General features: G+C 43.2%; 4 protein-coding genes and 1 pseudogene across 8 annotated transcripts; 1 reads left to right on the top strand and 4 right to left on the bottom strand.

The window, feature by feature from the left end:
• Positions 1-3,718: 3,718 nt before the first annotated feature.
• Positions 3,719-12,347, bottom strand: Mob3c (MOB kinase activator 3C). Its single transcript, XM_069987312.1, has 4 exons — positions 12,220-12,347; positions 8,055-8,523; positions 6,216-6,418; positions 3,719-5,922 (listed from the first exon to the last, which is right to left on the bottom strand). Exons 2-4 carry the CDS (start codon positions 8,470-8,472, stop codon positions 5,893-5,895), a joined length of 651 nt encoding a protein of 216 aa, XP_069843413.1. The 5' UTR covers positions 8,473-8,523; positions 12,220-12,347; the 3' UTR covers positions 3,719-5,892.
• Positions 12,348-27,168: 14,821 nt separating this feature from the next.
• Atpaf1 (ATP synthase mitochondrial F1 complex assembly factor 1) lies at positions 27,169-60,963 on the bottom strand. Of its 2 annotated transcripts, XR_011364943.1 has the most exons (10): positions 60,488-60,963; positions 56,656-56,764; positions 51,931-51,981; positions 50,466-50,528; positions 46,987-47,037; positions 45,448-45,495; positions 41,917-42,012; positions 38,681-38,788; positions 29,954-30,329; positions 27,169-27,284 (listed from the first exon to the last, which is right to left on the bottom strand). XR_011364943.1 is itself a non-coding variant. In XM_069987308.1 (9 exons), exons 1-9 carry the CDS (start codon positions 60,796-60,798, stop codon positions 30,135-30,137), a joined length of 1,032 nt encoding a protein of 343 aa, XP_069843409.1. In that variant the 5' UTR covers positions 60,799-60,963; the 3' UTR covers positions 27,169-30,134. The 2 variants fall into 2 exon arrangements, 1 of the variants encoding a protein (XP_069843409.1); XM_069987308.1 differs by having other exon boundaries at positions 27,169-30,329.
• LOC138803496 (ATP synthase F(0) complex subunit C2, mitochondrial pseudogene) lies at positions 33,958-37,779 on the bottom strand (annotated as a pseudogene).
• Positions 60,964-61,018: 55 nt separating the features above from the next.
• Tex38 (testis expressed 38) lies at positions 61,019-66,539 on the top strand. 3 transcript variants are annotated; one of them, XM_069987311.1, is made up of 3 exons: positions 61,019-61,099; positions 64,921-65,057; positions 65,800-66,539. In XM_069987311.1, the coding sequence occupies exons 2-3, from the start codon at positions 65,012-65,014 to the stop codon at positions 66,399-66,401; spliced, it is 648 nt and encodes a 215-aa protein (XP_069843412.1). In that variant the 5' UTR covers positions 61,019-61,099; positions 64,921-65,011; the 3' UTR covers positions 66,402-66,539. The 3 variants fall into 3 exon arrangements, with proteins under 3 accessions (XP_069843412.1, XP_069843411.1, XP_069843410.1); XM_069987310.1 differs by lacking the exon at positions 61,019-61,099 and adding an exon at positions 61,170-61,356; XM_069987309.1 differs by lacking the exon at positions 61,019-61,099 and adding an exon at positions 64,176-64,260.
• Positions 66,540-67,556: 1,017 nt separating this feature from the next.
• Efcab14 (EF-hand calcium binding domain 14) lies at positions 67,557-108,384 on the bottom strand. Of its 2 annotated transcripts, XM_069987306.1 has the most exons (11): positions 107,265-108,384; positions 105,341-105,489; positions 97,524-97,669; positions 86,104-86,202; positions 82,115-82,225; positions 81,571-81,675; positions 80,202-80,393; positions 78,688-78,774; positions 76,147-76,258; positions 74,499-74,624; positions 67,557-71,198 (listed from the first exon to the last, which is right to left on the bottom strand). In XM_069987306.1, the coding sequence occupies exons 1-11, from the start codon at positions 107,447-107,449 to the stop codon at positions 71,023-71,025; spliced, it is 1,488 nt and encodes a 495-aa protein (XP_069843407.1). In that variant the 5' UTR covers positions 107,450-108,384; the 3' UTR covers positions 67,557-71,022. The 2 variants fall into 2 exon arrangements, with proteins under 2 accessions (XP_069843407.1, XP_069843408.1); XM_069987307.1 differs by lacking the exon at positions 80,202-80,393 and having other exon boundaries at positions 107,265-108,383.
• Positions 108,385-122,440: the final 14,056 nt, after the last annotated feature.

The following is a 122,440-nucleotide window of genomic DNA, read 5'->3' as shown; positions in this document are numbered from 1 at the left end:
TGAAAAGCTCATTTCTTGGAGGAAAAACAATTGTCAAATAGACGGAAGGTCCTACTTCCTGAGGCTGCAAGTGCCACTAGCGGGGAGGACAAATACTGACTAGGCTTTAATTCAGATTCTGATGGCTGAGTATGTTTTCTTCTTTTTGATACAGAAGTAAACATCCTTCCCATATCTGACTCATGATTGTTGTGAAGGTCTGTGAGCATTGCTAATTAAAGAGCTGTGTGCACTTCCCATAGCCCCCTAACAAAGGTTTATTTCCAGTCCCCTTCTGGGCTGTCTTCTCACCTACATGATGGTAGGAGGTGTGGGAACATTAGGGATCATTTAGGACTGCTAGATTTCCCAACCCTGATGAAAGCTAGACAGGAGTTTCCCCACCAAGCTTCTTTGTTACATACCTTCTACAATCCTTGACTCCAACCTAAAGGCTGTATGTCCCTACCTATCCCACCTGTTACCTTCCAGACCTGTATAAGCTTCCATTGCAGGCCTCACTCATCTCTAAACATCTCAATAGCCAGCAGGTCCGGAGTCTTTGAGGTCTGTGTTCTAATCCAGATTCTCCAAAGCTGCTTATTTACTCACACATGGAAAACAAGGTTAGTTAACACTGGAGGAGACCCTGGGGGGCACAGAGGAAGGAGTGCTGGCTCCTCCAAAGCAGGTAAAATTCCAGACATACTTGTGGCTTATCTCACTACACAGTCCACAGCTCCTTGCATAGAGTGGTAGCAGGGAACCTCCAAGGGGTTCCAGGGTTCATGGAAGCCAAGAGTGGTTACACATCCTTTATCCAGCAGGGAAATGTGCTGCCCCAGAGTAGAAAGAATGGCTTATTCCCTTGTTCTCTGCTCCAAAGACCATTAAGGATCTTGAGCCAATAGGAAAACAATCCACAACCTGCCTTCCCAGCCATTGTACAGTGATCCCTCTCTTTATGTTCCAAAGACCCCTGTAATAGGTGAAAATCCGTAAAGTAGCATCCTTAGGTATTTGTCCCTTGCTATATCACCGTTCACTTATTGCTACTTAACGGATTTTCACCTATCGCAGGGGTCTCTGGAATGTAACTCCCACAATAGGAGAGGGATCACTATTTACCTATTTTTTTAACCCCACGATACAGTGAAGCAACAACAGTGAACCACGATATAGCGAGGGACAGCTATACTTCGAAGACATTGCCTCTCTTGCTAGGTTCTTCCCTAGGTGGGAAAGGGGCGGCTCTTTTCTCTCATGGTTGAGGTCTTGGTTCTCTCTTCTCTTTCTCTCAAGGCAATGTTGTTTGTGTATGTATGTATGAGATTTTTTTTGTCGGTTGTGGGGCTTGCACTCTGGGCCTGGGTGCTGTCCCTCAGCATTTCAGCTCAAGGTGAGCGCTCTACCACTTGAGCTACAGCGCCACTTCCGGTTTTCTGGTGGTTTACTGGAGATAGGAGTCTCACAGTCTTTCCTGCCCGGGCTGGCTTTGAACTGTGATCCTCAGATCTCAGCCTCCTGAGTAGCTAGGATTACAGGTGTGAGCCACCAGTGCCTGGCTTTGTGTGTGAGATTTTTAATGTGTTTAAGACATTTCTGTGTAGGGGCAAGTGTTGGACCACACGTATAAACCTCACTTCCATGGTGAATTTCAAAAACGACCGTGAAAACCGAGTGTTAGTGGCTCATGCTTCTAATCCTAGCTACTCAGGAAGGTGAGATCTGAGAATTGTGGTTCAAAACCAGCCCGGGCAGGAATGTCTGTGAGACTCTTATCTCCTATTAACCACCAGAAAACCTGAGGGTGCTGTGGCTCAAGTGATAGAACATTTGCCTTGAGCTGAAGAGCTCAGGGACAGCACCCAGGCCCAGAGCCTAAGCCCCATGATCGACAAAAAAAATAAAAATAAAAAGAACCCAAAGCTTTGACTTTCCAATGGTATGAGAGTGGTACAATGACTGCAGTGAGTGGCCTTTTAGAATGCTGAGCTTCAGGCCCTTGATGAGCCAGAAAAAGGATCAGTAGAATGAAGTTCATCCCAGACACTCAAGCACTGAAAGAAATGGTATTGGATAGAAAAGAATCTTGGCTAGCTGGGTACCAGTGGCTCATGCCTGTAATCCTAGCTACTCAGGAGGCTGAGGTCTGAGGATCGCGGTTCAAAGCCAGCCCGGGCAGGAAAGTCCGTGAAACTTTTTTTTGGGGGGGGGCCCGATCGTGGGGCCTGAACTCTGGGCCTGGGCGCTATCCCTCAGCTCTTCAGCTCAAGGCTAGCGCTCTTGAGCCACAGCGCCACTTCCGGCTTTTTTCTTTTTGCTTATGTGGTGCTGAGGAATCAAACCCAGGGCCTCAGACACGCAAGGCAAGTGCTCTACCACTGAGCCACCTTCCCAGCCCCCAAGTCTGTGAAACTCTTACCTTCAATAAACCACCAGAAAACTGAAAGTGGTGCTGTAATTCGCGTGGTAGAGCGCTAGCCTTGAGCTGAAAAGCTAAGGGACAGCGCTCAGGCCCAGAGTTTAAGGCCCACGACTGACCAAAAAAAAAAAAAGAATCTTGGCTAAAAACAAACTTGATTTCAGAAGCTGTTACATGTCAAGCACTTAACAATTGTACCAAAGACAGTTATTATTGATACTGAGTTATTATTGATACTGAGTAATAAAGGAGCTGAGATCAGTTAGTCCTTCATTCTCACTTCTGATTATGAAATAGATGGTACTGAAAGAAGAGAATGGTATTTCAAGGTCTAGATAGGGAATGGATTTGCCATGGAACTTTGGGGACAGGGCTGAGACTGGGGCTCAAGCTTCCATCTCCCAAGGGAGCCCCTGCACAAAGCCAGGCTGGCTCCATTGCAGGTAGAAGGGAGCTCCAAATGGGCCTTTGCTGAGTCTTAAGGAACAAATTGCTTTTAATTCCTATCTGCATGGTTTGTGGGCTAGAGCAGTAAAATGACAAGAAGACCTGAACCAAGAGTTTCAGGAGTCTCCTGAGGAGTAAGCTCTGAAGCAGCCCTATGTCCTATCATCCCCCCCACCCCCCCCCCCCCCCCCATCTACCCTGCCTTTTAGGCTTCAGCCAGCAACAAAATGTAAGAATGGCTTCCTCTTCTGTAATTAGGGTTGGAATGGGTTGTTTGTTTGTTTTGTTTGTCAGTTGTGGGAGTGGAAATCAAGGCCTGAGAGCTATCCCTGAACTCTTGCTCAAGGCTAGTGCTCTAACACTTTGAGCCAAGCCACAGCTCCACTTCCAGTTTTTGAGTAGTTAGTTCACAATAGAAGTCTCACGGGGATTTTCTGCCCAGGCTGGCTTCAAACTGCAATCCTCAGATCTCAGCCTCTTAAGTAGGAAAAATTACAGGCCTGAGCCACTGGCACCCAGCTTGGGCTGTATTTTTACTGTCCCTTAAAGCCAATGCCAGGTAGCCTGACCAAAAACAAGGAAAAACTCCCTACCAGAATGAGTTCCCAAAAGACAAGGGCCAGCCCTCTTCTCCCCAGTATCCTAGCTTAGCCCAATGTAGAATCCTTGGACCCAAGAGAGAACCTTGATCCCCACCCTGGAGAGTTATGTCAGACATGACCATGCCGGCCAGCCCTCCACATGGGCCAGGATCACAGAGCAAAAAGCTCTCTGAGCCCCATCTGGCTCAACCCCTCCCACAGTCCACCAAGAACCATGTGGCACCCAGACCACAGCTTCCACCCAGAGCTGTTTCAGTTTGCATCTTTTATTTTTACCAAAAATAACAACAATAAAGTTTTCCTTATGTTTCACAAAAATAGATTTCCCCTCCCCATCCCTCCCTACAATCAGCCCTTGCCACAGCCTAGAATTCATCATGTAAGCTGCAGTCCACTCTGGGGACAGCTTCCACTCCCCCCAGTTCAGCAAGTTTCCCTTGGGAACTTCTCTGGAAGCAGCAGAGGCAGAAGGCCCAGGCCCAGGTGGCTGGCCTGAAAGTCCCATCTGTTTTCCCAGAGGGCAGGCAGACAGTTTCTAGGCCATTAAGCAGGGCATGGTTTTGGAAGCTTGGCTCAGAAGTCAACCCCAGCCAACCCAGGGTGGTGGAGCTCTCTGGCATCAGGCTAGAAATCTTTGCTCATAGCAGGAACAGTTGTATCCTGGAAAAGGTCTGTCAGACTCTCCATATGCATCTCTGTATAGCAAGAAATGGACCTTGAGTTGGGAGTCAAGACCTCTTATTTTTTAATACAGCTCCATGAAACTCTCACGAACGTTGGCCAGTTTTTTCTTCTTCTGGCTTCAGTTTCCTCCTTTCCACATTAAGAGAACAAGACTGGAGGATTATCAGATCTTCCTGACTCTCCATTCTGGCTTCCTAAGACAGAGAATCTTAAGAGAGCAGAAGCATTTTCTTGCCTCAGTTTCCCTACCTGTGGTTCTGGGCACAGGGCTGGGGCTGGAGGTACTAAGTCATGGGATGCTAAGTGAACATCTCAGACTCTCTATATAGCTATGCCTGGAAATCCAGATAGCTGGAATGTCTCAGGATTGGCTGAGAAAGAGGCAGGTTCTTTTAGTATAGTGGCTTTCCACCAGCTACATGATCCCATCAATATCCTGGGATGAAAAACAAGACTCCAGGTCTGGGAAGGTGGCTCAGTGGTAGAGTGCTTGCCTTGCATGCCTGAGGCCCTGGGTTCAATTCCTCAGCACCACATAAGCAGAAAAAAAAAGCCAGAAGTGGCGCTGTGGCTCAAGTGGTAGAGTGCTAGCCTTGAGCTGTAGAGCTGAGGGACAGCGCCCAAGCCCAGAGTTCAGGCCCCACGACCGGATCCAAAAAAAAAAAAAAAAAAAAAAGAAAGAAAAAAGAAAAACAAGACTCCAAATTTTCTAATTCAAGCCCCACCATGTGCTTAGGCTAGACGATTGTTTTATGTTGGGCTTCAGATCCTGGAAGTAAACTCTATAGATTCTAGATTGGAATTTACAAGTCACAGTTAAAAAGCCAGGGGACCTTTATGGACACATGGGATCATCCCCAGATCCCACGAGTCTAACACAAGGGTCTCCTGGAAGAAAGGAGATGAGTGAAATGACAACTCAATGGCATGTCTGGCTTAGCAAATCAGAACCATAAGCATGGTGGGTCAGGGATTCAAGAGACTCTGGGTAAGAGTCCCCCTTCCAACTTCTACCCAGCTCCCTAGGTCTCATGCTAATGAAAGATGATAGAATGAAAGTTTCAATTGTAGATTTACATCTGTGACCACATTTTATGCACTTACACACATAGTCAGACATCCTGAGTGGCAACACTTAGCTGTCAGTATTCCTACAGTGGTCATGGTCTGATGTCCTTATCTATCCATCCATCCACCCACCCATCCACCCATCTATCCATTTATCCAGCTATCCATCCATCCATCCATCCATCCATCATCTGTGGAGTCTACTATGTGTCAGGGACGTGCTCTCAAAACACACCACACAGTCAAAATCACTCACTCACACACACACACACACACACACACACACACACTCACACTGACACTGGCACACACAGCACTTACTCTCCTGCATCTTTCTTGCCATCACCTTAGCTACACTCCCTATTTCCCAAATAGGCTGGGAGTTACCATGGAAGGGTCAAGTATCAGAGAGGCAATCTGGTAACTCACCCTACTCCCAGACTTCAAGCCAGGGATTTAACTCCCTCTTTCTTTTGGTTGCTCCCTTGAAGCCCCCCCCCCCCTTTTCCATGCACTCAGAAAGACACCTGGGCAAACTTCTGAGAACCAGAAGTCCAGAGGCATTTGGTATGCAGAGGTATCCTATGGGCCTTCAGATTCTCTACCACCGGACTCCAGAGGGTCCCTCCCCCAGCCATGCTGTGTTCAGATGGTCCATGTAATGGGCAGCAACATCCAGGCCTGGGCTCAGTGACAGATACGCTCTGTCATCTCCTTCTGTAGAGACACAAGGTAGGGAGGAGTCAGTCTGAGCTCAGTCTGCCAGGCAGCCCCTTCTCATACCACAGGGTGAATAGCCTTGTTCCTCTTTCCCTCCCTCAGCCCCAACTTTAGGCTGCAGATCTGAGTTGGTAAAATGACACTTGAATGAACTCTCAAAGTACAGAATCCATTTGATAATGGATTTATCCACTTGGGTATTAAGAGTTTCTCACGGCAGGTGACCTTTGGATGTGAAAACGCTCAAGAGAATAGACTTGCAGGGGAGGGTATTGGGGGCCTGGCCTCACCAGTGGCTCTAGCTCCCGCTGGTCCACCAGGCTAAACTCTTGGATGAAGTAGTAGAAGTGCTTGTAGCAGGTGTTGACGTGTGCCTCCGCCCCCATGCTGAGGATGCTGTCAAAGTGGTGAATGTAGACGTGGACAAAGACTCGGAAGAGGCGGGTCAGGATCTTGGTGCAGACCTGCTGGAAGTTCTTGGGGAAGGGAACTCCTAGGTGGTAGAGATGGGCAGAGGTGGTATCAACCTCCTGAGACAAAATCTTGCCCAATTCTGTCCTTTTCTACACTGTGAGGCTTCTTCACTCAGGGTGCCCACTCAGCACACTTTGTACTCATAACCCAACTTATGAAACTGTAACCTCTTTGTACAACTACTTAATGATAAAAAAAAAAAAAAAACACCAAACCAAAACAAAAATACAAACTGGGCCATAAGCCCTAACATCCCAGCATGACTCTGGGCTAGATCTTTTATGTTGTGGCTTGACCTTCCTCTCCTATCTCACCCTAAGGTCTTCCTCTTTACACCGCTGCCCATGCTGAAAAACATTTTTTTTCCTTCAAGAACTCCTTCAGATATTCATTATTTCAAATAATAACACAAAGAACCTTCCATTTGGGAGCCCATCCCTAAGCTAAACCCTTTGTACCTTCTTATAGTTCTGCAGCTAGTTCTGATAGTCATTCTAGATAGGTAAATGCCCAATGTCACTTAATTATTAATTAGTACAGACTGGAGGCAGGCTTCAAACACTCCTTACATTGCACTACAGCACCCTAAGAGGTAAATGATAAAGACTGTGCTCCAAGAGGCCCAGCTTTTCTACAGAACCATCCAATCAGCTAATTAAAGCTAAGGATAACTGGGATCACAAGCCCAAGGATACAGACTAGAAGGGAGTAAGAACGCAGGATGCAGTCCCTGCATGGCCCCCCCAGCTCCACAGACTCCCTCCCTCCTTACTGCTCTCAAGTGGGAGCTCTGCCTCCCTGGGTACTCTTCCAAGCCTAGCCTCAGCCCTACATCCTTATCTAGACTTTAAGAGGTAGCCTAAGACCTGAGCTGTCTCTTGTGGCTTCAGTTTCCTCTTATAGAAAATGTTGTTGGGCATGAAAGTACAGGCAGCCACCACTGGGGAGGAGCCATGGGCACTGAATTGTGACTCAGTGCTCAGCTTCCCTCTGCATTCAGACTTCTCCACTCTGGGCTTCACCATCTGCTCCACCCACGCTGAGTTCTATAGCCTGGGTAGGGAGGTGGGACCCAGGGTACAGGTGGGGCTGCTCAGATGAACTTGGAGCCAAGCATGCTCTGCTCCAGGGTGGGAAAGCAGGGTCAGAGTGTACCATTCACCTCTCCTCCCCACCCTCCACAGCCCAGCGGAGATAAGAAAAGGCCCTGTGGCCTGGGCTTGTCCTCTAAGCCCCAGACTGAAGAAAAGCTATCTTCTGGGCCCACCCAATCCTTACCTCCTTCCCTTTCTTGGGGCCCAGACTCAGAGACAACTCCCAAGAGACTGGAAGTAAGATCAGCTAGAGTAGGAGAAGCCTCAAGGCACCTGTTCTGGAAGGTTCCAAGAATCATAGCATTTTTTATTTTGGATCCTATTGGAGTGGGACACTCATGGTCTGGATAAGAAGAGCCCCAAGCAGGCAGGAGTCAGGCAGCTATAGTTAAGTGTTTGACCTTTAAAAAGATAGTTAACCTGCCTAAACTCATTCCCACTTCTACTAAATGAGGATGAAAATCCTCTATCACCCAGAGGTCTTTATATTAGACTATGCCCCTTCTGTGGTAGCTCCCACCCTTCCTGGCCAGGCTGACCTTCTAGCCAGGTGATGCTTACCAACACGCGTAGGAAAGACATCCTCGTCATTAATGAGGCCCTCAATCCAGTCCATAAGCAAGGCCATATAGTGTGGTGCTGAGAGCTTGGCAGGCCTCCGGTACTGGCGTTCATCCTGCCAGCGGTACTCGTATCGGGGCCCACCAGCCATGACTGGGCAGCTGACCTCATTGCAGTGCTCAGCCATGGTCCCGTAGATGAGGTTGATGCGGTTGAAGAAGTCCACTACGTGCACAGCAATCCAGTCATCAATGTTCTCCCCAGGCGGCAGCCTCACCACACTGCGCAGGTCCAGTCCAGACTTGAGTGATGCTTGGGCCTTCTTATACAGCTCAAAGCGTTGTGTGCCTGGCTCAAAGCGCTTCCTTGGCCGGAATGTCTTGTCCTTAGCAAACACCTGCTTTAGGCACAGTGCCATGGCCAGTGCCTGGCTGAGCTGAGAATCCAAGGGTAGGGTCCTGAAAATGTTCTGTCAAGGATAAGAGCAGCAGGTGGTCAGAGCCTTATCAGTTAAACTTTGATTTCCCAATACCTCATTTCCCTCTTATTTGTCAGTCTTGAGACAACTTCTGCATCTTTTACTGAAATCAAAATCCTTATCCCCAAGGTCCAGTGCCTCACCCTCTTTCCGGGCTACTGTAGCTCTGGTGCTGCATCCCCACAAGCCTTCCATTTTATTTATAGAGCATCTTATAGAGGGTAAGGTATGGGCTTCACTCAGGTGCTCATGGGACTTGCTGTTGATCATGACAGAGATAGCAGAGGCCATTACAGGTCCACCAGGAGACTGGGGCCTGTACAAGATGACCTCAGGGAACCCCACAGGCCAGCTGTGCAGGGTGGGAGAGCTTTGCTTCATTGTGCAGGGGAAGGGGGAGGGCCTTGGCCGTCAGCTTCCTCCGGGATATCCCAACGTCCATCCGGCCACCGGGGATTCCCAGGGAGCAAAAAGGACTTTTCTACTAAATATGTCCTTTCCTTTTTCTTTGCCCTGAATGAGGAAAAGGCCCTTACTTGGCCAGCTGGGTGACCTCTGAGTGTGGCTATAGGCGCTGGGGGAGGGTGCAAACCTTCAAGAGTGCTACTTCCTCTGACAAAGACTGGAGATCCCTTTTCGGTGCTGGCCTCCTCCAGCCACTGGCTCTCTCCCTGCACCTGACATTAGATTCCTAGCACACCTAGTATGGGCCGGGCATTGGGATGTGAGTGCAGCCAAACTATCCAGCTAGGCCCATCTAGATTCAGAGATGTGTGCTTTGCCTTTTAGAATTGAAAGAGCCGGCTGAGTGCCAGTCACTTCCAACCTGTAATCCTAGCTACTCAGGAGGCTGAGCTTTGAGGCTTCAGTGGAAGAATGCTAGCCTTCAGCAAAAAAACCTCAGGGACAGCACTCAGGCCCTGAATTCAAGCCACAGGACTGGTACCAAAAAGGAAAAAAAAAAGAAAAAAGAAGAAAAAGAACTGAAAGATCCCAGCTCAAACAGACTTGTTGGGGGGCAGGGGCAGGGGCAGGTGTCTTAGGTTCTTATCCCTGTTTTTTTTTTTTTTTTTGGGGGGGGGTCCGGTCATGGGGCCTGAACTCTGGTCCTGGGCGCTGTCCCTCAGCTCTTCAGCTCAAGGCTAGCACTCTACCACTTGAGCCACAGCGCCACTTCCGGCTTTTTTCTTTGTGCTTATGTGGTGCTGAGGAATCAAACCCAGGGACTCAGGCATGCAAGGCAAGCTCTCTACCACTGAGCTACTTTCCCAGCCCTCTTATCCCTGTTTTATCACTAGCTTGCTGGCCTATCCTTGTAGCACCATGGATTTGGCTCATGCAAACGCTGGGTCACTCTGACACAGTCAGGTTTCTAAGCATCTCACCTTTCCAGTGAGCTTGTGGGATATTGGGAAATGCAGACTCATCTGCTGAGACTGGTATTTAGCCACACATTGAACAGTGACCTTGCCCCCAGAATGAGCACTGAGGCTGAGTATAAGCACTGAAAGTAGGTTCCAGGCTGAACTCTGACTTAGCCCTGATCCTGGCTATTCTGAGCCCTGATTCTAGTCCCACACACGGAGGCTTGAAGACATCCACCCACAGAGATGGCCAGTGAGGCAATTTCCTTTCTCATAGCTCTGATAACATTGGGACAGGATTGGTGGAGAGGGTGGGAACAAGGTGGCAATTGGGTGTAACTAAAAGAATTAGCATATTTGAGGGTAATGTTACTTCTGGCAACAAATCAAACCAGTAGAGATGTTTGGACAGAGATCCTTTCTTACATGCACAACAGGCAGGCCGGATGGAGACAAGGAAAAGCATTTGGAAAGAAGAGAGAGGTCTCCCAGCAGGACCTTAATGGAACTTGAAGACATGGAAATTCCTGTTATCTACCCTGCCCCTCATCCTCTTCCCAAGGAAGTGCCAGTGTGCAACCTGAATTTTCTACAAGAAGAGATCTCTATACATCACTTGCTCTCTCCATTTGAAACTGTGTGGGTCAAGTGCTTCCCAAGTTACTCTCTGCAATCAGGTGACCCTTTACTGACAGTTGTTTAGTCCCTCATCGTACCATTTCCACAATTTTTTTTTTGGGGGGGGGTCCGGTCGTGGGGCCTGTACTCTGGGCCTGGGCGCTGTCCCTCAGCTCTTCAGCTCAAGACTAGCGCTCTACCACATGAGCCACAGCGCCACTTCCGGCTTTTTTCTTTTTGCTTATGTGGTGCTGAGGAATCAAACCCAGGGCCTCAGGCATGCAAGGCAAGTGCTCTACCACTGAGCCACCTTCCCAGCCCCTCATCCTACCATTTAACTTCACACCCTACCTTAGTCCTCCTTCCCACTTTCCCTTCATCAACCATCCTGGGCTTCTTTTTGATCCCTGAACATACCCAAACTCTCCTGCCTGTGTATTTTCTTCAGCGGGTCCCTGCCAGCTGCTTTCTACACTCCAGCAGGCTCCTCCAGTGGCCTCTCATATTGAGAGTCCAACTCTCCCTGTAATGCACAGAGGCTGCTTCTTGGCCACTGCTGTCCCCACCCTGCTGCCAGCATAAGTCAAGACCTGACACAATGTTGGTGGCTGAGCTTTACGAGAAATTTAGACTCAAGAGTCCTCCTTTTCAAACAGCCCCGAGAAACCAACTGATTCAACCCACTTGTACATATGGGGAAATTGAGGACCAGACAGAAGACTTGAAGAATGGGCATTCACAGAGCAAGTTACAGACAGAAGTGGAGACTGGGATAAGGTGGAGCTCAATCCATGATAAGGAGAAAAGGATTGTTTTTCCTGCAATGGCCTGGTGCAGATAGGAGGAGAGGAAGGGAGAGGGAGGCACAGCATTCTTCTCCACCAATCAGACCAACTTGCTTCCTGCTGCAACACACTGACCCTTCCCCTCGGTGATTTGAGTGTCACAGTATGGTGCTAGAGTTGGCTTTCTTGTCATAAAACTTCCAGGTCTGGGACTTGTCTCAGCTTGCAGGTGGGAACCATGTCCCCTATCTCTCCTCACTCCCTACCCTCTTGCCCCTGTTGTGATGGTCTCTCACAGAACTTCTGTCCCCGTCTCTGAGCAACTGCCCTTTTTGCCCAATGTGGGGTGAGTGGCCAGTGGCTTGCTCACTGTCTGGCTGGACATCGGAGCTTCCCAAATGAATTCTCCAGGCCCACTGCCTGTTTGTAACATTTATCCCACCCCCACCCCCCACCCCCGCCCCAAGGGCCAGAGCCACACGTGCCCCTCCGTGAGCCTGGCACAGACACTCAGCTAGAGCTAGCCCCTGCTTGAACTCAGAATCCAACTGGAAACAAGACCCAAGAGTATTGGAAGACCCTGCGTTCCACCCCGCACATCAACCCCCAGGACCCTCCTCCTACCCCCAGCTGTCAGGGCCAACAGGTCGCTGGGCCCAGAGGAGCCAGCCTGACGTTTCCGCTCCCGAAGACACGCCCCCCCCCCCCCCCCACCCAGCGATCGATCGCCACCCGGAGCCGGGCTTTCCCGACCTTGAGCCTGAGACTCTGGGCTAAGTTAGCAGCAGGCTGTGGCCGGACTGCCTTCGGGCCGGGTCCGCTTCCGGACGGTGCCTCGGTGCCCGGTCCGGACCGCGGAGGAAATGAAAGTGGGAGCGAGGCCTGGCTGTGCCCGCGGGGGGCCGCGATCGCTCACTCACCAGATCCTCTGGGGCGGAGAGGTCGAGTCCTCCGCGGGCCACGGTCACATCCCAGCGCGCAGGGTCGCCCTCCTGCCCGGCGGTCCTGTCCCCCGGGCCACCGCCGCCCTCCTACCGGCCTGGCAACGCCAGCTCCGCCCCGGGCCCCCGCCACGCCACGGCCACGGGGCGGGGAGGGGCGGGGAAAGGGCGGGGAAAAGCGGAGTTCCCCCCACTTTCCGGGAAGTCCATATCTGGGTCTGCTAAGGACCGCGTGCCGCGCTCTCGGGAGTCTCCCTGGGCCTTTCTTTCCCCGGGGGGGTCGCCTCAGGCTCCTAGGCGACAAGCCAGCTTCTGTTTAGAGCTAGAACAAAAGAGCTGCTAAATAAATCCTGGTTTCTTTGCCCTCCTGGAGTCACCTGTGCCTCACCTGTCCTGAAGGCCATAGCGAATCGGGACTGCATATCCACGCCTGTGTCTCAGCTTAGGCTCGCACCAGGCACCCAAAACCCTCTAAAATGAACGCGTGAATGAAGGAATGAATGCCGGGGAAATCATGAAGCGAGTTTCCTCCCGGGAATGTTCAAGTCACAGATCTCCCACTGAGGCGGCGGGGTTGATTCTTCTAGCTCCACTCAAATTTACCCCTTTTCCTCCCCCAGAAAGGGGCGGGCTATTCCCTCTTTAGAAAAGCTGCTTTCCCTCCATTCTTCCAGCCAAATTCAAACCCTTCCAGACCTGGTCTGCTCTACCTAGCGTTCCACCTGGATTTCTCCACTGGGAACAGATTCCCAGCCCAGGGATCAGTTGGAGGGTTTTGTCTGAACAGGAGGGAAAATTAGGGGCTTCTAGACTGGAAAGGCCAGACAGACAACTGGTAGAACAGGTGGGCCTAGGAGAAAGCTGTGACCACCACAGGTGACTCCTAGGCACAGATAACTCCAGTCTTGGATCTCCTCCTGCTTGCTCAATGGCATGAGAACACTAGTTCCTTAAGAATTGCAGTTCAAGCCGGGCGCTGGTGGCTCACGCCTGTAATCCTAGCTACTCAGGAGGCTGAGATCTGAGGATCGCGGTTCAAAGCCAGCCCGGGCAGGAGAGACCGTGAGACTCCTATCTCCAATAAACTACCACAAAACCGGAAGTGGCGCTGTAGCTCAAGTGGTAGAGTGCTCGCTTTGGGCTGAAGAGCTGAGGGACAGCGCCCAGGCCCAGAGTTCAAGCCCCACGACCGACAAAAAAAAAAAAAAAAAAAAGAAAGAAAAAAAGAATTGCAGTTCATAGAGCTGAATGGGGTAGCTCAAGCTTATAATCCTAGCTATTTAGGAGGCAGAAATCAGGGGATTTAAGCTAGAAGCCAATTAGGGGGGAAAAAAAAGTCTGTGAGACTCCATCTTGACCAATGGCTGGACAGGGGCAGTTATGGGAGAAGCACAGTAGCTAGGCTTGATGATGCACACTTGTCATCCTAGCAACTTGGGGAAGCACAAACAGGAGGACCACAGTCCAGGTCAGCCTAGACATAAAGCACCATACCCTGAGCTCAAACTTCAATACTGCCGGAAAGAAAAAACATACAGCACATAAATGTGAACTCATTCTTTTTCTGGGCACTTATTTTTGCTTCAGCCTAAATTTCTTCTTACTTTTATGTCTGAATCTTAGTCTGGCTGGACAAACCATTTACATATGGAGGGAATGCACATTCAATTTGCTATCCTACTCAATATCTTTTACTGAGTATGCCTGTGTACTGAGATCAAGGGATTAGGTGATGAACAGTGACAGACCTCAGGCCAGCAATGCCCTTCCCCCATCCCAGGAGGCCAGGCAGAAGGGAGAATGCTGTTATGTACTGGGGGTCCTCAGGAAACATGGAAAGCCCTAAGTATTTGAGAAGTTTAATAAAGGTCTTCCTTTTTTCTTTTTTGGCAGTCATGGGGCTTGAACTCTGGGCCTGTGCGCTGTCCCTCAGCTCTACCATTTGAGTCACAGTGACACTTCTGGTTTTCTGCTGGTTTATTGGAGATAAGAGTTTTATGGCCTTTCCTGCCCAGGCTGGCTTTGAACCCCAATCTTCAGATCTCAGCAGCCGGAATAGCTAGGATTATAGGCATGAGCTACCAGCAGCTGGCTCCTCCTCCTCCCTGCCCCCCCTTTTTTTGTTGGTCATGGGGCTTGAACTCTGGGCCTGGGTGCTCTCCCTCAGCAATTCAGCCCAAGGCGAGCACTCTACCACTTGAGCCACAGCGCCATTCCCCCCCCCTTTTTTTTAAGGGTTGGTTCTTTTTTTTTCTGTCCAAGACTGGGACTTGAACTCAAGACCTGACACTTTCAGTCATTGGATGGGTGCTCTACCAACTGAGCCATGCCTTCCACAACAAGATATTCTTTTTTTGTCAGTTGTGGGACTTGGGTGCTAGCGCGCTACCACTTAAGCCACAGCGCCTTATCTGGTTTTCTAGTGCTTTTTTTTTTTTTTTTTTTTGGTCAGGTCGTGGGGCCTGATTTCTGGGCCTGGGCGCTATCCCTCAGCTCTTCAGCTCAAGCCTAGCGCTCTACCACTTGAGCCACAGCGCCACTTCCGGCTTTTTTCTTTTTGCTTACATGGTGCTGAGGAATCAAACCCAGGGCCTCAGGCATGCAAGGCAAGCGCTCTACCACTGAGCCACCTTCCCAGCCCCTTCTAGTGCTTTATTGGAGATAAGAGTCTCATGGAGTTTCCTGCCCCGGCTGGCTTTGAACCTCGATCCTCAGATTTCAGCCTCCTGAGTAGCTAGGATTACAGGCGTGAGCCACCAGTGACCAGCACAAGGCACTCTTTATAGTCAAGGTGGAGAGAAATATTGTAGTGTATTACTAAGGGACTGGTATGGACAGTGGGTTGCTGTCAACCATAGGCTGGGAGGGAGTACCAGGGGTGAGAGTTATGAGGAGGGGACTCTGACAGGCACTAGGCCTAATGTGCTCAGATATGGGGGAAGCACATAGCACATACAGCATGCAGAAATCATCGGGGAAGGATGAGAAGGGCAAATAAAGGCCTCACTTCCACACACCCTTCCTCTCATCTCTGGCCAGGTTTCTACACTAGCTGAATCCCACCAGAAGCTGAGAGTCCACAGAGGTCAGCCTCCTGTGTGCAGAGCTGGGTGGAGGGTACAGTGTCATGGAAAGGAACAAGAGAGGAAATGACTTAGAAAACAGCTTGTGCTTTCCTTATCATTCAGTTCTAAATATTTCACAAATGTCATTGTGATTTCCTCTGTTACTCTTGGATGACTTCAAAGTCTGTTTTTACTTTCTCAACCTATGGGAGGTTTTCTGCATGTCTTGTTGACTTCTTATATTGTGTTGTGGTTGGAGATCATAGTCAGTGAGATGCTTTGGAATTTAATGTGACTTCCTCTGTGGCTTTGTACATGGTCATTTTCTGTGCCTCTGAGCTGGGTTCTCTAGAATAGTTTGGTAAAGAGTCAAAAGCACAGAATCTCACAATGGGAAAATCAATATAGGTGATCCATTCTGAAGGAATTTCATCAGAATCCTGGATTTCACCTGCAGAGTCCTGGATGCTTATGTGGCAGGGAAGGGTTGGAGAAGCCAGAAATAGCCTAGATCCCTCAAGCACCTAAATCTGCTTCTCTCTGTCTGGGCTAGGAGGCCCTATTGGAGCTGAGAACAAGGTCCCAGGTCCTAACTTCATCATATCTTTTCTGTGTGAACTTAGGCTAGTTCTGCCTTGTGTGATGGCACACTATTACTCTACAGCACTGCACAAGACAGGCCCTGATCTCTGCCCCTGTGTCCACTGTGTCTACTCTGCTACTCCATGTGTAAGTGGCTTCAGAGGGTTCAAAGAAGTTTCCTCTCTGCAGTTTGATGGGAGCTCACGAGGACCTAGGCAAACATGTGCCTTCTTTCATGGTACTGCTGGGTTCAGGCTTCCTGCATGGGAGCTCCTGGTGGCAGCATTGGTGTGTCTAGGACCAGGAAACCTGCTGCCCTGGCTCTGCCACTGCTCTATGGTGTATCTGGGAAAGTCCAAGCCTCTCTCTGAACTGCAATTTCCTCACTTGCATCATGGAAGCATTTGATAGTCCTGCCAAGTGCCACTCTAAGTGCCTTATCAGAACTAGCTTCTGGCTCCTTTCCCTCTGAGCTATTATCTAGGGACTCCCTAGTACACAGTGGCCTCTCTCGGGTCTCCATCTCTTCCCATATCAAGAGAGGTCCCCATCCCCATACTGCACCTAGAATGATCTACTGCACCCCCCCAGTATATTTTACCAAGCTTCTGGAAGCTATTATAGCCTTTTAGAGTCTCCTGATTCACCCAAGAATGTTACTATTTCAGGTTCTGCCTTTCCCTACTCAGGAGGCAGGACCTCTCAGCCTGGCCTATTGAAGCAAAGTGTGGTATGGTAACAAGAGGAATTGAGGTGAGACTTCCTTTAGCCTGAAAAAGACAAAGTTCAAGGGAATATGACAGGAGAAGACAAGGTTGACAAGGGTGTACGCTAAGATTTAGTATGACCTTGGGACAAAAATAGTCATTCTTTCTGAGCCAATTTCCATTTTTCTAAAAAACATCTGCTCCATTGAAGAACTGTGATGATCAAATATAACAGTCCCCGTAGGCAGCAAAAGGCAATGGCTGGTCTGTTTCAGGGGTGTTGCCTTCAAGCACCCAATCAAGTGTTTCATTAGAAGAGGGATTAAGCTTATTCTGGGGTCATGGTGGGCAGTGTAAGGAACATGAATCAGGACCCTGAATCAGGAACCTGAATCAATGGAAGCTGTGACAAGGAACTCAGGGGCTTTAGTCTCCCTGAGTGTAGGAGGGACCCTTTGCCTCTGGGAATCTCAGACTCCCCTGTTCTTGGCTCCTAAATCTTCCTGCCTCCCCTTTGATTTGGAGACATTGTCCCCACTTAACTAGGTTCAGAGTCTTCCATCTTGGGGAAGAGACTGTAAAATCCTGACTCTCAACACATCTTACTAAACAACTTGAGTTAGTTCCCAGCTCAGAAGCACCCAGAGTAGAGATGGTAGTTGGGAAGGGAGTTTCAATAGAGTCCTGAGTGCAACTTCCAAGGACCCCACCATGAAGACTGGCATAGAAAGTTCTGTCTAATCTTATTTTCTCCTCTGATAAGCAATTTCAACTTCTAGAACCACCTGCCTGGCTCAAAGCCCTTCTCTTCCTGGAAGCCTTCGACTGCTCCAGACCTCACCTCCATGGCATTTTCTTCCTCTTCTGTAGCTTCTTTCCTCCAAGTGTATCAACTACCTCAGAGTTGCCCATGGAGATGGATGGAGAGGATGGAGAACAAATCCACATCTCCACTTTCAGCTTTTTTAGCAGTTAATTGGAGATAAGAGTCTCATGGACTTTCCTGCCTAGACTGGCTTAGAACCACAATCCTCAGATCTCCTAAGTAGCTAGGATCACAGGCATGAGCTCTGGCAAAGTCAATAATGCAGGCATTTGTCCTGGATCCGTGTTAAATCAATTAACAGCACTAGGCATGTTGGCCATCCTCAAACCTCAGAAAGCTGGGTAGTTATCTTTCAGTATTAAGACTAGGAAATTAGTACAGTTGTAACATCTTAGTATGGAGAAGTACCAACTATGTATCTATTTTCCATTTGCTCATTCATTCATTTATTCACTCATTTGATAAAAAAAAATTATTGAGGATCTATTAAGTGTTGGTCACTATATTTAGGCCAGGAGCAGACCTTGTCCTAGCTTTGTAGGGGATGACAAAAGCTTCAGTCTTCCATTGGTCCACAGGTTCCATTTCCCAGCTCAGAAAACAGAGGCAGCAGAAAAGCATTAGAGAGCAACAGGTTAGGGAGGGGAAAGCTTAGATATCACTTAGTCCAACCTCCTTGGAGTACAAGGGAAAATGGCAGCACAGGGAGATAGGGATGAGCCCTGTGCTAAATCATAACAAAAACCATTCAATAAAACTTCTGTATACCTTTAATTGAGATGTATATTCATATCAGCAATCCTTGGCAGGTCTATATTTCTACAGCTTTAAAGTTGCCATCCCTTTGGAGGTGGGTAATGTCCTAAGTGTGCCCCAGAAGGCAAAATCATTTGGTACTTTTCACATTTCTCATGTCAGCCTGTATTGGTAATTTTGTGTGGCCTGTAATGATATTATACATTTCCAAAGGACCCTTGGCAGAAAAAGGGTTCCTCACCCCTCCCTGCAAGGAAGGGCTGAGAATGAAAATCATAAGGAGCAAGGACTGGGCATTTTAGGACCAAACTCCAAACTTGACTCTGCTTTTTTTGCTCTGTTTTCACTTCTGGGGCATGGGAAAATTGTGCTGGCTGTGGCTGACAGGCAGGGCAGTAAGCAGTTTAGGCAGTGGGTGGGGTCCAGTTCTTGGTGGAGACTCTCTGTGACCCGAAGAGTCTGGATTCCACACAAGCACAGCCTGTGACTTCCCACAATTGTTATCTAGCTTGTCTTCAGGCTGCATCAAAGGCTTTTCCAAGAAGCAGCTGCGGAAACTCCTCTTTCCCAAGTGGAGTGGACCAAGGATGTGCTCTTCTCTGCCAGTCTTCCTGACCAATCCCAGCTGCCTAGTACCAGCCTCCTAAGGAAGGCCCATGGCACAAGAAGTTCTTAGTACTTTGCAGATGTGTTCCTTGGTTAAGTTCATGAAGACTTTGTCTTCCCCTCTGGACTGGAAGTCCTTAAAAATAGGACTTTTTAATTTTGCTGCCTCCCTGGCAACCCTGTGGCAACAAGTGACAGTTGTAAGGATCTTTCTGGCTTATGCTGTTACTTTTCTGGTCACATTTGACTGGCAATCTGGGGAGGTAAATCTTGACTCCAAAAGATGTAATGTCTTAGCCAAAAAGGCACTTCCTGAAATGGAAGGACTGGGGACTTAAACCCAGGTCTCTTAACTCTAGTCATAGGGCTTTCTACCCCATACCCATTTGAGTGCTTAGCAAATAGTTTAAGAGCTATCTTAGATGATACTGCAGTGAGTTAGAGAAAGAATCCATTGGAAAGGGAGCTAGACACTGTTAGGTTTTTAAAAAGAGGTAGCCGAGTAAGAACTGCACCAGCACACATGTGGTATTCAGGTAAGGGGTAGGTTTATTCAGTAGACCTGCTGGGACCAGGCAAGGTTGGCACTCCACGTGGCTGGGAAAGGCCTGGGAATGAGAGAGAGCTGGGAAGAGAGGAAAGAGAGAGAAAAGAGCCAGAAAAGAGCAGAGAGGGGGTAAGAACAGTAGCACTCACGTGGTATTCAGGTAAGGGGTAGACCTGCTGGGACCAGGCAAGGTTGGCACTCCACGTGGCTGGGAAAGAGAGAGAGCAAGAAAAGAACAGAGAGAGAGCTAGAATAGAACAGAGAGAGCAAGAAAAGAGCAGCAAGAGCAAGAGGCTAGGCCTTATGTAGGGTATGGGCGGGGAAAGGTGTGGCCACATCAAATTCAGATGTGACCTCAGCGGATGCAGATGTGACCTCTTCCAGGTGTCCCAGTTGCCTAGGTAACGCAGGTGGAGACTTTGCTGCGAGGAGGGTGGAGTCTGCTCGCCATCCAGGAGCGGACCTTACAGACACTTTTCTAAAAATGTTCCCCAGAAAAAGATATCAATCTGTACATTTTGCCTGAATCCAAGTTAATTAGCAGCATCAAGTATGTCAACCATTCTTTTTAACCACAACACCACCTAGATTCCTCAGTCATTTGATAAAATCTGCCAGCCTCTTATCCTGCACATTCCAGAGATAGCAGTCTAGGGGAAGTTAGTATGAGGGGGAGTAGAAAGGAGATAAGAGATAGTAATGAGGCCAAGTACAGACAAGAGATGAAGATTTAGGAGACGGATGACTATGTGAAGGTCACTTGCTTCCTGTAGTGGAGGAGTGCTTGCTTCTTGGGAGAAGGATCAGACAAGTGCGGGTGGCTCACTCTTGTAATCGTAGCCACACAGGAGGCTGAGATCTGAGGATCCTGGTTCAAAGTCAGACTGGGCAGGAAAGTTCATGAGACCCTTATCTACATTTAACCACTAAAAAGCTAGAAGTAGAGTTGTGGCTCAAGCGGTAGAGTGCTAGCCTTGAGCAAAAAAAAGCTAAAAAATAGTACCCAGTCCCTGAGTTCAAGCCCCAGTACTAACACACACACACACACACACACACACACACACACACACACACACACACACACTTTTTTTTTTTGGTCGGTTGTGGGGCTTGAACTTTGGGCCTGGGGGTTGTCCCTGAGCTCTTAAGTTCAAGGCGAGTGCTGGGTCTACCACTTGAGTCACAGCATCACTCCTGTTTTTCTGGTGGTTAATTGGAGATAAGAGTCTCACAAACTTTCCTGCCCAGTCTGGCTTAGAACTGCAATCCTCAGATCTCAGCCTCCTGAGTAGCTAGGACTACAGGTGTGAGCCACCAGCATCTTGGCACACATATGTTTTTTAAAGGAGGAGGATGAAGCTGAAGATGGATCACCACTGAAAGACCCAGAACTTCCCTTACCTTGAGAGCAATTCCTTCTCTGAGGGACACCCCCAAGGAGACTAGTGCAAGCTACTGGCTCTGAGACCAACTGGATAGGGTGAGAAAGTTCCAACTAATCAATCCCAGCTCCAATGGGGTGTGAGTCTCCCAATGAGCTCTTAGTTGAGTTTCCATCAATCCCTCCACTATTCCTTCCATTGCCTGTCTGGCTCTCCATATATCACCAAGCTCTGCTTGCTCACCACAGGCAAGAATAAACACATGCACGATGGATGGAGAACTGCAGCCTGCACAGGCAAGCTACAATTCTCCATGCAGCTGCAAGGGTCAGCCTCAGATAATCCATGGCAGCAGCTAATCCAGCATTTGGCTCCAGATCTTATGCACATGGGAAAGTCTTGGCTCTCAAAATCAAACCAGAAAAGTATCTGTACCCTAATGAGGTTGGAAAGGCCTCTGCTTTCCTCTTATGCCCAGTTGAGGTTCTCACCCAAGACATACTGGGAACAGTCAGTTTCATCCCTAAAACCTTTGGTAGAAGCAGAGAATTGTCAAATCCTTGTTTCTTTCAGACTTGTTGCAGTTGGATGGCTTGGGACCAAAGTACATAGAAAATTTGGAATAAAAAGATAGGTTATATGCCTGTATGACCATGGGGAATGTTACTTCACATAGTTTGGAGCCTTTCTTTGTCAGCTATAAAATACAACTGTAGTCACCATTTTATTGTTAAGAGTTTCTCCTAGGGCTGGGAAGTGGCTCAGTGGTAGAGTGCTTGCCTCAAGTGCATGAGGCCCTGGGTTTAATTCCTCAGCACCACATAAGCAGAAAAAGCCGGAAGTGGCACTGTGGTAGGACACTAGCCTTGAGACGAAGAGCTGAGGGACAGTGCCCAGGCCCAGAGTTCAGGCCCCATGACTGACAAAACAAACAAACACAAAAATTAGTTTCTTCTAAAAAAATAAGCTTTAGGATTAGCTGGAGAATTGGGAGAGAGGAAAAGAGGGAGAGAGGAAGAGAGAATGTTTTATATAGCTTTAATCAGTTTTTCAGGTATTTCTGATGTCCAACCAGTAGGAAAATAGCAAAACTAGATGGATTTGATTTATTTAAACTAGAAACAGTTATGTCTAATGAATCAACAAGGAATTGATAGAGGTTTGTAAACAGAAGTAACTGTCTCTGATGAGGCATCCACAAATGATACAGGCTTATACCTTGGGCTAAAACTCCAGATATTACCTGGCTCTTGACTCTGGTTCAACACACAGAATCTTGGGCTGCCTATCTGCCCACTTCTTACTCCCTTAGCTCCATGTTGCTTTCTATGAAGAGTGGGCATTGGGCCTACCAGCTGGTGGTTAGTGGTTGGTAAATAGTGTTGATCCTGTTAACAATGCCTTTCCTTCTGTGTTCGATTCCTCCAGCTTCTAAATCTAGCCTTCAGCCTCCCAAATTCTGAACACCTGCCCCTAGTTTGGTATGATGCCTATTCTTTCAGTCCCTCCAAATTCCTGGAAAAGGATTTATGAAATTAGTAATACAGTATAGGAAGAAACAGCATACTAGAAACATATATTCTAGAAGTCAAAGGTCTATATTCTAGATTTATGTTCCAGAAGCAGAAGGTACCATACCACCTCCTCTGTAGAGCTATTTCCCTTGAGCTCTGGTACTTCCTCTAACAGCTACTATCTCGTACATTTATTATGTGTGGAGCAGAGTGCACTCTATGCACACTACACTGTTTTATCCTTTCTTAACTTTGAAGATAGGACTATGATTTTGTTTGTAGATAAGAACACAAAGGCTCAAAATGATAAACTTGTCCAAAGTGAGACAGCTAATCAGAGGTACAGCTGGGTTTTAATTTAGACCTGACAAAACATTTACAAAGCAGTTTCCCCATATCCTCATTCATACAATGGCAATAATATTACCTTTATGGTATTGTTGCAATGAAACTTAGGTAATAGAAAACAAACATATCAGAGTCTGCTAGGACTCATACCCCAAATGAATTTCAGCATGTATCTCTTGCTCTTTCTCTTCCCCTGAAAAATCAGTGAGAAATTTTAAAATGTGTCTGGTATTTCCACCTGACCAGAAACACAGTCGAAATGGGATGAAGAAATGAGAGCTTGAAGGACACATCTATGGTAACTGCCATAGCAAATGTAGAATAGGACCAAGGAAAGGGGGAGTATTACACCTGTTGGCAGGAATGTAGATTCAGAGCCACAGGGAAGATTCAAGTCAAGAGGTGATGGCCTGAGGTGTGATGGCTAATGCCTGTAATCCCAGGTCTTTTCTGTTTACTAACTCTGGTTTTAGCTGCCTCTTATGACAACCCCTTGCCTATTTTCCATATGTAATCTCCACAGTAAGAGCAGAAAAATGACCACTGCTTGGGATGAGGATATAATAATAATGTGTTTTCCAGGACTAGCTTATTGTGCAAGAGATGCTTGAAGACCCAACTAGCTTGAGTATAGTGGTCATACAAAAGGAATTTAGGTGCCACACGGTCTCTATGTTCAAGATGTCATGCTGAACACTAGGAATATAATGTCTAGTAAGATATGATGTCCACTTCCAAGGGCTAGCCAGTTTAGTGGGAAAGATAAACTTGCAAAGCTTGAGCACAAAACACTAGAACAGGAAAGAAAGAGCATCATGTGACCCAGGCAGGGATAGTGCAAGGGTGCAGGTGTAAGGGATGGCTTCTGGAGGAAAGGCTTCCATGGAATTTGAAAAACAAGTGAGCCAGGCACTGGTGACTCACACCTGTAATCCTAGCTACTCAGGAGGTTGAGATCTGAGGATCATGGTTCAAAAGACAGCCTCAGAAGGAAAGTGCATGACACTCTTTTTGTTTTGTTTTGTTTTGGGTCCAGTCGTGGAGCCTGAACTCTGGGCCTGGGCGCTGTACCTCAGCTCTTCAGCTCAAGCCTAGCGCTCTACCTCTTGAGCCACAGCACCACTTCTGGCTTTTTTCTTTTTTGCTTATGTGGTGCTGAGGAATCGAACCCAGGGCCTCAAGCATGCAAGGCAAGCACTCTACCACTGAGCCACCTTCCCAGCCATCGATGACACTTTTTTTGTTTTTTGTCGGTCGTGGGGCTTGAACTCTGGGCTTGAACGCTGCCCCTGTACTCTTTAGCTCAAGGCGAGTGCTCTACCACTTGAGCCACAACCCCACTTCCAGTTTTCTAGTGGTTTATTGGAGATAAGCGTCTCACGGACTTTCCTGCCTGGGCTAACTTTGAACCGTGATCCTCAGATCTCAGCCTCCTGAGTAGCTAGGATTACAGGTGTGAGCCACCAGCACCCGGCCCATGACACTCTTATCTCCAATAAACCACCAGAAAAATTGGAAGTGGCACTGTGGCTCAAGTGGTAGAGTGCTAGCCTTGAGTAAAAGAAGCTCAGGCCCAGAGTTCAAGCCCCAGGATTGGGGGAAAAATAAATAAAAGCATAGCCCTTTAAAGGAATATGGGCATTTGAAGCAAGCAAAAGCAGTTAAAAAATTTTTTTTTCAGAACAAAAGAACCTGTGATCAGAGAGCTGCCAGACAGTTGAACCGTTGGAGCTAAGGAGTGAGAAGGGGCCCAGGAAGAGATGAGCATGAAGTCATCAAGTACTGAGGTCCTGAAGCCACTGTGAGCTGATCCAAGGGGTCTTTATCCTGAATGTTTTAGGAGACTGGGAGGATTCTTGTTCTATGAAACCATTTTTCTTGCAGATTTCTAGCTCCTGAGGCCCAAAGAGCGCAGAAGTAGCTGGATGGATGTGAGAAATGACCCTGCTCAGTGGACATTACAAATGTGATACCATTAAGCCTGGAGTTGCTTCTATTCCGGGCTTGGCTCCCGATGCAGGCAACCACCTTCAAGCCATCTTTCTCCCTTCTGTGCCCCAAGTTTCTTGTATAGCAGACAGAGATAAAAGCAGCACTGGATGACCAAAGGGCTCCATGAGCCCCAAAGCAGAGCACCAAAAAGGTCTTCCCTAATTAGAATAAAACGTCTTCCAAAATAGTCTGAAGGAATAAGAAACACATAATGCTTGCATTTTGTTCTTTCACTAACAGCAGGAAAACTGGCAGACATGTTTCTCGGGGCTGGTTCCTTTGCCACCCATATATTCTTAAGACTGCAGTTTGCTGCAGAGCTAGGGTAGGATATAATTGCGAGGTTGCCCTCTTTTGAACTGGAGGAGGGGGGCAGGAGGATAAAAGGATAGATGCAGAACATGCCACCCACCAGTGGGTTCCTGATAACCTCACAGGGTTGGTTGTTGATAGGGTTAAGACAGCCCTTGAAAAGGGCTTAGTACAATGCCTTGCACCTGTGAAGCCCTCAGAAAAAATGTTAGTGGTTAGCACTAATATGTACATGATGTGCGGGTAGCTCTAGACCCACTGGGTAGCCTGTTTCTTGAGCAAAACATATACCTTTTGAAACTTTAATAATCTATGTTCTGCAGAAGACTGGTGGCTCACCCCTGTAATCCTAGCTACTCAGAGGCTGAGCTCTGAGGACAGCAGTTCAAAGCCAGTCTGGGCAGGAAAGTCCTTGAGACTCTTATCTCCAATTAATCATCAGAAAAATGCAAGTGGAGCTGTGGCTAACCTTGAGCAAAAAGAGTTTGGGGACAGAGCCCAGGTCCCACATTCAAGTCCCATGACAGACCAAAAACAAAAACTAAGCCAGGTGCTGGTGGCTCATACCTGTAATCCTAGCTACTCAGGAGGATGAGATCTGAGGATCATGGTTCAAAGCCAGCATGGGCAGGAAAGTCTGTTAAGACTCTTAACCACCAGAAACCCAGAAGTGGTGCTGTGGCTCAAGTGGTAAAACATGAACCTTGAGCTGAAGAGCTGAGGGACAGCGACCAGGCCCAGGGTTCAAGCTCCACAATGGACAAAATAAATAAATAAATCAATAAACCCAAAAACTACATGTTATTTTATATTAGTCCATAAACCACTGGAGCTTTGCATGCTCCATAGTGCCCAGGATGCCATACCCTTCCTTGCCTCTCCTCTGAGAGGGCAGGGGTCAGTTTGCCTTGTGTTATTATAATTTGTGTCAGTGTCTTGCCTAAACTGCTAGATCCTCAAGGGCAATGATTAAACCTTTAAGTCTGTGCTCAGAAACAAGCATGCTTAGCACTGTCCCAAGGCCTTGCATCTGCTGTTCCCTGTACCTGGCACACTCAGCTACATTTATTTATTAGTTGTTACCCCTGCAGAGATCATTTTCTTAACTGTTACTTTATTGCCTCTACTCCTCAGTCTATCACATTACTTTATTTTTGTAGCATTGACTGTATTTGAAATCATGTTACTGGTTTTGTCTTCTTCATGAGAATAAAAACTACAGAACACAGGCCTTATTTGTTTTGCTTATAGTTGTATTTGCCAGTTCTTCATAACTTCTCGGTATGTAACAGATACTTTAAAATACGATTAACTAGCCGAGTGCCAGTAGTTCACACCTGTAATCCTAGCTACTCAGAAGGATGAGATCTGAGGATCCTGGTTGAAAGCCAGCCCGGGCAGGAAAGTCTGTGAGACTCTTATCTCCAATAAACCACTCAGAAAACTGAAAGTGGTGCAGTGGCTCAAGTGGTAGAGCATTAGCCATGAGCTGAAGAGCTGAGGGACAGCGTTCAGGCCGAGTTCAAATCCAATGACCGACCAAAAAAAAAAAAAAAAAAAAAATATATATATATGTATGATCAACTGCTAAACAATGATAAATTAAGTGGTACAGTAATACCTCTTCTCTTAATCTGAATCAGTTATACAGAATGGCTTATGGAGAATGCAAAAACCGCAGCATGTGGCTATGAACATCCCGAGAACAAAGCAAGGCAACTTGTAACCAGGTGTAACATGTATGGCACAGATTCAAAGGGAGGAGAGAGCAGGTAGCTGACACAGAGATTGAGAGCAATGATCCTACCCTACTCATCCTCCATGTGCAGCACTAAACACAGTGCTACAGAATAAGGGTTCTGTGTAAACATCCACAATCTACAAGGTAATACCAGAGGATCAGCTGAGATAGAGATTTTGTGTGTAATTTGGTATTTTGGTTTGCAAATATTTTTACTCAGCAAATTCTCAATCTCTATGTCTTAAATGATTCTGGGGCTGAGGAATAGAGATAATTGGTGAAGTGCTTGCCTAGAGTGCATGACGATCTGGGTATAATTTATAATTGATAGCAATGCAAAAAATAAACAAATTCCATCCATCCATCCATCCATTTACCTACCTGTCTGTAGACTGATTTTTTTTTTTCTCCCTGCTCAAGCTGGCTTTGAACTGTGATTGTCAGATTGGAGCTTCATGAGTAGCTAGGATTACAGACTTGAGCCACCAACACCTGTTTGATTCTCTTAAATCCAAATATTTAAATAGAAGCACACACAAAACCAGTAAGATTATGTTTTGGCTAAAATCCATATAATTTATTATTCAACAAATACTTGAGTATCTTCAGGCCATGTCCTTGAAGCTGAGTATAGAGATAAATCCTGGCCCTCAAGGAACTCACAATCTAATGAAGGGAAAAAGACACAAAAAATTAACATAGTAGAATTACAGTATACAATGGGAACCATTGTGGAAGACAAAGAGCACAAGAACCTAAAATCTATGGCCAATGTGTACAGGAAAGATAAGACCTAGCTAATGGGTATTTCTGCAGGAATAAATAAGATATGAAGCTAGGCACCAGTGGCACATGCCTGTAATCCTAGCTACTCAGGAGGCTGAGATCTGAGGATCACAGTTCAAAGCGGGAGAGCGCTTACCTTGAGCTGAAAAGCTGAAGGACAGTGCCCAGGCCCAGAGTTCAAGCCCTATCTATCTATCTATCTATCTATCTATCTATCTATCTATCTATCTATTTATATGTATGGTTATCAAAGGTCAGCTCATTATCTCCATCAGAATTATCTGGAATACATTTTAAAATGTAGAGTCCTAGTGTTTTCGCATATACTGATCCAACACGTCTGGGACCTAGGAATCTGAATTTTAAAGCATTCTGGTTGATTCCAATGCATCTTAAAGTAGATATGATGTATTTTTTACACTGGAAGAAGGCCTTTACATCTGAAATACTAGTCTATGTTGGTATTTAATGAGGGGAAGGGGAAGTAGAGATGAGGAAGCAGATTGACATTTATTAAATTCTACTATAGTCTATGTATGTTAACTTAATTTTCATAGTAATCCTATGAGGTAGATATTATAATCCCCATTTACATATGAAAAAGCAAAAGTTAGAAAGTTTAAGTAATTTAACACTAGCAGCTAAGGAATAGTAACACTGATATTTGAGCTCAAATTCACTTCTTCAGTCTTCCAACTCCCTATATCACAATCTTCCCCTGCTACCAGGGGAAGATTTACGGATTAGAAGTTACAGATTTCTTTATACTATCCTAGATAAATAAATATAAAGAACAGTCAAGTCCAACATAATTATTGATTATAAGGATATGTCCTTCGTTGGCAAGTTCTAACAGAGTATAAAGCAGGAAGAACTCATAAAAGGAATGGACATTTGTAATTTTTTTTTTTGTCATCTTGCCCTCTGGTAGAGGTGTTATAAATAATACAATGGCCAAGACCTGGGTATATCTAGAGGAAAAAGAAAATATAACTGAAGACACATAAAAGCAAACCCATCTAATGACAAAGATTCTTGACATGTAAAACATCCAGAAGGTTGGAGGGTATTTAAGGAAAATGGCAAGGCTGGTAAGAGTCAAGTCTTTCAGAAGATGAACAGTCAGGATCAGAGACAGGTCCAGATTCTACACCAGAAAACAGTTCTCAATCTTTAGAGAAACTGGAAATTAACTAAGCATTATCATTCTATATACTGTCTCAGAAGAACAACCAAATAGACATAGCTCAGAAAATAATGGAAGGGCCAATTCTATGTAAAAGGCTTGGAAGACAAGCCTAACCTACAAAAATCTTCCATATGAAGAAAACACACAGACATACAGACAGTCACAGGACATAGAGAGACACACAGCAATATTGCTTCAATTCCTATTCACCACTTTGATGGCTTCCATTCAGATTATTAAGCAGGAGCAGCAGACAATGCAGCATTTTAGATCAAACAAAATGCATAGTACTGGTACAGGGAGCCAATAATGCTAGGGGCATCTGAGTCCTGGAGTTCAGAAGATTGGGATGTAAGCACTACCCCCTTCTATCACTGAGCTACAAACCACACATGAGTTTCCAATGTTAGAGAACAATGCTCTGGCATTCTAAGAAACTAATGGGTTCCAAGATGAGTTTTGAAAAGAAATCAGCCCACAGCACCAATGCTATGGACAGCACACAGCTTAGAGTTTACTATGTTGTGTAACAAAGACTGAAAGCCAGACTTTATTTTCTTGCTACATTTTTCTCACTCCTCAATCTGGGAACATTTGCCTCTACTCACTTTTTCATATAATGCTAAGAGTAGTATTTTTTAAAAAAATCATGCAGTGGGGAGGAAAGTCAGGAACAGAAAACTGGGAGAGAATAAGAGAGGGGGGTGACACTGTTCAAAAGGAAACGTACTCATTACCTGAATCGTGTTACTCTAACACTTTTGTACATCATCTTCACAATAAAATTTAAAGTTAAAAAATTTAAAAAATTAAAAAACATGCAAATCTGGAATGATCTTCTTGCAAAGATGTTTTATTTACACTACACTGATAGATCTTCTTCCAACAGGCAGAGGTAGAGAAGCGAGTGCAATCTATGGTTTAACAATATTCAGGCACTGTTTATCTAATTCTACCTGAAATTTATTGACACCTCAAACCAGCTACAGTAAATCTTAACTATGGGGGTGGGGAGCAGGCATCAAAATAAAGTTTTTATCCTGATGGGAATCTCTGGTTGGTTTTAGAGTCTAAACAGGATATCTGGATTATACTTTTGGCAAACTCACTGGTGCATGGGAAGAATATGTATCGTTCACATCACACTATGATCTTCAAGCTTATTACCCTGTCTTAGATTCATAAAAATGCAGAACTGGAAGTTATGAGGTCAAAACAGTTAGAATGCAAGTACACAGCCACACTGTAAATCAAGTCAACCACTGTATAGACTCCTGGATAGTTTTTGCTTAAATGACCAAAAACACTTAAAAGGAAACCTTAAGTATACTGAGAAGAAATTATCAGACTTTTCGGGTACCTTTGTTCCTGAATTTCAAGTCTTAGGGCTCATCTCCATCACCACTTCTTGTAGTAAGCATACAGGACAATTCATTATGGACTGCTTGTTACAGAGGCTGAACTCTGCAGCTGGAGGAGGCAGGTAGGCTCTCAACTATCCAGAGCTGAGCCAACTCTGTGAAAGGCCAACGCTCACACCTCTAAGTCTTATCCTGGTTCTGGGCACATTTCAACCCTGCTCCAAGTCCACTTTGTTCCAATTCAGCAATGACAGACATATATTTGAATTCACTTGGCCTGAAGTTAAAGGTCTCCACTAAACCAAAGGTCTCTTTCCGATCAGTGGCATAGAAGAGCTGAACTTGGTTGGCGATGCACTGTGCCTCAGCAATATTCTGTAAGACAAAAAGAGTAGTGAAGTTCCTCCCTACACAACATCAAAGTTCTATATAGTGGGTGAGATTCACCCTGGAGTCACTGCTTCTAGAAAGTCCCCCTGGCTCTATGACCTTCCAAGTGTTGGTTAGATGTCCCTCTATGAAACCACTGTCATAGCACGTATTACACTGTCTAGTACTTTCCTTTTGTTCCCTGCCTGTTTTCCCTAAAGTGCAACCAGTATAGCCAATCCCCAGGTAGAGAAAGGGCTACATTCAGTGCAGGGAAATGTACAGAGCAGAGCACCCTGTGAGGGGGATGGGTGGGATGGGGTAGGGTAGAATGGGTGAGGTAAGGAAATGCATAGGCTAGAAAATGGGTGGGGGAAATGCATAGGTTTGACTCATGAAACTTCACTAAAGAATTATTGCAAATAACTCTGGCTTTTTTCTACACTTTACAGTTCTGGATGGCCAGAACTTATCCATCATCACCGTGTACGTATAGCCAAAATTAAGCCCCAGAAGATACTAGAAAAGTCCCATTAAAAACTGCCCAAAGTATGCTGTTCAGCTACAGAATGATGAAGATGGGTTTATAAATACTATAGGCTGTGCTTCACCTCTATTTATCCATGGGACTCTCAAGTCATTTCTCACAATCAGGCACTAATCTCAGACTGGATCTTTAATCAAAAGCTTTTTCCCCTTAACCTGGCTCCTTTAAACTAAGAGCTTTAGAATAGGAGCCTTCTAGCAGATAAGGTTCAAGAATGGGCCCAAAATCATGGGGCTGGTCAGTGTCAGTGTGGGACTGGAACTCTCCACTTCACTTGCTACTGTTTCTGATAATTAAGACTGACTGAGGTCAATAACTCAACTTCAATCAATTTTACCTTTCTTAAACTCAAGCATGCCTCAAGAACAAATCTCTAAAGTGAGTGCACTGAAATAATCTGAGATAGACACCACCCATTTCTGGGTTGTGTAGCAGTAGGGTCTCTGATGTCAATCAGTATTTGAGACTTAAAATGGTGCGGGGAGGGGTAAGCCCAGATGTGCTCACTCCAGAACAGTGCTGTCCAAACTTCTGCAGCTTGGATATTCTGTGAGTACCTCAGGGCGCTTTCATCTGAGTTTTAGTTGTTATATTGTGTGGGTTTATGTAAGATTTTGTTTGGGGGGCTGGGAAGGTGGCTCAAGTGGTAGAGCGCTAGCCTTGAGCTGAAGAGCTGAGGGACAGTGCCCAGGCCCAGAGTTCAGGCCCCACGCATGGACCACCCCCCCCAAAAAAAAGACTGTTTGGATAAAGGGCTCCTCCTACTAGTGAAAGTCTGAAGGCAACTAGTATGGTGGGTTGAGAGGTGAGACATGGAGAGACGTACATCTGTGTGTCTCTCATGGAGCATTATGGAAAGTGCTTCTTCCTCCTTATTTTTTTATTTTTTTTTGGGTCCCATCGTGGGGCCTGAACTCTGGACCTGGGCGCTTTCCCTCAGCTCTTCAGCTCAAGGCTAGCATTCTACCACTTGAGCCACAGCGCCACTTCCAGCTTTTTTTTTATGTGGTGCTGAGGAATCGAACCCAGGGCCTCCAGCATGCAAGGTAAGTGCTCTACCACTGAGCCACCTTCCCAGCCTTTCTTCCTCCTTATTAAGCACACTTTTTATTCTCTTGATTCTCAGTATAAAGCAGTACCCCCCCCCAAAAAAGAAAGGGGTGACGTTATCCAAAAAGCAATTTTTTTTGGGGGGTCCGGTTGTGGGGCCGGAACTCTGGGCCTGGGCGCTGTCCCTCAGCTCTTCAGCTCAAAGCTAGAGCTCTACCACTTGAGTCACAGCTCTACTTCTGGCTTTTTTCATTTTGCTTATGTGGTGCTGAGGAATCGAACCCAGGGCCTCATGCATGCAAGGCAAGCGCTCTACCACTGAGCCATCTTCCCAGCCCAAAAGCAATGTTCTCTTTACCTGACTTACATGACTGTAAGCTCTGCTGTCCCTCAGCCCTTTAGCTCAAGGCTAGCACTCTACTACTTGAGCCACAGCGCCACTTCCGGCTTTTTTCTTTTTGCTTATGTGGTGCTGAGGAATTGAACCCAGGGCTTCATGCATGCAAGGCAAGCGCTCTACCACTGAGCCACCTTCCCAGCCCTTCTTCTGTCTTTTAATCTTCTTATCTATAATCAATATGTCAAGCCCTGTGGGTTTTATTCCCTCCACTTTTCTTAGATCATTCTCTGTACTATCAGTGTTCTAGGTTTAAGTCTTTACCACTTCTTGTTCAGATGTGGGTGAAGCAACTGTCCTTTTTTTGGGGGTTCCGGTTGTGGGGCCTGAACTCTGGGCCTGGGCGCTGTCCCTCAGCTCCTCAGCTCAAAGCTAGCGCTCTACCACTTGAGCCACAGCGCCACTTCCAGCTTCTTTCTTTTTGATTATGTGGTGCTGGGGAATCGAACCCAGGGCCTCATGCATGCAAGGCAAGAGCTCTACCAGAGCCACCTTCCCAGCCCAGCAACTGTCTTCTAAATGACTACATTGACCAGACTAGAAGAACAAAATGGTTAGGATGTAAATTATTAAGATTTATGGTCTTAAAAAAAAACAGTTCCTTATGAGTTACTCCCTGTTCAAATCCTTTAATGATTCTTTCACGTCTTCAGTATAGAGCCCATCTCTAAACATACCCACCAAACTTCCTTTGTTTTACATACCAGTGACACAAAACCATTTGTAACACCCAGTCATTTTATATCTCTTAATATTTTCTGATGCTATTCCCTCAACTGAAAACAGTCTTCCTTCCCGTGCTTCCTTCGTCTAGGTGAGTGAACTGGTCAGACTCCTGCTCGTCTTGGAATGTTAAACCTAGGTGTCATCCCCAGGAAGCATTCTTGTTCCCTCTGTGCCACCTCCTCCCCCACCAAGATCCCAAAATCCTGTTCTTGCATCAACTATATACTACTGAATCATCTACTGATGCAGATGTGGGGGTCACACAGGGATAGTTTTTTTTTTTGTTTTTATCGGTTATAGGGTTCAAACTCTGGGCTTGGGCGATGTCCCATCAGCACAAGATGAGCACTCTACTGCTTGAGCCACAGTGCCACTTCTGGTTTTCTAGTGGTTTACTGGAGATAAGAGTCTCACAGACTTTCCTGCCTGGGCTGGTTTTGAACCATGATCCTCAGATCTCAGCCTCCTGGGTAGCTAGGATTACAGGCATGAGCCACCAGCACCTGGCTTAGGACTAGTTTTTTGTTGTTGTTTTGTTTTTAGTATGCCACTAACATCTTAGCCTGAAGGTTAGTTAGTTCAGAAGAAATCTGTTTTTCACAAATCTCTCTCCCCCTCTCTCTCTTGTCGGTCATGGGGCTTGAATTCTGGGCCTGGGCGCTGTCCCCTCAACTAATGCTCTACCACTTGAGCCACAGCGCCACTTCAGCTTTTTCTGTTTATGTGGTGCTGAGGAATCGAGCCACCTTCCCAGCCCCCCACTGTTTTTTCTTATTAATACAGTATTTAGTCTTTCCTCTGTCAAACCCTGAGCCAACCACTTTCCCCAGACTTCCTGGGGAGGTACAGATAAAGGAACATACAGGGCAGACAAGACATGGGAGGAAAAATATTGGGTGGTGGAGATGGCTTTTTCACATGGCAAAGAGGATTGAGAAAGGCCATCATCAGGAGAAAGAGTTCCAGGGCCTCTGAGAGGGCAAGGCCCAAAATGGCATGGAAGAAAGGTTCCTGGAATAACTAATGATGAAGCTCCCAAACACAGTAAAAATTCCAGCCCCAGAGCCAGCCACCCCAACTGTGGTAGCTCCAACCCCAATATCATGTCCATGGCCCTTGAAATGCCATGGGCTGGAATCTGCAGCTGATGACAATTGAGGTCAGGAGATGTGGGCTTGCCAAGCTGCTGCGGCTCTCATTGGTCTGTCGCTGGTTGGTGCAGATAGTGGTTGACTCAGCAGCTGAGAGGTGTTCCTGACCAAGGACGGGATGGAGACAAACTTGGAGCAGGCTTATCTCTTCAGGGGATGTGGCAGGAGAGCTTGCTCCCAAGGCAGAAAAATTAGGCGGGGGGGCACAAATTTCTATTCATTTGCTTTATTATAGCTGAAAATACTATGCCCAAAGTGCACATTTCATATAGGCACAGGCAGAAGATCACACGTTCATATTATGTTTAGCTTTCTCTTCTCTATGCTATTTAGCTCTACAACAAATTCTAACATGTCTAATAGTGGACAACATTGGAACCTCAGAGCCAAGTTGTTTTATACAAGGCAAACTTGAAATATGGATACTGGGTCTAACTCATGCCATTTTGGCATCTTGGTAGATGAAGGTAAAATCCCACCCCCAGGTGATGGGCATGCCTGAATGCCTAGAGGCAGGGAAGGGGACTTGGACAACAGGTTACTGGATCTGCCAGATCTATTATACCATGAACTCGAGAGACTCTTTGAACTCTCCACCTTCCTGTGACCCTCAACTCTGACTATGACCCTATTTAGGCCAGACCACCTCAGCTACCGTTTTGCACAACCCTCATGTCTCCTGACTCTCAGGTCACCATGGCTTCCCACTTTTAACTCTCCATTAGAGTTGATCTGGTTTGTTGAGATTGTTTTTTCTGCTCTTCCTTCCTTCCTCTTCCTTCCTTCCTTCCTTCCTACCTTCCTTCCTTCCTTCCTTCCTTCCTTCCTTCCTTCCTTCCTTCCTTCCTTCCTTCTTTCCTTCCTTCCTTCCTTTCTTTCTTTCTTTCTTTTGGGTCCGGTCATGGGACCTGAACTCTGGGCCTGGGCGCTGTCCCTCAGATCTTCAGCTGAAGGCTAGCGCTCTACCACTTGAGCCACAGCACCACTTCCGGCTTTTTTCTTTTTGCTTATGTGGTGCTGAGGAATCGAACCCAGGGCCTCAGGCATGCAAGGCAAGCGCTCTACCACTGAGCCGCCTTCCCAGCCCTCCTTTTGGTAATATACTTTATGGAGTGATAATCTTTTTTTTTTTTTTTTTTTTTGGTCGGTCGTGGGGCTTGAACTCTGGGCCTGGGCGTTGTCCCTTAGCTCTTCAGCTCAAGGCGAGCGCTCTACCACTTGAGCTACAGCGCCACTTCCGGTTTTCTGTTGGTTTTATTGGAGATAGGAGTCTCACGGTCTCTCCTGCCCGGGCTGGCTTTGAACCGCGATCCTCAGATCTCAGCCTCCTGAGTAGCTAGGATTACAGGCATGAGCCACCAGCGCCCGGCTGGAGTGATAATCTTATTCCTTTGCATTCATCTTTAACTTTTGGTCCCTGACTTACTTCCTTAAATCAGTTGCCCACCAGGCGCTTCTGGCTCATACCTGTAATCCTAGCTACTCTTGAGGCTAAGATCTGAGGATTGTGGTTGGTTCAAAGCCAGTCCAGGCAGGAAATCCTTGAGACTCTTTTTTTTGTTGTTGTTGTTTTTTTTTTTTTTTTTTTTTGCCGGTCGTGGGGCCTGAACTCTGGGCCTGGGCACTGTCCCTCAGCTCTTCAGTTCAAGGATAGCGCTCTACTACTTGAGCCACAGTACCACTTCCAGCTTTTTCTGCTTATGTGGTGCTGAGGAATTGAACCCAGGGCCTCATGCATGCAAGGCAAGCACTCTACCACTGAGCCACTTTCCCAGCCCCGTCCTTGAGACTCTTATTTCCACTTAACTACCAGAAAATGTGAAGTGCTGTGGCTCTAGTGTTAGCCTTGAGCTGAAGAGCTGAGGGACAGCACCCAGGCCCAGAGTTCAAGCCCCATGACCAACAAAAAAATAAAAATTAAAATTAAAAAATTAAAAAGTCAGTTGGCTAGTTTAATCTGACTCTTTTGATACTCATACTTGCAGAGATATTCCATTCCTTGAGACTAAGGATAGTTAAGCTTTAAACAGTAAATACTTTCAGTTCCGTAGGTTATTTGTCTCTGTTGTAGCTATTCAATTCTCTTTCTCTTTTTTTTTATTCCAAGACCAGGACTTAAACTCTGTACCAGATGCTTTTACTGAGTGGCTAGGACTCTCTGTTGTAGAGCAAACATAGCCATAAATAAATGAATGAGCATAGCTAAGTTCCAATAAAAATTGATTTGTAGACACTGAAAATTGGAATTTCATATATTTTTTGCATGTCATAAAATATCCTATTTTTTTAAGTCCCCTCCAGTAACTATATAAAGATAGAGAAAAATATTCTTTTTTTTTGTCAGTCATGGGGCTTGAACTCTGGGCCTGGGCACTGTCCTTCAGCTCTTCAGCTCAAGGCAAGCACTCTACCACTTGAGCCACAGTGCCATTTCCAGTTTTCTGGTGGTTTATTGGAGATAAGAGTCTCACGGACTTTCCTGCCCTGGCTGGCTTTATACTGTGATCCTCAGATCTCAGCCTCCAGAGTAGCTAGGATTTACAGGCATGAGCCACTGGCGCCCGGCTGAGAAAAATATTCTTAACCTGGTCTCATAAAAACAAGCAGTGGATTGAGTCTGACCTATAGGCTATTGTTTACAGACCAATTCTAGAAAACAATTTCATACTTTTTCTTTTTTCTTTTTGTGGGCCATGGGGCTTGAACTCTGGGCTTGGGCGCTGTCCTTGTGCTTTTCAGCTCAAGGCGAGCGCTCTATTGCTTAAGCCACAGTGCCACTTCTGGTTTTCTAGTGGAGATAAGAGTCTTACAGACTTTCCTTGCCTGGGCTGGCTTTGAACCGTGATCCTCAGATCTCAGCATCCTGAGTAGCCAGGATTACAGGCATGCGCCACCGGTGCCCTGCTCACCTCTTCTCTTTTGAACCTTCATTTATTTCCTTGTTATTTCATTCAGTTCTGTACTTTAAATATGATCTCTGACAACTCCTATACTAATGCCTATAAACTGGCTCTCTCCCCTGAACACCAGGCTCATATGTCTAATCTATTACTACTTGGCTATCTAACAGGTGTCTTAGATTTAATAGGTCCAAATGTCAGCTCCTTCAGGAGAGCAAACAATTCCTTCTGCAATACTGTCTATCTCAGTTAATGGCAACCTCATATTTCTGGATTGGATCTGAGGTGACTTCCAGTTGAGTGTGATGGATAGAAGGGTTTAAGAGAAAGGACAATTGGAAGAAATGGAACTGAGCAGTTTTTGGTATAATAAACAGTGAAGAGAGTCCCCACTATGTTCTAGACCTTGGGACCAACTGCTACTGTAAGATACTAGCTAAATCTCTTCTTTTGTCTCTGTATGATGCTCTAACCACCTGAAGAAAATCAAGTAGTTATTGCAATAAATCTTAGGGAGAAAAGGCTCTAAAGTGCTCAGTATTTTGAAGGCACTGTGATCTACCTCTGTCAGATAAATGAAACAGAAACAAGCAAGGGCTAGACAAACAAACTGTGAAGTAGTCATAATTCTTCTTATGGCACCTGGATACAGGGAGAACACAATGGCATCATTAGCTATGGGCATGTAGTTGATACTCTAGCCTAGTGCCTCTCAACTGATAATGGAAAAGGAGAAAAAGAAATCATTAGGGACAGTTTTTTTTTTTTTGGTCAGTCGTGGGGCTTGAACTCTGGGCCTGGGCACTGTCCTTCAGCTCTTCAGCTCAAGGCGAGTGCTCTACCACTTGAGCTACAGTGCCATTTCTGGTTTTCTGATGGTTTATTGGAGATAGGAGTCTCACGGTCTCTCCTGCCCGGGCTGGCTTTGAACCGCGATCCTCAGATCTCAGCCTCCTGAGTAGCTAGGATTACAGGCATGAGCCACTAGCGCCCGGCTGATGGTGACAGTTGTATAGACAAACAATGTGGCAGAGGATAAAAGTCTAAGAACTATTCTAGACTGAACTCATCCCTTCATGGACATAGCTGTTTTCTTTTTAACCTCTTCATTGAAATCCCTAGGTCAGAATCCCTGGACTCAGAATGATTGGATTTTAGAAAGTTATAGATGAAGATAATGCATAATTGTATATTAAGCAATTCCTTATAATCAAACTTAGTAATATTTCCCTAAAAAATATATAACATTGTCTACAAGTGAAATTATTTAGGACTATACAGAGCCTGAGATGGTTTAAGTAAGGATTTAGCTCCAAAGTGAGTTTAAGTCAGGTAAGTTTTTGAGACCAAGAAAGTTATAAAAAAAACGATTTTTACATCTGTGGATTTCAGAATTATAAATAAGTGATTGAGGATCTGTACTAACTTCCACTTGGAAGAACATGAACAAGACAAATTATTTTCAACTTTGTAAGAAGCAAAGGTCATATAGTTTGCTGCAATTTGACCTCTCATGAGCTTTTTATAGATGAGTAATGCCTTTTGGGCCTATAAGTAAATCAAAAGTGGTAAATGTTGATTCTTACCAGAAATGTGGAATCCATTTCAGCTGTCATCAACACTATGCCCTTTTCTTCTTTAAGTTCAGGGTAGTGATATAAAATCAGCTGGCTGGCTGCAGCATCCCCCCGGGTCTGTAAGGAGGAACACTTATCAGAGCCACCACCACCACAAGCTGCAATTTCAAAGCAATAGAGTCTGGAGGAAAGTCTGGCTCTTAACAGCCCTTTGGGTGGCTATTGAGTTGGAGTACTGGTATGTGGAGGCAAGGTCAGGCCTGCAAAGGCATGGGGAAACTGACAATTTGCACGGTGTTATTTGTGTCTTCAATTGCAAAAGGTTTGGCTTTTTTCCCAGAAAATGTTTATAGAAGGCAGTGAATCCTTCATTATGGCCATACATTTAAAAACAAAATGGCATGAGCAGCTACCAAATCAAATTCTAAAGAAAACAGTGTGCCTGTGTAATTGCCACTTTTATGAACTAGCACATTTCATAGAGGAAATCTACTCCCCTTGGCTAGGTCTGAAGACTGAGCTCTTTTGTTTTTGGTTTTTTTTAGGGGTCTGGTCGTGGGGCCTGAACTCTGGGCCTGGGTGTTGTCTCTCAGCTCTTCAGCTCAAGGCTAGCACTCTACCACTTGAGCCACGGCACCACTTCCGGCTTTTTTCTTTTTTCTTATGTGGTGCTGAGGGATTGAACCCAGGGCCTCATGCATGCAAGGCAAGCACTCTACCACTGAGCCACCTTCCCAGCCCCAAGACTGAGCTCTTTTTAGCTATAGCAAGAGCTGGAGTTTGCACATAGGCCAGAATTCTGGTGTGTAGTTTTAAAATATTATCTGGTTGGGGCAGAAGAGAGAATAGGAATAGACTAACTTCATAAAGAATGGTTGGCACAGTGGCTGCTTGATCTCAAGTCTACACTAGGAAGAAAGGTTTGAATTTAAAACTAAAGCCCTTATATAGTATAAAAAAAGTAAACAACTACACTCAAAAAGAGATTATTGACCTTCATCTCTAAAATTTCAGCAAGATAGGATATCTAACTATGGATGTTTATTCTTAGTAGTTCTTAGTTCTATTAAACACTTCTAATTTGACTTCTAATATTATGCTAATAATTTTGGTCATAATTATATTTCTGGATCTTTTTTTTTGATACAAGAGCAGAATCCCAATCTCATAGATCTCTAGGTTGGGCTGTGAAGGTGGCTTAGTGGTAGAGTGCTTGCCTTGAGGCCCGGGGTTCGATTCCTTAGCACCACATAAGCAGAAAAAGCTGGAAGTGGTACTTGGCTTAAGTGGTAGAGTGCTAGCCTTGAACAAAAGAAGCTCAGGGACAGAGCCCAGACCCAGAGTTCAGGCCCCATGACCAAAAAAAAAAAAAAAAAAAAGTTAATAGCTCTCTACGTGCTAGCACAATTTCCAACACAATGTCATAGGGGTCAAATTCAATGACTCTGGATTCATATAACCTAGACTGTCATATAACCTCATCTCTGGGGGCTGGGAAGGTGGCTCAGTGGTAGAGCACTTGCCTTGCATGCTTGAGGCCCTGGGTTTGATTCCTCAGCACCACATAAGAAAAAAGCCGGAAGTGGCGCTGTGGCTCAAGTGGTAGAGCACTAGCCTTGAGCTGAAGAGCTCAGGGACAGCGCTCAGGCCCAGAGTTCAGGCCCCACGACCGGACCCCCCCCCCCCCAAAAAAAAAAAAAAAACAAATAACCTCATCTCTGTCACTTAGCACTATCAACTAACTAGTTCAAGTCCATTTTCTTTTCTGTAAACAGAAAAAATAACATTAAACTATATTGTGGTATATTTGTGAGGAATAAATCACATGTATATAAAATATATGATTTATAATAAGTACATCAGATATTGGATACTAGAGTTCGAGCTCAATGAATGCTAGATGAATTATAAAATAATGTGAAAAGCTGGTCCCTTACTCTAGTTTGCCTCAACTTTAAAGGTAATATAACAACATGCTTGTTTTTGCCAGATGTAGCCTTCAAATATAAAATGTCAATCCTGGGGCTGGGAAGGTGGCTCAGTGGTAGAGTGCTTGCTTTGCATGCATAAGGCCCTGGGTTCGATTCCTCAGTACCACATAAGCAAACAGAAAAAAACCGGAAGTGGCGCTGTGGCTCAAGTGGTAGAGCGCTAGCCTTGAGCTGAGCTGAGGGACAGCACCCAGGCCCAGAGTTCAGGCCCCATGACCAGACCCAAAAAAAAATAAAATAAAATAAAATAAATAAAATAAAATGTCAATCCTACTGAATGAGATTTAAAATGAAAAGCTTCAAATCTACCTTTAAAAAATCTAATATTTGGGAATAAAACAAAAGGAAAAAAGCAAGCAAACAGAGTACAATTTATTAAATGGAAATGATTCACCTCACCACACGAAAGGGGCTGAGTTGGCTTAAAAAAAAAAAAAAAAGAGATAAGACCTGGAGCATGCCTCAATGGGTTTATAGCTTGGCTTAAAAAGGTAACATCCTTGGGTTGGGAATGTGGCTCAGTGATAGAGTGCCTGCCTTGTAGGCATGAGGCCCTGGGTTCGATTCCTCAGTATTAAGCAGGAAAATCTGCAAGTGGCGCTGTGGCTCAAGTGGTAGAGTGCTAGCCTTGAGCTTAAGAGCTGAGGGGCAGAGTTCAGCTTCAGAGTTCAAGTCCCATGACCAAAAAAAAAAAAGTTAACATCCTGGCTGGGTGCTGGTGGCTCACACCTGTAATCCTAGAGACTCAGAAGGCTAAAGTAAGATCTAAGGATTGCAGTTTGAAGCCAGCCAGGGCAGAAGTCTGTAAAACTCTTATCTCCAATTAATCACAGAAAATTCTGTGGAGGTGTGGCTCAAGTGGTAGAGCACTAGCCTTGAACAAAAGGTATTCAGTACCCAGCCCCAGAGTTCAAGCTTCAAGTTTCAAGCTTCAAGTTCAAGTTTCAAGTTAAAAAAAAAAAAAAGAAAAAGAAAACATTCCAACTTTGCCAAGTTTGTTACATGAGGCATGCTGTAAGTGCTGTAGAGGTCTAGTAAAGAGACAAAAGAGAACCAGATATAGTCAGATATGGATCTGGGATCTTCTAATATATGGGTATTACATAGGGTCTAAAAATTATCCCACCTTTCAAAGTATGACAATTCATCAGGGTCATTGGAAGCCCTGCTGGAATTCAGCAAACTCTCTCAATCTCATCAAATGACAGGCTTCTTTCTTCTACCTTTGAGTGTCTTAGGGCACAAGCCACTTACCTGAATGTTTATAAGTGCAGTGAAGTGGAGTTCAGTACCTGTCCATTGTCCTACAAAGAACTCATAACCTTCCCTTCTTGGCAGTGCACACAGAAACTGTGGGAAAGATACATAAGGAGACAAATGAATAAAGAAATAAAGTCATTTGCTACATGACCAACCACCTGTACCAATCCCTCTACCTTCAGTGCTTGGTTTTTAAAATACTTCTTTTTAAACCACAAAATGCATGTGATAATAAAATGAACACTCGTGTACTTCTCAACTCACATAAGAAAACAAGCATTAGAGATACTATTTGAGGATACCTCTACACCCTTTCAATCTAGATTTAAAATCTATCTGGTACTTGGTGTCTTCTATACCTTTTTTTTTTTTTTTTTTTGGTCGGTTGTGGGCCTTGAACTCTAGCCTGAGCACTGTCCCTCAGCTATTCAGCTCAAGGCTAGGGTTCTACCACTTGAGCTACAGCGCCACTTCCGGTTTTCTGGTGGTTTATTAGAGATAAGAGTTTCATGGACTTTCCTGCCTAGGCTGGCTTTGAAACTCCATCCTCAGATCTCAGCCTCATGAGTAGCTAGGATTACAGGCGTGAGCCACTGGCGCCTGGCTCATGTATATAATTTTTTTTTTTTTTGTCAGTCGTGGGGCCTGAACTCTGGGCCTGCGCGTTGTCCCTCAGCTCTTCAGCTCAAGGCAAGCACTCTACCACTTGAGCTACAGCGCCACTTCCATGAATCTTTTAATGTGTAGGTATAACCATTAATAGGACATAGTGTTCACATGTTTAAAAACTTGAATCTTACCAAACTCTATGCATGTAACTTTGCTTTCTTTATTTTTGGGGGGTGGGGGTCCGGTCGTGGGGCCTGAACTCTAGGTCTAGGTGCTGTCCCTCAGCTCTTCAGCTCAAGGCTAGTGCTCTACCACTTGAGCCACAGTGCCACTTCCGGGTTTTTTCTTTTTGCTTATGTGGTGCTGAGGAATGGAACCCAGGGCCTCAGGCATGCAAGACAAGCACTCTACCACTGAGCCACATTCCCAGCCCCAACATAATTCTTAATTAATTAAATTACCAATGTTGTATGGAATCTTACCTACTTTTATCTGGTTAAATATCTGGGTCTCTTTTGATTTCTAAACTATGTAATGCTACCGAATTATTTTAATTAATTTTATTCTAATTATTAAATTATTATCTATTTTTATCAACTAAGATCACAAATGGCAAATGGCTACAGACTAAACATTATTATTATTATTATTATTATTACTATTATTATATTTTTTTGCTAGTCATGGGGCTTGAACTCTGGGCCTGGGCGCTGTCCCTCAGCTCTTCAGCTCAAGGCTAGTGCTCTACCACTTGAGCCACAGTACCACTTCTGGCTTTTTCTGCTTATGTGGTGCTGAGGAACCAAACCCAGGGCCTAATGCATGCAAGGCAAGCACTCTACCACTGAGCAACCACTGAGCCCAGACTAAACATTATTAAGTGGTTAGTTTTATGTTTAGAATTGGGGATGGCTGGTAGAGAAGAAATGGTGCCAGAACAAAACAAAACCTAATATACATCTTGGAGTTTCTTCTTATTGCCAAGCATTCAGGCTCTGATTTATTATTATTAGATGAGATAACCTTTGTGCCTTTCTAAGCTTATCTCATTTTAATTGTATCCACTTCCTTGCAAATGACATAACTTCATTTTTCTTTATAGCTGTTTCAGATTTCATAGTATATATCATTTTTATCTATTCATCTGTTGAGGAATACCTTGGTTAACTTAGAGTTTGGGTATTGTGCACTGTGCTGTAATATAGTTAGCACTCTTCTGGATATATGCCCAGTGATGATATGGTGGGGTCAAAAGGTCAGTCCTATTTTTATTGTAGAACTTTCATACTGATTTCCATAGTGGTTGTACTAGTTTACAGTCTCACCAACAGTGTATGAAAATTCCTTTTCCGGGGGGGGGGGGGGGGAAGGAGAAGGATTGGGATTGGGGGGGAGGGGGGAGGCTGGGAAGGGATGTGAAGGGTAAACCAAAGGAGGAGGGTGCAATGCTTGGTAAGAAATGTACGCATTATCCTGCCCATGTAATTGTAACCCCTCTGTACAGTATGTTCACAAATAAAATAAAATTAAATTTAAAAAAAATTAAAAAAAAAAAAAAAGAAAATTCCTTTTCCCCAGCATCCTTGCCAGCATTTTGTTATTTGACTGGATAAGATAGATTCTTAGTGTAGCTTTGATTTGTGTTTCCTGTATGGCTGTTAGGTAAATTAAATAGGTAGGTTTAATTAGGTAGCCAATAGAGAACACCACATGGTTTTCAAGCAGGAAGAGAAGTTTATTTATTCCCTACTGCCTGTTCCCACCTTACCCCGTAGAGATCACATGACCTAAGGGGCAGGCCCATGTCTCACCTGGGTTTAAGTAGGGAAGAGATGGGGAGGTGTGGCCAAGTAGGGGAGGTGTGGCCACAATGATGAGGATATGACCTCAGGGCCTGAGACCTTCCCAGGATGTGACCTCATGGGGGGGGGGAGAGGACTCAAGGTGTGCCAGTTACCTAGGTGACACAAGTCCTGGGCGGAGACTTAGCCAAGAGGTAGGAGGAGTTTGTCCCACCTTCCCATTACATTAAGGATGTTCAATAGTTCTTTATGTACTTTTTTTTTTGGGGGGGGGGGGTCTGGTCATGGGGCCTGAACTCTGGCTGGGCGCTGTCCCTCAGCTCTTCAGCTCAAGGCTAATGCTCTACCACTTGAGCCACAGCGCCACTTCCGGCTTTTTTCTTTTTGCATATGTAGTACTGAGGAATCGAACCCAGGGCCTCAGGCATGCAAGGCAAGGGCTCTACCACTGAGCCACCTTCCCAGACCGTCTTTATATATTTGTTAATCTTCTGCATTTCTTCTTCTGAGAACTGTCTGTTCAATTCACTTGCCCACTTATTAACTGGATTATCTGTTTTTGTTTTTTTTGTTTAATTTCTTTGAGCTCATTGTGTATTTTGGATATTAATCCAATCCCTTATCTGTTGAATAGCTAGCAAAAATTTTCTCCCATTCCATAGGCTGTCTCTTGGTTCTGGTAATTTTTTTTTTTTTGCATGCAGAAACCTTTTAATTTGATTTAGCTCCATTCATTAATTTTTATTATTTTCTGTGCAACTGTATTGTTCATAAAATAATCACCTGTAGCTCTAACTTCCAGAATAACATGACCAAAACTGCAAAGAAGACTTTCAATAAACAGAATTATGAAGGAGGCTATAAAGATTAAGGATTTCAGTCTCTTCCAATATGCACTTTTACTGTTAATATCTATACCAGAAAGGCCAGAGTTATGATGGAGCGCTAAAAAGCCTAAAGTTCATTGGTTAAACTAATATGCTCTCATAAGGCTAAAAATATCACTCACTAGAACAATTTACATCTGAGAGTATTGACTGATATGGGATCAGGTGAAAAATATCCTTGTCTAGAAGCAATGAAAGTAATCTTTATGTAGTCATCAGAAACTTACTGTTGGACAAGACTGAGCACGGTTCCAAATCAAATCAAACTTCTCTTTCTGTAAAGTGGAAAATAATAAAATTCATAATAAGAAAACAAAAAAGACCACAAAATCACAAGTATATTCACCAAGACTAAATTCTAGAACTAACTACAACAAAAATGTTTTTTTAAGTTCCATCATTTGTAAATCACTCTTGGATTAGAAAGGCAGGGAAGTCAGATGTATACTTTGCTCTTTTTATTTTTTTTTTGAATTTAGATTTAATTTAATTTACTTTTTTACTTTTTTTTTTTTTTTTGTCGGTCGTGGGCCTTGAACTCTGGGCCTGAGTGCTGTCCCTCAGCTCTTCAGCTTAAGGCTGGCGCTCTACCACTTGAGCTACAGCGCCACTTATGGTTTTTCTGGTGGTTTACTGGAGATAAGAGTTTCACAGACTTTCCTGCCCAGGCTGGCTTTGAACCTCGAGCCTCAGATCTCAGCTTTCCTGAGTAGCTAGAATTACAGGTGTGAGCCACCGGTGCCCAGATAAATTTTTTATTATCTTTAAGTAGTTGTACAAAGAAGTTCCCATTATACAAACAGTATATGAATACAAGGTGTCTGACAACATTGTCATCCGTCGTATGCTTTGCTCTTTATTGTCATAATTACCTGTGAAGATTAGGAATTCCAATGCTCTAAACTCTACTAAGGCAAGCCAAGGAAAAACTGAGAAGCCCTTTTCAAACAATGAGTTAGTATAAGAGATCTAAAATGTAAAAAAAAAAAAAAAGTGCTGACTGGTAAGGGTTTATACATATCAAGAGGTTAAAAAAAAAAGGATACTCTCATAACAACCAAAAGACCTAGCATGACACTTCTGCCTAAACATTTTCTTTAAACTTAGTCACATAAACTCAGAACTATCTCTGCATGCTTGATGTAATTCTAGTCTCTTCCTTCTCAGGAAAGAAAAGGAACAAATGAAGAACTAGCTGATGACCCAGTATTTCAAATGTTTTACCATGACAGCAGAAGGACCTTAAAACCAGAGAAGACAGCAGCATTTCCTTCTTAGTCACAGGCCTTAATGCAGCCAAAAATTTCAAGAAGGAAAAAAGCAAGAAAAATGCCACTAGCAGAGGGGAAATGCCAGAGAAAGACTAGGAAGAGGATCCAAGTCAGCTTGGATCTATGTTGTTTACAGACAAGAGAAAAAGCCATGCTAGAGGCCCTGTCTTAAATTCTAATAGCTTGGCTAGAAAACCCAAAAAGAAATAAAAGACATCTGGAAATTACTCAGCAGCCTGAACTTATACTACGCTCTCTAGTCAGAGACTTAACTCAGAGACATTTCTAAACCAGAAGAGGGAAAACAGAAACCATAAATATACCATACAGAGCTTCCAATCTTTGGTGCTTAGGGTGTAATAAAAAACCTCAAGGCTGTAAAATGTTAAGTCCTCAAGAGGCCATAAACATAAGAAAAGTAAAGGCAACTGCCTGTGAAGGTTAGAAAACTGACCTTCATGCTATACCACTTTTCATTTCCCTCCAACTACTTACAGGAATAACTGCATAGACCGTATCTTTTGCTGCAAAATACTGCTGCCAAATCTGTGTTAAAAGAAAAAAACAGAAGAGTGTAAGTGACAGCTGGGTAATCTTTTCAACCTGTGCAAGAAATTTTACTCTTTTTTTTTTGGGGGGGGGGGGGGAAGTCCGGTCATGGGGCCTGAACTCTGGGCCTGGGCGCTGTCCCTCAGCTCTTTAGCTTAAGGCTAGCACTCTACCACTTGAGCCACAGCGCTACTTCCAGCTTTTTTCTTTTTGCTTATGTGGTGCTGAGGAATTGAACCCAGGGCCTCATGCATGCAAGGCAAGCGCTCTACCACTGAGCCACCTTTCCAGCCCCCCTTTTTTTTTGGTTGGTCATGGGGCCTGAACTCCCTCAGCTCTTCAGCTCAAGGCTAGCCCTCTACCACTTGAGACACAGTGCCACTTCCAGGATTTTCTGCTTATGTGGTGCTGAGGAATCGAATCTGGGCCTCATGCATGCGAGGCAAGCACTCTGCCACTGAGCCACCTTCCCAGCCCCAAGAAATTTTACTCTTAAGATGATTAAACTGCAACTCTTCAAAAACAAGTTCTGTCATAAAAACTGATTCTGGGGGGTGGGAGATGGGAAGGGATGGGAGGGAAAACAAAGGAGGAGGCAACAATGCTTGATAAGAAATGTACTCATTATCTTGCCCATGTAATTGTAACCCCTCCATATGGTATTTTCGTCTTTTTTGGTAGTTGTGGGGCCTGAACTCTGGGCCTGGGCGCTGTCCTTCAGCTCTTCAGCTCAAGGCTAGCGCTCTATGTGAGCCTCAGCCCCACTTCCAGCTTTTTCTGCTTATGTGGTGCTGAAGAACCGAACCCAGGGCCTCACGCATGTGAGGCAAGTGTGCTCTACCACTGAGCCACCATCCCAGCCCTTCCATATGGTATTTAAAAAAAAAAAACAACAAACTGATTCTGGATCTTTGAAATTTTTCCTCTAAAGATGAACTTGTGACAGACATCTTTTTTTCCTATCTTTTTTCTCCTTCCCAAACTCATACCTCTCCAACCAAGTGTAGCCTTCTCAGTTATTCAAGAGTAGAGGGTCTAGAGTTAGGCAGACCTAGATGTAAACTATCTATGCATTTACTAGCTAAGCTATCTTTGGTAAATCACTGAAAATTCCAAAATAACAGCAATAAATTAGCAATAACATCAATCTTACAGGATTGTTGTGAAGATTAAGCTAATATAGCTCTGTGTCTGGCACAGAGTGAGCACTAAAAATAATGTAAGCTTTTATTAGCTATTGTCATAAAAACCTGCTTCTGAAAAGTCTGAAAAGAGATAGATGCTGCTAGGTCTGATTGTGGTATATATCAGTCAGGAGTTCCACCTCTGCCATATGTCAAAGAACAAGGAGGGCCTAGTTGATCTTTTTTTTTTATTCTGTTGGACATGGGGCTTGAACTCTGGGCCTGGGCGCTATCTCTCAGCTCTTCAGCTCAGGCTTGGCACTTTACTACTTGAGCCATAGTGCCACTTCTGGCTTTTTTTACTTATGTGGTTCTGAGGAATCGAACCCAGGGCCTCATGCATGCAAGGCAAGCGCTCTACCACTGAGCACCTTCCCAGCCCAGTTGATATTCTTGAAATACCAAAAAGTAGGGAATAAGGATTTGTACAATGAAATTACAAAATTAGAAAACAGAAATAGTCATTGCTGTTTTCTTGATTCATCTGTTTTTAATGTATCTTAGAAATACAATTTTTCTTTTATAATATATGGATATGGTCTATATGCGATTTTATGTCTTAATTTCTTTTAATCCCTTAGCATACCATATGCATATTGTATTCACATTTTATACTGCTATTATTGTGTGTCTGTGTCTATGTCTATGTCTGTGTGTCTGTGTGTGTGTGTATATGTGTGTGCATGGGGGGAGGGGATTAGTCCTGGGGCTTGAACTCAGGACCTGGGCCAATATCCTCTGGCTTTTCATGCTCAAGGAGTGCTCTACCACTTCAGCCACAGCTCCATTGTCCTTTGGCAGAGATAAAGAGTCTCATGGACTTTCCTGCCTGAGATGTTTTTTCTTTCTTTTTTTCTTTTGTGTGTGTATGTTGGTTCTGAGGCTTAAAACTCAGGGGCTGAGTGCTGTCCTTGACTGTGCTCAAGGCTAGTGCTCTACCATTTTGAGCCATACTTCCAGTTTTCTGGTAGTCAATTGGAGATAAGAGTCTCATGGACTTTCCTATTTGGGTGGGCTTTGAAACACAATCCTCTGATCTCAGCCTTCTGAGTAGTTACGATTACAGGCAAGAGCCACCAAAATACTATCTGGCCAACTATTTATGTTTATTCATTTATTTACTTAAAAACAATAATAGGGCTTTCTCTGTGCCATGCATTTTTTTTTCTGAGCGTTTAACAAATGTTAAACTCATTTAATTCTATGAATGAAGTAAGTACTGTTAGCATCTCCATTTTACAGTAGAAAAAAAAGGCTTTGAGAGGTTAACTAGCTTGTTCAAATAAAATAGCTTTCAAAAATGGAAGAGCTAGGGCTGGGAAGGTGGCTCAGTGGTAGAGCGCATGCCTTACATGCCAGAGGCCCTGGGTTCGATTCCTCAGCACCACATAAGCAAAAAGAAAAAAGCCAGAAGTGGTGCTGTGGCTCAGGTGGTAGAGCGCTAGCCTTGAGCTGAAGAGCTCAGGACAGCGCCCAGGCCCAGAGTTCAGGCCCCATGACCTGACCCAAAAAAACAAACAAACAAACAAAAAAATGGAAGAGCTAGTGCTTTAAACTGGCAGCTTGACTGTATCATATATATTTTAACCAATGCAATATGTGTCTCCATAAATAGAAACTTCAGAGGACTCAGTTGGTAAAGACATGAAGTAGAGTGAGATAAATGGGAGCAGAAAAAATTTATTTTAAAAAGTATTTCCTTCTTTCCTTTGCTTTCCCTTCCTCCTCCTTTCCCTCCCTTCCCCATTCATTCATTATCTTTTTTTTTTAATTTTTAAGATAAGGTCTCAAACATATCTTTCCATTTCTTACCTCTTCTGTGGCTCACTGTGGAACAGGTCAGAGGGATACACAAAAAGAGACCCAATATAACTAAATTTAGGAAGGAATCCTTCATATTGATTGTAGCAGGCTAACCTTGAACTCCTGATCTTTCTACCTTGCATTCTCAATGATGAGATTACAGACATGTGTCACCATGTCTGAAATTTTAAGTACGACATGGGCAATAGGAATGAAAAATAAAGGAGGAATACAAATTGGTTAGACATATGAGAGCCAAGCAAGAAAGAAAAGTTTTCTCTCCCACTGTAGTTTATGTAATTCACCACTTTTTTTGCTTAAGGTTACTTTACATTTTGGTTAGAAAAGGGTGTCAGAATGTATACCCCTTACCACTCTCAGATTTGGTTCACAGAGCATAGTTTTCATGGAGTATGCCAACTCATTCTCATTCATTACCTGTTTTATTTCTTCTCCAGATTTGTCTTTCACCATCTCAATGTTAAAGATTGAACTGAGAGTCTTGAAAAAGAAAATAAAAAGCAATTACAACCCGTGATTTAAAACAGCAACAACCAGCTCGGTGCTGGTAGCTCACGCCTGTAATCCTAGCTACTCAGGAGGCTGAGATCTGAGGATCGAGGTTCAAAGCCAGCCCAGGCAGGAAAGTCCGTGAGACTCTTATCTCCAATAAACCACTAGAAAAAAACCCAGAAGTGGCGCTGTGGCTCAAGTGATAGAGCGCTTGCCTTGAGCTGAAGAGTGCAGGGACAGCGCCCAAGCCCAGAGTTCAAGCCCCACGACTGACCAAAAAAACAAACAAGCAAAAAAAAAAAAAGACAAAAAAACCCTAGTTTCTCTAAGCCTCATGGAGAAAAATGTCAGAACAGTGAAGTCAACCTTCAGTAAGTTCAAATAGCATAAGAACCTCTGCATGCTCAGTCAAGTCGAGTCCCCAAGTCCACAATGGCTTTTTCATTTCTATTCCTGAACAATATGCACTTCCCAAAAGCTTCCCCTTCACCAATGAGTCATGTGATACTTTGCAATGTAAAAGGAGAAAGCTTGGATTTATTTTTAATTTCATTGGTATTCTACAGAGGATGCTATTTGCCAATTAACAAACTAAATACATTTTTGGTGTGTGTGTGTGTGTGTGTGTGTGTGTGTGTGTGTGTATTGGGGCTTGAACTGAGGGCCTCACACTCTTGCTTTTGCTCAAGATTGATGCTCTACCACCTGAACCACAGCTCTGCTTGTTATTTTTTGCTGGTTAACTGGAGATAAGAGTCTTAGATTTGTCTGCCTGGATTGGCTTGGATCCTTAGATCTTAGCCAGGTGTGAATCACCAGCAATCACTCACCATTTTCTATTTTTAAAACTACCTCCTAGCTAGGCGCAGTGGCTCAAGCCTGTATCCTAACTACTTGGGAAATGTAGATGAGGTATTCCAGTTTGAGGTCAACCCAGACATAAAAATTTACAAGATTATCTCAACTAAGGCTGGACTTTGTGGTACATACCTGTCATCAACATGGACACTGGAAATGATGAACAGAAGATGGTTAGAAGCCTGGCTTAGGTGGGAGAGCACCTGTCTAGCAAGAGTGAGGCCTGTGTTCAATCCCTAGCTTTGAAAAAAAAATCCCTCCTCATGCCAAACACAACAACAACAACAACAAAATAACTAATGCCTAGAGAAAGGACAAGTGCTACCCATTTCTTACAGACTTCTTCCAGGACCTCCAGGATTCACACTTAAGCTAGAGGTCATGCTAAGGACACTCAGAAATATTTCTCATCTCTACAGCTGGAAAATCACCTTTTAAAAAATCAAAGTAAATACATTCAAATTTTCAGCCTCTTGTTATAGATATTCCATATAACCTCAGTCTTGGATTTCTATATTTAATTAAGACTTACCTTGTCCTTAGTGAATCCTTTATTCAAAGACTGCTTCCCTGAGGCATCTGTCTGAAATACATGGTGATACAGGGTATTAATCTACACTTTACTCATAGGAAAAAAGACAATCAAACTAGCTGAAGTGCCCCATCTCATTATATAATTCTGTAGGAGAAATTACCTCTCTCTTTTTTTTTTTTTGGTCAGTCATGGGGTTTTAACTCAGGACCTGGGCACAGTCTCTCAGCTCTTCAGCTCTACCACTTAAACCACAGTGCCACTTCCAAACACAGTGTTCTAAGACTCACTGTTTATTTGATAAAACTTCCTTCTAAGATAATGAGATGCCATAGGCACTGGTGGCTCATGCCTGTAATCCTAGCTACTCAAGATGCTGAAATCTGAGGATTGGGGTTCAAAGCCAGCCTGGGAAGAAGTCCCTAAGACTCATCTCCAACTAACCACCAGAAAGCCAGAAGTGGCACTGTGGCTCAAAGTGGTAGAGCACTAGCCTTGAGCAAAAGATCTCAGGGACAGCTCCCAGGCACTGAGTTCAAACCCCACAACTGACCAAAAAAAAAAAAAAAAAAAAAAAAAGATGAGATGCAGAGATGAGGAAGACTTGTTAGTAACCACCATCTGTTAGGACATTCGGTAGTGGCCACAAGCAATAGAAAGGATTCCTTCCAATAATTTAATGTGTTTGGGTTTCCTGTGAGTGGCCCTCTAAGTTATTCCTGACTGCAGTTTTTAGTACATTACAGTCTTTTTGAGTACTCAATCCCTTCTGAATACTCCTATACTGCTTCTCAAAAAAAAAAAGGGGGGGGGGGACAAGAACTAAATGTGATTATTTTCTTTCCTATCTTACTTTCTCTGATAGAAGCATACCCTATAAGCCCTATTTTGAATTGTTTTTGGATAGTTAATGGAGTCTGCTAATCATTTTCTAAGTTCAAGACCATGTCTTTGAGAAGTAAGAAACTGTCTACATGTAGGATTCTAAAGCTGAAATTTTCTACATAAAATCTTAGAAAGATTCTAGTTTGGGGCCAGTTTAGGGGGAAAATAAGTTACTGAGATCCTGTCTCATTAAACAAGATAGCATGGCTGTTCACATCTGTAATCCTAGCTTTGCAGAAGACTATAGGTGGGAGGATTACAATCCAAGGTCTGCCTAGGTCAACAGTGAGACCCTATTCAAATAATAACTGAAGCAAAAGGCTAAAGGTGTGCTCAAATGATAGAACATCTGCCTAGAAAGTGCTTGAAGCCATAAACTACATTTGTCATAAATTTGCTCTTCAACTTTGTAATGATTAGGCCACTAGCTATTTTTCTTTCTTTAAACAAAAGACTATGCAGCCCAAGTAGTGCTCTTGTTTTGGTGTCCTGAGTGCTGGAATTCCAAGTGTATGCCATCACATCAGGTTTAGTGAAAGGATCAATGAAAGGATCCATCACATCCATGCTAGGGGACCATGCAGAGACAGGCAGGTAGGCACAGGAGAAAGATTATTACAAGGTTTATTAGAGGAGCCATATTTGCCCTGGAGAGAGAGCACATGGCAGCCTCCCCTATCTAGGTAGCAGCAGGGTCTGGGGGTTAGGAAGTGAAGTAGGTGGGAGTTCAGGTGGGTCTGGGAGGAGAGAGGGAGGGACCAGCTGTACGGTGGGAACTTGAAGGCAGGGAGGGACTCAGGTCTGGGTGGAGCAGAAGACCAAAGGTGGGCATAATGCTTATATTTAGCCCAGTAACTATTAACCTGAACTTCATTAGCTATTACAGCTGATTAGGTTCCCTCCTTCCCTCCACCCCTTCCTCTCATCTTTCTCTCTCCCCAGTACTGAAGATTGAAATGAGCATTTTGCATTAGCAAGCCTAGTAAGACAGGCACTCTACCACTTGAACCACATCTCCAGTCCCTTTTGATATTATTTTTTTGTCGGGCTTGAACTCAGGGCCTTGCACTGTCCCTGACCTCTTTTGCTCAAGCCTAGCACTCTACCACTTTGAGCCACAGCGCCACTTCTGATTTTCTGGTGGTTAATTGGTGACAGAGTCTCACAGACTTTTCTGCCTGAGCTGGCTCTGGACTCAGCCTCCTGAATATCTAGGATTACAGATGTGAGCCACCAGCACTCAGATACATTGACTACTTTTAAAAATTTTATTTTCTTGTAAAGATGCTGTACAGAGAGGTTAGTTACATCAGCAAGGTAATGAGTACATTTCTTGTCAAGCATTGTTACCCCCTCCTTTGTTTTTTTCCTATTATCCCTTTCCTCCAGCACCTCCCCGAAACCCTCCCACCCAGCCCCAAAGTTGTAAAGTTCATTTCCAACATAGTATCTTGTATCACTGTTGCAATGAGTCATCCTGCATCCTTGTTTCAGCATTTGGATATTCCTCTACCCCTACCACATTGACTATTTTTTTCAAATTCTTTATTGTGATTAAGTGATTACATAATTTCCCAAATTTCACAGTATTGTGGGATAGTGATGCTTAGTTAAAATCACAAACACATTCTAACTTTCATGGGACAAATTGTTTATCGTGGTCTATAACATTTATGAGTTCTATGAGCTTTGACAATATAGTTATTTCTTCCACATTGGGTGATATGTACATTTCTTTCGTTTTGCAAGCGTCAGCTGTTCCCTCTATTCCCTGACTATTTTGGGTGTGGGGGTCTCCTTTAATGTCTGGGCTGCAATCCTACTTGTGCTTCTTGGCATTTCATGCGTCACCATGTCCAGCCACTGAATCAGATAGAGTCCCATGAATTTTCTTATGCTTGGGCTGATCTAGAATGGACATCCCAAAATATATGACTCCCTTGTATAGATTCTACTTTTAGGCTATCTTCTAACACAACAAATAAAATAAAATCCATGCAAATAAATATTACCAATATGACTTTAGAACAGAAAGTAGAATTCCAATTTCCCACCTTCTTTTAAGGTAGTTGTAGCAGAAACCACTATACACCTAAATTACTGTACATTCTCCCTAGCTCCAACCTTTCCAATTTGTTCCGTGTATCACTCCAGAATACTTTTCAAATCATAAGTGGTAAACCAATTTAGTAGTTTCAGAGTTTTTTAAAGATAAAAAACAAGAATGAAGTGCAATGTAGTAAAAACATGGTTTTGTAAGCAAAATTTCTTTGCTATGTAAGAAGTATATAGCATAGAGTTAGGGTACAGGGTACATGTATACAGTATGCAATGTAAAATATATTTCTTACTGTGAGTAATGGTCAGAAAGTTTGAAAAAAGCCAGTCACTGGTGGCTCATGTCTGTAATCCCAGCTACTCAGGAAGCTGAGATCTGAAGATTATGGTTCAAAGTCAGCCCAGGCAGAAAAAGTCCACGAAACTCTCATCTCCAACTAACCACCAGAAAAATGGAAGTGGAGCTGTGGCTCAAAGTAGTAGTGCTAGCCTTAAGCAAAAAGAGCTTATAGGGACAGTGCCTAGGTCCCAAGTTCAAGTCTCATGACCAACAAAAAAAGTTTGAAAAGTACTGCATTAATCTTCCTATACACAGCTTTCTGCATATTTTTCTCCAGCTTTGATTCTTGTTTAAAGACAATAATAACTAATAAGTATTGACTATATGTTCAGGACCATGCTAGTGTTTTGCATGGCATTATCATATTCACTCTTAAGCACAACTCCAGGAAATAGGTATTATTATTATTATTATTCCTGTTTCAGACAGGCAAACTAAAGCATGGAGAAGTCATGTAATTCCCCCAGAGTCACTTAGCTAAGATTCAGTCTCTGGCATTTGGCTCCAGAGCCCACCTCTGTTAGCAATGAAGTGATCCTGCTTCTACTCCTTAAGCCTAAATGCATCAGCTTGGAGATTAATGTCTGATGTATTTCTTTAGCCCTAATACTTTCTCTATATCCACTCTCTTACAGTCCAGTAACATTCTAGGTAGCAGAAGTCTTCTTGGCTTCTTCTTGGGATTGGTTGTCTGTGAACTTTTTGTAAATAAAGTTTTACTGGCACACAACCACACCCACTCGGTGACTTAATGTCCGTTGGTGCCTGCTTTTACACTATAATGACACTACCTAGTTGCACAAAGCCTAAAATATTTACTGTTTGGTTCATTTACAAGAAGTCTGATGAGCCGGGCGCTGGTGGCTCACGCCTGTAATCCTAGCTACTCAGGAGGCTGAGATCTGAGGATCGCGGTTCAAAGCCAGCCCGGGCAGGAGAGACCGTGAGACTCCGATCTCCAATAAACCACCAGAAAACTGGAAGTGGCGCTGTAGCTCAAGTGGTAGAGCGCTCGCCTTGAGCTGAAGAGCTGAGGGACAGCGGCCAGGCCCAGAGATCAAGCCCCACGGCCGACAAAAAAAAAAAAAAAGAAGTCTGATGAGACCTGTTCTGTACCAAATTCCTATTCCCTTTTGCCTAATTCAACCCCCACCAGAATTTTTCCAGCCTTGGTCAGGTTCTACTTCCCAACAGCTCAATGTCATGGTGCCTTAACTACTAGACTGCATCCTTCATGAACAGGTGACTCTTTTATCTCTCTGTATTTCCACCATGATCAGAGAAGTTTGCCCTGAAAGGGTAGGACATATTTATGGATGGAGACTGAATGTAGATGCTTTGTTCATCCAGTTGATAGATCAACAAATCTTCTTCAAGGTTTAAGAGTTGAGGGAAGTTGGGAGCTCTCCAGAACCAATAACACAAAATGGGATTGCCCTTACCTTCTGCTCCACAGACTTGATAAAATCACCTTGCTTGGAATGGCCCACAGGCTGCTTCTGAAACTCGATTCGCTTCTCCAGGCGAGACTCAAAAGCAGCTGGATCAGACCTGATCAAAGGTAAATCAAAGAGTAAACCACCTGGGCCCTTTTTGGGTTCTGGGATAATAAATCATCATTTTCTACATCCAAAGAGAAAGACATACGCATTCAGCGAGGCTGAAGGACCTGCCTTCAGTTAATAAGAACTGAGTATAGGCATTCTCAAGGAGTCAGTATGATGTTTTCCTCTTGTAGCTAAGCCTCAGGTAACAGAGAACTTGGCCCCAGGTCCCTAGAAGGCTCAATATTGGAAGGGTGCTTTAAGTCCTCCTGTTGGGTCACTTCCTTAGGCAGCTGTCAAGCTATATCCAGTTCAATTTTATTCGGATTCTGGTAATTTATAGGCCTCAAACAGCCAGTTTTGCTTTATCCTCCAAAAAAACCAGTAGATGGGCCTGGTGCCGGTGGTTCACACCTGTAATCCTAGCTACACAGGAGGCTGAGATCTGAGGATTTTGATTCAAAGCCAGCCCGGGCAGGAAAGTCCATGAGACTCTTATCTCCATTAAACTACTCAGAAAGCCCGAAGTGGCGCTGTGGCTCAAGTGGTAGAGCGCTAGCCTCAAGCTGAAGAGCTGAGGGACAGCACCCAGGCCCAGAGTTCAAGCCTTATAACCAAACAAACAAACAAAAAAACAAAAAAGTAGATGGAACATTAGAATTCATTTTTTATGGTGTGTGTGTGTGTGTGTGTGTGTGTGTGTGTGTGTGTGTTGTTGTTGTTGTTGTTGTTGTTGTTGTTGTTGTTGTGGGGCTTGAACTCTGGGCCTAGGTGCCACCCCTTAGTTCTTCAGCTACCACTTGAGCCACAGTGCCACTTCTGGTTTTCTGGTGGTTAGTTGGAGATAAGAATTTTATGGACTTTCCTGCCTGGGTTGGCTTTGAACTGCAATCCTCAGATCTCAGCCTCCTGAGTATCTAGGATCACAGGCATGAGCCACCGGCTTCAGGCTTGAAGACCAGGGTAGCTGCTGTCCTTGTTAAAGATTTTTTTTCCCAGGCTTTATAGGTGACCACAGGGTATTTGCTTTTGTATGTTTTGGTAACGTTATCATGTAGGAATTCTAACTCCTTGGCTATGACACCCCAGCACCATAGTGAAGTCTGAACAATCCAAGGACATCTAGTTTTACCCTTTGTTCCTTAATCAAGGCACAATGGAGTGGGGCCTGTTCCATAAAACTCCTTTGAAGGTGACATCAAATGCCAATCCCCTCACTGCTATGTAGATGGGCTGATCATCTTTCTTTCCTCTGTAAGGACTGGATCAGCCCTGCTGGTGGTCACAGATACACTTGTTGTATCAGGAGAGAGGCCAGGAGAGCTCTGTTTAGCTCTGGAGATAGAGAAATAAATAAGACAAAGGACCTACTTAAAGACACTTACTCTCTAGTAGGAAATGACAGACATGTACATGAGAATGCTACAAGTACTATGATAAACACTTGCCCCAACATCCTCAAAATGCTGAGGGAGTTTCATATCTTTGCACTTCGTTGTGGCTGCATCCTTTACTTCAATATTTCACCCCTCTCCTCTAGTTTTCTCTGTATATGCTACTCAAAATTAAAAAAGAGCTTTGGTAATAGATAAGGCTACAAGGTCTGGCAGAGAGTGGAATGTGAGGGTCTTATGCAGAACACCAAAGAATTTGGATGTTAGCTAGAAGTCAACCGGGCACTTTAAAATGCTCACTCTCCAGAAGACAGCAGTGCAAATCAATATTGATGACAATGATCTTGTAGGGAAGGAGAGCAAAACCACTATTTGTACATGAGTAAGAATAAACAGGAGCTGGTAGGCATTCAGAATAGAGAAGGAAACACTTTGGAGATGCTTGTGTGTGAAAACGATTGAAGAGAAAAGGGTGGAGAGAAATTTAAGTCAAATGAAGGTTTATTTATTTATGTATTTATTTTGGTTGGTCATAGGGCCTGAAGTCTGGGCCTGGGCACTGTCCCTCAGCTCTTCAGCTCAAGGCTAGCACTCTACCACTTGAGCCACAGAGCCACTTCCAGCTTTTTCTGCTTATGTGGTGCTGAGGAATTGAACCCAAGGCCTCATGCATGCAAGGTAAGCACTCTACCACTGAGCCACATTCCCAGCTCAAGTGAAGGTTTTAAAAATGAAAAATACTTAAGAACTTCTAAATACTGTTGGAAAGTCAGAAGCAGTCATTCATTCAGTCTGCATACAATAGAGATACCTACATAACCATGTTTCTTTTTTTTTGGTTGGTCATGGGGCTTGAAGTCTGGGCCTGGGCGCTGTCCCTCAGCTCTTCAGGTCAAGATTAGTGCTCTACCACTTGAGCTACAGTGCCACTTTCTGTTTTCTGGTGGTTAATTGGAGATAAGAATCACAGATTTTCCTGCCTGGGCTGGCTTTGAACTGTGATCCTCAGATCTCAGCCTCCTGAGTGGCTAGGATTACAGGCATGAGCCACCAGCGCCTGGTTTACAGCCATATTGCTAACAGCATTATTTACAATAGCCAAACTATAGAACCAGACCTGGTGTCCATCAATGGATGAATGGATAAAGAAAATGTGGTATATATACACAATGGATAGTCAGCCATAAGAATGAAAAATATTTGCAGGAAAAGGAACTGGAATTTTTAAAAAAGTACCTGTTAACTAATTCCATCACTCTGAAAGGTGAGAAAGATTACTGTAGTTTTCCTGAGATGCACTGGGGTGAAAACGTCCAAGAATGGACATGGGGGGGAGGGGCACTCACTAGAGAATAATGGCAATAGTCCAGGTGAAGATGAAGGAATAAATTATAGCAGTGGAATTAGAGATGGACAGCACGCAGAGAATTTACAGCCCTCAAGTTTTGGTTTCCTTTTTGCAAGAAAAGCCTTATTTCCCCATATTCTCCCCAGGCCCTTTGCAACCTTTATATCCTTCAGCATTTTAGCAGTAATCCAGGTGAAGATGACAGAATAAATTACAGCAATGGAACTAGAGATGAGACAGAATGCAGATAGGTAAAATTAGGAACCCTGGTTCAATCCGACAAATTCCAAACTGTGTGTGTGTGTGTGTGTGTGTGTGTGTGTGTGTGTGTGTGAGAGAGAGAGAGAGAGAGAGAGAGAGAGAGAGAGAGAGAGAGAGAGAGAGAGAGAGTGTGACTTCTGGTAAGTCTCCTCTTTGAGGTCCAGTTTTCCTTAGCTTAACAAGAGGGTTGTGTTTATGATCTTACTTCTGATCTCCTTTTCTTGCAGTCGGGATCCTAAGGTAGGAATGTAAGGCTCTAGAAAGTTCTCTACTGACTCCTCTGGTAGATCCAAATCTTTACGAGGCAACTGTCCTAGACAAGTTTTCATTCAGACTCTCATTGGAACGCTCTTGAATGTGACCTTGGAGCAAGTCAACTCCCTTCTCTAGAAGCCTGTTTTCCCATTCCTATCGTGGGTCAGGTCGTGTGGGGCTGCCTTCCAAGAGCCCACCTTAGTCTTCTGAGAATTGAAGCACAAAGGCAACTGTGGAAAGGGACTAGCTGCGTGATCTCAAGCAAGTGCTTGGCCTCCCTGAGTCTCTCTACCTTGTCAGTACAGTGGAGCAGCACCTCAGACCTTGGCCCAGGCGGGGCAGGGCTAGGGGACAGCACGCACTGGTGCCCCCCGCCCCTCCCCGCCTCCCCTTCCCATGCTCCCCTCCCACCACGCCCCCCCTGTGTACACACCTCCCCCCCCCCCCCCCGCGCCCGCCGCGCGGGCCGCACCTGCGCAGCTGCTGGATCTTGTCCCGGTAGCGGTCGTAGAAGGGGTTGGCCTCGAGCTCCGACCCCACCCCTTTGCTGTCCGCGCTGTCGCGGCGCACGGGGAACACGCGCAGCTGTGCGGGCGACACGAACCCCAGTCCCAGCGTGCGGCTGCGCACCGCGCACAGACCCCGGTAGAGGCCGGCCACCTGCAGGACCGCCGGGCCCGCGCCCCCGGCCGCGGACACCACGGCCGCCATGGTCTCCCCCGCCTCCTGCTCTTCCTCCTCAGGCGTCTCGGCCTCAGCCCCCGGCCCGCGCGCACTCTCCATCTCCCTCCGGGTCCTCAGCGCCCGCGCTCCGCCTCCGAGGTTCCGCACGCCCAAAGTTCCGGTCTCTCCGAAGGCCGAAGGCGGGAGCCCGGGCGGGGGCCCGGCAGCGCGGCCCTTCCCGAACGCAATCGCCGCCCCGGCGGCCCGCGGCCCGCCTCTTCCCGGGAGCCTGCCGGGATTTACACCCTCCCTCCCTCCCGGGACCAGCAGTCCTTGCGCGCCAAGTCTCCTCTTGACAGCCAGCTGGGACCTTCCGGTCGTCGCCGAGCTCATTTCCAGCTGCATTCACGTGGCCCTCGCTGTAAGCTGTCTGTCCTTCCACAGCCAGGTCCCGTCAGCGCAGCTGCAGTTTTTCCATTGAGGCCTCTATCCGCAAACCACTACTTGGGCTTCACGTCCAGTGAGGCAGAGATCCCCCTCATTTTACAGACGAGGAAGTCTCTTAAGATGCCCCTTACCTCCCAAGCCTTGTTTCCCACTGGAGTTCCGGCCAAGATGGACTACTTACTCTTCTTCCTCAAGAGAGAGAGAGGAGAGGCAGCTGCATGCAGAGCAAAAGTAATAACGGTTCACAAGGATCCAGCCTTATTTGGGTTCTTTGTGATCCCTGGGATATCCTCTCCCTTTCTCAACCCACAGGTCACCAGCTTCCTCATCTGAACAAGGTGTAAGCTCTCAGCTGCTCCCAGCATGAATGACCCCTCTGTGAGGGCAGGCAATAATTTGCCTTTTAATTTTTTTGTTTTTAAATAGTTATTATAAAGGTGATGTTCAGAGGGGTTACAGTTACATGTCAGGTAAAGAGTACATTTCTTGGCCGGGCGCTGGTGGCTCACGCCTGTAATCCTAGCTACTCAGGAGGCTGAGATCTGAGGATCATGGGTCAAAGCCAGCCCGGGCAGGAGAGACCATGAGACTCCTATCTCCAATAAATCACCAGAAAATCGGAAGTGGCGCTGTAGCTCAAGTGGTAGAGCGCTCGCCTTGAGCTGAAGAGCTGAGGGACAGCGCCCAAGCCCAGAGTTCAAGCCCCACCCACGACCGACCAAAAAAAAAAAAAGAAAAGAAAAAGAGTACATTTCTTTTTTGACAGTGTCACCCCTTTCCTCACTCTCCCCGTTTTTCCCTCCCATCCTCACCCACAAATTGCAAAATTCACTTTTGAGGTAGTGGCCAGTGAGTACTAGATTGTTTTTTGCATGGAGTTCTTGTCTGCTTGTGTCTTACCCCATAGAAACCTGGCCTGTGGCAGGGACAGAGCCTTCAGTTTTACTCAATGCCACTTGCTCTCATGGAGGTCAGTCCTGCCCACACAGGGCCCCATGTGGTGGGATATTTCTAATTTCTAGTGTGCTGGTTAGCACACACAATTGCTCTTCTCCTTGCTCAGACAGCACATTGCTGCCTCTTTATCACCTAGGGTTCAGTTCATGTGTCAATACCTCAAACATAAATGAATCTTTTAATCTTTTTAAATGAATCCATCCTTTTATGGTCTGTTTTTATCCTATTTTGCCCTTTTATTTTACTACCTTCACAGGAGTTATCACTATCTGAAATCCTCAGATCCTTATTTACATTAATTCTTATAGCTTACATTCCAGTGGAGATAGGCAACAAATAGGCATATACTGCTATACTGAAAAACAGCAGGCTGAGAGATAGAGATCAGGAGACACTCAAGGACCTGAAGGAAAGGGAAGGACATTATTCCCTCTTTTTCAGGTAGGAAGAATAGCTCGTACAAAGGCCCTGATACAGAAGAATACTTTGGGAAGAGAAAGGAGGCTACTGCATCTCAGAAAGTGAAAGAAACAGCAGCTGAAACTAAGGAGGCATGGGACCGGGTGTGGGTTAAAGTGCTCAGGGCTTTGCCTGCCTTAAGGACTGTGATTTTTAATGTCAGATGGGGAATCTCTGTAGATTTTGAGCAGAGGTTGGCTCAAAAGGATCATTCAGAGCAGGTGCTGGTGGCTGAGGCCTAAATAATACTAGCTACTCAAGAAGCTGAGATCTGGAATATTCTGATTTGAAATCAGTCTAGGCAGAAGAGTCTGAAAGACCCCCCATCTCTCAACTTTTTTTGGGGGGGGGCTCTGGTCGTGGGGCCTGAACTCTGGGCCTGGGCGCTGTTCCTTAGCCCTTCAGCTCAAGGCTAGCGCTCTACCACTTGAGCCACAGTGCCACTTCTGGCTTTTTTCTTTTTGCTTATGTGGTGCTGAGGAATAGAACCCAGGGCCTCATGCATGCAAGGCAAGTGCTCTACCACTGAGCCAACTTCCCAGCACTCAAATAACTTTTGAAGAGCTAGGCTGGATGAGTATTCAAGTGGTAGAGTACCAGCCAAGCAAGTAAGTAGACCAAATGCGAGGCCTTGAGTTGAAACTCCAGTACTGCAAAAAAAAAAAAAAATCATATGGCTGCTGGTGAAATTTAGGATGATATGTGGTGGCAAAGATTGAAATGTTCACAAAGAGTGACTTATTTTACCCAGGATTCTTTTGGCTTTAGTATTCAAAGTGTCATGTCCTAGATAACCTTTTAATCCTGGTCAAACAGGATGGTTGTTTACCCTCCAGGAAAACCAGTGATTTAGCTGAGAGAAGTACCTGGACTAAAATGATGAGAGGGAAAAAGTGGTCAGATTTGGGGTATATTTTGAAAGAAAAGCCTAAAGATTTTGCACAGATAGGTGTGATAGAATGAAAGGAGTCAAGGATGACTTACAGGGTTTGGGTCTGAACTAGACCAAAGTGTTTCTGTTTACAGAAAGAAAGTAGGGTACTTGTAGGAGGAAGAATGATCAGGAGTTTGGTTTGAGACATATTTGATCAGAAACGAGGAACATAACCTAAGTTGTAGAGTATATGAGTATAAAGTTCTGAGGTATGTCCTAATTGAAGACATAAAGTTCTAGATATTAACCCATGAATTCATTGAGAACTGAATGTAGACAGAGCCTAAGACTGAACCTGAGAGCCTGGAAGCCTGCTGACACTTAGGAGGGAAATAAGAGTAAACCAGCAAAGAACTAGAACAAGCAGGGGCCAGTGATTAAGGAGAGCCAAGGGTAAGTGAAACCTGTGGAGAACTCTGTGTAAATAGTGCTTCAAGTCCCTCATTGGGGACTTGAGAAGGAATTAAATTGTGTTGAGAAGCCAAGCTTGGTCCAGTGGTGCATGCCACTGGGAGCTGACAGGCTTTTTAGAAAGGTCTTTCTGAACTATTCCATAAATGGATCAAGCGTCACTGGGACATGTTAAACAAGTCTCTGACTTGAGTCTTAAGGGACTTGTTGAATAAGGAAGATCTGTCTCCCCTTGCCCCCAGAACTTTAAGCATCTGATGTCAGTTGGATTCTACAACTGTCCCAATCTCTTCAATCAGAGATAATGTGATTCTGGGAAGATAATGGAAATGTTTGCCACAGAGCAGGCATATGAGCCGAACCTGAGAGGATACGTAAGTGTTCAGTAAAGAGCCACTCTTGGGTGAAGAAACATGTCCTGGATATCCTTTTAATCCTGGCCAAACAGGATGGTTGTTTACCATTCAGGAAAACCAGTGATCTGAGAGAAGTACTTGGAGGTGAATAAGAGGAGTCTGTTCACTCTAACACAGCTAGAAGGGAAAGGAGTATGAGGATTGGAAAGGGAAGGCTAGAGATACAGGACCAGATAAAGGGGAAATCCTACAGGGCTTGATGTCCCAGAAACCCATACCAGCATTTATTGGAAGGAAGAAAGTGAAACAGAAGAGAGATTGTAGGAGACAAAGAGGAAAGCATTGATCAACTGCGTAGGTATTCTCTTGAACAGGTTTTCTCATGAGAACACTATGTACTCCTCTATCCTGCACTGCCACCCCTCTCCTCCCCTGCCCCCCCAAGGTGTCTGGCCATGGTTTCCTAGTGACCAACATGGGTAAGACTCTGAGAATGTGAGGCCCTAGTGTGAGCCCTGGGGCATGCTCTATGGGTTCACCACAAGGGGTGGACCAATCTCTGATAAAATAAGACACACTAGGTTCATGAGATACTAGTGGATGGCCCTTTGTTGCATTATCTCATAAGCACTGCCCCTGGAATGCTCAGTGCTCAGAACTTGGTGACCTCTCCCTTAGGCAACAATGAGGTCCTGGGCCTTCTGAAGATCCCATTGGTGACAGATCAGTGGATGAGTTTCCTCGCCCCAGAGCAGTGGGCTGGGTACCAATGCACATCCTTATGGATTCCCAACAGGACCTGAGCCTCCCTGGCAGTAAGTATACCCTGAATCCCGCCATTCGCTTTGTGTCCTTAGGTGTGGGGACAAAGTAGAATTTGCATGAATGGGGTGCTAAAAGGAAACAGTCTCTTCTAGAAAGAGAAGGCAGAAAGCCAGGCATTGGTGGCTCATGCCTGTAATCCTAGCTACCTAGGAGGCTGAGATCAGAGGATCTCGGTTCAAAGCCAGCTCGGGCAGGAAAGTCCATGGCACTCTTATCTCCAATTAACCACCAGAAAACTAAAAGTGGTGCTGTGGCTTAAGTGGTAGAGCTCTTGCCTTAAGCTGAAGAGATGAGGGACAGCACCCAGGCCCAGAGTTCAAGGCCCACAACCACCATCACCAACAACAAAAAAGAGAAGGCTGAGACCATTCTCTGCCCAACCAGAGGGGATACATTGGTGTCCCTGTCAACAGCTGAACTATTTCCTTAAATAGCCCCTAATGAGACTTCTCAGTCCAGTGGACTGGCTAGGTTCCTAGGCTGGGAGTCTGACAACCTGGCCAGATCATGCCTCCTTTAGATCTAGCTTTTTTATTTTTTTTATTATCATCTTTAAGCTCCTTAAAGAATGATGACACAAACCTAGGAGGAGGGAGGGAAGGAGTCATGAGAAGAGTTAATTGGCTGGGGTGATTAATGATTGGTTCAAGGAAATAAATGAGGGACAGCTCAGATCCCGAACTAGAGCACCATCAGCCAGCCTGCCTCTTGTTTTTTTTTTCTCTTCCTTAGTGTGGGTCTTGCTGTACTTTGGTTTCCTGGGGCTGTGCTCTGTGGTCACAGGCAGCTGCATTCTCTTTCTTCACTGGAAGAAGAACCTGCGGCGGGAAGAGCGTGCCCAGCAGTGGGTGGAGGTGATGAGAGCTGCCACATTCACCTACAGCCCACTGCTGTACTGGATAAACAAGCGACGTCACTATGGCATGAATACAGCCATTAATACCGGCCCTCCTCCTGCTGCCACCAAGATGGAGACTGAAGTCCAGAATCCAGATTCTCTGTGGGAGATGGACATCCCGGAAGGCAGAGCCTATGTGGTCCCAGAGAGCAGTCCCAGGGGTGAGGCTCCTGGCCCCCCACAACCTGCTCTTGTGGTTCCACAGCAGCCCCTTTCTTCCCCATCACAGCCCCAGACCAGCTCCCCACTCCCAATTCCCATCTTTCAGGAGGTGCCTTTTGCTCTGTCCCTCTGCAACCTACCTCCTATGCTGAACCACTCTGTATCCTACCCTCTGGCCAACTGTCCTGAAAGGAATGTCCACTTCCATTCCTTACCCACACTGGCCCACAGGGGGAACTGCTTCAACGCCAAGCCTTTTGCTTCAGAACTGTAGCTTCAGCTCGCTGAAGGTAGGGCTGCAGGGACCAGGGGGCAGAGTAGGAAATGGAACTAACTTCAAGGTGGTTATTGACAGAGGTCAGAGCCCATCTGGTTGTCACTATGGAAAATTAAAAAGTCTAAGACTCTGCTACATCTCCTTTGCTTATTTGAAGGCAATTCCTTTCCTGTTTGGTGGGAGCGCTTTGCAAATCAACTTGGTCATGAGTCTCACCAATACAACCCTGGAACTGGAGGTTGGCTATGGGGAAGCACACTGAATTAGTACTTGTGTACAGACTCGATATTCCTCCTAGTTATATGCCCTGTGTATAAACTCATATTTGCAAATTATGTAGGTTTTATGCAAGGACTTCCCCTAGGAGAAGCAGAGGTTTGTGGAGAAACCCCAAACCTATCTATGACTTCTCTCTAGCAATAGGTTTTATCTTTTTTTTCCTGCTCCAAAGTGGTAGAATCTACCTGGGAAGCATGCCTTTTACATTGAATCTCAACATATAAAACAGACCTAAATGTTTGAGCCTCTTATTGAAACAGGCATCACCTTGCCCTCTGCCATTCTGCATGTGACTAAAGCCTGAGCTCTGCTTACTCCTTTAGGCCAAATGCTACAAGTCTTTTTTTTTTTTTTTTGTCAGTCCTGGGCTTGAACTCTGGGCCTGGACCATAGCACCACTTCCGGCTTTTGAGGAATTGAACCCAGGTCCTCATGCATGCAAGGCAAGCACTCTACCACTGAGACACCTTCCCAGCCCCCCCCCCCCTTTTTTTTGGTTGGTCATGGGGCTTGAACTCTGGGCCTGGGAGCTGTCCCTAAGCTAATCACCTCAAGGCAAGCACTCTACCACTTGAGCCACAGTGCCATTTCTGGTTTTCTGGTGGTTAATTGGAGATGAGTTCACGGACTTTCCTGTCCGGGCTGGCTTTGAATTGCAATCTTCAGATCTCAGCCTCCTGAGTAGCAAGGACTACAGGTATGAGCCACCAATGCCAAGCGCAAATGTTGCAATTCTTATGGTAGGTTTCTGAACATTGCTTTGTGTCTATCATCTATTAGTCTTCGATTTCAAGAGGAAGGAGTTCATAAAACTAGGATCAAACCAGATTTTTAAAAAGAAGGGAATAGGGAGGCTTCTTTAGTAAGACATAGTTGAAAGGAAGGAAATATTTTATTTAGACAAATTAAAATGGCAAAGCTCAAGTCACGAAACCCTTGATTAATTCCCTAAGGGAACCAAAATCATTTATCCATTTCCAAAATCGATCTTCTAAAACAAAGTAGATTTACATTTCTTAAAATGAGAAAACAAGGTAGGTTAGGTTCATTTACAATACATGCTCTATCAAGTCACAGGAATACACAAATGTGTTCTGGTTTGGAAATGAAAGGACACACATCTAGCTGGTGTTGGCAAGCAAGCCAATGAGGTGTGTAGCAAACAAAAGCTGTCACTAAAATAGGCCATTGTGAACATGAGCCCATCACAATCAAAACCTTGCACTGTGACTGGCAGGCTGGGTGCTGAGGAGCGATGACCAGCAAAGGCAAGGCAAGGAAAGCACAAGGAAGGCAAAATGCAGAAGTAGGGGGCGCCCACTTCTTTGGCTTTGTTGCATAGGACCCATTTCTGAAGGCCAGGCACTCTCTGCCTCAGACAACCCTGAATTCATCTTGAAGCCAGGTGTTCTCTTCCTTTGGCTTTATTTCCACATTACTTGTCTGACTGATTTACGAGTTCAGAGTGGTCTTGAACTCTTTTTTTTTTTTGTCGGTCATGGGGCTTGAACTCTGGGCCTGGGCACTGTCCCTCAGCTCTTCAGCTCAAGGCGAGCGCTCTACCACTTGAGCTACAGCGCCACTTCCGTTTTTCTGGTGGTTTATTGGAGATAGGAGTCTCTCCTGCCCGGGCTGGCTTTGAACCTCGAATCCTCAGATCTCAGCCTCCTGAGTAGCTAGGATTACAGGTGTGAGCCACCAGCGCCCAGCTGGTCTTGAACTCTTGATCCTTCCTTCTGCCTCAGCCTCCCCAGAGCAAGGATTACAGGTGTGAGCTACCCTATTGGACTTGAGGAAGTTCTTTAAGTAAACATTACTCCAGAAAGCATGAGTCAACAAAACAAATTAGTTTTGAAATTTAGGAGAGAAGCACTAGGAATCACCAGACTTTAAGGATAAAAGGATTTGAAACCAAAGGCAAACTCACTACTACCCAATCTCTTTCTCAACGCTGAGATGTGGCCGGTGAGGCTTCACTATTGCTCAGTGCAGGCACAGGCTGATAAATTAGGACAACATACAAATGAAAATCCCAAATCAACATTGTGTGATAGGCTGCTGTGGCTCTTAAGCCAGTGAGTCTGTTCAACTTTGAACAAAGGTAGTGTCAAAATACCTACCTCTGTCTGGGACAAATGACATGGTATCATGGGACCAAGTGCAGTATGGAGACACTGCTGACTTGGTAGGGGAGGGGATGGTACTACACATGGCTCAGGGGTGATGCTTGCAGACAAGCTCCAGATGAGAAGAAGAAAAACTAAAAGGAGATGCAAAACAAAAGTACATACCACAAAGAGTTAAAGTGTCCTGAAAGTATCTGCCTATGAATAAGAACTCAAAACTAAAAAGGACAAGCTACATTACCCTCAATATATTTCATATAAATCAGTTCTCAAAAAAATACCTTCCAGGTACAGACACACTATTTATGGTACGGTGTATACAAATATAGCAGTATAATTCAATTTATTGCTAGAACTTTATTTGGTTGTTACAAAATTTGTAAGAGTGTATATATTAAAAAGTGTGTTGTGGGAGGGGGGGTGGAGGTCAGGGAAGGCAGCTAGAAGACCAAGAGTTATCTTCAAGTTACCTAAAGTGCCAGGCTACTTTTAAACTATATTTTATTAACCTTTCCAAGAAAATGAAATAGCATAAATGGGCAAGGTAAATGTTAAGGGAAAAAAATTTAAATGGGAAAAACATAAATCATGACATAAGTACATATATTCACGGAAAGACTTTGTCTCACTTTAATTAAAATTTAATACTTCTTGAAAAAAAATTAAAGTTAGCCAATACAAAGCTATCATGTAAAGAAAAAAAAAACTAACCTTTAAATATGTAAGGGTACTGGACTGCATCCACGGCTGATGGCAACTTGGATAAGTTAAAGGGAAATGTTCTCTACTAAAAAGCTTCTCTAGTTTCTCCCTGACTTGGCTATAGCAAAATTAAATTTGGTAAAGTTAAGTGTTCCTTTAGTGTTGCCCAAAGACTGCTCCTAGGAACAACACCAACTCATGAGTCTAACTCAGTGTCGAGATGACAAGAAGGTATTATCCTTCCGGCCCAGGGACCTTTTGTGGCAAGTCCAAAGAAGTATTTAAGGGCTTCTACTATCTTGTGAGGACTCTTGCTCCAGGCTTGCTTGCTGTAGTTTGGCACCTTCTGGGCAGAGAACCACTAATAACAAGTTCTGAGCTGATGAATATGATTTTCACTTCATACTCTTTTTTGCATTAGTCATACTACCAAGGAATTTATCATGTTCTCAGTTAGCCCTCATGTAAAATCCCAAGGGGTATAGCTTCTAGAGTCAAAACCATAAGCATAGCATTCTTCAAATATTCTGGTGGCCAGTTTGTGATGGTGACAAGGGACTTGGGTTCTGCCGTAATAGAATGGAGGGCATTCTGAAGGTAGGAGCCAGCTATAGCTCTAAGATAGACTTGAGTTGTGGGTAGGGGGAGATAATCTAGTTTACTTGTGAGGAAAATACAGATCCCCACTGGATAACTTTTTAATGCTCAAAAACCCTAACAGAAGATTAAAAATGAGAAAGATCCTCAACAAGACTTCTCTGGTTCTAGGTTGAGGTTAACTGAGAGAGCAGGAACAAAGACCCAGAATCTGACTTTCCTGAGCCTGGAGCTAGGCTATCTCCAGTGTCCATTCCCTGAATCAATTCCCTCAGCTCCCAGGCCAAACCCCATGGCAGCACCTGGGCTGAGGGATACCTTAAGGAGATGTGGACATAGTTTTAACTGCTATGCAGATCAGATTAACAATCTTTAATAAGTCATTTGTTCACATCCTGTTCAAAACCTTTCTTCCTACTTTTCATACAATATGCACAACTTTTCTTTCGTTTTAAATATTTACAAGCAGAAAAGGTCTATCTTTTAAAGAAAAGACAGTTTCTGAGTCTCTATAAAGTGCAGCTAATTTAAGGCAAATTTATATGAAATATAAAAGGTAGCTATTCTCTTTCTATATACACTTTCCAGTTTTAAAAGATAAGGTCTCCTCCTTAAAAAAAGGAGAGAAAAAAAAAGGGGGCTTTTTTTTTTTTCCTGGTAATTTTAAAATGTAAGAGCTTACTGGTTTCAAGAAACCATAGCTGACTATCATATTATAAGTAATATGGTTTTCTTTTTTAAAAAAATAATTTTTATATAGTTTTTTCAAACAAGTTAAAAGGTGGCAATGTGTCTGCTACAGTAGTTTGGAGGACATGAGGGGCAGCTGGGTAGGAAAAATGGTTGTTTATGTTGGGTAAATAGATTTTAGGTAGTTAGGGGTCTATCTCCACTTCCAAGTATGCCTGATGAAGCTAGACACCTAACGCTACTCTTAGCTCCAGGAATGAGTATCTTCCATCTGCATTGGAATCAAATGCTCTCAAGCTTTCTTGTTCTGGCATAGAAGAGCCTAGGAGATTCCAGATTTCTTGGTAGGTCAACTTCCCATTCATATCCTGGCCAGTCTTGTGGAACAATTTCTGAAGATCTGTCAAAAGGAATTGAAAAAAATGTGTGTGTTTATGCATAGAGCTGAATATAGCTAAAAGTAGCCTCAAGTCAGGTGAGCCAGTAGTTCATGCCTACAATCCTATCTACTTAGGAGAATGAGACCTGGAGTATTATGGCTCAAAAGCAGGCCAGGAAGAAAAGTTTGTGAGACTCCATCTCCAATTAATCCCTCAAAAGCTAGGCTGATGGCATGGCTCAAATGGTAGAGAACCAGAAATGAGCAATCAAGCAAGCACAAAACTCTGGATTCAAGTCCCAGTAACCAATGAAAAAACAGTAGCCTCAAATGACTTTAAAACAATAAAAGAAAAGCTCCTTTGCAGGTATTATTTAAAAAAATGTTTATGTTTAGGATCTCACTGAATCATAAAGAGCAATTTTCAATCCTTTAAAAACAAGATGAATACCAAATGGCACAATGGAGAAATGCATGGCCTGGTTTTCTCCCTGGCCAGGGCCTTCTCTTCAAATTTTCACTTTTTGTTTTTGCCAGTCCTGGGGCTTGAACTCAGGATCTGGGCTCTGTCCCTGAGCTTCTTTTGCTCAAGGCTAGCACTCTACCTCTTGAGCCACAGCTCCATTTCTAGCTTTTTCTGTTTATGTGGTACTGAGGAATTGAACCCAGGGGCTTCATGCATGCTAGGCAAGCACTCTACTACTAAGCCACATTCCCAGCCCCTTCCCTTTAAATTTTCTTCCCTTTACTTTACATTGAAGGGAGGTACAGAAGCACAGAAGCTTATTTGATAGGAACTAGTCTGTAAAGCAGACCATGGCATATTGTGAGAATTTGCTGGATGGCTGTGTGGGGAATGGAGGAATGTTTTAGTTGTCTACAAACAATAATAATCCCCCAAACTCAATTTTGATAGAAAAACCAAAGCTCAAAAGTGAAAGTAACTTGCCTGAGTCTTAGAAATGGACTAGAGAACATGTCTTATTATTACGTAGTCTGGTGTTCTGTTCTTTTTATTAGGTGTCAGCTTAAGAACCAGGGACAAGATTATATTAAGCTGTCACTTCCTAATCACCAGGAGAACCATCATCAAAAAGATTTGTTAGGGCTGGGAAGTTGGCTCAGTGGTAGAGCGCTTGCCTTGCATACCTGAGGCCCTGGGTTCGATTCCTCAGCACCACATAAGAAAAAAGCTGGAAGTGGCACTGTGGCTCAAGTGGTAGAGCACTAGCCTTGAGCTGAAGAGCTGAGGGACAGCGCCCAGGCCCAGAGTTCAGCACCCACGGCCGACAAAAAAAAAAGAGTATTTGTTGAACTGGGAATGTAGCAGACTGCTTGCTTAGTATGCATGAAGCCCTGTGTTCAATCCCTCAGTTCAACATAAGGAGAAAATGACAGAAGTGGCATTGTGGCTCAAGGTGGTAGAGCGCTAGCATTGAGTAAAAAAGTTCAGATATTGCCCAGGCCCCAAGTTCAAGCCCCATGACTGGTCAAAAAAAAAAAAAAAAGTGTTTGTTGGTGATACCAAGTGCAGGTGGTTCATGTCTGAACTCAGGAGGCTTAAAAAAAGAATTTGATTGTGTTCCTATAATCAACTGAATGATTTAGATTCTAATACTGAAGAAGGTAAATGGGGCTTATGTTTCTTTAAAAATCATCTAAAATTCATTTTCTTTTCTTCATTGAATGCCTCTTTGATTTAATGGGGGTACTGTTTGATACTCAGGAAGAATGAAAAAGGAAGGAGAGATGGATTTGGGAAGTGAATCAAAGCATTCTTGCCAATTTCTAAATAGCGCCCTACTATCACTCCTGTCAGAAGCTGGGCAATGCAGCTAGTAAAACCTCAAAAGCTCTCTGAGAGCCAGAAAAATAGATAGGAAACTTTTTCCAGATGTCTGTCACCAAGTGCTAGGTTGCGCGCGCGTGTGTGTAGCTAGTAAAACCTCAAATTGTGTGTGTGTGTGTGTGTGTGTCTGAGTTTATGAAACTCATACTTCATGCTCCATACTTTCTAGCAGTATACAAAAATAAAATTTCTGTTGGGATATGTTTCCTCGTGGCATGGTACCTAAAGTAAAGGGTCAAAGAAAGGTAAGTGGAGAGAAATGGGTGATTTCCCAGCAAATGCTGGGAGGTTTTGACATCACAATAAAGAGCAGAACACACTATTGGAAGGCAAATATGCTTATCTTCCTATGATGTTTCTCTTGTTGACTTTCAGCAAAGGGCTTCTCATTTTTGGAGGATCATCATTTTACTAACCTCACAGTACTGTCTTCATTTTGTCCTCTACAATATGGTACATTGCTTAAGAGTATAAGCTTTGCTGTCAGTCAGCTTGAATTCTGCCTCAACCACTTACTGAGTGCCCAGGCTTATGTTTACAAGATGGTGATGCAAATAAATTATGTGGCTTGTAAGTACTCAAATAAATGTTAGATACTTTTTGGTTGTTGTTGTTTAGCTGTGGGGCTTGAACTCTGGGCCTGGGCACTGGTGTCCAGCTAGATATTTTTATTTATTTATATTTATTTATTTATTTATTTTTTGGGTCCAGTCGTGGGATCTGAACTCTGGGCCTGGGTGTTGTCCCTCAGCTCTTCAGTTCAAGGCTAGTGCTCTACCACCTGAGCCACAGCGCCACTTCCGGCTTTTTTCCCCTGCTTATGTGGTGCTGAGGAATCGAACCCAGGGCCTCACGCATGCGAGACAAGCACTCTACCACTGAGCCAACCCATATTTTTCCTAGCCCCCATATGTTTATTTTTTTATACAACTTAAAAGGTAAAAAGTTACAACCTTGGCTGGGTCCAGGTGGTTCACATCTGTAATATTCAGGAGGCTAAAATCTGGAGAATCACAGTTTGAGGCCAGTCTGGGCATAAAAGTTTGCTAGACTTCATCTCCAAACTAACCAGCAAAAAGAAGAGCTAGAGGTGTGACTTAAAAGAGTTAGCACTTAAGCTGGGCACCAGTGACTCACCTGTAATCCTAGCTACTCAGGAGGCTGAGATCTGAGGATCATGGTTCAAAGCCAGCCTGGGCAGGAAAGTCCATGAGACTCTTAACCTCCAATAAACCACCAGAAAACCAGAAATGGTGCTGTGGCTCAAGTGGTAGAGCACTTGCCTTGAGCTGAAGAACGCAAGGACAGCTCCTAGGCCCAGAGTTCTAACCCCACAACTGCCCCCGCCTTGCCACCCCAAAGTCAGCACTTAGGCTAGCAATCTCGAGTTCCTGAGTTCAAACTTCAGTACCATACAAAAAAAGTTATGACATGGAACCTTCCCACCATTACCCCACAGTATAGAAATTTACCTTCAAGGCTAGAAATTCCTGGTAGGGAGATAGGTTTTAACTGGGTAGCTTTCTCAATTTTGTCTCCAAGAAACTGTGAAAATTTTGGCAATGCTGAAGGCTTTGATGTAAAATGCTGCACTTGTTCTGTAACAAATACATACACTTTTAGTATAGTCAATTTCAACAGCAAATTAAACAAGCACTGAAGGTCACTATTTAGGGAAATTGCCTATGTATTCATTTAAAAGAAACAATTAAATATTAAGTAGCAGAGATTATGTAATGTTAAAGTCTTGGACTGAGATATGCTGGTGGGCAAGTGAGGATGAATCAGTATTATGCTAACATGAAGGTTTAAAGCAGCAGTACCCTGAAAGATGTTATGAAGGTGAAACACCTCTAATTTGAGAATCCATAATCTGAAATGCTTCAAAATTCAAAAATTTTGGAGTGTTGACATAAGTGGAGAAGTCCACATGTGATGGTCACAATTAAAATTGCCATCAGGCTATGTATTTATTTTCAGACTTGAGTAATATCTCATTATGTCTATACAAGTATTCCAAAATTTGAAAAAAATTTGGAATCAGAAATACTTGAGGGCTCAAACATTTCGCATAAAAGAGATTTACTCAAGTGGTAGTAGAGGTTAGTATTATATGCCTTTAGATGGTAAGGCAGATGGCAAAACACAATGAGAGGGGCTGGGAAGGTGGCTCAGTGGTAGAGCGCTTACCTTGCATGCATGAGGCCCTGGGTCCGATTCCTCAGCACCACATAAGCAAAAAGAAAAAAGCCAGAAGTGGCACTGTGGCTCAAGTGGTAGAGCGCTAGACTTGAGCTGAAGAGCTGAGGGATAGCACCCAGGCCCAGAGTTCAGGCCCCATGACCAGACCCCCCCCCATCAAAAACAACAACAACAACAAAAACCCACAATGAGATGGTAAAACAGCCCAGTGGTTGGATATTAATGATGTTTTGACTTCCTGGGAGATGTGCTATAAGCCTAGTCTGGGAGTATATGCTACCAGCTGAGCTGGAACAAAGGCTGTTAGCATAAGATTATGTAGCACAGTGTTATAAGGCCTCTATGGTAGTTCTGCTTTTCCAAAACTACTTTTTCCAAAAAATACTTGTAGGATGATAGATCAAAGCCAACACTGAAAAATGCTTTTGTTATCTTCTCAAAGGGCCTAAATCAGTAAAGGTTAATTAATGCATTTGCTATATAACTGTCTCTACCTAAAGCCATGTGCCCTCCCACCCCAATAGTTCCATTATGCTAATGATTTTCAAAAGTGCTAATAATATTTATTTTTAAGTAAATTTTATGCACTTACAAAATGGAAAGGCTCATGAACAACATTTAGGGCTGGTTTAGAATTCACTACGACAGTAACATTTTTACCTATAATTGGATGCAGACAGCATGGAGAAGTCTATTTCCAGCTAAACATTACCCATTCTTCCCTTAATAGACTAGAGTACAAATCATGTACAAAATGGTTTTACTAAATGAAAGCAAAGTGCATCAGCTTCATCTCAGTGCGCTCAGGCATTACTCACTTGGTTCGATCAGTGCTGCTGAAACACCTTTCCCACTCTGTGTGGGAGGCAAGTTGCCCAAGCCTGCGTGAAATATTCAAGAAGCTAGGCCTGCACTCACCTTTATCTGCAGTCTCTGGAGGACTATTGCTTTCAGGTTTGTTTGTGAGAGCACTGATCAGCTGCAATTTCTCTCGTAATTTGGATACCTGAGAATTTGGGCTATCTTCTTTCTGCTCAAAACAAAGATCACAGAAAGTTTAAGGCAAGAGGCCTCAAATGAGCCTCCACTATTGTCCACAGCATTTGTAGCATGCAGTTCTTGACCCTCATTTGTCAATGAATTGATGAATACTAGAAATACCTTTTTTCTCAGTGTTGGTAAGTCTCTAACTGGATTTGAGGCTAGACTATTAAGGAAAGATTACGCTCTACTCACTGACTCACTGTGAACATTTGCCTGATGGAAGAAAGCATGCAAGCATCAGCAGTAGAGGAAATGTACTATTGCTCAGGTATCTGTGCAACACCCATTTCCTAAATGAGGACAGTGCTTTCTGGAAGTTATTTCACACTAACTAAATAACTGTCCTAAATATATCATATCACCAGTGACTAGACCACATGATGCACAGGATTTTTATTGCTTGTGCTAAAACTGGGATTTGAACTCAGGGCCTCTTGTTCTCACTTGGTTTCTTCCTCTCAAGGCTGATGTTCTACCACTTGAGCCATACCTGTATTTCCAACATTTTGCTGGTTAATTGGAGATAGAGTCTCACTGATTTGTCTGCCTGGATTGGCTTTGAACAGGGATCCTCAGATTCAACCTCCTGAGTAGCTACTAGGATTATAGGTATGAGCCATGTCACCTGTGGCTCCCCCTTCCCCCTGTTTTGTCGGTCATGGGGCCTTGAACTCTGGGACTGGGTCAGTGTCCCTCAGGTCTTCAACTCAAGGCTAGTGCTCTACCACTTGAGCCACAGCACCACTTCCAGTTTTTTGGTGGTTTATTGGAGATAAGAGTCTCACTGACTTTCCTGCCCGGGCTGGCTTTGAATTATGATCCTCAGATCTTAGCCTGTGGAGTAGCTAGATTATAGGCCTGAGCCACCAGCACCTTGCTCCTACCCTGCCTTTCTAATGAAGCTAAACTCAAACCACAGGTATTTCCTCTCCAAGTCTCCCTATAGTGATGATTCAAATGGTAGGGGAAATCATCAGGAACAAGGAGCTACAGTATTTTTAATTGAAATTTTACTTATTTTCATCTTTTTTTTAAAAGTTCCTCCCTCATACTACACCTCATTCCCAGGATGATCAAGAATGACATAAAAATAAGTTTAATTAATTGCTCCTGATAATGTGAAAAGGCCTGATCCTATGTTTATTAGAACATCAACAGATCTCACATTTCTTTCATCTAATACTTTTACTTGACTATTTTTACTTCTGCCCTAATATTACTGTTTAGCAGGCTATTTAGTTTACTTAAGGAGCTCCAATATGGACACATATAACAAAAATCAGGTACTAAATGCTTATTGTAAGGAGAAATTAAGTATGGTTAGGATGTGTTGATGAAGTAGGAAAGGAGTCCGGAAATAAAGACAAGAAATGTATGTAAAATTGTTTACTGGTATTATGTTCTGATGTCTACTGTTAAACTATCAACTACTACTAAAATTTGATTTCTCCTCACCCTCTTCCTCTTCCCCCCCCCCCCTTTGGTATTGGGAGTTTGAACTCAAGGCCTTATGCTTTCCAGGAGGTTTTCTTACCACTACTACTTTCTTCTTTTTCTGGTAGTGTTAAAGTTTTGAATTCATGGTCTCACACTTGCTTGGCTTGTGCTGTACCACTTGAACCATACCTTATGCTAGTTATTTTGGAAACGAAGTCTAATGGACTTTTTTTGCCCAGGCTGGCCTTGAACTACAAACCTTCAGAACAGTAAGAATTACAGGCATGAGCTATTGGTGCCTGGCCACTATTACTTTCAAACAGTAACCATCTGTTATTTTTTTTGTACATATTATTTATATTTGGTGCTAACGTTTTTTTTTTTTTTTTGTCGGTCGTGGGGCTTGAACTCTGGGCCTGGGCGGTGTCCCTCAGCTCTTCAGCTCAAGGCGAGCGCTCTACCACTTGAGCTACAGCGCCACTTCCTGGTGCTAACGTTTAAAACACTTTTTGCAGAAGCAATTCAAAAACTCAATAAAAGCCCAGCTTATAATGCACCAAGACCTTAAATATATGTGACTTTCTATTACAAAATTGCTAAGGATGAAAAATAAAGATAGACAGCATTGTATCACTCTGGTACTAGTGGATCACATCTGTAATCCTAGTTAGGAGATGGAGATTGGAAGGATCATGGTTTGAAGCCAGCCGAGCAAAAAGTCAGTGAGACCCATCCCCCATCTCAATCAATTAAAGCTGTCATCCCAGCTCTGCAGAAGTATAAACAGGTACTGCAATCCAGGCTGGCCCAAGCAGAAACACAAAACCCTCTCCCAAAATAACTAACGCAAAAAGGGTTGGGAGCATGGTCAAGTGATAGAGAAGTTTTAGCACCTGAGACCAAACTGCTGTTTTTGAGAAGGGGACAGACAGATGCTGATGAATTTGTTTTTATTTCAGGGAGGCCCCCGTTATTTACCTTTACATTCTGGGTTTTCACAATACCGGTTCTGTTTGCCTCTGGATCCACAGATTCTCTTTTCAGAGTGGCAGCTCTGTTCCCCACCTTGGTAGGCAAAAATGACAAGAGAAAAGATTAAAGACAGGCCTTAAAACTTGAACAACACAACATTTTTAAACAAACTGAAGCTTATTTAACAGGTCTTGCACCACTTGCAACAGGAACACCAGAGTGGAGGCAGAATGGAAAGGGAGCAAGTCAAAGCAGAAGCTGGGGACTTTACAAACTTTAAAACTCTGAAGCATGAAAAGTGAGAGAACTTTTATCCAGATCCACATTGGGTACTCTGCTGCTGGGAGAAACAGTGGGGCATATGGATATTATTACCAATTTTCTCTGCTGGATAAAAATATGAAAGGACAGGGCAGGGACAGTAGGGGGAATCTGGGGGTGGTAAGTTTTCACAATAAGCCTTGAAAACCTTCCAGGCTTACTATATTCATCAAAACATCCCAAGTTCCCTACTTAGCCTAGCTAGGTTCAAAAGGGCTTTAAAAACTAGGGTTCCTTTAATCTTCACAGCTTTGTACTAAATTACACACCCTTCTAAATCAGGAGGGGCTGGTAGAGGGGGATAGGTCTTCTGCTCCACCCTTCAAAGCCATGTCTGGGCAACTTGCCAAGGCTCCCCCATGGCACAGCATTTCAAATGCTCCTTGCCTTGTGCCAGAGTTCAACTTTACTTGTCAGCTTGCTTCCAGCTTTGTGGATACTTGAATTTATAGTACAATTTCCTGTGTTTGGTTTCCATTTTTTTAGATGCCTGTGTCTTTGCTGCTTGACACCTTTTAAAGGTTGGGGCCTATAACAGAATAATCCATATGTGGATTCTGCATGCTGTGTAGGTAAAAGGTGATTTTAAAAAGCCCATATTAAAGTATTCATAAACAGGTGGGTCAGCCAGCATCAGAAACTTCATAGGTGACTCAATTTTCTTATGAGGGGTCAGAGTCACTGACCTAATGTATTGAGCTAGTTTATTTTAAATGGTTCTCTTGACATTATATGCCAAGAGTTCCCCTTGATATTCCGACGAAAGAAAGCTAAATTCAGGCTTAAAAGAAATGGCCAAAAAAAAAAAAAAGGTAACTCATTACTCCTATTTCTAACATCTTGGAAAAGATCAGGAAGACCTCAGACCTCCTTTGGAAATGTGCTTAAGCTTCCATACTAGATAAGTCACTGTAACATATTAGGAGACTTGTGATCTCTGCCAACAACTTGTGATGGTAAGGCCTTGGAAAGCAAGTTGATGCCGCCACAACTCCCTTTCCAAATGTACTGGCACAGCCTCTGTCAGTCACATCACAGAGCTGGTAGAATGACTAAAGGAGACAGGGATTAAGCACAACACAGATGTTCTCAAGAACAGTGACAAGTCTGTTCTCAAAAGGAGGTAGAATCTCATCTACATATAGACAAAATACATTGCAACAAGAACATGTCACAAAAGAAATGCTGTAAATGCTTACCATTCTGGAAGTCAGGTTTGCTTTCTTTTCTACCTTGCTCAAAGCAACCATATCACTTTCTATCAGGTTGACTCTCTGCGTAAGATTAGTGAGTGTCTCATTCATCCCCTCGAGTTTAAGATCATTCTGTCTCTGGTACCCCACTATGGCACTGTTTACCTCCTCTAAAGAGTTGTGAAGGTACAGGACATCCTAGAGTAGAAATAAATCAAGTTGCAGAATGCAGCTAAAGATTGCTATTAGACAAGCAGGCCAGCAGCACGGAACAACTATTTCTATGCCAAATTATTGAAGCAAACTCCATTTTCCCAGCTGTAACCATCCATCTTCTGTCCCTGCCTTGTCCTTCCCCCAACTCTAAATTGCTCCCACTTTACTCCCCCTGAAATGGTATGATCTCAGTTGGACAGAGGGAAGAGGAAAACATATGTGATTCCCTCTATGATCCCAGAAAGCAGAGTTTGGGAATTGATTTCCCAGTGTTCACCTCACCTGTTGGCAGGAAGGCTGGCTGGGTTATTAACTGAAAATCCCATTAACTTAATTCATCAGAACAAGACTACCTTAGGAACAATATCAACTATTAAATTGGTTCATGTAACAAAACCATAACAAGTAGTGCATTACTGATTGCTACTTAAAAAGAAATGATGCCTACAGGTTTTAAAGGGTTTTAAACTCAGGAAAGAAATTCTTTTCAGTGAAGATTTCCTTTATTTTGCTTAATGTGATTCTGAACTCAGTATTCTTTTTTACTCTCTTCTTTCCTTTTCTTTTTAGAGTTAAGAAAATTCCAATTTTCAACACTATGCTTCCTGCTGGGCACTGACTGCTTCTGTTTATTCTCTTAGCTACTCTGGAGGCTAATTGAGGATTTAGCCAGCAAAAGCTGAAAAAAAAAAAAAAGCTGAAAACAGCGGCATGGCTTAAGTGGTAGAGTGCCAACTGTGAGCAAAACAGATGAACAAGCGTGAGATGCCCTGAGTTCAAGGTCTAGTAGTGGCAAAAAAAAAAAAAAAAAAAAAAAAAAAAAAAAGGAGAAAGAAATGCTTTAAGGCAAATACTCTGTTATGGAGCTTTATCCCCAACCCTAGATTGAGGTTCCCCCCTTTCCCCCATAGACCAGGAAAATGTGATCATTCTATGTCTTTCAAGATGAAAATGGAATTTACCCCACTGACTGACATGCAGAGGAAAAGCAGTGTTCAAAGGATAGCATTTTAGATTGCCTAGATGCCAGCACACATCCTCCTCTACCAGCTCTTAACAGGCAAATAGATACATAAGATATTGATTGAGGTACCATAACACTAAGACTAAACCCTCAGGCTGCCTCTATAGTCCATCATGGCCCAGAGGTAAAAAGTACCTGTTTCCAATTCTCACTGTGGGTTTTATTGTCAAGTTCTGATGAAGGTGATGGTGATGGAACAATCTGGTTGCTTCCATTGGTCTCCTTTAAGAAATGTTGATTCTAAAAAAAAAAAAAAAAAAAAAAAAAAAGAAATGTTGATTCTGTTAATACAAATGGAGGGTGAGATAGGAAACAATTGCTAGATCTACTTAACCATCTGGAATGGTCCTGGAACATTCTAGCCTCCCCCAGGATACAAGCAAGATAATTGGGCCTTTCCTTCTTTTCTATTTTCCTTCTTAGTCATTCCATCCTCAGAAATAGTTTTTTGTTTTTTTTTTATCAGTGTCTCCTCTAGTATCATGTTTCATGCTTGCAAAAGACTCAGCTTTCAATTCTATCTACTGTTTAAGTTACAGATTATACAATACTTGTCACATGTTTCTGATTAGACTTTTTAAGCAGGTTCAACTAGGTAGCAAGTTGGTACCATGACTCTAATACAGAAAAGTGCAAGCAGGAGTATCTACTTTTTTATAGCATTTGCAGATCTCCTTACCATATCACTCTGCAGGAACTCCAGAGTTTTCTTGTGTTCATCCACAGTTTCCTGCATTGCCTCCACAGCAAGATGGACACTGTTTAAAGTATTGCCAATAGAAGCTACACTCTGCAGACATATAGAAGAATGTCAGTTCTCCCTTTATAGCAGCTCTACTAAGATTTGACTGACAAGCACTTCAAATTGTACCACAGCATTATTTGTCATAAATACACAGATGACACCATTATGACAATCAAGGCAATACGCACCTTTCACCTCCAGAAATTTCCTCATGCTCCTTCTAATTCCTTTCTTTCTGACCCCAGGCAACCCTAACACACTTTTTGTCACTTAGGTATTACTTTCCATTTTTTAAAACTTAACATAAATACAACCAGTGAGCAATAACTTCCTTCCTTCCTTTCTCCTCCCTCCCTCCTTCCCCCTTTCTCTTTCCTTCCTTCCTTCCTTCCTTCCTTCCTTCCTTCCTTCCTTCCTTCCTTCCTTCCTTCCTCCCTCCCTCCCTCCCTCCCTCCTTTCCTGTCACTGCTTTCACTCAGCACAAATAAGATTCATTGATGTTTTAACTACCTATATATTATATTCCATTGTATGGCTATAGCACCTTGCTTATTCACCTGCTCATAGATGTTTAGGTTTTTTTTTTTTTTTTGTCGGTCATGGGGCTTGAACTCTGGGCTTGGGCGCTGTCCCTGTGCTCTCCAGAACATATGGAGAGGAGTATTTAGAAGAAATGACAATGTTAAAGTTAACTGGGCACCAGTTACTCCCTTCCGTGTGATCTCAGAAGCTGAGATCTGAAGATTGTGGTTCAAAGCCAGCCCAAGCAGACAGATTCAAATGACTTTTTCTTCTTTTTTGGTCAGGCTTGAACTCTGGGCTTGAGCTCTTCAGCTCAGGCTAGCCCTCTACCACTTGAGCTACAGCACCACTTCCAGTTTTCTGGTGGTTTATTAGAGATAAGAATCTCACAAACTTTCCTGCCCGGGCTGGCTTTGAACCGCGATCCTCAGATCTCAGCCTCCTGAGTAGCTAGGATTACAGGAGTGAGCCACCGGTGCCCGGCTAAATGTTCCATTTTTTTTTTTTTTTGGGTCTGGACATGGGTCCTGAACTCTGGGCGTAGGCACTGTCCCTGAGCTCTTCAGCTCAAGGCTAGTGCTAGTGCTCTGATGTTTAGTTTTTTTCAGTATTGAAATTAGAAATAAAACATTCCTGCAAGTCCTTATGTGGACTTGTGATTTTATTTCTCTTTTTCCCATTATTACAATATTTGAGGTAAAGGCTGATCATAAGGTAGGTAGGTCTATACTTGACCGTGTGTGTGTATATGTGTGTGTGTGATTCTCTTCAGTATACTCTTTTTCCCATTATTACAATACTTAAGGTAAAGGCTGATCATATGGTAGGTAGGTCTATACTTGACCGTGTGTGTGTGTGTGTGTGTGTGTGTGTGTGTGTGTGTGTGTGTGTGTGTGTGTGTGTGTGTGTGTGTGTGTGTGTGTGTGTGTGTGTGTGTGTGTGTGTGTGTGTGTGTGTGTGTGTGTGCGCGCGCGTGCGTGTGTGTTGGTTCTGGGGCTTGAACTCAGGGCCTGGGAGCTGTTTCTGAGTTTCTTGGCTCAAAGCTAGCTCTCTATCAATTGGGCCATAGTTTCATTTCTAACTTTTTGGTAGTTAACTAGAGATAAGTCTTACAGATATTTCTGCCTGGGCTAGCTTCAAACTCTGATCATCAGATCTCAGCTTCCTGAGTAGCTAAAATTAAGGAGTGTGTCACTGGTGCCTAGCTTATACTTGCCTTCTGGAAAAACAAACAAAAAAGAAAGCTGAGCACCAGTGGCTCACACCTGTTATCCTAGCTACTCAGGAGGCTGAGATCTGAGGATTGAGGTTCAAAGCCAGCCTGGGCAAGAAAGTCTGTGAAACGGTTATCTCCAATAAACCACTGAAAACCAGAAGTAGTGCTGTGGCTCAAGTGGTAGAGTACTAGCCTTAAGCTGAAGAGCTGAAGGACAGCTCCCAGGCCCAGAGTTAAAGCCCCACCACCAACAAAAAAAAGAAAAAAGAAACCTGCCAACGATCTTCTGAAAAGATTTTTACCATTTCTGCAGTCCCACCAGTAGTATTAAGAGAGTTTCCATTACTCTTTATATTCATGAATACTGATGTCTCCAATTTTAGTCATTTTAGTAAAGTGTACTGCTATCCTATAATTTTAAGTTACACAAAACACTCATCTAATTACTATTATTGTTGTTGTAGTTGGTTTTTTTTGGTACTGGGGATTGAACTCAGGCCTTCAGGTGCTCTATCACGTGGGAAAATATCCCCAGCCTTCCCATGTTTTTATTTTTATTATTGTAATGATTTGTGCAAAGGGTTTTCACTGTGATATTTTCATACATGTATATATGCTCATGTTGGCCTTGAAATTACGATTTACCTTCCCTGTCTTCTGAGTAGCTAGGATTACAGGTGTGGGCTACCATGCCCAGCTGAATGAGAATAGGAAATACATGTTTCCCCTTGTACATTTAAATAGTTTCCTATACATAAAAATCTAAGCTATCTTCTGGATTTAAATGATTTTTCTTAGAGGAAAACCAAATCCTTCCTAAAGTTCACAAATCAGGGACCCATAAATCTGGGACCTATAAATCTGGGACCCATAGATAAGGTTTCCCTTAAACTACCCCTGTTAAGTCCTGCAGTAAACAGATGGCTAGAGCCAAGTCTGTAGACTGCCCACTGGGTCAGGAGTGAATTTTTACTTTATTGTTTTTGTTGGTGGTCATGGGGCCTGGGCATTGCCCTTGAGCTCTTTTGCTGAAGGCTAGTGCCCTACCACTTTGAGCTACAATACTACTTTTGGTTTTCTGGTGGTTAACTGGAGATTATAGTCTCAGGGACTTTCCTGATCCAGCTGGCTTCTAACTGCAACCTTTAGATCTCAGCTCCTGGGTAGCTAGGATTACAGGTGTGAGCCACTGGTACCCGGCTGAATGATGACTTTTGAACAAAATGAGGTAATATATATTATTGGCTCTAGGAAACAGTATTACAGAGATTAAGAAAAAATTCTACTTGGCAGTTATTCCTCTTCTCTAGATTTTTTTCAGCAACTATTGGACAGAATTAGGTCTTAGAGGATTAAGTTATTTTGCTTTCATTAGAACTAAGAAACCCAAGTATATTGGGAAGTCATTTAAAAAAGTTCTGTCCTAAGGAACATCCAAAAAAGCGCTACTATATGATGGGCTGTAGCCTTTTATTGAGATATGCTGACAATCCATTGTCACATTATTATTTTTAACCATGACAATTTTTTGTTATACTGATATTGAAGAATCCAACAGAACAAGAGGTAACATTTTCAGTATTAAGAAAAAAAAATTATATACATTAAAGTTACATATCTGGTCTGATTTGCTACTTCAATACTTAAATATAAGCCATATAAAGCAGTGCCCAGCATTATTAATGCGAGGCTTTGCAAAGAGACAATGTACAGGGTAGAAGTTTCTAAGCTGGGATGCTGTGTAAGCCCTGTTGTTATAAAAGCTACAAGCATTCACAGATACCTACTGTTAGGAAATTCTCACTTGCTGGATGTATGAGCCCATTAGAACAGCACCAAGATAGTAAGCTCTTGTTTAGGGATTTTTTTTTTTTTTTTTTAAAGCAGCAGCTGACAGAGCCATGTAAACTCAGCAATGAAACCCTGAAACTAATATTCCTATTATCTGCAAAGTGCCTGGTACATCCTGGAGGAAGCTCTACAAATGTTTACTCAATTAATGAATGCAAGGACAGATCAATTTCCTTTTCTAATGTAATACTGTCAGAATTGCTTAGGTACTGGAGGCCACAAAAGCCTGCCCTTTCTCACTTGACTCCTGGGAAGGACAGGCTTTTGAACAAAACTTATAAGGAGCTAGAATCCCATCAGTAGAGCAATCTCAGTACCTGTACTTAGCACATACCTTCTGAAGTCCCTCTACCGTGGTGGGCAGGCTAATTAGGTCTGCAGCTGACTTAACATTGGCTTTGAGGTGATTTACTGCAGAAGTTAACATAGATATCTGGAAGGAAAAGAGTAAAAAAAAAAAAAATCAATGAAAACACAGTATGTGAAGTGGATGCTTCCCTTCCAAGTTCTACAGTTGAGATATATATATATATATATATATTTTTTTTGGTTCCGGTCGTGGGGCCTGAACTCTGGGCCTGGGCGCTGTCCCTCAGCTCTTCAGCCCAAGGCTAGCGCTCTACCACTTGAGCCACAGCGCCACTTTCCGGCTTTTTTTTTTCTTTTTGCTTATGTGGTGCTGAGGAATCGAACCCAGGGCCTCAGGCATGCAAGGCAAGCGCTCTACCACTGAGCTACCTTCCCAGCCTACAGTTGAGATATTAAAAGCACCTGTCAGCTCACAGTACCTTGGATAAGGTTCAGATTCAGGAGGTGACAATAATACCCCTGCCCAATTTAAACTAATGCCAAAGAGGAAAAGGTGTGTGTTGTTCTTTACCCTAGTCCTGCCAAGTTGCAAGGTCCAAAAGATGCAGTGATTACCACACAATCCTTCAACAGTTGGACAGGAAAAAAGCTAATAATCAAGGACCACTTCATGCTTCATATTGGTAAAATATAACACCTCAGTTATTTAACTGAACTTTTGTTCCTGTCCAGGTGGGAACATACATTATAAAGTAAAAGCCCATCATCACAAAATACAGTCTACCGCAACCATATCCCGACAACATGAATAGCACTTTCAACTATTTGGGGATTTGGTTTAATAATGTGATTAATATTTCAAACTCAATAGCTCAACCAAAGCATTATTTTGTCCCCTGAAGGGGTCAATAAATACCCACTGACTCACTGACTGATGCAACAAATGTATGAAAAAATAAGAAGTGAATAAAAATAAAATGTGGCTTTCCTTCTACTACTTAGGGATAGACTATCTTATATAGAGTACAAAGGAATCTGTATAACTTTCAATTTCAAGACTCAGAGATCATTTTCTAACAAGCCTCGCAGTATGACTCAAAACACTCTTCAAAAGATCTCACCCTCCTGAGTAGGTAGGATTACAGGTATGAGCCACCAGTATGCCCCCCACTTGTAAACAGACATTTTGATACAAAATATCAGATGTGTTCTTTAGTAGAGAGATTTAATCATATCATTCTTCAAAGTGTTCCAAAATATAGTCTTACTTACCAACATCCTAATTCCATCCAAAAACAAAAAAAATGAGGACTGGATACATGGCTTAAGTGGTAGAGCACCAGCAGAAAGTCAAGTGAGATCACAAGACTCTACCTCAAGAAAAAAAAAAGTGAAAAAAAAATGATAGGCTAAAAAACCAACACAAAAAATGTGAGAAACCTCAGGCTCAGGGAGATACTATCAATAAGCCTCTTAAGAATAACAATTACTAGAGCAGAGTACCCGTGGCTCACACCTATAATCCTAGCTATTCAGGAGGCTAAGAATCACAGTTCAAAGCCAGCCCGGGCAAGAAAGTCTGCAAGACTCTTATCTCCAATTAACCACCAGAAAAAAACAAAGTGGTATGGTAGTAGAGTGCTAGCCTTGAGCTGAAGAGCTGAGGGACAGCTGACCCAGGCCCAGAGTTCAAGCCTCATGACTGACAAAAAAACAAAACTAAACTAAAGAATAGCAATTACATGAAGTTTTCAGGAAATAGGTATTTTCATGAATTGTTTTGGGAATGTAAATTGGAGAAGGCTTAATAAAATTGCTTTCAAAATCTGAAATATTGCTGGGTACCAGTGGCTCACACCTGTAATCCTAGCTACTCAGGAGGATCAGGATTATGGTTCAAAGGCAGCTTGTGTGTGCTGCAGCAATCTATGAGACTTTTATCTCCAATAAACCACTAATAAAGGAGCTGTGGCTCAAATGGTACAGCACTAGCCCTGAGCAAAAGAAGCTCAGTGAGAAGGCCTAGCTCCTGAGTTCAAACCCCAGGACTAGCACGTATGTGTGTGAACACACACGCACACATAAACACACAATTGAAGTGTTCATATTCTTCATTCAACAACTTCAATTTCTAGAAATCTCTCTTGAAGACTACTTGCTCATGTGCACAGATATATACAAACAAGGATATCCAAGTTTCCTTATTTATAATAGCAAAGTACTAGGGTGGGGGACCTAGCTCAGTGACACAGAACTTGTTTAGTGTGCATGAGGCCCTAAGTTTGATTCTCAGTAACACAAAAATAAAATAAAATAAATCAAGAGGTAGAAATAATCTAACTAATTACCACTAGGGATACAGATACACGTGTGTCCTCTAAAAAAGCAAGGTACAGAAAAACCCATATTCAATGTCCTCATTTATTTACAAATATGTACACTAGCCATAAGCTAACTCATATTAAAAGCTATTATGGTTTTGTAAATACACAGAACAGACTGGAAAGATACAACTCATACTACTGACTGCAAATAACAATGTAGACTGAAACACAAGTACATGCATGTGTGTATGAGGATTAAAGGGAAACTTAAATAGGATTTCTATATGTTCTGCATGTTCTATATATTCTGTAGGTTCTATATGTTTTATTATATAAATCTTTTATTCATATCAAAATTTTAAGATCAAAAGTGACAAAAATACATACACATAGGAAAACAGTATCACATAACTTAGGAAAAGGTTTGGAAGATTTCTTTGACTACCCTTTACTTTCATGTCCTCCACTAGGCCTTCCATAGCTATCAGAACATGTCTAGCAATAAAGTGGCTGAAAGGGAACACCTCTCCAGGTACATTTTTACACATTCTTACCAAATAAGTACAGAAGGACTGGGAATGTGGCTTAGTGGTAGAGTGCTTGCATGAAGCCCAGGGTTCGATTCCTCAGTACCACATAAACAGAAAAAGCTGGAAGTAGCACTTTGTCTCATGTGGTAGAATGCTAGCCTTGAGCAAAAGAAGCTCAGGGATAGTGCTTAGGCCCTGAGTTCAAGCCCCAGGACTGGCCAAAAAAAAAAAAAAAAAAGCATACAAGAGGCCCAAAGCCAATTTAATGGACAATATAGGCCCCTTTCAATTATGTGGTTTACCTTTCAGCCTGGAGGCTGAATTCCCACTGATAATAACTGGCCAGGACTGAAAGAGACAACAAGCTCTGAGTAGAGACTATTCACCCAGGTGCTACAATAACCTGGGCCTATAGCAGAGCTAGTATCAAGTATCTCAGGAATGGCAATGACCTTGTAAAAGGCCAGTATGGCTGGTATGACAGCTGTGTGTGTGTGTGTGTGTGTGTGTGTGTGTGTGTGTATGAGTGTGTGTGTGTGAGTGTGCGTGCACACGCGTGCACATCAGTCCCACAGCTTGAACTCAGGACCTGGGTACTGCCATACTGCCCTTGAGCTTCTTTTGCTCAAGACCAGTGCTCTACCACTTCAGCCATAGCTACATTCTCAGCCTTTTTATTTCTGGTAGTTAATTGGAGATAAGAGTCTCATGGACTTTCCTGTCTGAGCTGGCTTTATTTATTTATTTTGCTGGTCTTGGGGCTTGAACTCTGGGAATGGGTACTATCCCTGAGCTCCTTTTGCTCAGGGCTAGCATTTTTTTTTTTTTTTATTGTGAAAATACTGTACAGAGGGGTTACAATTACATGGGCAAGATAATGAGTACATTTCTTATCAAGCATTGTAGCCTCTTCCTTTGTTTCCCCTTCCCATCCCCCCCCCCCCCCATCCTCCTCTCTCAGGGCTAGCATTCTACCACTTGAGCTACAGTGCCACTTCTGGAGATACTAGTCTTTCAGACTTTCCTGCCTGGGCTGGCTTTGAACCACAATCATCAGATCTCAGCCTCCTGAGTAGCTAGGATTACAGGCATGAGCTACTAGTGCCCAGCTGACAGTTTTTATTTCATCCCAAATCAGAGAAGAAATGGAAGTAGGAATAGGTAAAGTAGGTACTAATTCACCTTTCCTCGTTTCATAAAATACTCTAGGTGTAGGGTTTTAGCTGGATAACTGAAATAGGATGCTCTGGAGAGCTGACCATCAGTTCTGCAGTTACCTAACACACTTAGGGCATTTTACTTACTCAGACCTGAATCACAACTCTGGTCATCAGAACTCAGCTATATTCTTATAAATTACAAAACTAGATTCCCATCTTCCAGTCTTCCTCTCCTCAGTGGCGTAATGCCAAAATCTGTGGAAAACTACAAGACTGAAGAACGGAGGGGCACCTTTCCATTACTGTTTCTAGAACTCCTCTGGCCTCAAGTAGGCACATTCTAGAATGTGAGATTAGATTTAAGTATTATAGAAGTTATCACTGAATCATATTTTGGGATTTGAAGGGTCTAAAAAGTTGAATTAAATAGAAACCATTAAGAAAAAAAAATCACATTTCAGCCAAAAGATAAGTCATGACTTTCATTCATTTATATGAATCTTTATTAATAGAATTAAAAACGGCTACTAGAGATCATTTGTTTAATACATCATTTAATACTATAAAGTTGGAAATGTTACTTTTTTGCCTTGGGGATAAAATTAAGTGTTCTTTAAATAGTAAGAGTTACTACAACAATCATAACTCTCCCTAGCAGGGATCCAACAATGGAATCTTTGAGGAGTATCTAGTGAATCCTGTAAGAGATATAAAGGTGGAAGGTAGAATGGGAACGTGGAAAGAAAATAGGCTCCCAAGACTTGAATATTCAGTGTTAGCATCACTTGGATGAACTTGGATAAACTATGTTAACTTTTCAAGGCTCTATCCATTTTTTTATCTTTAAAGTGGAGATGCTACTTTCTACTTCATATAGCTGTAGAAACAAAGGGTATCACATATATGCATCTAACAGTGGCCTGAACAAAGAAAACATTTAGCAAGTGTTATCTTCATTGGCACTATAATCACTATATTCTGTAGCAGCATCATAGTATAATTTTCTGGTGATTTAGATGGGTAGGCAAAATAAATAAATAAAAGGAAAAAAATCACAAAGGTATTTGGACTGAGTGCTTACAAAGATACAGAGAGTATAAAGAAGGACACTCCAGTGGGTAACAATGCTTGATAGGAAATGTACTAATTACCTTACTCATGTAACTATAACCCCTCTGTACAGTATCTTTACAATAAAGAAATACAAAAATTAAAAAGAAATAAAGTAAAAAAAGGACACTCAAGGTCTTTCTTCAGAATGGCTCTTGTTGACTTTATATCTGCTCTCTTTATACCCGAAACTAAAGCTTAAAAGGAAAGACTACAATTCCTGGAACACAATGTGTTTCCTTTTTCTATTCTTTTACAGTCCATTCTCCTGAGTAGGTAATTATTGTGTAAAACAATGCAGCAAACTCTGAATTAGTGAATGCTAAACTATTGCTCCTAGGGGAAATAAAGGGTCGGGATTTGGTGAGTCCTGTGGTCATAACATTTTTATTAATCTATCAATATAATACATAACCTTGTTGTATGTGTTTGTTATTTAATGCATAATTGTTGATTCATTAGCATCAAACTCACAGCCAACAGCACTACAAGTCATGCCTAAAGGAAGTCTACCTGATATATGTATTTATTTCGTGTGGAACATCAGTCGTCTTGCACTTAGAACACTAAACAGTACGTAGCATGGTTCTTGGAGACATTTAAACAGAGAAATCATCCACAGAAAGGATAAATATGTGAATAACGTGACACTAAAGATATCACAAAAAAAGACACTTGTTTATAGTTCAAGACCTCAAACAATTAGCTGAAACTCATTTTTTTTTGCTGCTATGCATGTCATAACTAAGTGCAAAAGCCTCTCAAACACAGATTTGGGGTGAATTTGTAAATGTGTAACTAACAAATTATAAGGATTAGCTGTACTTTTTATTGCCTAGAGAGCTTTCCTATTTCTACAGAGTTCACTTGGCCAAGTTTTATTTCCCTGCAGGACTCAGTATCTTTGGGAAACCTCTCTTGACCCCAGTCTGGGTTGGCTATATATGTAAGTATCTCCTCACAATACCATTTGGCCTATTGCTTATTGCTTGTCAAGCTATTTACAGTTATTTACTTTCTCATCTCTTTCATTTGTCTGAAAAATTCTTTTTTTTTTTTTTTTTTTTTTGTTGGTCGTGGGGCTTGAAACTCTGGGCCTGAGTGCTGTCCCTCAGCTCTTAAGCTCAAGGCGAGTGCTCTACCACTTGAGCTACCAGCGCCACTTCCGGTTTTCTGGTGGTTTATTGGAGATAGGAGTCTCATGGTCTTTCCTGCCCTGGCTGGCTTTGAACCGCGATCCTCAGATCTCAGCCTCCTGAGTAGCTAGGATTACAGGCGTGAGCTACCAGCGCCCGTTGTCTGAAAAATTCTTGAGGAGAGAAATAATGTTTTTAAATTTACTATGGTCTGAATGTTTGTTTCTCCCTAAAATGTATATGCTGAAACATAAGCCCCAATGTTATGGCATTATGAGGTAGAGTCTTCAAGAGGCCGTAAATTCAAATATCAGTACAGCCAAAAGAAATATAAATTTAGCTGGATGTGGTAATCATAGCTACTTATGAGGCTAAGGATGGGAGGATTATCATTTAAGAATAGCCTGGGCAAAAAGTTCCTGAGATCTTATCTCAACCAATATAAAGCTTGGTATAGTGAAGAGTATCTATCATCCCAGTTATGTGGAAAGCCTAAATATTAGGAACAAGGCCCAGGCTGGCTGGGGCAAAAAGTAAAACCCTATCCAAAAATTAACAAAAGCGTGGGCTGGGAAGGTGGCTCAGTGGTAGAGCGCTTGCCTTGCATGCATGAGGCCCTGGGTTCGATTCCTCAGCACCACATAAGCAGAAAAAAAAAAAGCCAGACGTGGCACTGTGGCTCAAGTGGTTGAGCACTAGCCTTGAGCTGAAGAGCTGAGGGACAGCGCCCAGGCCCAGAGTTCAGGCCCATGACTGGACCCCCCCCCCAAAAAAAAAAAATTAACAAAAGCAAAAAGAGCTGGGATTGTGGTTCAAATGATACAGTACTGGTCTAGCAAGTGGCATACCTTGAGTTCAAACTTCAGCAACACATACACAAAAAGAAGAGGTAAGCCAGGCACTGTGGCTCATGCCTGTAAACCTAGCTACTCAGAAGGCTGATATCTGAGGATCACGGTTCAAAGCCAGCCTGGGCAGGAAAGCCTGTGAAACTCTTTCTTTTTCTTTTTGTTTAATTGTGAAAATACTGTACAGAGGGGTTACAATTACATGAGCAACGTAATGAGTACATTTCTTATCAAGCATTGTTGCCTCCTCCTTTGTTTCCTCTTCCTATCCCTTCCCATCTTCCCCCCCCCTCACATTCCCCCCCACCCCCAACCCCCTGGCCAAAGTTGTAAAGTTCATTTTTCGACATAACGCCTTGTACATCTCATTGCTGCAATGGGTTCTGTGAGACTCTTATTTCCAATAAACCACAGAAAACCGGAAGTGGCACTGTGGCTCAATTGGTAGAGCTTAAGCTGAGAAACTGAGGGACAGAGCCCAGGCCCAGAGTTCAAGCCTCACGACAGACCAAAAAAAAAGAGGCAGTCTTTCAGATATGATATAGGAGGACTCTATTGTCATGAATGGGAGGTTTATAAAAGAGGTCCAAGAAAACTCTTTTTCCTTTTCTGCCATATGAGGATATAGTAAGAAAGCACAATGTACAAAGCAGAGAATAAGCCTTTGTCAACTACCAGATCCGCTGACACCTTGATCTTGGAATCTAGCCTGCACAATTGTGAACAACCCAATTTCTGTTGTTTATGTTACCTAGTATATATAACAGCCTGATAGACTAAGACATAATCCAAAGCAGCTCAGCAAACATTTGTTGAATTAATGACCTTCAAAGAAAGGGAGATACTTCCTAAATGGTCAAGAGGGAATGGGTATAATATCAGAGACTTCATGCATAAAATAAGAAATACAAATGAGGTTTTAACTACTAAAGATCTTTCAAAGTAAAATTTGATTTTAATTTTCTCAAACTGATGGCTTTTTTTCCCCCCAGACTACATTTACTTCAGCCCACTTTGTGATAAGGACAAGTTTGTATTAAGTGATGTAATACATTTTCTTGTATTAAACCATCCTGAATTGCTTTGAAATTGCCACTAAAAGCATCTTGACAGTTACTTATAAATACAGAAACATAGTTAAATATTAATTTTACTTTTATAGCTATTTTAGTTCAGAACAAATACTTTTTACTTGAATAGAGTTGTGTAGCATTAATTTTAGAAAACCACTCAGAGTGCTGAGTTCCTTTTGGAAACCACATAGAGAGCTCTGCCTCACCACTGCCTATCTCTGGGCCCAGACCAGCAAGAATTCCTCTGTATTAGGTTATCTTCCTAGTTACTCCTACAATCTCTGAAGGTATAGTAAAGCTAAAATGGAAAGAGATTCAATGCAACCATCCTATGTATATCCTTATATATAAAGCCCTAGGACTAAAGTAAACTTCTCTATGTATATGCTTCCTAAAGTACACCTTGTATTAAAAACAATGGCCAAACAGAGAACAAAATTATTCTTTGGTGTCTAGATTCCTAGTTAGAGAACTCAGAAACCAAAACCATAGATGTGAAAATGTATGTGTCTTCAAGTACCCTTTCTTCTTTGGCTCTATGTCATTTTTTTTTTTTTAATTTTTTGTCAGTTGTGGGGCTTGAACTCTGGGCCTGGGCACACTGTCCCTCAGCTACTCAGCTCAAGGTGAGCACTCTACTACTTGAGCCACAGTGCCACTTCCAGTTTTCTGAGTGGTTTTTGGAGATAAGAGTGTCACGGACTTTCCTACCGGGGCTGGCTTTGAACCACAATCCTCAGATCTCAGCCTCTTGAGTAGCTAGGATTACAGGCATGAGCCACTGGAGCCTGGATCTACGTTATTATTTTTTTTTAAAGGGAAATAGTTGATTTTGCTTCTTCATATGGAACAATATTATCTTTGACAACTGGAAACCAGTAGATGGCTCCAGGAAAGATGTTAATTATCTTTCAGCACTTCAGTGTGATCTATTTTCCCCTGCTGTAATCGCTGACCAAATTACTCATTTGCTGTGTGAATGTAAGAAAGGGAACAATTGATATTATTTTTTGCACAAAAGGAATGAATATCTGTTTTTCCCTAGTTGTTCAGAGTGTAAAGATAAATGGCAACTAGTAAATACTAGGTACTAAAATCTATCAGCTATTTCATGCATGATTAAAAAATAGAAATGTGTAGAAAAGAAAATATCCTAAGGCATCATAAGCAATGTTCAAGGTTCTATAGGCAGGGAAGCCCAAGAGCCTGCCACCAGCAGGTGAGAACCTTTCTGCTTTATCATATCAGAGGGCAAAATATACATATGATAAGACAGAACAAATGTGCAGGCTTCAGTTTCTCTTCCTCTTTCTACCATCAAGAGGGCTCCACCTACAGGAACTCATTTGATGCTAATTATTTCCCAAAGGTTCCATCTCCAAATATGAATCTGGAACTAAATTTCCAAAACATGAACTGGAGAACACATTCAAACCACAGTATACATATTTATTGCATAATGATGTATAATCCTTACTGTTTCTGGCAAAAGTTTGAAAGCCACTTCCCTGGGCCATTAATGTGTGTGTGTGGTGTGTGTGTGTGTATGCCTGCTTGCCTGTTAATGTGGGTGTGTGTGTACGCGCGTGAGCACGCATGCGTGCCTGCCTGCCTCTACTAGGACTTGAACTCAGGGCTTCAGCTTTTTCACTCAAGGCTGGTACTCTACCACTTGAACCACACCCTGTTTCTGGCTTTTTGCTGGTTAATTGGAGAGAAAAGAATCTCACAAATTTTTGTGCCTGGGCTGGCTTCAAACCATGATCCTCAGATCCCAGCCTCCTGAGCAACTGGGATTACAAGCATGAACCATCCATGCCCTGGTGGACTTTGGTTTTATGTACTAAACTACCCTCCTCTAGACCACTATTAAAAAAATTGAGAACTGGGACTATAGCTATAGCAAGGGCAACTATATCCCCTTTTATATGTAAGATGCTACATCAACACCCTTAGAATAATTTATTTTTTCCAGTAGATTCTTTCCTTTAGAAGCAAAGTCTACAGAGCTCAGGACAACTTAGGGACTGGAAAAGTTTATGCTCCCATGTTTTCTTGCCTGGTCAAGGTACTTAACTAACTCTTCCATTTGGTATTAAGCTATTCCAAAATGACTACTATATTCATTGATAGTTTGAAGATTTGTTTTTAGCAGAGTGTCTAGAATTACATCCCAAGACTGAATTTGTAAGTTTGTAGATTTTTTTTTTTTTTGTCAGTCACAGGACTTGAACTGGGCATTATCCCTAAGCTCTTGCTCAAGGCTAGTGCTCTACCACTTTGAGCCACAGCTCCAATTCTAGTTTTCTGGTGATTAACTGGAGATAAAAGTCTCACAGGGCCAGTTGCTGGTGTTTCACATCTGTAATCTAAGCTACTCAGGAGGCTGAGATCTGAGGATCATCGTTCAAAGTCAGCTGGAGCAGTAAGGTCTATGAGACTCTTACATCTAACTAACTACCAGAAAACTGGAAGTGAGTGAAAGAGCTCAGGGATAGCATCTAGGCCCTGACTTCAAGTCCTATGACCAACAAAACAATAACAACAAATTCTCATGGGCTTTTTTGCCTGGGCTTGTTTGAACTATGATCCTCAGATCTCATTCTCCTAAGTAGTTAGGGTTGCAGGAGTAAGCCACTGGCACTCAGCAGTTTGTAACTTTTTTTTTTTAAAAACAAAATAAACTTCATTATCTAGTAATAATAGGATATCTTTTTCTGGGGGTTGGAGAAACTGACTAAAGAATTTCCAACTTCTAACTTGATGAAAATATTGTTCATTTGCAGAAAGGTTTAGCATTTAAAGTATTTGGTAAGTACATTTTGTGTCACTACTGAGGCTTGAACTCAGGGCTTTGAACTCTTGCCCAGCTTTTTGACTTCTAACTGGTAAACTCACAAGCCATGCCTTCATTTCAGACTTTTTGCTATTAACTGGAGATGTGTCTCTGGGATCTGTCTGTCTGGGTTAGCTTCCAACTTTGATTCTCAGATCTCAGCTTCTTGAGTAGTTAGAATTATATAGGGTCTGTGATACATAGGAGCTCCCACTAGTAAGTACACTTTAAACCACTAGAAAACTGGAAGTGGTGCTGTGGTAGAGTGCTTGCCCTGAGCTGAAGAGCACAGGGACAGTGCCCAAGCCCCACGACTGACCACACACACACAAAAAAAGTCAAACCACCTGAAGTGAATTCCATATACTTATAACCAACCAATTGAAATTATTTATAGCTTCAACAGAAATAAAATATATGTTTGCTACCTGCTTATTCATTTCTGTGATGTTGATCCAGACTCTGTTCAAGCCCAGCTCCCCAGATTCAATCTTCTCAAGTTGTTTCTGTTTGCCTAGGAGGTCTTCATTAAGTTTGGGAATTTCCTGGAATGAGCTTTTCTGATTAGATTCCACTAAAAGCAAAAATAAGAACAATTACAAATAGATGTAAATGAAAAAGTGAATATGGGCTAGGAAATAAGATGGCTTAACAAAAGTCAGTTCTACATTGATAACGATATAACCCACATTTACTACCTATGCTATTCTTTTATTTATGTAAATATACATCTTCAACACTAAACCATCTTTTTTACTGAAACTAATTCACTACTGGCAATGAACCGTAAAAGTCAGGTGACTTAGGTTGTAGAGTGGCTTTAGAGGTAGAATCCTAACTTAACATGAACAAGGATCTGAGTTTAATCTCTCCTTCTTTAAAAAGCATTTTCCTTTTTATTTTTTAAATTTTATTTTATTTGTGAACATACTGTACAGAGGGGTTACAATTACATGGGCAAGATAATGCATACATTTCTTACCAAGCATTGCAGTCTCCTCCTTTGTTTACCCTTCACCTCCCTCCCAACCTCCCCCCTTCTCCCTCCCACCCAATCCTTCCCCCTCCCTCCCCCCCACCGACATTGTAAAGCTCCTTTTTGACATGACAATTTGTACTTCTCATTGTTGCAACAGGTCCACCTGAATCCTTAAATGACTTGTTTTTCCCCATCTCCTCCATAAGTTATACTGACATCAAATATATTGAAAGCGGGGGTTATACTGTGGGGGAGGGACATACAAAGCAACAAAGAAACATTTTCCTTTTTAATAGACATAAGATATTGATAATGGATGGTTCTCCAGGAAAGAAAACAAAAAACAAAAACATCCACATCATATTCTTTCCCAAGTCTTAGAGTACCTAACTAGTTATTATGTACTTTCTTTAAAACCAAAAACTGACTGATCAATATAAACAATTTACTAAAACATAAGCTCCCAAGACTTGGTTTTGCTCAGTTTTGTATGGTCTGCTCTTATAATATATCTGGTACATTTTAGATGATCAACATGTATTATCTGAATGAATCTGGCCTTTCGGTACCTCCCAATCATGTTTTGTTTTGTTTTTTTAAATCACTTTACCTTCCTCTTCAATCTAACAAAGAAAACAAACAAGACCCAAACAAGCTCAGAAACTGAGGGTGGTTGAGCAAGCCTGTTATATAAAAATTTTAAAAAAATAATAAAAGAAATGTTACTTTTATTCATTGTTTAAAAATACTTGCCAGTGGATTTCATTATAAATAACACTTCCCTAAGTGCTTTTAGTACAGCTTTTGATTTATACATGGTTTTTCATCCATCTCTGACAGCAAGAATATTTTACTCTCAGTCTAAACTAATGTAATATGTAACAAACATCCTTATACATTTTCAGTTAGGCTGTAAAGAAAACTGCTGGAATGCGTGCCATACTAACGTGGTCAAACCTCCCAAGAGGTGGAGGTGGTAGGTCTCTAACTTTCCTGAAGTCTGTATGCATGAAGTAGAAGGTAGAAGTAGAAAAGGAAAGAGGACAAACACATAAATAATCTGGGTTACAATTATTAACTAATAAATATAATACAACTGACAAGCTCTGAGAACACTCTGGATACTGAGAAGTTTATAAGCCAAGAGGGGACCATAATCATTATCTGATTTGGTCTTTTAGGAGAGACAAGCCAAGTAGAGGCTTTTTATTATATAAATGGGAGGAAGTACAGCGAACAAACAATTTAGGATTACTAATTCATGTTCTTTCAACATGGAAACTAACTCACTTAAAATTTAATATGTTAACTCTCAAAAGAGTTTCCCTAGTTCTTTTGATTTTTCTATCTTTAAAGTTGGTAAATGTAATTTCTACACAGTCTTCAAATACAACATATATAATGACAATAGGAATTCTTCATATTTATATAGTGTCTTTAGTTTACAATGAAATTATATAAGTATTATTTATCCTCTACTGAGTGCCAGCTCTGTACCGGGCAGCAGTGTACCCAAAAGACTCTGAATCTCTTAGTCTAGAATGGAAGGTGTGGTCACAGTATTATACAGTGTGACTGATGCTTTAACATAGAAATGCCCAAAATTTTTGGTGGAAATAGTACACCTTCATGGTTTATGGATAATAATGGATCAAAAGAAATATGATGATATCCAAATTTTATAGCTAGTAACAAGAAGCCAGGATCCAGTCAAACCTTCTCCTTCTAGGACCAATATTCTTTCTAGTATACTCTAGATACCACAGATGCATTCTAATGCCTTTAGTCACACAAGGCTATTTGTAAATTCCCAATGAAATATCAAACTATGACTGTGCCTCTATGGTCAGTAAAGGAGATGTCTGATATATTAGTGCTTCTCTTCTCTTACATACACTTGTCCTTAAAATAACTGTAACTTAGTTCTGGAAAAATGATACTCAATTAAAAGTCTCAAAGCCAAGCCATACTTTTTTTTTTTTTTTTGGAGGGGGCCATTACTAGGGTTTGAAGTCAGGACCTACCACTTGCTAGGAAGTTGCTCTGCCACTTGACCCACTCTGCTAGCCCTTTCGGGGTTAGTTATTTTTTTGATAGCATCTTGCTATATGCCTGAGCTGCACTGGTCTGTGATTTTCCTATTTGTGTTCCCTGCATTGCTAGATAGCAGGATAATACCACTATGCCCAGCCATTAGTCAAAAGATGGAGTCTCTTGAACTTTTTTTTTTTTTGGGGGGGGGGGGGCTGGGCTAGCCTTGAATTGCAATCCTCACAACCTTCACCTCCCAAGTAGATAGAATTACATGTTTGAGCCACTGTGCCTGGCCCAGCCCATGCTTTTAATTCAAGGATCAAGTTATTCTTTTTTTTTGGGGGGGGGGGTACGGTCGTGGGGCCTGAACTCTGGGCCTGGACGCTGTCCCTCAGCTCTTCAGCTCAAGGCTAGCGCTCTACCATTAGAGCCACAGTGCCACTTCTGGCTTTTTTCTTTTTGCTTAAGTGGTGCTGAGGAATCGAACCCAGGGCCTCATGCATGCAAGGCAAGCATTCTACCACTGAGCCACCTTCCCAGCCCCGATCAAGTTATTCTTGACCACAAAGATAAATGCAAGCCTATCTGCTTTGCTTTCCCGTTCATTTGTATTTTTACAATCCTCCCTTCCTTTCCTAATTAAGTGCTTTGAAAATTTATTGACATGAAGAACAAAGGACTTCGAATTTCTCAAAAAGATGTTAAAGTGAGTCAATAGGTGGTCTTATTTGAATCAGCGAATTTCAATGAGTCACAAGTCTCATTGAAAAAATAATAAAAATTAACTTGCTGAAATTTAAAGTAGGACTGAAATTGAAGGAAAGATCATTTAAACTTAACAAGACTGACAAAACTTTAGTTTTCAAAAACACTTGGGCAAAACCGACAACAATAACCCAGTTTATGAACTGACTGTTAATCTAATATCCTCCTTCAAGAAACCCTTCAGAGTAGCTGGGCACTGGTGGCTCACGCCTGTAATCCTACCTACTCAGGAGGCTGAGATCTGAGAACCATGGTTCAAAGCCAGCCCGAGCAGGAAAGACTGTGAGACTCCTATCTCCAATAAACCAACAGAAAACCGGAAGTGGCACTGTAGCTCAAGTGGTAGAACGCTTGCCTTGAGCTGAAGAGCTGAGGGACAGCGCCCAGGCCCAGAGTTCAAGCCCCATGACCATCCAAAAAAAAAAAAAAAGAAACCCTTCAGAAAGTCCAAGGATATTACAGATGCTGACAAAGCAAAGCCAAAAGGAAAACCACTTTGATAACCCCAAATCTGCTTTACTTAGCTGGCTGACCAATATAGTCATGTCCTGGGGGATGATGCTCAGTGATTGAAAGTTGGCTTCCTTGTCTAGGGTATAATTCCTGTCATCTGAATACACTCATTCTAGACTGGTATTAACAAGTGCTCAAAAAATATTATTGACTGGCTATTAAGCTTGCTATATATGCTACATTTTTCCAAACCAAGAAATTCCCTGACAACTAGCCAAGGTATAAATTATCTGGTATCCCAGCTGGGCGTTGATGGCTCATGCCTATAATCCTAGCTACTCAGGAGGTTGAGATCTGAGGATCATGAATCAAAGCCAGCCTGGGCAGAAAAGTCCCCATGAGATTCTTATCTCCAATTAACCACTCCATAATCAGAAGTAGTGCTGTGGCTCAAGTGGTAGAGTGCTAGCCTTGAGAAAAAGAGCTCAGAGACAGCATCCAGGCCCTGAGTTCAAGCCTCACAACCAACCAAAACCCTCCAAAAACCAAATAAGTTATCTGGTATTCCACAAACATTGGCACAGAACAGCTGGAGAAAGGAACCCACAAATGGGAAAACTAAGCCATTTTTTGAAATGTATAAATATATAATTGCTATATGTGATCACATCAAGCTGTAACATAGGCCTAGGAAGACCAACTAATTATGGAAAGTTGATGGTACAGACAGGTATGTTCAGTGGTTATTTATAGGTAAACATTGTTTTGGGACCCTTGTTTTCCAATTACCATTACTACTTACATAAAAAGAAAACTATGGCCTTTCAAACACCTTACTATACTGCAAGGATAAATATCAAACAGAAAAAAAAATCGTAGTATAGAAATCTCTTGCACTGTTCTCTGAAGAAACATGCAGGCCAGGATGATTCTGGAAGAACTATGGGTTATGAATCCAATTTTCTGAATCGAGAAACCCAAAGAAAACCAAAGTGAGTATTTCAACTTTCTTTTTTTCAAGCACCAGAAAAATACTATCAACATAATGAGGATGAGCTGTCCCTAGATAAGGTTTAAGACCTGAATAATGTAGGCAGCCAAGAGAAGAGTGAATGAAGGAAAGGTAGAATGTTATGATTTTCTAAGCTTCACATGGAAAATAAGAACTCTAATTCTAGTTCTGGAGCCAGAATTCCTTATGACCTTGAGAAAGCCTACGGTTAGTTTTCTGGTATACTAATACTGTTAAGATTAGGATAGCTGTAATAAAGTTGAGCTTAGAAAATAACTCTTGAAACCTAGAGACAAAAAAATGTCATTGTTGGGGCTGGGAAGGCAGCTCAGTGGTAGAGGGCCTGCCTTGCATGCATGAGGCCTTGGGTTTGATTCCTCAGCACCACATAAACAGAAAAAAAAAAGTGGGAAGTGGTGCTGTGGCTCAAGTCATAGAGAGCTAGCCTTGAGCTGAAGAGCTGAGGGACAGCGCCCAGGCCCAGAGTTCAGGCCCCACGACCACTACCACCAACAAGAAAAGTCATTGTTGCTAATAAAAGAAAAAAAAATTAGTTACATCTGATTGGAATGCTATAAAATGTATCTTTTCATCCAAAAATAGTCAGGATGCATAATACTATTGTGACACATAGTATTTTGTAATTTGAAAAGTCCCTTAAGGGCTGGGAAGGTGGATCAGTGGTAGAGTGCTTTGCCTTGAATGCAGGAAGCCCTGGGTTTGATTCCTCAGTACCACAAAAGCAGAAAAAGCTGGAAGTGGTGCTGTGGCTCAAGTGGTAGGGCAGTAGCCTTGAGCTGAAGAGATAAAGGGTCAGCACCCAGACCCAGAGTTCGGGCCCCACAACTGACAGAAAAAAAAAGAAAGGTCCCTTAAACATTAAACTTCATTCATGGGACAAAGTATTTGTCAGCCTTACAATGTTTAAGATAGGCACAGTTATGATAATTACAAACTCTTCATGAATATGTAGTTTGCCTTGGGAATCACAAAAGTTTTCTAAAATTGAAAATGATAACATCAATAGAATTGAAAAGTTTTCCCACTGAAATAGATGTGACAAATAAGCAAAGCTAAAGATAGGAAAGAAATCTATTATTTCTTGCTCTATACTTAAAACACTTGATAAATGGGCAAGCAAGCAAACAGAGAAACTCTAGCTCCTCTGGAACTTTCACCAAGCTTCAGATTACTGATATCAAAACAAGTTCTGAGAACTTGGAGCAATGTATACAGGCTTCCTTGGGCACTGGAAATACTGATGCAGTATAGTAGTGGTTGTAAATATGAACAGTAGGGCAGCAAAAGGTCAAGTAATCAGATAGAAGTCTCCTTACTGCCACGCTAAATCTCTAAAGGTTCATAATCTTTCTGCTATTCTGTTTTTGTTGTTGCAGAATTTGGGATCAAACTTAGTGCCTGTGCTTGTTAGGCAGGCACTTTACTTTGTACTTTATTTTTGAGATGGGGGTCTGTGTTTATCACAAGGATAGCCTGGACTATAACCCTCTGACTTCTGTTTCCCATATAGCTGAAATGACAAGTGCATGCCATCAAACTCAACTCTTTTTGGTTGAGATGTCTTATACTTTTTGCCTGAGTGGGCCTTGAACCTTGATCCTCCCAATCTCTACTTCCCAAGTAGCTAGAATTAAATGCATGAGCTCCCATACCAGCCTTAACCTTTCTTTTTTTTTTTTTTTCTGGTCGTGGGGCCTGAACTCTGGGCCTAGGCGCTGTCCCTCAGCTCTTCCTCAAGGTGAGCGCTCTACCACTTGAGCCACAGTGCCACTTCTGGTTTTCTAGTAATTTATTGGAGATAAGAGTGTCACAGACTTTTCCTGCTCGGGCTGGCTTTGAACCATGATCCTCAGATCTCAGCCTCCTGAGTAGCTAGGATTACAAGCGTGAGCCACCAGCGCCTGGCTTATAGGTTTTATTTATTTAAATTTTGTTGTATTGTAAAGATGCTGTACAGAGGGGTTACATTTACAGGAGTAAGGTACATTTTTTGTTGAACATTGTTACCCACTTCATTGTTGTTCTCTCATTATCCTTTCCTTCTCCCAACTCCTCCACATGAAGTTGTAAAGTTCATTTCCGACATAGTGCCCTGTGAGTGTCATTGTTGTAATGGGTCATTTTTTGTACTCTTTCAGTATTTTATTATTTCCCTTCCCTTCTTCCAATCAGATAAATGCATACACAAGATTGAGGGTATCAGAACTGAAGACAGAGAGTGCCAGGGATAAACCAATGGAAAAAGAAAAATGAAATAAAATATGACAAAAGATGGGCTGGGAAGATGGCTCAATGGTAGAGTGCTTCCCTTGCATGCCTGAGGCCCTGGGTTCGATTCCTCAGTACCACATAAGTAAGAAAAGCCAGAAGTGGCATTGTGGCTCAAGTGGTAGGGTGCTAGCCTTGAGCTGAAGAGATGAGGGACAGTGCCGAGGCCCAGAGTTCAGACCCCACAACCGACAAAAAAAAAAAAAAAAAAGATGAAAGAACTAGGGCTCAGAATGTGGCTTAGTGGTAGAGTGCTTGCCTAGCATGCATGAAGCCCTCAGTTTGATTCCTTAGTATCACAAAAAAGAAAAAGCTGGAAGTGGTGCTGTGGCTCAAGTGGTAGAGCCCTAGTCTTGAGCACAGAGAGGCTCAAGGACAGTGCCCAGGCCTTGAGTTCAAGCTCCAGGACTGGCAAAAAAAAAGACCTGTCTTGGAGTTCATTTCAATTAGCATCATTTTGTATGATCATATGTTCTTATCTCTTTCAGGACTAACCTAGGCTTATACTAATTATTACACATGAGGGAAACCAGAGAGGTTTTAAAATAAGTGTTAACACCATTCAAGCTATCACGTGAGACAGAGTATAAAAAAGCTGAATGGAATGTACAATTGTTTCACCCAGTGGGCAAACTCCTAATTCTGCATAGGCCAATTTGTCCTAAAACCTGGAAAAGGTCCAAGATTATGCCCTGAAAGGGGTGACCACTTACTTGTTCTAAACTTTTCCTTGAGGGCATCCAGATCCTCCTTGAGAGCAATTTGCATCCATACCAAGCCAACACAGGCCACCACACAGGCCGCGAGGATGACAAAAGCACAGAGGGGATAACAGATCTTGCAGCAGCGTAAGTAGTCTCCTCTGTCAGAAGAACAAACTCACCATGAGTGGGAAAGTGATTACCAAGATAGCTTTATTAGAAACAGTACATGTGTGCTGCCCTGAAATTATCTTCTCTAATGACTAGCCAGTGAATTTACCAGGGGAGATAAAACTTACATTTAAATAGCAGCAGGATGAAAATTACTAAATAAAAGTTACCTATAAAAAGTTCTTCTATTGGTTACAAGGATTTCAAATTGTACAAAAACCAGGAAGTTCCTATGCGTGATGACAAGCTCCCGTAAGCTCTGTAGATCACTGCCATCATCGTCATTTCATAAGGTGGTCTCTGGAGAGAAGCTCAGTTAGGAAAAGAATGAAAACCAAGCCAGATGTAATACTGCATTCTTATAATCCCAGCTACTCAGGAGGCAAAGGCAACCTAGCCAGACGCTGTCTCAAAATAAAGAAAAAGAAAAAAATGGGGGCTGGGAAGGTGGCTCAGTGGTAGAGCGCTTGCCTTGCATGCATGAGGCCCTGGGTTCAATTCTTCAGCACCACATAAGCAGAAAAAAAAAGCCGGAAGTGGCGCTGTGGCTCAAGTGGTAGAGCGCTAGCCTTGAGCTGAAGAGCTGAGGGACAGCGCCCAGACCTAGAGTTCAGGCCCCACGAATGGACCCCCCCCTCCAAAAAAAAAGTACAAAAACAAGTAGTTCTATGTAATTCTCTAACAGCCTGGTATTTTCTACCTATCTATTTGTCTCTATCAAATATATGTTCCCTCCAAAAGACCATGTTTCAGTTTATTTAAACTTTTGAGCACATTTTATTGTAAATGGGATAAAAGAAATAGGATGTGTAGATTTAAAGGATTTTAGTGCACTCTAACTTACTGGTTCAGAAGGAAGGAAAGAGAAGCAAGCTAGATTTCACATTAAACTCCACCCAGATTTCAAGGTCTAAACTACTTTAGGAGGATTAACTATTTCAGAATTGAAACTTCATCTGATCTTCATATCTCAAATACAAAATTCCTGTTAACTACCTAATCTGACAAAACTCAACAGAAATCAAACTCTTCTTTAACAAAATAAAAGGACACAGACATTTTAAACAAAGGATACAAATCTCTTTTAGCACCCCAATGTTTTGCTGCACCCTAGCTTGCACATCCTCAGCAGAATCCTTTCTTCTTTTAGTGCGCTCTCTTACAGGGTCCAAGAGCATCTGAGGTTTCCTTTGGCCCTTTCTCAATATGAGAACTTATCCCTAGTCCCTAAAACTCACTACTTGATTTGTTTAGTGATTATTCCAACTGAAAAGTTTGGGGAAAAGTTGCCTGTTTTGCTCCTTACTGTCTAGTTATTTCCAAGCTCATACTATATATATATACCACATATATAGTATATATATATATACACTACATATTAAGTATATATATATGCTATATGTATACTTCATATAGTATATATATATTAAGCTCAATTTATCTATATGGACATATATAGGCAGGCACACACACGTACACACACACACACACACACACACACGTTTAGTCCCAAGGTCTCCATTCTTAAGATTTATTACTCCTTGGGCTCTCAGCACATTTCCCAAGTCCTTGCTTCCACTTTAGATTGAGTTCTTCTTTCTATACCTAAAGATTGACCTCTTAAAATCTCTGCTTGTTTTTGTCTTCCAAAATTTACATCCTTTTTTCTTCCTAAGGATTTCCCTCCTCTTTACCTTCCCCTAAGGTAGTGTAAGATGTGTTTGACCCATCCTATCTATCCTATCTCCACTACTGCATCACTTACTTGATAAAGCGAGAACGATTTCCAACTATACCGAATTCCTCTTCCTCTTCTGAGCTGGACTCTGAGTCTGAATCAGGAGGCTCAGTGCGAAGCAAACGGTGGCTGCTTGGGCCTTTCTTGGGTTTCTTTCTCCGGCTGTCCGCAGCCAAGCCGATCAATGCATTGAGCTCTTTGCGCTTTTTCATCTTCTTGTGTGGGGTGAGTGGAGCACCCACTCCTGAGCTGCCAGGTTCGTACCCGACGCCCAATTCTCTTGCTACTTTGGCGCTACCTTCCAGGGTGGGAAATCTTGGGCCAGAGGCCTCTGATCACTCCCACCCAGAGGTGGGACTGACCAGATCCACTGGGAGTTGGAGAACAGAAGCCCAAAGGAAATTGGAACTCAGAAGGGTAGGGGAAGTTACATAGAGGTGGTCAAGGAGCCCGTGATCCAAATGGACAAAACCCTGGGCATGGAGTGTCAGTTTAGAGTGAAAAGGGGCAATTTTTATCTTCCAAAGACTAATAAAAAGTTATGTCAATTACTCCAGATAAGCGGCCAAAAGTATTTGCAGGGGCTGGGGAAGGAAGGGCATACGGAACACGTACTTTGGACCTCCGGGAAGGGATTTGCGATGGAAAGCGAAAAGAAACTTGTTCTTGAATGGGAGGAGAGGAGGAGACGCAGAGCACAGTGGGAGCTCGCTGGTCCTCGGCTGGAGGTGGCGGCCGGAGGAGGCTCCCTGACACCGCCTAGACGCCAAGAGAAGGTCGAGGTCAGGGAGCCGGCTGGAGCTTGGGATGATACCGTTCTCTGGCTTCTGTCCTGAGTGTGATGGGAGTCTGGTTCGGAGCCGGTCCCGTGCCCGGGGAAAGGCCAGCCCTGCTGTCCGGGCCGGCGGGGGGGGGGGGTGCGGTGCTGAAGGGGCGGCCGCTGCTCTGCCCGCCTGAAGCGCTCCAGCGGAGTTTGAGATGTTCCAGCAATTTCGGCAACTCACACGCGCCGCCCCCTCTCCAGCCGCGACTCCGGCCCCAGCTCCGGCCGCGGCTGCTCTCGACACACTGGTGGCGAAGGCGGCGGCGGCGGCCGCGGGCTCCAGACCCGGGCCATCGCTCCGGCTGCAGCTCACTTCCCCTTTGGCAGCGGCCACCGGCACCGCCTGGCAGTAAGCCGCGCCCTCATTGGTCGGCCGTTGGTTAACGTCATGGCGAAGAGCGCGAGAGGAGCCGGGGGCGGGGCGTTAAAGGGGCCCCGGCTCCAGTGAGGGCCAGGGTCAGCCTCTGTGTGTGGGAGGCCCCGCCCCCAAGAGCGCCACCTGATTGGCAGCTAATTGAAGTGGGCGAGGCCAGGCGGGGCGGGGCGGGGAGGGAAATTTTATTCGCGGAGCTTGGGAACTGGCCTGGCAAATCACGGCGCTGCTCGACCTGCTCGGAAAGCTCACCTGCTGTCTGGAACTGCTGCTGTGAACTGCACAACTAGCCTACAGACTCCACCTCTCTTAGTTTTGCAAGCTGTTTGTTAAAAGTGTAGGCTCAGCCGGACGCCGGTGGCTCAAGCCTGTAATCCTAGCTACTCAGTGAAAGAGGATCGGACACGTCCATCCCGGGGGACCACGCTGAGGCAGGCAGGCACAGAAGAAAGATTACTGTAAGGTTTACTAGAGGAGCCATATTTCCCCCAAGAGGGGGCACATGGCCTCCGTCCCCATCCAGGTAGCAGGAGGGTCTGAGGGATAGGAATTGAGGAGAGAGGGAGGGGCTAGCTGTCTGGAGGGTTCTCCAGGAATGGGAGGGGTCCCAGGTCTGGGTGGAGCTGAGGACCAAAGGTGAGCATAATACTCACACTTAGGAGGCTGAGAATCTGAGGATCGCAGTTCAAAGCCAGCCCGGCAGGAAAAGCGGTGAGACTCTTATCTCCAATAAACCACCAGAAAACTGGAAGTGGCGCTGTAGCTCAAGTGGTAGAGCTGAGGGACAGAGCCCAGGCCCAGAGTTCAAGACCCACGACTGACCCCCCCCCCAAAAAAAAAAAAGTTTAGGCGCGTTTTAAATTAATGACAAGGTTACATTCATTCATTCATTCACTCAATACATGTTTTTGAGGGCGGCATTTTAGAAGAATAAAGCAATAAACAATCACTGTCTTGCCTTCCTATTTAGTAAATAAAAATATAAAAGGACAGCCAAGTTTGAATTCAGATAAATTGTGACTTATTTATTTATTTTAGTTCAAGTGGGCCCCTTGCAAACGTCTGAGAGGTTGTTCATTGTTTTATCTGCCTGCCTGTTCTTGCAGCTTACACTCTAGTGGGAGAGCAACAACCCACAAACATATTAAATGTGGGAAGGTAATGTGGTGATGAGGAAAATTGAAAGAGGATAATGTAAGGGGAGTGCCTCTGTGATTGGGGAACCTTGGGTCAGTGGTCCTGAGGGCATGAGGGAGTGAGCAGAGCTATGGCTTCAGGAAGGCCTGACCAACAAGACCTGAGGCTGGACTTGAAAAGCAAAGAATGGTAGGAAATGAGGACAGAGTCATCTGGGGCCAGACATTGTAGGGTCTTCAGTAAAGCTGGAAAATCATTGGGGGCCTTAAGTGAAGAGAAGCATACTCTGAATTTAGTTTTTTCTTTCTTTTTTTTTTTGGGGGGGGGTCTGGTTGTGGGGCCTGAACTCTGGGCCTGGATGCTGTCCCTTAGCTTTTCAGTTCAAGGCTAGCACTCTACCACTTGAGCCACAGCGCCACTTCCGGCTTTTTTCTTTTTGCTTATGTGGTGCTGAGGAATCAAACCCAGGGCCTCATGCATGCAAGGCAAGTGCTCTACCACAGAGCCACCTTCCCAGCCCCTAGTTTTTTCTTTCTTTCTGCTTATGTAGTGCTGAGGAATTGAACCCAGGGCCTCATGCATGTGAGAGGCAAGTGGTCTACCACTGAGGCACTTTCCCAGCCCTGAATTCTTAGTTTTTAAAAACATCATCACTTGGCTACTATGTGGGGAAAAAAAGAATGAGAAAGAGTGAAGAACACCCAGGCTTGTCTGTTCCAGGCCAGCTAGAGATGATGATGATGATGATGATGATGATGATGATGATGATGATGATGATGATGATGATGATGATGATGATAATGATGATGATAGGCCAGGGTGGCATCAGTGGGGAGGGCAAACATTCTGGATTCTTGTTCTTGTTCTTCAAGATCTTTAATTAGCATACTAATTGTTCAAGCAGTGTTTCACTGTGACTTTCCATACATGCAAACAATGGACTCCATCAACCTCCATCCCTCTGTCATTTTCCCACATCCTCTAGCCTGCTTAAAACAATTTCAACAGGTTTCATTGTTCTAGTTCTGTTCATGCAAACAAATTGCTAAGAGCCTACTCACCCCATTCACCATCTCCACCCTCTCCACTCCTGCCACCCCACAACAGAGCCTGTTTTATTCTCTTGTCATTCTTTTTTTGTATTGTATATTAATTGTGCTAAAGGGTTACACTATGGTATTTTATACTGGCATATATTACATTTCAATTAGAAAACTTCCCTCTATTGCTCTCTCTTTCTCTATGCTCTCTTTATTGTTTAGCAGCTCTCACTGAGACTTCTTATACTATTTCCATACATAGGCACAATGTATTTTGATATTGATATTATTCACTTTTCTGGATGTTTCTTGAAGACAGGACTAATAATAGTTGTAGGTGGATTAGCTAAAAGGCACAAGAACTAAGAGGAGCTATGGATGATCCAGAGACTTGGGGTAGAACAAGCAGAAGAACATTGCCATTTACTGAGTGGAAGAAGGTTTGTAGCAAGTTTGAGAAGCCAATTTGATATTTACATGGTGATATCCAATAGGTTGCTTGGTTTGCCTGTTAGGACTTCTGGATGGAGACAGGGGCCTGAGATATAAACTGTGGAGTTTTCAGATATAAATGATATTTAAAGCAAAATATATTGAGTTACCTGGAAGAAAGTCACTTAAAATATTTTCAGTACTCGTATTCTTATTGTAGTAATGCCATTGCCTTTGTCTGGGTATTCTTACCTGAAGTCAGAGTCTAGATCTGATTTGTCTTTAATAACAATGAATGACCCAATAAGTATGTGACAATTATGTAAGTGGGCAATGTTACATAAAGCTACGGGGTTGATTTTTTTTTATTTTATTTATTTATTTATTTATTTTTGGGTCCGGTCGTGGGGCCTGAACTCTGGGCCTGGGCGTTGTCTCTCAGCTCTTCAGCTCTCTACCACTTGAGCCACAGCACCACTTCCGGATTTTTTCTTTTTGCTTATGTGGTGCTGAGGAATCGAACCCAGGGCCTCATGCATGCAAGGCAAGCGCTCTACCACTGAGCCACCTTCCCAGCCCTATTTTTATTTTTATTTTAATTTTTTTTGTCGGTTGTGAGGCTTGAACTCTGGGCTTGGGCGTTGTCCCTCAGCTCTTCAGCTCAAGGCGAGTGCTCTACCGCTTGAGCCACAGCGCCACTTCCGTTTTTTTCTAATGGTTTATTGGAGATAAGAGTCTCAGGAACTTTCCAGCCCGGACTGGCTTTGAACCGTGATCCTCAGATCTCAGCCTCATGAGTAGCTAGGATTACAGGCATTAGCCACCTGTGCTCGGCAGGGGTGAGTTTTAGAATCAAGAGATCTGGGATTAACTCTTACATCTATAACCAGTTCTATCGCTGAAGAAGCTGTTTGACTTTTCTGAGTTTTAATTTTCTCTCTCTGTTCTTCTTAATACCATGAAAAGATGATTGTGACAGATGATTGATGCCTGGCATGGTTGTGGGTATGGCCCTTTTTTGTTTGTAGAGTTATGCTACCCAAATACACTAGCCATTAGCTTCATGCTAACATAAAGTTACATTTAACACTTCTACTCAGCTTCATTAAAATGAAATAAAAATCAGCCCCTCAGTATCAATGGCCCCATGCCCAGCAGTCATATGTGAATAGTGGCTACCAGACAGCACAGAATAATACAATCCCAACATCACAGATGGTTTTATTGGACAGCTCTACACTAGCGCTTCCCTGAAGGACTGGGAATGGACAGGTGAGCCTCCTTATTTCAAGGACTATTTCACAGACACATGCTGTAGCCCCAGAAGCTGCAAGCCAGAGAGGTGGCTGGTCAAGGTGGGTGACCCTCCTCTGTTGTACATCCTTACTGAGGGAACTTAGGACTGAGGTACCCAGGGGTGTGGGGAAGGGCCAAGGATGTACCATTTGGTTACAATGGCTTCGGGTTAGCCAGACTCTGCCCCTTCTGCAGGTAGTGACTGGTCAGGGACTTGGTGCTTCTGCTGGGTTTATCTCTGAATCTCTCTGCCTGTTGGTCTATGCTCTGGAAAACATACCCCTCCTAGGTTGGGTAAACATCGCTGACCTGTATTTCTTTTCTACTATGAGCTCTTGGTTATCTCCCTGATGTCCTCTCTCAGACCAGGGCTCTCAAGGCCAGGGATCAGGCCAATATTCTCCAGTCCCCAAAGCCAGAGCTTCTATCCTGACAAGATATGCTGCTCTCCCACAGAAAGACATCCTAAGGTGGTAACTCAGCTTCTCATCTGCTAACTTTCCTATTATGCCCCTGTGCCTGGAGAAGCTTAACCTATTTAAAACATCGGAGATGGTCACTGCTGGCTCACACTTGTAATCCTAGCTACCCAGGTGACTGAGATCTGAGGATCACAGTTCAAAACCAGCCTGCCATGAGACTCATCCCCAATTAACCGCCAGAAAACCAGAAGTGGTACCGAGTACTAGCCTTGAACAAGAGCTCAGGGATAATGCCTGATAATGCCCTGAATTCAAGCCTCACAGCTGACAATAAACAAACAAACAAAACAACTTGTCTGAAAAGCAGTGTAAGCTGAGGAAGGTCACTTTATAGGTCTGATGCTTCAACACTCCTGTATGTAAAATGGGGATAATAACATTCCTTGCCCAGCCTTCTGCTCAGTGTTGTCAGGAGGAAGGAGTGGCATGAATGCTTTATATGTCCTGGTGTATCATGCAGAGTGGGTGATTGACATCTGCTGAATGGTTCCGGCATGCTGTGGGAAGGAAGATGATTTTATTGTGCTCAAAATAACACCCAGCGTAAATGGCAAAGCTGAGTTTTGAGACCTGAAGAGACTCCATGGAAGGCTTTCATTTGGGAAAAAGGAGACACAAGCTAGCTTGTAGCTAGCCCAAGGTTGATACTGTCTAGATGTCATGGGTCCTTTTTCTTCTTCTACCAAATAAAGAATTATGAAGTAGGAAAAATGGGAGCAGAGGCAAAGTTTATTTGAAAGTGTGTAATGCCAGGAAAACAGAGGAAAGCCTCTTAGCTACTGACACATTGGCCCCATTCTCCAAGAAAGGTTGGGGGTTGGGGAGGGTGGGTGAAGGAGAGAGGAGGGAAGAGGAGGGAGAAAGAGGAAGGAGGTGGGAGGGGGAAGAGGAAGGTCCAGATTTCTCAGTGTAGGAGAATGAGAAGTGGGGCTCAGAAATTAGTAGCCTGATTTAGAGCTCAGAAGATCTCCCTTTAAAAATCCTTCCTGAGCTAGTCTCAGCTGTTCTGGCATCTGATTGGGTCACTGCTCACCTCCTTCCAATGGGAGGGATGCCTATCCCTTGGGGTCTGGCTCCTGAGTGAGGGAATTGCTTCCTTCAGTGCTTATCTCCATTTCCCAGAATCTCCAGGAAGGGGAGGGGGGTGTTATCTCCACTGGGCTTCTGTCTCTCCCTATCTACCTTGTCCTTGCCTTTTTGTCTCTCCTTCAGGGTCATGGCCAGAAGTTGGATACAAGTCTCCATCTGAGCTGAAGCTCTTTAAGATCTTGGAATCCTTTCTCTGGAAGCTAAGTTTTTGAATGCTGTCATTTGTTAGCTGTGTGATCTTTGGTAAATTACTAAGCCCAGCAGAGCTCAGTGTTTGTTTTTCTGAAGTGAGATCATGGTTCAAAGCCAGCCTGGACCGGGCACCTGTGGCTCACGCCTGTAATCCTAGCTACTCAAGAGCCTGAGATATGAAGATCTCGGTTCAAAGTCAGCTTGGACAGGAAAAGTCTGTAAGACTCTTATCTCCAATAAACTACTCAGAAAACCGGAAGTGGGGCTGTGGCTCAAGTGGTAGAGCGTTAGCCTTGAGCTGAAGAACTGAGGGATAATGCCCAGGCCCAGAGTTCAAGCTCCAAGACCGACAAAAAAAAAAAAGCCTGAGCAGAAAGGTCTGGACTTCAAACTCCAGTACACACACACACACACACACACACACACACACACACACACACACACACACACACACACACACACACACACACACACACACACACACACACACACACACACACACACACACACACACACACACACACACACACACACACACACACACACACACACACAGCTTCCATTTGCTGCAAGATCTCTTTTTGACATGACTTTTCAATATTTGCTCTGGTTGAAGGGGGAGAAAGGGACAGAAATAAACATGTTTAAATACTTACATATCAGATATTTTTGTGTTCATCTTCACTGTAATAAGCAGATCTGCACAAGGCCCACATTTTATTCTTGTTCTAACCAATATGGAAATTAATGCTTTGAGATGGAAAGAAGTTTGTCCAGTGACACACAGTGAATCAGTGGCAGATGCTGGGGCTTGAATCTGCATCTTTCCAATTCAGAAGCCTGACTTCTGCACCAGGTGCCCAGGATTATGCTGGTCAGCCAGTGCTGCCAGGCAACCTTTGTCTGGAGCTCATCTGGAAAGGCACTGCCAGCCTTTTACCATTTTTATGATGGCTTTGTTTTTTCCTAGCTCCTTCCCATCTTTTCACTGCTGTTCAGGCAGCTGCATCCTGTATCCTAAGGATAGCCTCAGTTCAATTGGAAAGAGAAACATTGGGAAGTAGAAAAGGATTTAAGCATCCAGCTACACACTGACTGTCTTTTCTCATGGAACCCAGTCAGCTGGAAACAGTAACTTGTTCCCAGCGTTATTGTGGACAGTGGCAAGTGCTCCTGCTAGGATCCTCCTATTCTAGGCATAGCCTCCTATGAGTTGCTTGCAAACGTTTGTGCCTCTGTTTTCTCCATCTATAAACTGTCTTTAGTATCCAAGAACAGAGCTTGGACCTCAGGAGCTGCTTACTGAATTGAATTATTGGAGAAAATGAGCATCTAAAGCATTTTTATTGGCATTTTTCTTCATCTTGGTGGTCCTATCGGTCTGTCTATTCATCCTTCCCCTAGTAAGTCCCTACTTGTCTGTGAATCCCTGTGTGCTGCCCCAAGTATAGTAATACATGGACTCTGCCCTGTAAACACTCCCAGGAAACAGGCAATGCCAGCCTCATCACCTCCAGGTAAGTACATAACAAGGTTTATAATTGGGCTGGAGGTGGTGATAGGGAGTAAGCCAGTAGCGACTAGGTTTTAGAACAAGAATAATAATCCCTAGAGCAAAAACACCTGCATCAGGGCCTCCAACCTACTTGCACTGGCCTTGGCTTCTGCCCTCTACTCTTGCTCCTGAGCTGGAGAGGAAGCTGAGCTGGAGAGGAGGCTTTAAATGGTCAAGAAAAAAAGCCCTGGGGCAGCAGCACTGGCTCTTCACTCAACTTCCGTGTGTTCTTAAGGCAAATTATTCTTTCCACTGAGCTTGTTTCCTCCTCTAGATTGGAACTAACAATGTTCACTCCCTAGCTGTGCTTGTGGCAAGGACTTAAATGGGAGGCATTAGAGGGTTTCTAGGCCATTGCTAAGTGTGCTACTATGTACTGGAAGGCCAGGAAACAGACTTCAGAGAAATCCTATTTTAACCAAGAAACACAACACAGGCTGGAAGATTAGATCCCAAAGGGAGGATTCTTCTACTAGAGGAAGGTTGTGTGTGTGTGTATGTGTGTGTGTGTGTGTGTGTGTGTGTGTGTGTGTGTGTGTGTGTGTGTGTGTGTTTAGTTGGGTGGGTGTGTGCTTCCTGGATCAGAATTGACTGGGCCATGGGAGCAACCCTAAGTAAGACTATCTGGATTCCTTGAGTTCTTTTCTGAGGAAACAGAACTGAGTGTCTCAGATAACTGCAGCTCAGTATAATACCAGCCCCTCTTTACCAGGGAAGAATGAGGTGAGTTGGGGGAGAGACAGTAGAGACAGGCTTAGTCCTGCGCTGCCCTCTTCTGGTTTCCTGAATAGCAGCACTACTTAGAGACTAATTCACTCAATGATTACTCATATGCAGATCTGAGCTCTGTCCAGCAGAGATAGACACCACCATTTTCCTTCTGCTTAAGATCTCCTGATGTGTGTGTGTGTGTGTGTGTGTGTGTGTGTGTGTGTGCATGTGTGTGTGCACGCACGTGCACACGCATGTGTGGTTAAAGACAGAACAGTAAGAATGTTTGACGTCATGATACAAAATGTAGAAAAGATAAAGATGGCATTAGAGAAGTTTTCAAATGGTGATTGTCTTTCACTAAAAAATCCTCTATTCATATATTTCTTTAGAAATTAATGTATTCTGTGTCCTAATCTTTGTTTTGGAGATAGAAAAGGGAAGAATTGCACACAAATTTCTGCTTTCATACATTCTAAAATGAAGGGAAATAATAAATAAGAGATACATACAGCGATTGACACAAATATTAAGGGAAAGAATGAAGCAGGCAAGGAGGATAAGAAGTATTGTTGGGATGTTTGAAATTCTTATCATTTGGAGAAAGACCCAAGGGTGGGGAATTTTAGCTTCTGAAAATTATGGAGTAGTATTGGAGTTTCTGTCTTGCATAAGTAACTAGAAAACCAGATAAACACATTAAGTGAGTGTTTAGACATACTTAGCATAGGGCTGTGATCTCTGAATTAAGAAAAATGATCAAAGTGAGCCTTATGATCACTCAAGATTTCTGTCTGAAGGAACCTTCTGGTAGACCAGGAAGGTGAAGCCCAAGTACAGCAGTAACTCAGAGGGGTCTTTTTTTTTTTTTTTCAGTCCTGAGGTTTGAACTCTGGGCCTGGGCACTGTCCCTAAGCTTCTTTTGCTCAAGGCTAACTCTACCACTTTGAACCACAGTGCTACTTCTGGGATTTTCTGTGATTTAATTGTAGACAAGAGTCTCACAGACTTTCTTGCACAGGCTGGCTTCAAACCACAATCCTCAGACTCAGCCTCTTGAGTAGCTAGGATTACAAGCTTGAGCCACTGGTTAAACCTGACTAAAATCTGTGTAGAAAGTGTCTCAAGAAAGAAGAAGAGAAAGTGCAAAGGACACATGGTGGGAACATATTTGGCATGTTTGAGGAAGAGTGTGTGGATACAGGGATGGCTGCAGCAGAATGATGGGGGCAAAAAGATTAGACAGGTCACAGAGGGCTGGATTAATTTAGGGTTATATAGGGTATTATAAAGATTATTGTTCTTACTCTAAGTGGGTTGGGAAGCCATCAGAGAATTTATGTTAAAAGGAATTATAGGATATCTTGTAATATTTAACAGAATCACTCTGGTTGATATGTTCAGAACAGAATGAAAAGGAAGGCAGGAGCAGAAGTAGCAAAATCAATCCAGGGTCTGCGTAATAATACAGAGATGATGGTAATTTGGATCAAGATGGAGATGATGTGAATTAATTGATTTATGGGCATATTTTGAAGGTTAAGTTGACTGAATTTGTTGATAAAATTGATATAGAATATAAAATAGAAAAGAAATGAAGAAAGGCAAGAAGGCAGAAAGAAAGAACAAAACAGGTAAAGAGAAATTAAATCCTGAGCAACTAGAAGCTTCTACAGAGCTGCTAATTATGGAGCTAGTGAAGATGGTGGGAGGAGTAATTCTGGGAGAAGTAGATCAAGCATTTTGTCAGAGAAATGTTAAGATCAAGGTATCTATTTACATCCAAGCTACCTATCAAGTAGTTAGAAATCTGAATTTGAAGTTCAGGGTGGAGGTCTAGGTCCAACATGCATTTAAATCTAGTCCACGAGACTACCTTAGATCATTACTAAGATGAGGGGAAACAGAACAAGATTTCAAGGACTGAGCCCCAGGGATCCTCCAGTCCCCATTTGGGATCTTGGAGGGAATTATCAGGAAAGTAGGAGGGAAAGATTTGCTATGAGCAAAAGCTGTATAGGAATAGAGACTACACATAATATTAGAAATAATGGAAGGGAAGTTGTAAAGGTCCTTAAATGCTATATTAGGGATATTACTGATATTTCTAAAGATAAGAGTTATGACCAGATCTTTTCCAGGGCTAGTTACAGGCAGTTTGACACTGTTAAAGAGTCCTAGTCGATCATATGATCACGGGTTAGCACTGATAATCTATACACTGTACTGTATTACTAAATTGTGACATTCAGTAGCCTAGGTATATTAAAGGCATTTTAAATTTATGATACTTTCAAATTATAGTGGGCTTATTGGTTGGGATATAACCAACCCTGCCCAAAGTTGAGGAGTGACTAATTTTATTGCCAATATTGATGGCATCTTTTAAATATTCATTATTTTTTTTTTTTTGGCAGTGCTAGGGATTGAACCCAGGGCTTTTTGTATACCAGTCAAATGCTGTACTACTGAGCTGCATTCTCAACCCTTGGTGTTTTTTGATTGTTTGTTTAGTTTTGTTTTTGAAATAGGGTTTCACTATGTAACTCAGGCTGGCCTTGAAAACTCATAATTCTCTAGTCCTTACCTCCTAGTTGCTGGGATTCTGGGCAAATACCATCATACTGAGTTGCTTCTCTATTTGTTCTGTTTGTGATAGGGTCTTACTATATAGTCCAGGCTAGCTTGGAATTCAAAATCCTCCTTCAATCTTCTAAGTGCTAGGATTACAGATGTATACCACCAAACCTAGCTTAAATATTATTTGTAATGGTAAGTTATCTATTGTTGATGTATAGAGATTCAGTGACATTTGATCAGGGACCACTGATCTCCCTAAGCAAGGCTTAAAGCACACTTGGCTACATGCAAAGGCACTATGCCAGGATGCCTAAGTGGCAAGGGTCACTTAGACAGAGTGCAGAGGCATGCATGGGAGAACAGTGGTCCTGGCCCCTATCCCTGACCCTTCTCTCAAACCAAGATAAGATGATAGCAAGTTTACTCCAGAATGTTAGCTAAAGAGTTTATGCTCAGCTTGGCTCCCTCACCCTTTTCCTAGACTAAGAAGAAGGTAGCTAGTTTACTCAAGAATTGTTAGCTGAGAGCCGGGTGCTGGTGGCTCACACCTGTAATCCTAGCTATTCAGGAGGCTGAGATCTGAGGATTGTGGTTCAAAGCCAGCCAGAGCAGGAAAGTCCATGAGACTCTTATCTCCATTAAACCACTAGAAAAACCGGAAGTGGCGCTGTGGCTCAAGCGGTAGAGCACTAGCCTTGAGCTGAAGAGCGCAAGGATAGCGCCCAAGCCCAGAGTTCAAGCCCCACAATAAAAAAAAAAAAAAATGTTAGCTGAAGAGCTTTTATGTTCAGTTTGGGGTTATTCTTCTACTAAAATTATGTCTCCTTTGTGTTAGAGAAGAAACATATTTACTTAACACTAGTTATGTACAAAGTCTACTGCCTTTCCTACTACGTCATACTGGATAATAAAAACTGCTTGGGAGATGAACTAGGGGCCTTTGTCCTGAGAGATGAGTGCTTCCCGGTTTCACTGCTTCAATCCTGAGATTGTCTTTATGTCTTTCTTTCTCATACTGTGCCATCCCCTTTCTAGGTACTTGTTCATGTGACAGCACTGGATGTGGCAGTTTGTGTATTAACTTTATACATGTTAGAGTATATCAGACTGCCAGAAAGCCATGCAGACATCCAGGTACAAAGAACAAAAGTCATTTTAGGGGAAATGGAGCAGGATAACCTAAGGAAACAGACCTGGTGAAGGCAACCCAGAACTATGGTATTTAGAAACATATGTTTTATCTTTTGCTTCAGGGAGAGACAACAGAATGAATTCCTCCCTGAGGGATGCATTCTCACCCAAGAATGAACAACTCTCTGGCAGGATATATGCCTTCCTGAGAAAACTTAAGCCACCTGCCCCAAAATGCAGATAGCAGAGCACCTCCTTGTCTCAAAGACAAGGATCTATTTTACAGCAGGATGCATTACTTGGAAACTCAGAGAATAATGCTAGGCATGTTAAAGCAAAGACAAAAATCCTAGCTTTGTGGGGTGGGGGGAGGATGGGAAGGGGAAACAAAGGAGGAGGCTACGATACTTGATAAGAAATGTACTCATTATCTTGCCCATGTAATTGTAATCCCTCTGTCTAGTATATTCACAATTAAGAAAATCCCAGTTTTGCATAACTCTTTGTTGTTGTTTTTAGTCATGGGGCTTGAACTCTGGGCCTGAGTGCTGTCGCTCAGCTCTTCAGTTCAAGGCTAGTACTCTACCACTTGAGCCACAGCACCACTTCCAGTTTTCTGGTGTTTTTTTTTGGTGATTAGAGTCTCATGGACTTTCCTGCCCAGGCTGACTTTGAATCATGATCCTCAGATCTCAGCCTCCTGACTAGCTAGGATTACAGGTGTGAACCACCAGTGCCCGGCTAGCTTTGCATAACTTCGAAGCCAGACCCCCAGCCTTTATCTTAGAAATATCCCTGGAGCCAAAGAGCTGTGTGTCTCTCCTTTAGAACACCCACACTCTTTGGGGTGTGTCTCTGCCTTTCTGCTTGCTTGTTTGCCTGTCTGCTTGACTGCTTGCTTACTTAGTCAATAAAGCTCCACCAAATTTTCTTACCGTAGTGACTTGTCCAGAAATTCTTATTCTGTGATCAAAGTCAAGGATCCTAAGTGTCGCAAGGCCCACTTTACATTCCCTTTTCCCCAGCTGTCCTTGAAAGCTGTGCTATGCTAAGGGTTTATAGTCTATCAGGGTCAACACAGAGGCTGCTATCTTGGAACAGTTCTTACCAATTCAGGCAATTTGAGAGGTGAGCCAAGCTATTTACTTAGGTCTGAGGAGTGACAGGCATCAGGGGTCAAATTGTCCCTACCTACCTCAGCTACAGATTTGGCAGCAGAGGCTTGTAAATCTTCGGCTTAGTTATTCTCAGGAGGCAATTCCTTAAGGGTCAGCCTTTGGCTACTAGGGTCAAGCCCAGGGCTGAGAATAGCCAGAGCTAGGATTGATGAACCTGGTCTAGAACCTCAGGAGTATGTCAGGGGTGGGAGGAAATGTTTCCTTATCTATGGCAACATTTGCTCTCTATTGCTATGGAATGACAGCTAGAAGTCATTTCAGAAGTTCTGAAATATTACTGGGGAGAGATAATTACATTTCATACCTAAGCTACATGCTTCATAAGCATTATGGTTATACTCATTTGCTCTAGAAGCAAGCAAACAAACAAAAAAAGGAATCACTGTAGCTATCAGCACTTCATTTCATGAAACTCATTGAGTCCCATAAGGTGTTGTTAATAAGAGGGACTTGAATTTCCAATTCCTTTGTTAAGTAAAACTGGTAAACACTACATACATTATAATCTACCCTCTCTGAAGATTCCTAATGATGTGAGATAATGAAGGCCCTGAGACATCTTTCAGAAAAACTCATTTTTTAATATCCAGTTCCCTAAGTTTGATTGTGAAGCTCATTTCTCACAGAAACTTTATTAATATTTTGCAAAAAATTATTATTGGTCACATTAGCAATTGAACGTAGGGCCCTATGCATGCTAGGCAAGTATTTTTACCATTGAACTATATCTCCAGCCCTTTAAAAATTCTGTTTTGAGACTAGGTCTTTCTAAGTTGTCCAGGTCCATCTCAAACTTTCTATTTAGGCTTGAAATTGTAACCCTTCTGCCTCAGCCTTCCAAGCAGCTGGGATTATAGGTGTGTACCACCATGCCCAGCTAAGAAACTTGTATTTTGGAAAACACTCAGTTTACCTCATCAGACATTTTCTTGATCCTAAATTCAAAGTTAGGTCTAAGTATATAATTCCCCCCTGAAAGTTTGTTCCTGTCTGTCTGTTTGAACCTTTGGGATTCTTTGTCAATGTCCATATGCTCAAGAACTTCAGTAAATTTGGGGCTCCAGTAAAAATTCTCCTGGTTGAAGCCCACCTGTGGTGACCTATTAAGTTTGGAATAGTTATTTTTTTTGGGGGGGGTCCGGTCATGGGGCCTGAACTCTGGGGCTGGGTGCTGTCCCTCAGCT

The sequence above is a fragment of the Dipodomys merriami genome, unplaced genomic scaffold (assembly GCF_024711535.1).
Source record: "Dipodomys merriami isolate MVZ:Mamm:240054 unplaced genomic scaffold, mDipMer1.0.p SCAF_34, whole genome shotgun sequence".
Classification (NCBI taxonomy): domain Eukaryota; kingdom Metazoa; phylum Chordata; class Mammalia; order Rodentia; family Heteromyidae; genus Dipodomys; species Dipodomys merriami.
Note: the sequence above shows the minus strand (reverse complement) of the source record. Positions and strands in the feature narration are given on the sequence as shown.

What these genes read in the sequence shown, in the direction of transcription:
- Mob3c (XM_069987312.1), bottom strand. Translation starts at nt 8,472, where the DNA reads ATGGCACTGTGCCTAAAGCAGGTGTTTGCTAAGGACAAGACATTCCGG. An exon ending in TGTCTTTCCTACGCGTGTTG is followed by an intron (nt 6,419 to 8,054) that starts GTAAGCATCACC and finishes TCTACCACCTAG; the next exon opens with GAGTTCCCTTCCCCAAGAAC. An exon ending in AGCGGGAGCTAGAGCCACTG is followed by an intron (nt 5,923 to 6,215) that starts GTGAGGCCAGGC and finishes GTGTCTCTACAG; the next exon opens with AAGGAGATGACAGAGCGTAT.
- Atpaf1 (XM_069987308.1), bottom strand. Translation starts at nt 60,798, where the DNA reads ATGGAGAGTGCGCGCGGGCCGGGGGCTGAGGCCGAGACGCCTGAGGAG. An exon ending in CTGGAGAAGAAATAAAACAG is followed by an intron (nt 47,038 to 50,465) that starts GTAATGAATGAG and finishes CTTTTAACACAG; the next exon opens with ATTTGGCAGCAGTATTTTGC. An exon ending in CGGTCTATGCAGTTATTCCT is followed by an intron (nt 45,496 to 46,986) that starts GTAAGTAGTTGG and finishes TCCACTTTACAG; the next exon opens with AAAGAGAAGTTTGATTTGAT.
- Tex38 (XM_069987311.1), top strand. Translation starts at nt 65,012, where the DNA reads ATGCACATCCTTATGGATTCCCAACAGGACCTGAGCCTCCCTGGCA. An exon ending in GGACCTGAGCCTCCCTGGCA is followed by an intron (nt 65,058 to 65,799) that starts GTAAGTATACCC and finishes TCTCTTCCTTAG; the next exon opens with TGTGGGTCTTGCTGTACTTT.
- Efcab14 (XM_069987306.1), bottom strand. Translation starts at nt 107,449, where the DNA reads ATGAAAAAGCGCAAAGAGCTCAATGCATTGATCGGCTTGGCTGCGGAC. An exon ending in ACAGTGAGAATTGGAAACAG is followed by an intron (nt 80,394 to 81,570) that starts GTACTTTTTACC and finishes TTTCTACTCTAG; the next exon opens with GATGTCCTGTACCTTCACAA. An exon ending in CAAACCTGACTTCCAGAATG is followed by an intron (nt 78,775 to 80,201) that starts GTAAGCATTTAC and finishes TTGCCTACCAAG; the next exon opens with GTGGGGAACAGAGCTGCCAC.